The 144179-nt window shown below is 41.8% G+C and overlaps 1 long non-coding RNA gene across 1 annotated transcript; it reads left to right on the forward strand.

Moving 5' to 3' along the window:
• Positions 1–5928: 5928 nt before the first annotated feature.
• On the forward strand, positions 5929–88171 carry LOC309436123. Its single transcript, XR_014183280.1, has 2 exons — positions 5929–6076; positions 87682–88171. It is a non-coding gene; the product is annotated as an uncharacterized lncRNA (long non-coding RNA).
• Positions 88172–144179: the final 56008 nt, after the last annotated feature.

Genomic DNA, 144179 nt, shown 5'->3' on the forward strand with positions numbered 1-144179 from the left:
TCGTTGTGTTCCCCCATCACTAGCCAGCAGTGGGGAGGGAAGTGGGTGAACAACCACAGCACCACACTTCTCCAGTGCCCTTGGCATGTTGCACTCATGGTTACTGCATCTAGGAAAATGTGTTTCGGTTTGGTTTTGTGTGTGTGTGTTTTTCTGTTGGTGGTGGGTTTTGGTTTTGTTTTGTTTTTCCTAGTGCCAAGTATTTGTGGAAAGTGCTGAGGATCATCATCCTGTTTTTCTGGACTCTGGGCTAAAGACACTCTGTGGCCTTTTGCCTGCTCATTCGATGGCACTGGCCATGCATTATCCCCAGCTGCTTTTCCTCCAGAGGTGAGGGCTTCTGTCGTGTGTTGTATTTTCTCCCCTGTGCAGCTGTGATTTATCTGGATTCAAGCTAGCTGATGATCCTTTGCCATGTGTGGATGAACAGACACTACTCTTACCATGATCACTTGGTTCTTGCTCCCAAGGTGTCCAGAGTAGTGTCCTGCTGTGGCAATGTATGTAGAACCCAAGCATTTGCTATTTTATGCTGGCAAATGAGTCCTGTTCAACCATTTTATCAATGACCTGGATAAAGAGACTGAGTGTACCCTCAGCAATTTTGCAAACAATACCAATCTCAGAGGAAGGGTTGATAAAGCAGAAGGCTGTGCTGCCATTCGAGGAGACCTGGACAGGCTGGAGGACTGGGCAGAGAAGAACCTAATGAAGTTCAACAAGGGCAAGTGTAGGGTCCTGCACCTGGGGAGGGATAACCCCAGGCATCAGTACAGGTTGGGGGCGAACATGCTGGAAAGCTGCACTGCAGAGAAGGACCTGGGAGTTCTGGCTGACAATAAGTTGAGCGTGAGTCAACAATGTGCCCGTGTGGCCAAGAGGCCAACAGTATCCTGGGATGCATTAGGAAGAGTGTGACCAGCAGGTCGAGGGAGGTTGTCCTCCCCCTCTACTCTTCCCTGGTGAGGCTGCATCTGGAGTACTGTGTCCAGTTCTGGGCTCCCCAGTTTAAGAAGGACAAGGAATTACTGGACAGAGTCTAGCAGTGGGCTACGAAGATGGTGAGGAGTCTGGAGCATCTTTCTTATGAGGGAAGACTGAGAGAGCTGCGTCTGTTCAGTCTGGAGAAGAGAAGACTAAGAGGGGATCTCATAAATGTTTATAAATATCTGAAGGGTGGGTGTCAAGAGGATGGGACCAGAACCTTTTCAGTGGTGCTCGGCGATAGGATGAGGGGCAACAGGAACAGACTGAAGCACAGAAGATTCCATCTAAGCATGAAGAGAAACTTCTTTACTTTGAGGGTGCCAGAGCACTGGAACAGGCTGCCCAGAGAGGTTGTGGAGTCTCCTTCTCTGGACACATTCAAAACCCGCCTGGACACGTTTCTGTGTGATCTGCTCTGGGTGAAGCTGCTTTAGCAGGTGGGTTGGACTAGATGATCTCCAGAGGTCCCTTCCAACCCCAACTGGTCTGAGATTCTGTAATGGATCATTTTGCTGCTTAAGACATCTGTACCCCAATGCCTCAAGCTGCTGCACTACTTCATCCAACATATACTAGCATAAACCACTGAGAGAGGCAGTTTTCATCTGGGTACAGTGGGCTGTGAACTTCAGTGGTAGAGGAACAGGCACACATTTTTTTATCAGCTGCTGCGGAGGCAGTGATCTCAGACAGAAAAGTAGAGCAGAGGGCTGTGGATGGGGAATATACTAAATTATCACAAACCCATGTAGCCGAGTCAGAATCCAGAGTTTTTAGTGATGCACTCCTCAGGTACATGTAGGCATGGGTGAGGTGGGCTGGCAGAGCAGGATACAGCACTGTTGTCCAGCTACTCATTTCTATACTAAAATTAGCGTCCTGAGAGGGAAAAGCTTGCAGTTTTAGTAAGTACTTGGCTTATTTATTAACCAGAGAAGGAAGTGTGACTAATGACTAGTAAAAATGTATCATTGAGGGTGGATCATCATAAATTTCCATTTTATCATGAAAAATAATGATAGTAATTCAGTACTCCCAAATGCCTTAGGTGATTTGAAAATGCAATGTCATGATTTGCGATATTCCCTACAATGTGGGCTCAGTGGAGTCTTATGGATAGTGTAATTACTGGGAAAGCACTCTCTCTTGTTTTCTGAATCTGTTGAAAAGTGTAATAGATACTGCACTGAACTGTTTGAAATGGAAAGTAAACAGAACATTTAAAGGAGTGCTGTGGTGACAAAGCTCTGATGGAACCAAAGAAGGGATGCAGAGTCATCATATGCATCAGCAGTGCTGTCCACCAGGCCTGGCCAGTGTCCCTCAGCAGCACTCTGCAGGTGGGCTCAGTTGTACCTTTTCCTAAAGATCTTTGCTATTCCTCAAAAACCTAAGGGTAGTGATCAGGCAGTGGAAGGAGAGATGGCTGGGCCTCCAGGCTTGGACAACGTGCTAGGAGTCGGCCAACACAGAGGCAGCAGAGCCAGGCAGTGTCCCGTTAGCTTCCCAGAGCATTGTGCTGGAGCGAAGTCATGAAGAGGATGTAGCTGGAAGTGGTGGCTGGAGGTAAGAGCAGAGCAGAAAATGTAGTGAGAAGAATACACTGACTTCAAGGGCAGCCTCTAAAATGTCTGTAAGTTCATAAGGAAACAGTCTTTGGGGCTGCTGTTTGCCTTAAACCTGGAAAGGGATCAAAGTCAATGGGTTTTAGACCACTCTTTTTAGAAAGGAGGACAATGAAGTGTCGAGGGTTAAGATTGCGGGGTGACAAAAAAACCCTGGCAGATGTATTGTTAGCCCCCTCTCCCCCACACTTCCCTCTTTTTGCCCCTCCCTCTCCCCCCTTCCACTCAGCACAGGCGATCGGGAGGGAAAGAAGGACAGAGAGAAGAGAGTTGGAAAAATTAACAATGTTTTACTAATGCTACTAATAAGAATAGAGAAAATAATACAAAATTTACAAAACCAATCTTGAAAGTCTCAGCAACTGCAGAGCTGGCAACCAAAGTCCTGGATTGGACTCTGCAGCCAACCAGAGCTGGATTCAGTCTGTCACTAGGCCTCAGTTCTCAGGGACGACTCGCAAGGTCCTCTCCTAATGTCGGCCATAAGCAGAAGGGAAAAAGCAAAGGCAAAAAAGGGAAAAGGGCCAAGATCCTCGTGATCTCCCACTTTTATATGAAGTATTCACGTGAATGGAATGTTATACACAGTTGGTCAGTTTCTTGGTCACTTGTTTCTCGTTGCCCCTCTCACAAAATGTCCATCCATGCTTATCAATAAGTTTGCATTCCATTGCTAGGTTTACCAAAACATGTGTCTGGTTCTCCAGGAAAATGCAGTTAATATGAAGGCTTTAGCTGACAGGCAAAATTCACTGAAAGAGAAACTTGTTTTTAACAAAACTGGGACATGAAGGCAACAGGACCTGTTGGACCACAGTATTTATTTTCTGGGATGCCCGAATACAGACTTAGTAACTTTTCACCTGCTGGCTGGAGACTCTTGTCCTATCCTCTTCACATTTTAGGTGCAGCCAATAAACAATTGTGTAGCTCATGTAGTTCTACAACAAACAGATCAATACATTTGAGAACTAGGAATTTTATCCTTATACTAACTTTATTGTTGATATAATACTTACTGCAATGATATTGACTGCAGCCAGGTGGTGAAAGGACAGGATTATTGCCTTGCCTTTTACTGTAAAAGATTTTTCTGCATTATAGGGCTCTGAGAAAAGGTTAATACCTAGTAATAAAAAGTTATGCTTACTGTTTTAAGCATTTGTCCTTCCAGTCTTTGTAACACACGCAAGCGTACACACATGCCTGCACATACAAAATTACGACAATTTTGTATCTCAGCTAGTAACACCATGGAGTCAAACAAGCGGTTTTCTTAGAGACTTGATAATCCAGGAGGGCTAAACCCTCCAGTTTATTACATCTTTGAGTAACTTCGTTCACATGGAATTTGGTGACACTGATAATGTAAGTCAGACTGTTCTAGGTACATATAGAAGATCCGACCACGTTGGGTCCTTGTGTACACCTCATTTTAAGTGGGAAAAAGAGTGCTGTTTTCATGTGCCTGACACAATCCTGCTTCTTTTGAAATTGATAGCAAATATTCACTCACTATGAATTGTTGATACTCTGCTCCTTTTGGGGTTTACGATATTACTGAGTTACTTGAAGATGTCATTATTTTTCTTCAGTGTCCTTGTACCTGTGGATATGAAAGCAGACACTTGCCCAAATGGAGTGGTCTTGCTTAGGCTCGTGAGCCACATCTTCTGGTTGAATAATTCAATATCCTGAAGCTGGGAGTTCAGTGAGTTTTGGATTAGTCCCTGCAAGCTTTTGTGTTAAGTAGGTTGCTAAAATATAGCAGTGGTAAATATAGAGGTAGACAGAGGTAAGATGAGAATAGAGAGGTCTGCTGCAGGATTATATCTTTATTTACACTAACACATATGAGGTTGTTGACTGAGGAGTATCTCCAGCATTTGCAGCTGTGACTTTTGTATAACAGAGGAGATGTTTACATTTAATTCATTAGTGTTTTATCAAAAGCTCTTCTGTGATGGATTTATTGTGCAAGTTTGATTTTTTATTTATTTTTTTATTTTTTATTTGATGTATGGGATATTAATTCATTTGTCAAGTTTATTCCTCTAACAAGTTGGATAATCATTTGTGAGTCACAGTTTTATTCACTGGGGGGTTATTAATTTAAAACTTAGGCTGTATTCCTTATCAGATATTTATTGACTGGTTTGTGCTATACAGAACAGGATTTGAGTAAATCAACATGCTGTAAATTTCCCTTTTTAACATGTTTATTGCTTTAGCAGGTATTCACTTAGGATTTCACTGCTCCATCATAAAACATTCCCAGGCATGGAATACATTTTTGAGTGAGATAATATACTGTAGAGACGAAGGTGTACACATCAGCTGTCATATACATATAAGCAAAATAAAAAAAGATGTTTTCTCCTGCAGACCCCCATAATCTTGTGCAAAAGTACTTATTTCAACTGCAATGCATTAATGGAAGGCAGAAGTAAGATATTGCGTGACCCAGAGGGCATGAAAGAAGGGCATTTTCTTTTCTTCAAAGGGGTAAACATCTCAGCAGAGGCAAGGTCTGACACCCAATGACTTCAGGGAAATTTCATCAAAACTGAAAAATTAATAATCTGCTTGTTTTCTTTTTCTTCATGTTTTTGCAAATAACAAGTAACACTTGTTCTGAACACAAGATGAGGTCTCTGTGTCTGCAGCACAGTTGCCCCTTTATGTTCAAGTTTATGTTTATGTTGTGGTACTTGTGAAATTAATAATTATGTAACAGCGATATTTTTTTTGTTTTAGATGTTTGGATATCTATAAAAACCACTGTTAAGCCAAAGTGTGTTTCTTCTTGTAACCTTTTAATAAGAATGTATCTATTAATAAGACCTTTTAATTGTGAAATTGGACAGTACAAATAATAAATATATCGTGTTATATAAGAATGATAGAAAATACATATAGGTTTTATACATGAATGTGATAAGAAGTTTTGAATCTGTAGAAAGTCTGAAAAATGCAATTCTGCCTAGTGAATAATAATGTTAAAATAATCTCTTCCTTTTAAAGAGCTCTGATCCAAAAGTGTATTCAGGCTCATAAATACTGATTTTAGCACACAAAATATGTTTTTTCTTCCGAACAAATGAGTCAAAGTGGTTATGAGGAGATCTTTAAAAGATATTTTCTAGCCTAAAATCTTGCATCTCAGTTGTTTACGAGGTCAGTTTGCAGTTCAAAAAGCATTTCAGAAAGCATCTAAGGTGTGTGCTGTGTGTGTTGCCCAAGTTCAAAACAGTTGTAGGCATATCTGCCAAGACCAGCCACTTACAAAGGTATGTTGTTTTTATTTTTTAGCCACTCAGCAGATATCCACCTTTGATCAACGACATCTCCTTTTGGCTGCCTTCTGAGACATACTCTAAGAATGATTTCTATGATTTGGCTCGAACTGTTGGTGGAGACCTGATAGAAAAGGTTGTCCTAGTGGATGAATTTACCCATCCGAAGTAAGTAAAACTTTTAGAAATTATTGATTCTTACAATGTTTGCACATTTCGTATTTTAGCTCCAAAACATTTTTGCAACACTTTCAAGAATAAATATTTTTACTTAAAACCATTCTCTTATATTTCAGTTTTGTACTAGTACTGAGCTTCTGGTATTCAGACTGCAACCCCAGTGGGTTGTGCTCAGTTAATCACAGCAGCAGTGAACAACTGCCTTCCGCAACACATCTGCCAGTGGGTGACATTCTATCCATAACATGTCTGATATTCTACCCCTGCTTTTCGCTGAGTGACTGGTGTTTGTCTCCTTGTTATCTTCCTTTCTTTTTCTAGTCCTGATTCACTAGCAGACCTTGACTATAAAATCAAGAATAATGATTTTTTGCAGAATACTATTGTTAATGTTCAACAGGCATGAAAAAGAAATAGACTTTGTTCCTTTCTTTCTAACATCTATTTACGCTGTTGAACAATCTCTCAGGCTTCTGAATACCTTCTTATGGATAAAACAGCACTGACACGACCACTGGGTGCACAGGTTACTTGTCCAGCTGATACTATCAGTTGTCTCAAAACCTGAGAAGTGTCAGCTGTTACATATGCTCTGTTTTTCCCTTTGCTGTTTCCAAATAAAAAAGTAAATATGCTGCTGGCTACCCAACTTTGTACAACTGGGTTTTAAAATAATTTCTCTTCTTTGAGACTTTTTTTGGTGCTATAGAAAGGCAGGTAATAAACATACCTGTACAATTTTTTAGAGACAATAGGAAGATGTTTCATGTTGTGCTCCAACACCTATGGAAGTTTTTTTTCTTTCTATATTCAGGTATTCAACCCTGTTGTTCTTTTGAATTTAATGTGTGTTGCAGACTGGATGGATATATTATTCTATGGCCTAGTTTTCATGGTGGTTCAGTGGATTAATATTTATCCATTTGTTTTGTTGTTTGTTTGTTTTTCTTTTTACTCTTTTTGTGTGGTGTTATGAGACTGTTTCTGCTGTGTGAAGAACCAGAAATGCTGATGGAATTTATGTGGGCATCTGAAAGCTTTGAGTCATTAATTGCTGAGTGGTCCTCACATGCAAGTAATGCAGAAGGATCTTAACCTTATACTCAAAATGGTGTGTTCAGGAGAGGAATATAGGCTAGGGTAAGATAATGAATACTATTCATTGTAAAGAACAAAAAGAGTGTATCGTATGGAGAAATTCAAAAGCAAGTTTGTTGCTTGTATGAATAACTTCTTATTCTTACTTGGACTGCACTGCAGTATCGGCACAACTGTATGAACATTGAAGGCTGCTCACACAGATCCTGCTGAAAACATATTTCATTTTCTCCTACCATGATGGTTCTGATACAATACAATCAACATTTTTTGTAAAAATGGGGACATTTGACCCATTTTTTGAACTGGTCCTTTCACTTCATTCGTGCTGAATGTTTATTGTATGTATAACACCTCTGTGTTCATTGCCACTTTCTGTCTACGTTCTTCCTGGTGATACCAAACATGATCATCTTTGTTTTCACATCTTCTCTTGGGAGAAAAACCTGTGTGTAGTGTAAGGAGCTCTGCCAAGGCTGCAGGTTTGGAGAATGCTGTTCCCTGCTCCCTCAAACAGAGGCAGTATTATTCTGTGACTACTCTTGAAGCTCAGCTGCACCAGTCGCAGCTCAACTCAAGAGTCGTGCTTCTCTTCTTTACTGAGAATGTTATCTTACATGTTAGTGAAGTGCTGAGGTAGGGACAGAATTCACTACTCTGGATTTCTGCTGTATGTGTTTTCTCCTTTGGTATTTTTTTACACATCCTGAATATACACCAGGGGTGACAGTTGTTTGGTACAAGATCTTTTCTCCCTCTGTAAGGAGTATGTCTCTGGTTCCCTGTGTGACTTCTGCAAATAGGTGGGATGACTGCTTGCTGAGAATTGCCACACAGATTTAGCACTTTCCTAGTATTGTCCTCTAAAGCCATTAAGCCCTCACTCAGCAGACATCCAAATATGTTTTGAGACTACAAAGAAGAAACATTTCCCACCTTCATGTCTGAAGGATTTGGGTGGTAACTCTAGTAGATTGTTGTAGTCCCCTTAGTTTGTTCAACTGCAGCAACAATAAAATAAATATTTTAAAATGCCCCATTAAAACCAGTAATTCCAAGGAGATTATCTATGTCATTAAAAAAATTATATATAAAGACTATAAAATACTAAGAATTGTTACTTTGCCCTTTCTTCTTAGAAAAGGGTAGGTGCAGAAATTAACGTTTGCAAACCAATGATGTAAGCCATAGAAGTAATTTTGTTTGTTCTCCAAAGCCTTTGGAAGACTATTTGAAAGGAGTGTTCTGCTTAGTCTTAATTCCAAGATAATTGTCTCGTTACAGGAATGATACAGTGGCTTCTTTAATTCAGTGTTGCAGAAAAGCCTCTGGGCACAGAAATTAACATAAGAGATCCTCAGTGTTGCTATGGATCTGTGTGTTACAGATCTAGATGCTTGTAATCATTATCTCGAATTGATAGTGATTCTGGTATGGAGGATGGGAGGAAAGTATATAGGATAGGGAAGCCTGCAGTGCTGCTGTCTTGAATGTTAGTTACTTAGAAGCAGCTTAATAAGTTCATGCTTGTAATTAATCACTTCTAGAATTTAAAATTCAGACTTTTTCGTCCTTTAAAGATACCATTTTCGTGAGGAATTAGGACATTTGGCAGTCTTGTTTTCCTTCTTAAACTACCTTTCTTAGTTATAGGACTATAAAGATTGCAAACAGAAATGCTATGCTGATAAACCTAATTTAGAACACAGAAAGAGGTCTTTTAATTAAGATCCTTTATAGAAGCTGTGTCATACTGTGTAGTTACCTTACAGACTTTTCCATGGTTCAGAAACCTTTCAAGGTTCCATTGGGCTTTGGACTGATAACCATGCTCCAGTACATTGCAATTACGGTGTGTATTAGCAGTGAAGATGTATTCCTGTGCAAGGAAAAGGGATGAAAAAAAAAAAGCATGAGACAAGCAATTGTTTAAACAGAGAAGAGATGTCTGGAAAAAATGGAAATCTTGATTATCTGCTTCGCAAGGTGATAATGTTGAGACATCTTCCAGGAAAGCTCAGGCAACTGCAAGATACAGCAGGAAGGAGTCTAATTGCTGAAAAGCACAAATTCAGGAGAATGCCAAGTTACTGTGCTCGGGTAATTAAGAACTGTACCAGACTAAATGCATCTTAAGTACACTTAACTAAACCAGATGCACCACTAAGGTAAACTGAGTAATGTGTGATGCGTGAAGAAGGCTTTCCAGAAAATAAACTTTTTGGTTCAGTTTAGTCTGCAAAAATTATATTTTATTTTCCTTACAGCTGAAACTAATTGTAATGGATGCCAGCCTAGTGGGGCTAGATCAATTGTAAAATGTTTCAAGCAGAAAGTTATTTCATGCTGCAGGTGCATGTTGCTTTGAGGTGGAAAAGTAAGCGTTCCTTACTAGAAAATAATGTATTATCAGTAGTTAGTTACCTCTCTTGAATTTTGTCGTTCCCCTAATTTCCTGTTCACAAGTGCAACATGTAGGCCTCACAAAGCAAAGAAATCCGTGTGCTCTGTTCCAAGTAGAGAACTGAGTCTTAGCAACTAAATTGAGGTAGGTGGCTTTTGTGTAAAGTGATTCTGGAAGCCAGGTTACCTGTAGGGATGCTCAGCAAGAGTCCTCTGATCCAGAAGACCTTCCTCACTTTGCTTTCATTCCAGCAATTTCAAAGAGGTCCACCTGCCCCAAATGCTCCTTTTGAGTCAAAAGTGTCAAACTAAAATGAGAACATGGATTTTTCAAGTGTCTGCAATCCCCACACACCCCTCCACATTACAAATGTGTGTCTGCACAAGGGATCACATGAGAGGAGACAGTCTGTGGATCACAGCTACCAAACAGCATGTGGGACCCCAGGCAGCTGCTCAGGGGCTTTAGATCCTCAGTTAGACTGGGAAATCTGGGAACAGGGCATCCTTGAACAAGAAAGAAGCGTTGGCCTTGTGAGAAATGGCTCTTGCATTCAGAACCTGCATCTCAGGGAGGGAGCAAATAGCACATGAGACTGAACAGGTCAGAGGATAATCCTCTCACCTGTTGATACCTTCCCATCACCCATAGCGTAAAAGGCTATCACAGACCTGTACAAACAAATGTGGGTGAGAAGGTAAGACCCAATGTCACCTGATTTTTAGGATGTTCTTGGAATCTAAATGTTCTATCAGGCTTGTCCTGTAACACAGTCAAGGTGTAACTTCATCCAAGACGAATAACACAAAATGTGGCTGTAACACACCAATTATTGGGCATATAAAGAATAAATCAGCAGATAGGAAGAAAAAGTTGTGGCTTTACTGAAATGCCAAGGAAACTGAGTGAAACTTTTGCAGTTATGGCAGGAACAGGAGCGGGGCATCTGTAAGGCAAGCAGAATAGAGAAGAAACATCCCTGTGCAGTGCGTGAAATGTTTTCCACAGTCCATCTTGTGGATTTAAGATCTCTTTGCTTGATGCATTAGCTGCAAATATATAGATTTTCGTACATTTGGTTTGTGGAACACATTTTTTCTGTCTGTAAAATTAGTTCACAATGACTTGACTTGAGCTGCCACATGCTGCGTGAGCCATGCAACCAGCCACCGGAAAGCAGTGACACTGTTTCTGCTACCTGACTGGATTATTTCTTTCAAATCCTTTGAGATCTTTAAGGACCTTTAAGAATTATTGTGCAAATACATGATGAGTGAGGATTTGTGGCTGACATTTTTCACTTTGGAACATTCTAGTGAACAAACATTTGCAAAAACAAGGAATAATTTGGACTATATTGATACTGAAAGTAGAAAAGAAAGTCAGGGTTTTTTTCCTTTTTGCAATGGACGTTGTAGCCTTCATATCTTTAAGTTCAGGCGTTCTACTACTCAACTTACCTAAGCTGTCCAATCAATATGAATGACTTTCAGGAGTTAAATCATAAAGTAATCTCCTCCTCAGTGGTGAAAACTACTCCAGTTTCAGAAAGGAAACAGTTTTCATAGGGAAAAAGAAAGGCTGGTTGAATGGCAGTCAAAAGGTAGAAAGGTCTCTGCCCACTACAAATAAGCAAATCAAAACCCAGTAAGACCAGTGCTTTGCATTTCTGAGGTATTCAGGTAAGTATTGCAACTGCACATACATGGAATTCCAGGAATGGTAATGAAAGCATTCCTTTCCAAAGCAATAGAGGAAATACTGACTAATCACAAATGGTAGAACATATGCTGGAAGTGGCAGAATACCTTTTTGACCCGAGTTGTCCCCAGTGAAGAGGAAGGCCAGAGAGAACAGTCTGGACGTGACTACCTGTCCCCTACAATGCAGCACCATAAAGAGAATCCAGAAGTCCTGAGGCTGCTTGTCTTTGCTTTGGGTGAGCCCAGCAAATGTTTCTTTTTAAGCTTAGCATGCTGTGTCTCTTCTCCTAGGTACCTTGCATAATCCTGTCAGGTGTGATGGCTTCACATCCTCGCTCTGAAAAAGTTATTTTCTGTGTTTTGCAGATAAGTTGTTTTCCTACTAGTCTGGAACCTGAAGTTTGATACTAAAATTCTGTTAGAGAAGGGAAAGAAGGATGTGCCTCCACACATAGGTAGGCTGCAAAAAGTATACAAAACTGTAGGAAGATACATAGGTAGGCTGCAAAAAGTATACAAAACTGTAATCAAGAAATGCACTATGTCCTCAGTGGTACTTAAGAGGTAAATTTTTAATCAGAACAACCAAAAATACCCTGAAAAGGCAGTGTGGAGACAGTAAGGGGGCAGGGGGGAATTGATTTGCTGCATTTTGACAGCTATGCTGTTAAAAATAAAAGTGGGGAATATGTAAGAAAGGATTTATTCTTGCCTTTGAGTGAATTACTTGCATGCACCTCAAGTGATAGCTGCCTGTTAAATGAAGTGAGAGGAAATGTATTGGCTGCTGTGAAGGAGGAAAGTAGGTGCACTGTGGCACCATCTTTAGAGGCTCTGGGAGTACTCAGATGACCCATGTCTCTTATTTTCAAACAGTAAAAGGAACAGATCTGACAGCAAAGAGTCAGATCCTATTGATTGCAGTGTTGTGTCAATGCACACCCTCAGCTTCTTGTTAGTATCTAGAGAAAGCAATGTAGTAACATAATTTTCCTTTTTGTTGCCAGATTTGTTGCACTTTTTCTTATTGAGATGGAGATCAAATAAAATACTTTTAGGTCTGGTTATTTACTGAAACTGGCTTGGTTTTATCTTACTTCTGGAACAGGTGAATTAAGCAGAATAATTCTGAAAGGCTTCTTGCTGCTAGCATTATGCAAATTAAAACAATCAGTTCAGTCCCTGAACACCTTGTTGTTCTCCAGCCTGAGCACTTTACAATTTGCTGAGGGATTCTTTGAGATTACCTTTAACTGTGAACTGGCAAAGTCCCAGCAACAGCTTCTCTGCAGATAAAACAACCCAGAAGCTGCTTTTGACAGTAGCTGGCAGAGGATCAGTTTCCTATGAATGAACTGTGTTTTCCAGCTCTGTATTTTTTTTTCCCTCTCATTTGGTCAAATAAGTGTAAGACTAATATTTTTGCAATAGGTTACCTGTTTGTGGGAGGCTCTGTCAGTGGGTACTGGTTGACTTCTGAGCCGTTCTTCAGCTGCCGCAGTAGAGCATGGTGTATGGTGGCTGGTTAAAACATAGCAGTAGTACCCCCATCCCTCTTCCCTTTATCCTCTCTCGTCTCACCAAAGAGCGGTGCCACCTGTTTTCTCTTATGAATGAGAACCTCTTCTGTTGTTTCTTTTGCCTTTTGGGCTTCAGCTTAGAAAACATACCTGTAATGGAGGTTGTGTGCTTTTGAGTGCATTTCATTCCTGGGGGGTGTTTGTGTGTGTCAGGCATTCTCTCGTGCCCCAGACAACCCGATGGTGTTTGCCTGATTCACAGTCCAAGTGGCCTCAACTACTCTTCAGCTTCTTCCTCTTCCCTGCATTTTCTCCTTTGAACAGCGGGTGTGTTAGAAATAGAAGCTCTGTTCTCACAGCAGCCGCTGCTTACAGGCAGTCAGGGACTTTCTGACTAAATTCATTCGGAGTGTAGACTGGGCTGCCCAGAGGGAGATGCTTTATGAAGACATGTGGGTTGTGGTCGTGTGCTGCCAGACCCTGGACAGTCTGCCACCTGAGGACTGAGACAGTGAGGTTTTCATCTCAGCTGCCTAGAGGTTTAAAAGGGCCTGAACTTGGGCTCCATGCCTGTAACTACAAGGTAACACTGCCATGCAGATTGCTGCATGGCTCCAGGGTGTCTTGCACTTCTCACTTTCTAGCAATCTTGGTGCCCTGCTCTCTCCCACCAGGACTGAGACTGTCAGAGTTTAGCTTTCCCAGATACCCTGTGTAGTAGCAGGGGCTTGCACAGAGCACAGGGCAGCTGTCTGCCAGCTTTTTTTTTTTGAGGAAATTGAACTGAAAAGCTTTTAATTCCTCCCTTTCCTCCTCAGCAAAAACATTCCAGATTGAAATGAGTGTAGACAATTAATTGAGTAAGCATGCACATATTTTTGTTTAAGAAAGACTTTTTCAGTTATTTTAGAAACTCTGCATTTCAAGCAGCTCTATTCCTACTTCTTTATAGTACCTACTGGGTGAAGTCAGAAATAGCAAAAATGGGCATGCACTTTTATAGCACAAGTGAGAAAGTATTGTTTGATGTGGAAGTAGACCTTTTCAGTACTATATTATGCATACATGTGTAGACTGGGAATCTGTCTGCATATTTGTGTTAAGCATCCTCTTCAAAAGTTTTTAAATGCTTGGTCTAGAGTTTCTGAAGTCCAGTGTGGATTCAGATACCTAATTCCCTTGGGTCCCCAAATCTAAGAATGTCACAAAGAACTATGAGAGGGCCGGAGAAGTGTATCCTATAGAAGAAGTATGCGCTTGAACTGTTTGATGTCTGCTTACGCTGGGCACTTCTTGCTTCATCTGCCAGAAAGATTAACTTGAAAAATAGTAGTAAATGCCTTGACTCTGTTTAAAAAAAATAAATAATAAAATTCCTTGCTTTATACAATAAAGTGAGAGTTTGGTGACTTAGCTTTTTCTGTGGCTTGTGACTGCCAGTTCAGACCTGTGATGCCAGTGTTTACTTGAAAACCATCTGGTGGGGGGAGAAAAAAATTAAAAAACAATCAACTGATCAGGAAAGACAGACTCTACCTTGCCACCTCTCCTCCGTGTTCAGACAGGCACCATACAAATAGCTGTTCTTAATAGCTCACTATTGAAGTCTGAGGTTTCGTTCAAACCACTGTATTCAAATCAATTGTGGGGCAGACAGTGTTCTGCTGTACCATCCCTGGCTCTTCAGAGACTTCACCAAGAAAATCGTCTTCACTAACTGAAAATAATTTACTATTAATGAGCTTCAGTGGGAGTCCCATTATTCTTCTTTGGTGGGAGGCTGGTGGCTAACACAGAGGCTTGTGGGAGGATTGGTATTAAAGAAAGGAAGAAGATGAAGTAACCACAGGTTCCCATTAGAGGAGGAGGGGGAACACAGCTCTGAAACGTGATGTATCACCAGTGATATTCTGTAGGAAATGTAATCACCCTTCACGGGTAATGAGAAGAGGGGAAAACTTAAGTACATGAGCCACACAGAAGACAAATTTCAACTCTCTTATGTATTTAGGCAGACGTAGGGGATAGCCTTGCTGTACAGAGAAGGGATAGCTAGAGTCACAATGAATCTTTCTAAGAGGCTTCTCGGCTGAAGAGCTTAACCTTTCTTCATCATGTCAACCTGGAGTCAGCCGTTCACCACCAGTTCTCAGACGCAGCCCAGAAATCTTCGCCACAATTCCCAGAGCACTTCACAGGAGGCATCACAGGAATTAGCACAGTGATTTATTGACAAGCAGTGGGCCGGTGAAAAATGGCTAAAGGAGTCAGCTGCCACAGGAGGCACAGGGGATAGCAATGGGCTTGTGACTGCATCTGAGTTCAGAGAAATCCTAGTGAATTGCTGTCTCAACCAGAGGTTGAGACTGCTTCTGTGCAAAACTGTTTTTTTGTAGATATGTGATTGTTAAGCATATTAGAGTTTGAAAAGCATTGCAATGGCTCTGAGTATGTCAGAGATAGAGTGAAAACTTTTGTAATCGCATTTGTTAGATATTAAGTACTGAGTTCTCTGAAGAGCTTGAAATCAGTGCAATCTTGCAGTACCTCTTGAAAGTGCTCTACTCAGCAGCTAGGATGGGGGAAGAATTCACTACATGTAAGATGCAAAGAGTCCTGCTTTTGCCTGGTACCTTGTACATCTCATTCCACTTCACATGGAAATGGTTTTCTCTGTCTTTGCCATTTCCCTGTCTCTGCCTGGGACACTCATCACTCTGCTCTCTGTATGAAGGTGGGATTCAATACCCCTCCCCTCTTTTCCTGGTCTCTACCCTTGCCCCATCCATTCTACTGCAGTAACACCGTAGCTGGCCATCCTGCCCCCAGCAGGCTAGGGAGTCAAGGTGAACCAGTCCTGTCAAAGCCACCAGTGATGGACACCCATGCTGCAGGCTGGGAATCCCTGCAAGAGAATATGGGTGAGGGAGGGAAATGTGTTTTGGCTGGGTCAAAACAGTAGACACATCTTTTGCATAATTTGTCCCACTCCTCGTTAATCAGCTTTTAAATGAACTGTAGTGTGAAAGTATGGTATGTTTGTTTTCCGTAGTGTCCTAGAAAGTGTTAAGAAGCACCATATCTGTAGCTGATCCTGAGTTTCTCTCAAATTCTCTTGTGTTCTTGAATGGATGTCTGCATGGGACAGTAGAGATGGTATCATTTGCTTACCTCTTACAAGAATCTTTTGAGCCACAGAAAGTGGCCACACAACTGACAGAGCCATAACAAGCATTTCTTAGGATGATGAAGGACATTGCTGTCCTCTTGTGTGTAGACAATTGCACATCTTTGCACTCATCTCTTGGCAAGACCTTCACAGAAATGTGTTGAGGCTGGTGATAACAGTGAATAGGCTCCTAATTCTTAGGCTAGATTGAACCAAACCTACATCCTGTAAAGCTGCCAAGATGGGAGAGGAAAAAGTCTTTATATGCCCCTTTTCACCTCCTAGTGTTACTGCACGGAACAGAGATGGATTTAGCACTAAATAATTAATCCCGCTCTTTATATTTTATGGTTCCAGAACACATTTTTGTAGGGGAAAAACCCTATAGCTTGGAAGGATTTCTTCAAGCTGAGACTAAGCATTAAGCAACTCAAAAGTTATTTATCTCCGTGCTGGAAAATGTCAACATTTAGGCTGCAGAAACAAGATTTTCTTTAATTTCAGAACAAACATATGTCAGCATTCCCGAAACACACCACAGTATCTTTCATTGTTTGTTTTGTGCTTGATGGATATTTTATTTTAACCTGCCAGTTAACTTTAAATGATTCACAGGATCATAGAATGTCCTGAGTTGGAAGGGACCCACAAGGATCATAGAGTCCAACTCCTGTCCCTGCACAGGACAGCCCCACAGTTCACACCATGTGTCTGAGGGAGTTGTCCAGTCTCTTCTTGAACACTGTCAGGCTTGGGGCCGTGACACCTCCCTGGGGAGCCTGTTCCAGTGCTCCACCACCCTCTGGGGGAAGAACCTTTTCCTCATGTCCAACCTAAACCTCCCCTGGCACATCTTCCTGCCATTCCCTCGGGTTCTGTTGTTGGTCACCAGAGAGAAGAGTTCAGCACCTGCATCTCCTCCTCCCCTTGTGAGGAAGCTGTAGCCCCATGAGGTCTCCCCTCAGTCTCCTCTTCTCCAGGCTGAACAAACCAAGTGACTGTAGCCGCTCCTCATATGGCTTCCCCTCCAAACCGTTCACCAACTTTGTAGCCTCTTCTGGACACTGTCCAGTAGCTTTATATCTCTTTTATCCTGTGGCACCCAGACCTGCACCCAGTGCTCCAGGTGAGGCCGCACCAGTGCAGAGCAGAGGGGGACAATCACCTCCCTTGCCTGGCTGGCAATGCTGTGCTTGATGTACCCAGGACACGGGTGGCCTCTTGGCTGCCAGGGACACTGTTGGCTCACGTTCAACTTGTTGTTGACCAGAACCCCCAGATCCCTCTCTGCAGAGCTGCTCTCCAGCATCTCGTCCCCTAGTCTGTATGTACAGACAGGGTTGTGTCTCTGGGTAGACTGAACAGAAATTCATGGGACTGTGCACCCCATAAAATCTGTATACTCTAGAGATGAACCTGAGCTTCAAAACATACATCTGGGTGGTGAATGCTGCAGTTCCAAATTCCTCTGGAATTTAGGTTTCTGTCCTGCTTCTATCAAACACTGTCTGGTAACATTAACACTAACACCATGCAACTGATCTATAATTTATCAGGCATCACACTAGACATGCAAGGGAAAGGTGCCTTTTAAAAATTATTCTGAGGATGAAGAAAATATTTAGGTTTAGTATCTTCATGCCTATTAGTACACATGTGGGCCAGATGTATAGTAAGGAAATGAATGACTGTTCGTATTTGTAATATTTAAATAGTTTGTGTTCATACTTTGTGAATGAACGTCAGAAAGGAGGCAGATGAAGACTGATTTAATGTAGTTATTGTGGGAGTTCTTATTACCTTTATATATGAAGGCCTCTTGGTTCTCAGCTGCGATATTGCCACCCACATTCTGTGGACCAGTGAAAGAGAAGAGGCTGAAATATTAAGTGACATGTCTGACAAGCTACAATGGAAATTTAACAGTTTAGGTCAGAACATTACCTTCAGTTGTGTTGGGTAGTTGTGATGTGTAATGAGCAAGTGAAAATCAACTAGGATGGTGCAGCGGATTCAGGTTTTTCTTAAAGTAAGTAGCTAGGCTCAATTACGCATAGTCAAGTGTTGAACTGTGGGTTGTGTCACTTGGGCAGACATTTTTGTTAGTGTGTGCTAATGCAGATATTCCTGGGTTTGGCTTTGTAAAGCAGCTTTTGGGTGGTAGCAACTGCCACTGAAATCACTGGGTACTGTGGGAACGCTCAGCCTATCAAAACCACACCCTTGCTGTCATTCACAGAGTATCCAAAAAAACCCCAAAATGCCCACAATTTAGTGGGGCACTAGAAAATCAACCTTCACGTCCTTTGTGCTTTCTTAGATATTTTTGATCATAATGTTAGTTCTTCTGTTCAAAGTGTTTTAAGAGTGAAGATATGTGAGTATTTTAATACGCAGCTTTTGGAGGAAGATGTGAGAAGAAAGGTCATTGAACATAATGTCATTTGAAAAAAGGGAAGAGAATATAGAAGTGTTTAAAAAAAAATGAAGATGATGAAAGAAACCAGTAGGACCATCTTTCTCCATTGTATTAGCACAAGTGGAAACATTCAAAAAGCCCAAATCTGCAGCATGGTGCGTAATAAGTCTGCAGCACTGGTTACCTTTCAAGCAGATAAACCTTGATGCTTACATAAAAATCGCAAAGGTTGTCATTTCTTGTGCCTCAGAACATGAGTGACATCTGCCTGGGGTCATGTTGAAATCCCAGTATGAATTATGGCCCTGCAGTATTTATAAAATCACTATTGTATTTTATACAACTCTGAAACCTCAGTTATTAGATAATTCTATCAGCAGGATATTAGATTAAATGGTATCTTCTTAGACCTTAGTATGGCAATATCTATTTCCTATATGTTTAAATACATAGAATGTCTATAGGGTCTCAAACTTCCCTTTTTATACAGTAGTTTCCTCAGTAAACTTCAGTGGGTCCTTTTGGGCTTTTATAGTCCATTTTCTAAATAGGAATTACAGTTATATACCACTTGTGAAACTGAATATTAACCTAGTAGATCATCATAATAGCCATTGTGGGCCACCAAGCTGAATGTGTGTTTTTGCAATTCTAAAGTGGTAGATGTTTAACATTACAAATTCAAGATCTACTGTCCTGGTTACTAACCCAGTTCCTTGTGTTGACTTTGAAGTAAATCCGCTTTCAGCTCAGAGGAGAATATTTTAGGGATAAGTTTCTAAGCTGCTTTGGTACAAGTAAATTGACATGCTTCACTAGTCCATAATTGTGCCAGCTGGATTTGAAATCTGCTTGGAACCCAGGCTTATTGTCTCTGTAGTCTTCCCTCTATCACATGAGGTCAATTCCTTCATATACAGTATATTGTCTCTCTGGAGAAAAGAACATTTCTAGGTACTAGAGGGCGAGACCTGTCAACTTGGGCAAATACAGAATGGAAAATCTATGTATAACATGGATTCAGTACCTGCTTGAAAGTTATTTTTAATTAATAGAATTATTAATAGAATTGGTAATTAATTATTCAGTTAATAGCATTATCTAATAATTAATATAAATTAATATTTCTTCCCCCCCTTTTCTTTTCTTTTTACATCCAGTTTCAATATCTATTTTCTTTCTGTTGCTTTTCTCATTTGCAATCCTTGTAGCAGCACAGGGAGTAAGATGGTTGATTGCAACAATGTTAAAATAAAGTGGTTCTCCTGTTTCTAATGGTGTTTATTTTTTTAAAGTAAAAAAACCCAAATGATCCCATCCACTCACACAAGCTAGCTGAAGCCTCAGGATGATTCAGGGATTCAGAGTGGTTCTTCACTGCCTTTCAACTTGCAATTTTGTTTTTGAGTATGGCAGTGTGTTCACAGGGTGAAATTTCTTGCCTTAGAAGCAGTATTTCTGCCACTATTCTGCTTGAACCATTGGACAAGACAAAAATGAAAGCTGAAGGAAAACAGAAGTGGAAAAGAACAAAAAAAAAAGAAAGTGGGAGAAAGTACTGTAACTAAAAAAGACCAATATCTTCAAACATGACTGATGGCTTTTCTGGATAACTTAATTAAGCAGCTTTAAAGGTCTGTGATTCTCAGAAGTGGAGGTTTAGCACCTCTGAAAAAGAAACCAAAGAAGAATTCACCAGACACCCATGTGTTTTTGAAATCTTGGCTGAGAGTTTTAAAAAAACATGCATATGACAAATAACTGCAACCACAATTCATGCACATTGTTTTTGCTAGATAACTAAACTTCAGAACACGTTCAGGTGCCACCTCCGACCCCGCAGAGCTGCTGCCCATCTGGGTGTTCCCTGTTCTGTACTTCATTCCTCTCTCCAGTGGAGCAACTTGCCATGGGTGAGCAGTGTTGTCAGCTGGCGCGCTACACACCAGGAATGTGATCTAGCTCAGAGGAGATTAATCTTGGTCCTTAAATCAGGAATTCTGCTATGGATTGCAGTCTGACAATACTCCAGAAACCTGGAAATTGCTGGGGCTGGAGACTATAGCAGTTTGAAGTTAACGTGTGCTAGTCTCTGACTCTCTTATTCTTTTATGTAATGTATTCATTATTTTTGCCAGGAATTGTATTTATAAAATAGATCTGCTCTGACTTGTAAATTCAAACTAATTGGACTTATTCTTTAATCCCATTATGGAGAATATCTACTGTTTGCTTGTCATTTTCATTGGAATTAAGAATAAAAAGAATCATCCACAGGAAAATAATATATATGCACATATTCTGTGATAACCAAATAGCCAAAGCTGTTGCAAGTTTGATGGGCAACAGCTAAATCTGACGCTGGTCAGACTATCAAATGGAGGAAATGCTGTGACACAGTTTTGAAGAACACTTGTTTGTTGGCCCCAGCTGTGTTTGCATAGTGTACTGCTAACAGAGTGCAGCAGCACCATAGAGAGATGCTGCAGTCATGACTATTGGTTTTAATTGAAGAATGGTGTCCTTAACTCAAAGCTTACATGTAATTTATTAAGGTCATTAGAGAAATTAGTTGATGAGTAGGTCAGGCGTACACTGAAGTAATGGCTTGCACAGCACAACAGGAGAAAGAAAAATACCATAGAGTCAAGGAAAAGCTGTGTCTTTTAAAGTGCATATTATAAATTGTAAATTTAAAAGTCCCATGTAATGTGTCATCTATGGTTACTGTCCCAGTGTATTAGTTTGTTCCAACACATTCCACCAGGTCCATATGAACTGGTCATTCTGGTGCTGGAAAACATGGTTACTAAAATAAGTAGACTTGAAAATAATGTATGCTATCGGGAGGGCACCTGTGAGAGTGGAAAAGATTATAATACATTTGGAATACTTAAATGCACTGTATTCACAATCAGGGCTGGCACAAGATGAGCCCACTGAGTGTCATCCCAATGGGTTATTTTTTTAAAAAATGCAATCTGAAATCCTCAGCAATCAATTTTATTTTTTCCTACTTATAACGGGGCATTTTCTGTGTTGGAGAAAATGGTAGTATTAGTTGTTGAAGAACCGTTCTTCTTTGAAAGACAAACTCCCTGCTGTTTTCAGTGAAGCTGGGAGTGTGGAAATACACAATCAGGATCTCAGAGCTCCATCCAAAGCCCACTGAAGTCAGTAGAAACCATCCCACTGAGTAAAGGGCGGTTAGGATCAGGCCCTTTATGTTTCTCTTGCTCATTAAAACCCAATCTGTCTACAGAGAGCACAGAGTCATTTCTCTTCTGGGAACCTGGAGTTTATTGCCAGTGAATTCAGTTCTCCATTAAGAAATACGATGACTGCTCTTAGAAATATTCATGTTATTCAGGAGGGACATGCTGATATTTGCTCAGTAGTGTAAAGTGGTAGTTAATGAGATTTGCATTACAGTTGCATTCAGAAGTCCTTCCAGTTTTCTGGTATTTTGGAACTACAGATGGCAGCTAGATGTTGTAGCAGTACACTTGCACTCTGCTTAACCATGTTTTTATGTGTTGTGAAAACTGCTTGCCTCTGAAAAATTAATCATCCCCAACTTTATCAAGGGCAAAGAAAAATACAGGTTCATTATCAAATTTTCTCGTATTGTAGCACCAGACCAACCACATATAGAACGTGAAAGAGCAACTAACGCTGTAACTAAGTTGTTTTTTTCTTTTTCCTAGATATGACAGTGTCCACTCTCACAAGCATGCAGCTAGGAAGGAAGGGGGGAGGTAACTACCTGTTGCTGACTTGGACTTTGCCAAGCTGAACTTTCACTTTGTATTGCAATCATGCCTGTTTTTTCTGGCTAGGAAAAAGGTTCCTTCATCATGCTGTTTAGTTTATTGTTTGCCATTGACAGGCATTTAGAGGTGCTGACAGTGCTATCGGCATTTCCATTACAAAAGGATACCCTTTTTATAAAGAATCTTACTTACCTTTAGGAGAGCCTGTCTTAAAAAGGAATATATTTGCTTTGGAATAGACTCCATGAGTTTGCCTATGTGGTGTCACAAAGGTGCGATCAAGATGTACTCTTTGTTATTTTGTTCTTATTATAGTCTGTTCCCAGCCCTCAAAAAATAACAAGATTGGTAACTTTTACATGAAATTAAAAGATGTGATGACAGAATGGAAAACAAACTTTTAAAAGTCTAAAGAGTGAGGACTAGGTTGCTTAAGCATTAGGAAGGGACCGTGAGATTGCAAAAAGTTTATCTTAACTGCAGAAGTTTGACTTTTCTAGTCAAGGCTGCTTGAATACAGCCCAAACGTGCCTCAAATGATATGCACATCCTTTCAGATGTAAAATCTAGTACCTATTGCCCTGGAACAGTTCTGGAAGCAAAACGGCTCTGGAAACACAGGGAGTGCTGGAGCAGTCTCAGGAGTGTCCCTCTAGCTGGGTGTCTTGTAGCCAGCAGTAGCAGGTCTAGGATACTACAGAAGGCAAGGTACGAAATCCTTCCCCAAGCTATTAGGAAATGGTATCTCCATTACAGAGTGTCTCCCCAGTCTCTGTCTGTTCACAACTGCATATAGTGGAACTGTAGGGATGACTTCTATGTGTATCCAATTGCGGTTTAATACTCTTGATTCTTGGCATTGCTAGCATTTTGCAGCAATGAGTTCCACAGGTTATCCATCTGTTGCTTTTAAAACAAAGTATCAATTCTGTTTGCCTTCGTATTAGGAAGGCAATTAAAAATTGCCTTTCACTATAGTGTGTATATTTATCCAGTCCTGATGTTATCTTTCACATAAGCAGGCCCAATCTTGTCACTCATTCCTAATTCAGTTGTCTTTCTTTGACTAATAACTTTCACTGCCTGACTCCAGGACCCTTTATTACCTCCATATATTTTTTAGATGTGGAGATCAGAGTGAGCTTGTATCCAAGGTGAGCACATGACATTGACTTTTATGCTGACATGATAATATTTTAAGTGTTTTGTTTTTCTTGGTCCTTTGGGAAGATTCTAGCTTTTGTTTACCATGTTTATGCTGTGCAAATTTCTTGATCTTTTGGAGGATGATGTGATGGGGTTTCCTACAATAAACTATTATGTTGATAGAATTTATTTCTACCTATTTTCTCAGCAGTGAATTTTGTAATCTGGTTGTTTACCCTATCTTTCTTACTGTGTACACTTCTTGCGTACACTTAGTCAAAGGCTAGACTAGATATTAGGATTAAGAGATGGGAAGATAAAGCCACCATTCGTCTTGGGTAGTGTTGCCTCAAGTGTTTTTTGTTTTGTTTTGTTTTTTTCTTATTTGTTGTCAGCAAAAAGTTTGGACTATACTTTGAGTACTCAGTTGTGGGTATTTTTTTTTCTTTCATGCTTTGTTTCTGTTTACAAAGAAGCGAGCACGTTTTTGTCCTCTGGTCATTTCACTGGTCTGTGGGCAACAGGCTGAGAAGCACTGTCTAAATCATATATGTAACTAGTAGCAAAGCCATAATAAAATATATTTACCTGACACTTTTAAAGAGAAATTCCTACCACCTCCTTAAGGCAACCTAAAACCTTTCATTCCAGTGCTCCCTGAGCTCAACCTGGCTCTTCAGTTGCAGTGTTGCCTTTTCAGGTGCCCATTCCCTGAAATTCTATTGAATCTCTGCTGAGGCACAATGTTTTAACACCACAAAAGAGTAACTAATGGTAACAGCTCAGTATAAAAATGCCCTTAAGTTACCAAAGCAGTTATTCTACTGGTCTGGGAATACTGAAGAGAGCTTGATTCATTGTGACCAGCTCAGACCAGCCCTTGGCCCCAGTGTTAGCCTGAGGAGTCTGTCTGTCCGTCTTTTCCAGCAGTGGGTGCTCCACTGCTGCTCAGGCTGCGCTGCTGTGGCTACAGAACCCATCAAGGACCAGTCTCCAGCAAACGTTCGTTTTGTTAGCTTTGACTGCAGTATCCACAGAGCAGCTGTTTTCAAAGTAAATAAACACAGTAAATTGTCTGCAAAGCCTGACCTGATCCAGTTTCGTTCGCTGCTTTATGGGTATGGATCACATGTGTCCGAAGTCTCTCTGAAATTATAGCTCTGTGGCCTTTCCCAACGAGTGGCAGAGACACCTGAGAGGCCAAAGTTGCAAAGGTGACTAAATAGATCCAATTTTTAAGCAATTAGCTCTGTCAGCTAAAAGCTGTTATTTTAATAAGAATCAGACAATATGCTATTAATTCAGCTCCTGTTTTCTAGAGGGCCTCCGTTTCAGCCACACTGATGGTTGAGCTCCTACCTTCTGAAAATGTGTGGCCACTTTCTAATCCTGTGAAGTAGCTCATGTGAGCTGCAGCTGAATCTAGAATCTTCTGCTGGCTCTCACAGTTCCTAGCAGTGCTGCAACAAGCCCATTTTGGGATGCTTCTTTGTGCTGTGTTTTCAACAGGGGTTATACTCCCTCCTTGCTGAGAATATTTTTGTGGTTTTTAGGGTTTTGTTCCTCAATGTTGGCATTCTCCTCTTTGTCTGTCTAGACCCTTTCCCTCCTTCTGCCCCCCAGTTTTCGTTTTCAGTCATTTTTGTTTATGTTGAACTTCTGCCTGCTCAGCTGCAGCAGAGCTCGGCGTTGGCAGCCCGCCTTGTGTTGTGCCAGTCTACAACTTCTGCCGCTTAGCAGCATGTTGGAAATTGCTTTGAAATAAATCCACATTGGACCGAAAGCAGCATCTTTGTTGTTACCCCCTCAGAATAATTTGGTGCTATAATTGGATTCTCATTTGAAATAAATAAACTTGATTTCTGATCTATAGACAGATCTGGATGCATAGTCAGTGAGAGAGTGAAGCGTACCTGGAACAGATCCCTGCTGGGCCATCTTGACACCTGCCAAATGAATTGTTTACTCTGTGCTGCTCTTGACATGAATGTGCCATAAGCCGTGTGTTATTTCCACTCTCATCTTTGGAAAGCTTATACTCAGTGGCAAGATTGGGAGTCTGGGGCTCCACCATGCTACTGCCACCTCAGCAGTCCTTGAGATGAGCCTGTGGGCTTTCGGACTCCTTTTCATGTGGAGGCTGAATGCTGTGCACAGTCTAGGAGTTCCATTTCAACAAGGATATGCAGGATGTTCAGAGAAAATTGGCAGAGGTAATTGGAGCACGGGAATGATTGAGAAAACCATTTCTGGTAGAGATTGTTTGGTGGATTAATATGATCAAGATCTAGAAAATCGTGGGTGGATTGGGGAGGATGGGTAGATAAGGATGGCTTCATGCCATCTTCTAGTACAGGGGGCAGCATGTCTCAAATGAAACTACAAGGAACCAGCTTTGCAGCAAGCAGGATGAGATCCAAGCCCTGCTGGAACTCGTTGCAGGAGGGTGACATAGATGCCAAAAGTTCATGTGGGGAGATCGGATGAGTAAGTGCAAAGGAATATACTGAGACACAATATGTAGAAGTGACATGCATCTCAGGAATGCTTTGTGTTGAAAACAGGTTGGAGCCCAGGAGAGTATTAGAGGCTTCTGCTAATACATGTGCACATTGGCTTGGTTTTTAACTTAAGATATTCACTTACCAAGACTGTCTGAGTTTGTGTTGAGATGGAAGGGGGATATTTTTTGTTGCAGACAGGACAGGGCTGTATAGACCTTTGGTCTGGCCCAGAACAGTTGTTCATGTATTCTTGTATTGTGTCATTCAGTAACTTGAGATATTTTTTTCCAGCCTTTGAAATCTGGGCATTTTTGCTGCAGGCTATTGCCCTTTTTCCCCTGAATCCCCATATTTGCAATCAGTTGCTTTATTTTTTAAAATGACAAACAGATCTCCTGAAACCTGATAGCATTAAAATCTGATGCTCTAAAGGGAGTGTTTCAATCTACTTTTTTCTCCTTTAATTCAGAAACGCCTAGGACACAGAGACTTGAAATTGCTTTTTCAAGCCAAGAACATGGTTGCTGTGTGTCTGTCACACCAGTAATGATTCCAAGCATTTTTGTGAATTCAGTCAAGACACAGACTAGTGCAGCCAGAAAAGCGAGGGGCGAGAAGGTACTGATAAAAGTGAGGTAGGGAAGACATGCAGCACAGCTAATTTGCAATTAACATCCTTCCCACTACCCTGTTGTCTGCCTGTCTCTAATTCCAAAGGAGATAGAAAGAATTTGGTTTGAAAGGATGCTAAGGATGGCTGTAGAAAGATGTCAGGGCTGCAAAGAGACAGAGGCTGCCAGTCTGCAGTGCTGGCAGAGGAGGAGCAGGTCATGCCCTGCAAGCTTCTGCGGAAAGAGTCATTTAGCACAGCTTGATGGGAATTGGGTAATTGCAGTATGTTTGGAGATTAGATTGAGGAGTAAATGATGGATGAACTGCATAGCCCAAAAAATACTGTACACAGCTGTCATGCCTGTGTTCTCAAGATCAATAGCTGTCATAACAGTAAGAAGTTGTCCCTACGCTGTCCCCTTTTCCTCCTTGCCACTTAACTCCCTGTTGCACTTCTGTTGCTCAGTGATGCAGTAGCACCTATGAAAAAAAGATGAAATGGCATAGATTGTATTTTAAACATGACTGGAAATCCATATTTGGGTTTTTTTAAAGGCTCAATTTCCATTGCAGTTTCTTCTAAACATCCAAATGGGCATGTGCTTTTCTTGAATATAATATAATGAGTGAACCAGTGGGTTTTTTTTGTTCTGATTTATCTAACAAAATTCCTTTTTCTCAATTAAATTATTAATTATTCATATCCTATTATTCTGAGGAACTGGGGGTATTGGTACTGGCACTGGAGAAAAGTGAGTTCCAGGAAGACCTTACAGGCTTCTTCAAGCCCTGAGTTAACCTACAGCTATTAGAATTTATAAGATAAACTTTTTAGAATTGTGTCATTTTTTTGTATTGCCTCTTTTTGGACTAGAAGAGGAGTACTTTGGGGACCTTGCTGAGTCACTTCTCCTAGAAAGATGCTCCAGGATCTGTGCCAGACCTTTCTTCCTGCGGCAGTCTGTTTCTGCGAAAGCAGTAGGGAGGGACAAAGAGAAGCAGTTTCTTTGCTTTTCTTTCTGGACCTGTCTTCCCAGTGGGAACCCTGTTCCCCTGACTGGAGTCCATGTGGTCTGTCAACTCCATGTTCACTATGGTTCCTCAGAAGCTACTGTTTTTCTGATTTGTTTTTTTCCTTATGCAGGATTCAAAGAGCTGCAACCACTTCGTCTCACTAGAATCAACCCAAACTAAGGAAGCCCCTTAGTCTATGGCTTGACTTCTCTTTGTGCCTCACTTTGGACAGTATCCTCTTACTCTTTTAACCACCACTTCACAGATAAGAGTTCTACTGCTTGATGCTTTTTATCTGAAAGAAATCTGTTTATGATGCCATCACCTTAACTGCAGTCTGTGTATGATGATGCTTATTAATAACTTCCAGTGTAGCACTGTTGCACAGAAAACCCAAAAGCCACCTCTGTGCCTGGAAAATTTGGTGGGTATGTTTTTGAAATGGACACTGTTGTTTGAGTACAAATTAGCCAGTCATGGACTTCAGAGAAAACATGGCTGAAGGAGATTTTTTTGGTACAATTCTTATAAAATTATGCAGAGAAAATAGCCTTTCCAGGTAGAACTTACACAGCAAAAAAACAGGCTTAAATATGATAACTTTAAATTGTATAGTAAACTTTTGTACTACATTTTTATATTAAATCGTGGGCTCTTTAAAGTGATTATCTTTGAACACTGATACATTTCTGTAACTTCATTATTTTTGTACCTAATAACATTCTAAAGAAATTTAGATTGTTTCTTAGTGCTTAGAATTTCATTGCTTAGTATTGCCTTTAAAATAAATTGTTTAAACTATTCAAACTGTTTATGCAGGGTGCCTCTCTTTGTACTCCTTCAAACCTAGATAAAATCCGTGTTTCCACAAGGTATGTTACTACAAGAGGCATGTGCTCGTGCTCCTGCCTAGCTCATTTTCCAGCCTTTCCCATGCCCTGAAGCTACAAATCTATACCTGATTTTGGTTCTGTCATCCAACCTTCTGCTAAAAGCACAGTCAACATTGACTGCAGACTGGGTTACTCAGGGTTTTATCCAGTCTGCTCATGGAAACCTCCAAGGATGGAGACCACACAGCTTCTGTGGGCAGTCTGCTCCACTGCTTGGCTGTCCTCATGGTGAAAAAGTCTTTCCAAATATCTGATCTGAACCTCACTTAATCTTGATTTACTGTTGTCACTCATCCTCCTGCTGTCCACTGCTATAAAGAGGCTGACTCTGTCTTTTCCATAACCTCCTTATAGGTACTGGAAGGTAGCTATTGGGTGTCCCAAGCTGTGTCCCCCTCCAGCAAGGCTCCACAGCTCATGCTCCGCCCTCCATCTTCCTCCTGTTCTCCATCACTACCCAGTTTATCTTCAATTCTATATAGTTTTTGCATTTGGTGTGTCCAGCTATCTGAGGATTTTTCTCTACAGTCAATGTTTTTGATCAGTTATTTCCATCCATTATGACAGAGAGCATGATCTGAAACTTTTATGGCTAAACACAACATTTCTGTGGTGTTTCAAACCTGTGGCACCAGGTGTGGGACAGCCTTGACACTGCTGGCTAAATCAATAAGCTGAACTGGGCCATTAGCATTACAAGCACAGTACAGCACCTTAAAAACTGTGGAGAACTTAATGGGAACCAAAATACCTATTAGTTTAATGAGATGCAAATAACATACTTGACCAGAAGACAGTCCTGATTTCAGAAGAGTTTGTTTCGTTTGGGAACGGGGTCATCTGTGTCCTGGTTTGATCATAGGCAGAGGAAGGGATCATGATTAAAATGGAACAGGAGCCCAACTGGCTTAAAACTGAGGGACTGAAACGTTGTATAAGAGCTAAAGGCATTCATGAAGTGCCTTCACATACATGAAGGCATGTGTATAATTGCTTCTCTGTAAGGCTGCAGTTTTATTCCAGGGCTAGAAGGATGCAGATGGATCGGGAAATCCATTGCACAAATTGTCTACCAGACTGAACAGGGTGACAACATCAGTTTAGCCCTGTGGAGAAAATGGCTTAGCATTTCAAATAATTTAGTTTTCTTTAATTGTGAAATCAAAGTACATCAATCAAGTGTGAAAAAGGGCTGAATAAATTTAATCATGAAACACTAAATTATGGCTAGATGGTAGGTTTAATTTTGTCTTCTATTTCTTTCGATGACACAGAAGAGTCTATTGGTTATGATACTCAGGTAATTACCTATCACAGTGACAGTTTTAATGGCACGTAGTTTCTTGTGTTTTCTACTTCAAAAATGTTATGTGTAAGGAAAAAAAATAACTTTTGCAATTTTGTACATTTTCATTAGCAGGCAGATGTGTTTTTGAATTCAGTTGGGAGACAGTCTTGTAAAAATGGCTTCTTTTTATTATATAGGGTTACATTTCTTGGTCATTTTAAGCATAGCTGAGAGCGTATCAGAAACACCATTGTCTCTACTGTCATTTTGTTTTAGCTTTTCTAAGTATCTCTGAATAGAAGTGTTTTAATGGGAGAACTTGCTTGTGATGTTTTGTTGTCAAATTTTTCTTCCTCTAGGGAAGCCTGTTAGTCTTTTAAAATGACATTACAACTTGCTCAATAACTAGCTTGGGAGTTGGAAGAAATCTTAGAGGAACATTCGAAGGAAAGAGACCTTTTGAGTATCAATTTACTAGCTGTATGTGGAATGCTGAGTTAATGTAAAACTGTATTACTATTCTACCAGCGCTAATACTGCATAACATTATTCTTCTGTCTTGCATTTTTGAAATAATATATGTGTAAAAATCAGTCTTAACAACATCCTGTGAGAGATAACTATCAACATTATTCTAATCCTCTCAGTGTATTAAATTAGAATAATGACTGTTTCAAATTGAGAGCTCAACAAGAGATAGAAATAGCATGTTTCTAACTCAAAGTCCCGTAGTAAGTTGCATTGACCATCCCATACATCTTTCTCAGACCAATTATTACACTTTACCTTTGCAAAAACATCTCTTGCCATTCTAATTTTTCAAATTTTCTATTTTGCTGAAAAACATAGAGCAGCCCAGATTGGAAAGTACCTTGAAAGATCGTCTTATCCTACTTTCTGTGGGAAAGGAAGCCTAGGTGAGGCTATCTAGCACCCCGTCTGATTACATCTTGAAAACCTACAGTGATGGGGACTCCACAACATCCCTGGGAAAGTCATTCCAGTAAATGGTTGTTCTCAATGTAAAAAAAAAAAATCTTCCTTATATCAAGATGAATAATCTTGATGTAAGATCAAAGTGTACTTCAGAATAACCCTTAAATGGTTATAGAGTAGATTGCTACTTAAAAGGAACATGTGTGTGTTTGAATCCATCTGTCTTCCCATGTGAGGAAGGGAGGAAGAAACCATTGTGCTCTCTAGACCAGAAGTCTCCAAACTTCCTGGGTTGCAGTTTGAATTTTGGTTGAGTTCTCTCCTTTCAGGCTCCTGACCGTACCCACCCCTTGTACTCACCCCAGTCTCAAACCTAGGAGAAACTGTTGTATTTTTGTCAAGTTCTCAACTCTATTTAGCACCCAGCCACATGATTGAATGGAGGTTTGGTTATGTAGGCAGTGTAGGTAGCGGAAAATGAAAATATACGTACTGTTCTATGAAGAAGAATGATTATTAACTTCATACTGATATAGATACACTTTGTTGGCAAAGGCCTTGATCTTGCAAGAAATTCAGCTGAACTACTGCAGGAGTACTGTGCAAAATCTTTTAGTGGCATGTGGAAGGAGGAGGCTTTAAGCACCTTAAAAGTGACAGCATGTTAATTGGTGGCTCATTCACAATACTGAGGTTTCTCTGGTGCGTTTGCCTAGTTATATGTTCCTTTCTGTGAACCATGTAAAATCCAGTATTTCATGCGTAAAATCTTTGAAAGTACTCAAATAATTGATGTATTGTCCATGCAACAAACTGTTGGACTATTGAAATACAATATTTTCCTTTGTATATTGTCCTATTTTAATTAGTTTCTAACAAATACACGTAACTTGGAAAGGTTGAATAAAATCCTCTTCAATACTCCTTATACATTTTTCTCACTGTCTTGCTGACCCAGTGTGCTCCTACTCAACTACCAGTTCACACTTTTCTTTCTCCTATTGGCTTCCCCTTCCTCGCTCCTACAGTGGGTTTGTTGACTCAGGCTCTTCAGCTATCAAAAATCCTGACTTACAGGTTTTTGTCCACTCACAGCCTTTGAATAACACTTTATCTCCAGATCTTACTTTAAAGCTCTTTTTCTCTTCAGTTGCAATGGTGCTTTTAATTGTAAATGGTGGTATTTTATAAAGATTACTGCTAAATTAAAAAAATAACAGTTTTATTTATGAATTTGGGGCAAATTATACTCCCAGGTGTGATTCTGTGATTACTGTTATTACTTTTAGTGGCACTTTGGTTCTGCCTTTAATTTTTTTAAGAAACCTTCTCCTCACTTAGATACCTTTAATAGTTGAACAGGACCACAATGAGTGATTTTAATTTTAATCCATTACAGCTCTGTCCAAATCAGATTACAAATTTGGAAGCCAGGCAGGACATGCACTACTGGTGACAATCTGTAGTGCAGACTTCCAGGATGGGGCTGCTACTTCTGTGTTTTACCTGCAAAACCTCCCTTTTTCGGGGAGATGCCCAACGTGGCAGTAGCTTTATTGCCCATGTTTCCTGTGAAGTTAATCTCGTTACAAGGAAAAACAAAAAAGGTCTGTACACCTCATGGTCTTCTGCATTGGTTATTGCCCCTAGGACTTCTTTTGATAGTGTGGCTGGTGTCAGTGTCTGTTTCTCGTGTTTTTTTGGACAGCTATTTCCCAGATCTTGGCCTAAGAGAGACTGTAGTTACTCAGACAGAAAGACTCAGTCCTGACAACCCGTTTGAAAATCATACAGTACTATGGTTTTAAAACTGTCTTGCTTTGCCTCAGTTGCAGATTTCATGTACAGTTAACTAAAAAATAGGAAGAAGAGCAGAAGTCAGAAGGCTTGGTGCCCCTTGCTGTTCTTTCCACTTGTACGACTATGTGCTAAAACAAGCTTTTGCTCCCAGCTGTGCATCCGCGAGGCACTGGAGAGATTTTGACCTCACCATTTTGCTTTCCTTTGTTCTGTAGACAATGGTAGGTCTTAGACTAAAACAAGTTGTCTTCAGAGAAGGTTGTTTCTTTATTCTGAAGGTTTAATTTCCATTTTTATAGTAGATTTCCTACATGGTATAATTTGCCAGCCAGTTTTATCAGCAGATTCTTTTTTTCCCCAGAGCTCTTTTACTATGGCCATTCAAACTTAGCATGTGTTTTTTTGAGAGTCTTGCCAACTTTAGAATTCCAAGTGTGAAAATACAGAATCAATTTTCTAGAATCTTGGCTCACTGTTTGTCCGACTTGTGTTCCATAAAAATAACTGAATATGAAGTTTCTAAGCTCAGATTATTTTTTTCCCTTGAGGTGTTAGACTGCAAACATTTTCATCAGGATTTAGGGAGAATCTTTGTTGAGAAAGATATAATCAAAATTTGACGCATCCTGTCACACTCTCACCAATTCTGTAAAAGCAAAGATCATTATTCTGCAGCTGCTTAACTTCCTTCAGCGTGTGTTAAATGTACTCCTTTCTTTGTTATCTTAAACCTCGCAACTCTTTCATTATGGCAAATTTAAACTTCCATTTAGAAATTATCCCAATTGTTTTCAGGAGTTTCTTAATAAAAATTGCAGTAGACGATCTAGTAAGAATTATGTGCGCCTTCATTTGACAAACAGTATACAATATACTTTTCAGTTTCTGTCTGCTTCTGATTTGGAAATGTCTTCTCAGATAATTATAGTCTGTTTTCTTTACCGAATCACCTATTAAAAATTTGCAATAACTGTTATGTTTCAGTCTTGCCTAGGCTGACTTTCCTACTCCTGAGCTAGCTGAGATTTATACATGCAGCACTGACGTGGCAGGTGGTGTCTGAAGGACTCTGAAGGGAGCTGCAGTGATGCCTTTGCCTGGGGCTGCTGAGCCTCCTTCTCAGCTGCCAAGTCTGGGTCCCAGGAGAGTGAGGAGCGATGTCCGAGTGAAGTGGAGCTCTGCTAGTATAAAACTTGATATATGCAGAAAGCGTTAGGCTCACCCAGTACAAATACACACTGTGGCTCCGACCTCCAGATTTCTGCACATGGTGCCTTTAGTGGTCCTTGGGGGTACTCACAGGCTTTCTGTGTCTATGCACAGTTGTCACTTTTGTGTCCACTTATAATACAAAAATCATGTATATGAGGTGGCATTTCATGTGTAGTTTCACAGAGTCCAACATTCTTAAGTTTGACTGATTTCAGAAATCGATAAATTAAGCAGCTCAAAGGGATGTAGCTAGTGAATATTGGGATGCCTGCATAGGCCTGTGTGGCAGAATGACCTGTATGTTATAAACCTTATTACCATGCATGAGGTGATTTATTGCATAGTTTTACAGGAGACATTTTAGGACATACAGAAATATTCTGGCTGAAACTTCACTTCTGAATATAAAAATCTGAATTTGCTAAATTGTCTGTTGAATTCTTTAGAAGCACTTTATCTGATTTAGTCTGTACATTTAGTCTCCAGTAACAAGGGACGCTCTTATTAACCCAAAGATCCCATTAAAATTCCATACTCCAGCTGACCTGGGTGATTGAGTCTTCGGATACTGACATTGGTATATCCTGTATTCTGGTTTGCAGGTATCCGAATACAGTCTAAATGTTAATGCTGATCATTCACCTTAGGTAGACATTTGCTTGTCTGGAATCCCAAATCATATTACTTGTTCATGTGAAACCCAAGTGGTCTGTACTAAAGAGCTAAATTTTCTGTCTTGAACATGCGTTACAGGCTTCTGATGTTAAATTCTGTAACATGAAAAATAAACAGAGGATACATGTAGATGCATGTGGACTTGTATTCAGAAGAATACCAAACTAAATTGTATCCGTCTGCTGTATAATGGGCATTGCCTGCAACTATATCACATCATACGTCTAAGGTGACCTTTCCTGTCTCTAGAGAGAATAGAAGGAAGGGAGTGGTTCCTTTGAGGCATGGAGATCAGGTCCGCTCTTCAATTTTATGCCAGCTGCTAGAGTTGCGTAGTGTGCTCCTGGTTGCTGGTCCCTTGAGATCCAATCTGTGGCCAACCTATTTTGGGTGTTGGATCGATGTTGCTTCTAAAGTAGAGCAAGGACTAAAGTGACAATGTGTATAATGGAGCTTGTGTGGTGATACGAGGCCAGGTGCCTGACTAGGATGAATCAAGGTAATGTGCACTAGAAGGTCCACTGAGGGTAATGAAGAAGGGAGATGATGTTGTTTTCTAACTGCCTGTGTTACAGCAGCCCTCAGAAGAATTTAAATAATCCATTGGTGGCACATGAAGTCACCACACTGAGCTAATGGCCAGGCATCTTTGCTAGAGCAGATCTGGGAAAAATCATCTTCTTTCCCACTATCCTCATCCTTTTCAAGAGAACCAGCAGGATTCTGTAGAAGACAAGCCACTCCAACTGTAATTTCATGGACATGTCATTGTGAATGGCAGATTTGCCAACCAGGCTGCAGAAGTCTGGTAGCTTGAGGAGGCACGTTAGAAGGAAAGAGTCTCCCAGAAATTAAGCAGGGTAGTTTGCACCCTGTCGTCGTGCTGTATACAGTGCACAGAGTATTGCAAAATGGTTGACCTGCTGTGCAGCTGGGTACATCTTTAACTGATAAAGCCTTAGTTATCTATTGTCTAAGAGAAAAATCCCTTGTTTCTTCTAGAAGAGAAACTAGGGTACTTAGTGTGATACTAAAATATGGAAAGGGTTGTGTCTTAGCATTAGAACTGAAGATTCAGGGAGGGCACTGAGATATGTTTAAGCAGGGGTAGACTGTGCATGGTTGTGTAATTATAGGTCTGTCCTAGTCTCAAGAGAGATTATACATTGATACATTTCAGATTAGCACTTCTGTGTCCATGCCTCTCTTTCCAGACAGGATCAGACTAGATTACATTCCTTCTTATCAGCCTACTACCCTTGTATAACACCAGTTTTCTAAACATCAAGTGAGCCTGTCTTTATACCGCTCAGACTCTTTTGAGGTGTTTGAATAGCAATTCTCTTAAAATTTTGGGAGTCTCTCTATACCTGGTATTTTTCAAAGTTTGTCATTAAGTGGGAGTGAGGGGAGCAGCTGATCAGTGCTGCAGGGAATGACACCAATCAGATAGTGAACTGGCACAAAAGTGTTCATTTTGAGATTACCAGTCCAGCTCCAGTGATGGCTGAGAGTGCCATGGGGTGAGAAGGTGTAATTTTCTTTATCAGTAAGGAAGCAGTCAAATTTTTAAAGTATTTGCCTGTTTTGAACCTGCACCATTAAAAAGTCAGTGCTCAAAATGGAAATTTGTGTTGCTTCATCACATGGACCTTGGAATGCAACGATGTGATCATCAGTTGAAGTATTAGGGGCAACTGAAGGTCAGACACTGATGCCTTAACTTTCCCCACTGAATGAGTACACTAGGTCACTGATGGCTAAAGAGGGGGCATCAGAACACATCTCTAGAATGGCCTGGTTTTGAGAATAGGTTCAGATAGTCCAGAAATATTAATAAAATGGGTAATCTAGAAAAAGTTTGCAGTGCTTCAAGGAAATGATACATAAGTTTCCAAGGAGAAGAGAACTCCAAATACACACACTTGATCTGAAAGATCCTACAGTATAAAGAGAATTGCGGTTGTTGTCCAATGAAAGTGAGTCAGGAAATAGTGGCTGTAAAAATGACATTGTAAGGTTCTCCCTTAATGACTTGCATATCAAATTTGCACAGCTTATACTTTAAAGGGAGAGACAATTTTAACTCCCTATGCTGCACAGTCAACCTGTGATCTAAAATCAACCTGTGTGCTTTCTTCTTCTTTTTAAGCATCACTGTCAGCAAATTTTTTTACTCAGAACTTTGCAAACAGTTTTTTGACTGATGCATAAAAGCAGATGAAAATACAACTGTAATGCTATATGGCTGATTTAGTGCTGCATTTGTAGCAGAAGTAACTTAGCTTTCTTGACCTAGTAAATAGATATTGTCAGCAGTTTTATATTACATGGCAAGATACTGCTTCGTATTGGGCAAGGCCATACTTCTCTGACAGTAAAGAAATTATAAACAAGAGAGATTGGAAGCTTAAACTGTTTAGTATTTTAAGTGTGCCACTAGGGATCTACAAGAATCAAATAACAAATATGTTATGGCATTGTCAGCTCCTAGGAGGTTGCTCCATTACATTACCCATAGCAACTTCCCTGATTGTGCAGAGCCTTTGTCATCGTGTCTAGGACACTTTTCTCTTTGCGTGGCCTGTGTTAATAGGATGAATAAGAGGAATCATAGAATGATTTTGGTTGGAAGAGACCCTCAAGGTCATCGAGTCCAACTGTTAGATACATCAGACACAAGGTTTTTTTTTAAAGAGCAAAGCTTAGGTTTCCCCAGTTCTGGTGATTCCTGCCGGCTGGCGCAAGTCAGAGCAGTATCCGTGGCACTCTGACATATGTTGGGAGACTGGATCCAGGCACGGTTAGGCCATGACTGGATGGGTGCTCAGGTGGCCGAGAGCCAGCATTGGTCCCTCATCCCTCAACAGAGTGACTCTGAGCCACTTGGCAGTAATTACAGCAGAGGACCTATAGCTGTGGTACTGAAGTCCAGGTGGTCGTCTTGATACTTCTGTAAAACTGAGTGTGCACAGACCTCAGCTGGATGCTGATGTGATTAATAAGCGTTATGGCTTCTCTCCAAGTAGTTAGGTCCTGAAAAACTTTACCTCTTTTAATTGCTGTATGGGAAGGTAGACCTGAGGATTGTGAAAATCTAGAAAAGTGAAGAAAGGCAACAGTTCCCAGTAGTGGCAGAGGTTTTTGCACACTTATATCCGTGTGTATTAATTGTCTGCTTGTACATACACAAACGTGAGTGAAGTGATGCGTGCTAAAACATCCTCTTGTCAGCCACAATTTGATGGTAAGTAATGCCTTTGTTATGAGTGAGGTGAATTTTGAGCCTAGCAGTACAAGATGGATATGAAGGCCAATGCATTACCCCAGAATAAAGGGAAAAGAGGACACAGTATATACAAATCAGATGGTTAACACAATTCAAAGTAAACACAAAATTTGTTTCTTCATTTTGGGCATGAAAAAATACTACTGAAGTGGAAAGTGCGTAATCAGAAATTAAATGGCTGAATTATATAGGAAGAAAGAGATTGCCTGTTTCATTTCACTGGAGGGGGAATAACATTGGAGGGGTGTATAGTTTGGTCTAGTGCTAGAAATTAACATCTGCCTGCCCACTGTGAGGTTTTTGTGTTAAAGGAAACAACTCTTGTTTTTTGCTGGAACTGATGCTTCTGTAAAGAAACTTGTCTTGGTGCTGGCCTGAGTCACAAATATGTTTTAAAACATCGTTATTCTTAATTCTCTCTTTACTGGCCTTGAAGCTTGGTTGGAACTCTTGCAGGAGGCCCAACACCTCCATAAAAATGTGCTACAGGACAGCTGTAATAATAAAATACTAACAGTAATTTTGTATTTTCAATCACTGTTATATGAAAATCAAGTAGACGCAAGCTGGTAGTAGCACTTAAAATCTAGTGCAGAAATCTGCTCTGCTCTAAAACAGTCGTATGAACAAATGTTGGGCATTACTTCCAACATAGAAGAGATGAAAACACCAGGGTAACATTTATAAACCTGCTTGCAAGATGATCTAAAGACTTTATTGGTCTTAGACCCAACCCCTTTTTACACTAATCTTGTTATAGCCGGATGATTTATGGAGAAAATATCATTTGGCTTTTATGTTGTGAGCAACAGAAAAATGATTGCTTCTAAAGTGTTGCTGTTCTCACGACAGTGGGATATTAATGGAGAGATAATCCATTTACATTTTTACAGCGGAAGTTTTGTAATGCTTTTGGGATTCATTTATTCTTTGCATTTGCAAAATAGCCTCTACTGAAATAACACTGAAGTAATTTGCTGTGGAGGAATACAGTAGTTTGTCAAGAAAAAAATTTTTTGAGGCTCCATACTGATTACTTCTGTTGAAATAATAATTTGATTTTAAAATCAATTTTAATTTTTTTTTTCACAGGCATCTTACAAAATGGGCCAGAGTCCTAAATGCCATATGCTATATATTCAGTAAGCACTGTGTATGCATTTTAACTGTGGGTTTTGTTGATCTGCAGTAGATAGTGAGACGCATAAATACAGGTGACGTCTCAATTTGTACTGATCTTTTCAATAGCAGTTGTTTGCTGGTTCTGCCCTATTCCATCTAAATTCTCTTCTAGGCAATCAGTGCTTTGGTCTGCTCCTGCCTCTGCTTCTGTCATACAGTCTTGATGGTAAAAGCATCAAGATTGCCATTATTCTGTACTAAGAGGGCAGTATAGAGTGCAATTTTCATTTACAAATGAATATTATGTTACTCTACTGTCTCGGTATTGCAGGAACTAGACAGTGATTATTTTCAACTGCAGACAGTGTCCTGCTTATATGTTTTCTGCTGCTGAGGTAACCTTTGCAGAAGAATTGGGGCAGGGAACGAGGGAATAAAGATGGACTGACAGTGCACCTCTGGTCAGGCAGCTTATTGGTAGTTGGAGGTGAAGTACGTTGGAAAAAAACACACACAGTCAAAAATGTGGTACAGCTGACCACGTGTTTGGATGCTTCAGCACTAATAAAGAAAGAAGCCGGGGCAGAAGAAAGCCTTCTGTATTGAGGGAACTTATCCCATTAGTAAAATCTTACTGTATTCTATTTCTGTCAGATCCGTTTGAAGATGGAAACATTTTAAATAATAATAATTTGACTCATGTGGCCGGGTCTGCACTTTTTCATTGCTATATGATGTATTTATGTTATTGACTGTTGGTCTGTATGCTTTCTCTGTGTCTACACGTGTTTGTGTAAATTACAAACAAAAGCAGGTGATTTCTTCACTCCCTTTTTAGTATTCAGCTGCAGTTATCTGTAAAACTGGACAAATGACATGATGTTTGCTGGTGTCATGTATGGTGTAGCTGCGTGTGAACACTCAGCCCTGCAGCTCAGGGAGCTCTCGTGGCCTCTCTGAAACATGCCACTTGTTATGTGATCAGTCAGTAAATAGAAGACATATGCTAAAATTACCCTTTGCACTCTTAGCTGTACAACACGGGACTCTGGATGGCACCTGCAGCAGCACAGGCTTCTGAAGATGTAGCAGAGGAGGAAAAAACCTCTACTCAAGTTCGGTGCATTTTGTTGTAGAGAGTTCATGAAGTACTGGGTAGCACACCCACACCTCCCTCTAAGAAAAGAGAATCCAAAGCCAACGCAAGGCTACAGGTTTTTTTCCTTTGTTAATTAGATCAGAAAAACAGGTCTGGAGTGGCCAGTTTTTCTTAAAAGCTGTTAAAAAGCAGTGGCAAATGGGTAAAGTTCCTGCGTCAGGAAACTGGACAAGAATAAAGGAAAAGGGTAACCATGTATTTAAAAATACACTTAGTGGAGAAAGAAAAATCTGTCACCCAAATTTGGATGTTACCTGAAAGGTAATGTTTTGGTATCATTAAGTCAGTGCTTTCAATGCAATTTACAGTGAGTGAAATTCTGTTGCCTGTGCTGCGGACAGAAATCAGACAAGGATGGTGGTTTTGGACTTAAGGCTTATGAAATACACCCTTATGAACCACTGTGTGTAAAATGGATAGTGCTCTGAAGCCTTCTGACCTAATCAGAAGAGCTTTCCTAATGAGGAAGCATAGCTGACGATGTAGGCAATGTGCAGGATGGGGCTGTATTGTATTGAACTTGTCTCTCAAATGGCTGGAGCATGCATATGGCTCCAACAGGTGATAGTCGGTGAGAGTGCTGCAGAAATGGGTTCAGAAGAGGATATTGCTGGTAAGTCTGTCTTAAAATGCACTGGTTGTGAACTGCAAGTATATCTGGAGTAGAAAACTTAGAGCAGCCTATGCTGCTTCATACTATTTGTGTAATTATGTTCTTTTTAACTGCAAAATTTAGCTAAGAGAAATATCTTCTTGAAAAACACTTATGTAGCAGCAACTACAGGAAGCTGTGATGGTTTTCAGCACACAAAGGAAAAAGACTTGAAACAAAAGTTAGATTAATCAGCTTTCAAGTATCCTTTGAAGTGTCTTTAAATCATCGTTTTAATATCATACTCACACTGAACCTGATTTACATTCACTTGCAAACTTCAAATATAAAGTCCCCGGCTAATTTCAGGGTGAGTTCTAGATGGGAAATGGTATGTCCCTGAAATGTATCATTCATTTTCACATTTAATACTTGTTCAGTAATGGAGCCAAAACATTATCCTGAATGCTCAAACAAATTTTGTGCATTACAAAAAGAGTCTTAACCCAATGGATTGTAGAAAAACTATACTGAGTTAGAGATTATTCTTTGGAAGTTACCTAGTTTTCTGTGAGGAGACTTACTGTCCATTTCCACTGTTGTGTGTGAGTTTTGTAAATAAAAGTTTTCTTAATTTGAAGATCAGATTTAAAGTCAAGGTCATTTTTCTGAAAAGTGACCTTTGGATGGGAAAATAGCATATTTTAGAAAAAAAATTAGAGAGTGATGCATAAAACAGGTGAGGCTTAGCTAAAGTTGCTTTTGCAATTAACTGTAGATTCCACAATACAAGTTTGTCATTTTCAGCAAAAACAATTACCCTGTTGCTAAGACAACCTACCCTTAATCCAAAACTTTCTGAAGTTTTGCTCTTTTCATCCTGAATTTCTCTGTCCAGCCAATGTTCAAAGAAGACCTTAAAATGTGAGCCGTACTTAAGTAAGCGTATCCAGTAAAGTGAGTTAACCTTAAATGACTCCAGGAGGAATGATAAAAGCAATTGTAGCAATCTCTATATAAAATAAACCAGAAAGAAGAAAAAGAAATCACTTTCTACAGGGAGATCAATAATGAGTAGGACTCATGTTTTCTGAAGACCTCAGGAACCAGCTCATAACTTCACTTGTTAAATACTGCTGACACTAGGAAGACTGATTTCTTTTTTCCCCAGAAGGCTGAAGAGCAGCAGACCTCTGACAATTAAGACCTTTAAAAAAAATGTCAGTTTTGACATCCAAAGCAAAGATGTGCAGGGAATCTGTTATTTGTTCTTGACAGTCTTGCCTATGCCTTCAGTCAACTGAAGAGGATAGATTTCTCCTTCTCTGGGTCTAGTATTTCAGACTTGCAGTGAGTACATACGATTTATTCTTCTGTGCTCTGCTGGTGCCCTGCACAATATTGTTCCTTGGAAACCTGTCAGGAAGAAAAGATATCTGTGAAGATGTGGTGTCCTGAAAATAGGAATTGTGGTCAATTCCTCTTCTTCAGCAGACATTTGCTGTATAGCAACAAAAATGAAATGTTTGGCAGTGTGTTTTCATTGTAGACAAAGCTTTCAGTCTGCTAACCTGAAAGAAACTAACAGCATCTACCTGGGTCTTCTTGATCCATCGTAGACTTAGTACAGGTGAGAATTTTTGTCATCTCATTGGTGCTGCACATCAGATTTGGAGATACGCAAGCAGAGAAAAAAGTATATCCTTTTTAGTGTATTTGGTATTTAGTGTATTTTCCTCAAAAAATTCACCAGTAGCTGAAGCACATTATCTAAAATTGAGATGCTTGTTTCATCTTTTAAACTGTGCATTTCTCCCATTCTGCCATGTGCTTGATGGAACTCTTCTGCCGGTGGCTCCCAGGCTGGCGTAGCAGAAGCTGCTGTCAATGAGAGGAGGAAAGCCGTGGTGTTACAGCTGGGATTTTCTTGCATCTTCGCCCTATAAACCCCTGGAAGGTTATGAAACAATTTGGCCATATTTGAAGTTCTCTCTTTTGCTTTTTCTTGCTTAACAGTGACGTCAAGACCTTTATCGAGAGAAGTGATATAACAAACCATTGAAGAAAATTCGGATTTGTTGATGATCATTAAAAATGTTTACTAGCCTTAAAAACTACATAAGCTTATAGGGAACTGTGTTACGTTCTGATGAGTGTATTTATTAACAAGATGCTTCATGTTTTAATGGGCTGTTTCAGGCATTTGAGGTGCTGTTATGCTAGTTACTCAATTTTATGAAGTTAAACAATAAACATTAAGAGTAAAACCTCAGGAAAATTGCCAGAGTGCAAAATAGATCTGTCCCTTGGCAGATTTTATTTACTTTCATTTTCAAAATGTTTTTCTGTTAGTTTAGTACCATGTAGTTTAATATTTTGAGCAAGGAAAGACAGACTTTAATCTAAGCCTCTAGGTCTGAAGGCACAAAAGGGAGTGGTCTGTTTTCTCCAGAGAACAGTAAGTTTTGTTTTAAGTTAACCCAAGCATTTGCAATATGGGGCCTGTTGATGCTTCTGCACTTGAAATCTTTGTGGCTGAATCATAGTGAAGTTGAACTTGGAAGTCAACCAGTAAGAAACCTGTAATTGTCAAATTAGAGCAAATAAGCATTTGGTGTATGTTATATATTTATCTTTTACATTTTCTGCATTTACCTGCCTTTATAGACAGTACTGGCACCTTTTTGTGATTATGAAAAACTAATTTATTTAGCTGTAGTCTCACTCTTCCACGTACATGATTCTGAGCAATTCAGTGTTTTGTTTAGGCAGAGCAAGGAAAGTAAATATACAGCCCAGGGGGCAGATAATACCCATTAATTCCCTTTATTTTCACCTGGCCTGTGGGCAGGTAATTATTTTTCACCTGTTACCATCAGAAAACCCTAAGCTGTGTGATTAATGTGAGTCCATCAGAGGTGTAGAAAGGCATAGTTATTTCTCAGGTAGGAACAAGACCTCCCTTCTCCAAGGTGTCACATAAATAATGTGGGCAAGGAGGGGAGGCAGGCTCCACATCATGATAAACCCAAAATTTCTAGGCAGGAAACTCTCCTCCTCTGCACAACCACTACTTACTACTCAAGCTATCAGCCCCAGGCACGAGAGGCTTCGTTTCATGGCACAGATGGCATTTCATCTGCCCAGACAGGTGGGTTAATTTCACCCTTGGACCTGTCCTACAGGAGTCCTTCTAAAAGGGTTAAGAGCAGTAGAGTTTGGGCTCTGCTGTTTCATATGTGAACTCCTCCCAGTTGAAGTTTGCTGAAGAGACCGTACAAGTGTGTTTAGCTCTCTGGTGCTTTCACAGCACAGAGCAGGGTAGGAGTGCGTGTAGTCACGTTTTGACCATTTTTCAAAGCTATATTGTTGTATATACATTTTATTTTTAAATGGCATTTTGAAAAATATTTAAAGAACCTTGAAGAAAGGGTTATAAGAGGGAATAGTTACCTCCCCTGTTCCCTGCTTGAGCTGTTTAGGGGCAGGAGCAATGCAATGAACTAAATATGTAACTAAGTATGTAACCTGCTCTTTGTTATTTGTGGCTCTGGAGATAGAAGCAGCTCCAACAGCAGACAATTCCTGATCACCCTGCAGGTGGTGGGGGCTGATGCCAGGACTTTCCAGGGACTGCTGAGCAGGTCTGCAAGGGCATGTTAGTACCCAGCACTGCCTGAGATGACCGAGCTGGCCCTGGAACCAGTGAAATTGCTTTCAGCAACCTTGTTTCTGAATGAGTAAATCCATCTAGGCCTGAGCTGCTGATGGGGGCCCACCTCTGATGTCTCTCCATCTGTGGCACTGTTAACTTGCAGCCCCACTTCTTCTTGGGATCCCCCGACTTCAGCCTTACCATCTGCCTCCTCAGCTCTTGGACTGTGCAGGTTGTTAATTACTGTGTGTGCTTGTATGGTCCAGTTTAGGCATTTCTGCAGCCCAGATTAATTGGCCTCATGGCTATAGAATCATAGAATCATAGAATCATTTCAGTTGGAAGAGACCCTCAGGATCATCGAGTCCAACCATAACCTAACTCTAGCACTAAACCATGTCCTTAAGAACCTTGTCTAAAAACCTTTTGAACACCTCCAGGGATAGTCACTCCACCACTTCCCTGGGCAGCTTGTTCCAGTGCCTGACAACCTTTTCCATCAATAATTTTTTCCTAATATCCAATCTTAACCTCCTCTGCCATGTTCCCAGGTGTTACAAGAAATTTAAGCATACAGCTTGGTTTACTTAGGTGTTTTGGCTAACAAAGGTCAAGAGGATTGGGTTAAAAAATATGTAAATCATGAATTCAGGCATTGGAATGGCCTGCCCAGGGAGGTGGTGGACTCGCCATCCCTGGAGGTTTTTAAACTGAGATTGGACATGGCACTTAGTGCCACGATCTAGTAAACGGACTAGAGTTGGACCAAGGGTTGGACTCGATGATCTCTGAGGTCTTTTCCAACCCAGTCGATTCTGTGTGATTCTGTAATTGTAGCATATATTTCTTTTTTTGCATTGCTGAGAACTGAACAGGAGAACAGAGATTAAATACTTCTCTATAGGTTGCTGTTTAATCTTGTTTGATGCAGAGAAGGCCTATCCTTGTCTGTGCCTTTTGGTTCTGATGTATTGTGCATATTTAGTGGAGCTGGTTTTGATTCCTTGTGGGAAAGGACCATCCCTCCAGCTCTGGGACCTCAGGCTGCAATTTGTTAAGTAGGGTAAGGCTGAGGAGGAGCATCCTGACTGAGTGGAAGGGTGAACCCCAGTATCAGAAACTGGAAAGTGGTAGGGACAATTGCCCTGCTTTATGGTTGTGAGGACCATCAGGAAAACCTACAAGCCGCATTTCAGCAGAGTTTGAAGCAGTAATGGGAGAAGCTGCATTAGAGTTAAATCCTTCAGTGCATTTGCTGCAGAATTTTTCATCTTCCAGATGAAAGAAGATGAAATATAATGAGTGCTGAGTAAAGCAATCTTAGCTGTAACCAAAGCCTTTTGAGGAATAAAAACAATTTTTTTTTTTTTAAGCTTAAAATAGAAAAGCTAGTGAAGCCTGTGAAAACTTCCCAATTCTTTGGACTTGTTCTTGGCTTGTTTGTTGTTTGTGTTTGGTTTGGTTTTGTTTGTTTTTTCTTTGCCTCCTTTTCCTTACTCCCCTGTATCAGACTGTGCTTGATATCATCACCTTGTTGTCATATTTGCTTGGGGAAACAAATCTGTCACAGCAGTTTCCTATCAATACCCTGTCTTGAGTTAACAGCATGTGCCTTGCTCCAGCACTGTAGCATGATGTTGCTTTTGCTGATAAAAACCCACTCTTTTCATTATCTATTGAAGAATGAACTGCATGCTGGCATTACCCAGATTTGGAAACCAAGTGTGCTGTCAGACACAGAATTTGTACCAATTCTTTGAAGTCACAGTTTCAGCCAATGTATAGAGATTCAGATTTCTATGGAGCATAAAATTATTCTCACTCGGAATGAATTCTCTGATGTTTTGTGGTTTTTCAACCCCGTTTTTTATCTTTTAGCGTTTATATATAAAAACACATATATGGCATTAATATTCCCAGTGTAATGTTGTACCAATATGTAGGAGGGTCCCCACAGAGAGCTGTCAGTATCTTTACTTTCCTCTCACCTGTTGCTTCATTCTCATCAGGATTTTACATTGCTTGATGCACTGTATGGTGTCAGAGAGGCAGGTGGTACGAAGAGACTGGTTATATCAGAGTTATTTAGTAGTTACCGATAACAGACAGTTTGCAAAAAGGTATTCTCATAACAGGAATTTAAAATAGAACTGAATCAATCTACTAGGTCAGGTGGTAGCACTGTTTATAAGGTGATATATCCATAGAAGAACAGATACTTAAATGGATGGAAATGACAAGGACTAAGCAAATGACCATGTTTGTCTATCAGTTAATGAAAATAACTGCATGGGCATAGTGTGAAAGTGGTGAATGTAACGTTGGAAATAGCTTCACTAAGTGTTGTGTCAGGGGTTAAAAATGATAGCTCTGCTTTCACTAAGATATGGAAGATAGATTCAGTAAATCCCAGAGCAAATAGTGCATGTGAGACGATGGAGGCCAAAGAGGATAATGTGCATTAGTCTACATATGTGGATCCACATTAATCTTTCTGGTTGTTCTATGTTTGCCAAGTCTAAATTAGAATTAATGTGGTTGCTTTTTGCCTTTTTTTTTTCTTTTTTTCTTTAATGATCACTGTCTTTGTTGAACCATTCAGCTCAGGTTTGTACCAAGTGGAAAATTCCACCAGAAATAGAATGACCACCTGCAATTTAGCTGGAAATTTAGGCTTTGTAATGCAAAAGATCAATAATAATGTTTGCATTTGTATTTTTTTTAAAGATATGTCCTTTCAGGCCAACAAATGGACTGAACAGAGAATAAGTAGACTGTGCTCATCAGTAGGTCTGAATCAACAGACCCAAAGATTTGATCAACCACATCAAAACATGGGTAGTAATAGCTCTGAAGGAGGCTGCGTGACACACTGGAGATCAGCAGTGGGCCAGTAAAGTGGGAATGTGAAGGATTTTCTGCCTCTGTCAGGCAAGACAATTCAGGAGGCACTCAAAAGGCTGTATTCTGCACAGCCAACACCACTTTCCTCTTCTTCAGAAGCTGCCTCCAGGACTCAGTTTTGAATCAGTTCTGCTGGGCTGAAGGACCTCTACTCTGCCCTGGTGAGGCTGCACATGGAGTACTGCGTCCAGTTCTGTGCTCCCCAGTTTAAGAAGGACAAGGAATTACTGGAGGTAGTTCAGCAGCTGCTACAAAGATGGTGAGGGGTCTGAAGCATCCTTCTTATGAGGAAAGACTGAGAGAGCTGGTTCTGTTCAGCCTGGAAAAGACTGAGAGGGGATCTCATCAATGTTCATAAATATCTCAAGGGTGGATGTCAAGAGGATGGGACCAGACTCCTTTCAGTGGTGCTCAACAATAGGATGAGGGGCAACAAACACTGACTGAAGCATAAAAGGTTCTGCCTAAATATGAGGAAGAACTTCTTTACTTTGAGGGTGCCAGAGAGGTTGTGGAGTCTCCTTCTCTGGACACATTCAAAACCCGCCTGGACACTTTCCTGTGTGATCTGCTCTGGGTGAAGCTGCTTTAGCAGGTGGGTTGGACTAGATGATCTCCAGAGGTCCCTTCCAACCCCAACCATTCTGTGAATCTGTGATCATGAGTAACCAAGCTGGTTTGGCATCTTGCTGAGGGTACACTATGTCAGTAAGTAAATGAACCAAGAAAATCATAGTCCCGCTGTCAGTGTCCTGACCAAGCCATCTTTTCCGGTTTCTAGAGTATGGTCAATGCTTGAAAAAGTGAATTTATGGTATTTGACATGACCCTTTCCCTCACTCTGCAGTAGGCTGAGGGAATCTGGGCGGGTATCTGGTACACCAGCTAACAGTCTTTAACCTAAAACAAGAAACAGGAGGAACAAAAAGGTCTCTTTTGAATGATGCTGTCCCCCATACTGAACAGGCCTACCAACTGGATGTGCAGTTCTCCCCAGCAGACAGACAGATGGTGACCACACTACTGCCTTTCCAAGGAGTCTCATTCCAGGACGCTCCCTTTTGTTGCAGCATATGCATGGTTGTGCAAGCAATACCCAAGGAGGTACAGTCCAGGAACATCTTAGCCAACACCCTGACTGACATGAGACCATCATAGCATTTGGCACTATCTTTTAATGTATGCTGTTCTTTATATTTTTAACACTTTAACACTTACAAATCCATTTGTAAAAATTATGTTATCAGTATCTGTGTTGATGAGTGACTACACATAACACAAAAATGCCTGAGGAGAAGCCAAGAGCAGGGACCCATTATGATAATATTTGTTGCCAAAAGAAAGTATGCTTAGAAAAGCTTTCTAAAAACTAAGCACATGAGAAGAAGACAAACACTAAAATGACTTAAAGCACTCTGAGGCAGAGTGAAGCTGAGGTGCAGAGAGCACAGAGTGAAGAGCCAGGAGCCAACAAGTTCAGGGAAAGATGGTGCAGGCAGAACTGGAGGAAATTTTCTGATTTCCCCAAAGGCCCTGTTTTAGCAGCTTCTACAGAAGTTTCTCTTGGATCAAGTCCTTGACTTCGTTGTCCCTTCCCTGCAGTCAGTCTAGAGGTACCATGTCAGTCTTAGTTTTCTGCAGAATTTAGTGCTTTAGAATTCTATGCTTTCTCTTCCAGTGCAGTATGCACTCAGCCACTTCTGCAGCTCTTTCCCCTGGCCTGGCTTGTTATTGAGCTGTCTGAAAACAGCACTTTCCTCCCCAGTGAATTACCCCAGGCTTGATGTTGCAGTGAATTTAGTTTGACTGTGGCAAGTGCTGCAGATGTGGCACAGCTGTGGGAAGATGAGCTGGAGCCTGTTTGTTGTGCACTGTCAGCAGTACCATACTCTAGTGGCAGGATTGTTGGTAAAGATATGTAAAACGATAACACAAATGTTGAAGAGGCTCCAGGAAGAGCCTGACATTTAGCGAAATGTCTTTCTTTGCAAAATGACAAATTAATAAGTGATGGAATCAAAACTGGAATCCTGCAGTGACTCTTCAGAGTTGGTGGTAGGAGCAGAGCAGCACTTTAACACTTTGCCTGAAGGGAGCGAGAAAAAAAAAAACTGTCATGAGTTAAAAGGAGAAATATTCATCCCATAATTACCTGGTGCAAATTTCTTGTTTACAATAGTTTGTCAGTTGCAATTTTCAGCCTTCAGAAATAAATGGCCTGGTGTTCACGTCTGCTAAGTACCAAAAGCTATGTTGAGAGCATAATCTGAAAATAAAGTAGCAATACAAATGTTATGACTTCCATACCTTTGATTAGCATTTTTAGAGATGCTTTTAAAACACAAAATCAAATTATTTTATTACATGCAAAACAAAACTATTTGATTTTGAAACCTTTAAGACGTGGACAGAAATGCCCAGGATGCCATTTGAAGCACTGAAGTAATTCCAAGTTTTAATGTTAACCTCTCTATCTCAGTATGATACTACTGACCTGTCCCACGTTGTGAGGATTAATTACTTAGTTTGCACTGCCACTTTGAAGATATAAAGCACATCTCATGTCAGGTAAGGTCTGCATCAAAAGATTCAAGATAGCACTAAGCACTCGGGTTTGTTTTCTTTTTAAGTCATCTGGCAGCACCTTTCCAATCTACCAATATGCTACAAGATAAGTTTATTTTAGGCTGAAGGGAAGAGCAGGCTGTTCTGAGATGTTTTCAGTTCACTCAAGCCATTTTTTCTTGCTATAGTTTTAAGTAATAATTTGATTTAGAATATGTTAACAATTGCTGCAGGTTGTGAATAGACACTTGAAATGCTGTTTGAGTGTGTCCTTAATAAGCTCCTCAAAAAAGATTATCCTAACAGGCAAGCTTCAAACCTTTGTGTGTGTGTGTGTGTGTTTCATCATGTAGAAAAAAACAAAACAGTCCTTCTCCCAGCGTTCTGAGGGGCAGTCATGTCTCTCAGCCAATCAACTGGGAACTGCTGTTGGTTTCCAGGGACAGAGAAAAATCGAAGTAAATAAATAAACATGCCCCCTGAATGTTACAGAGGACTATAGAGGAGCAAAAGGGATATTCTAAAGATTAGCTTGAATCAAACTCTGCCATGCTCTGGAAAAAAAAAAAAAAAAAAAAAAAAAAAAAAAAAAAAAAAGAGTGCAGATTCCAAAGTTTGCAGAAAGATAAAATAATACCTAGACTGACCTGACAGCTAATGAGCAGTTCCTGGTCCTCTGAATTGGACCAATCTCTTTGTGAAATTAAAAATAAACGTAGTGGACAAGCAAAGTGTCTCCCTAAAACTCTTTGACGGTAACTCTTGTAGCTGAATACCAGCTCTAGACTCAGAGACTGCCTTTGCTTCTTTATTGAGATGATTGACCTAAGGTCAATGGATAAGTTCTTTTCAGCAGTCTGTCATGTGAGCAGTAGTCTGGTCTCCTAGGTCTGAGTGGAGCAGTTTCTTTCCCGATCAGAGTGCTTCCAGCAAATGAGATATTTAGAGGTAAACTCTTTCCCATGGGGGCAGTTGATCCAATCTGTTCTTTTTTCCATCACTTTGCTAGCCCCAGACGTTTATACTTGTTCACTTTGGGGTATGATGAAGTAAATTCTCTTTTGTAATGACCTTTGCTTCAAGTGTGCAGTAAATGGTCCAGTCTGTCTGTATTCCATTCTACCTGTGAGACAGCTTTTCAGTTCTGACTTTTTTTTCCGTTGAAGATACTAGAAGTGAATTTCATACTACATATTGTATACCATGATTTCAGACTACCTCTAAGCTCCTACTTTAACTTTAACATGTTCAAAAAGCTACAGTGGTGATTGTCTGCTCTAACCTAACCTATATTTGTCCGAGTGTAGGTATGACGTGTTATCAGCAATTGTAACATTCCACTGGCATTTCTCCAGTAACATTTTTCTCCGTTTAGGATCATTCCAGTGAGACTTCATGATCAAATACATGGTCTTTGTCAAAGAGCTACTGTTTTGTAGCAATGTCAGCAGTCAAATCTGAGAAGAGAGGAGATCAGGTGGAAGTAAGCTTAGGTTTTATGGTGGTATTTTATCGCTGTTGCATGTGCAATTATTCCATTCCTCTGTTCACAAGTTCTATCAGCTCCCCAGTAAATCACCTGCTCTACATAAAGCAGGAGCCTTACAAATGAAGGAAGATTTTTGATCTATATCTTTCCATTTTCTCATAGGTAAAGCCCCAGTCTTATGTGACTACTGTTAAAACGTCACAAAACCAGATGACTTCCTACATGAGTAGAGGAACATCCAGGAGAAAACAAGTGTTTTAGTGTTCTTGTGCTCTAACGAGTCACCTTTACTGCACTAGTGTGCAACACCATTTTCCCTGCCTCCAATGCAGCAGTTGAAAGAGGTGTTTCTATAACAGAATGCAGTAAATTTTAGGAGGGGGGAAGGGGCAGAAAAACAAAATTCAGGACTATGTTATTATTTCTTGTTTGCTTTTCCAAATGATGATACTGCACATAGTTATGTACTTGCTTGACTACCCACCTGCTATGGTTTCTGTTGTACAGCCAGCAGACAAGCCGGTTTTGCGAGGTGCGCTCAGATTTTATTTGTCTGTGCTGTGCTTTTTCACAAACCCTGCTCTTTACAGATTTCTTGCTTCTACTTCCTGAGTGACACTTCTGTCACATTTTTGGACTAATGTAATAGTGGTTGACATTTTTGTATCCTCAAGGCTTGTAGAGATTTTTAGTACCTGTAGAAAAAGGTGCAACTCTGAAAATGTATATTTGGAGGAGGGTAAGTCATTCTACATCACTACTGATTTAGGTGTTTTGATTGCCTGTTAGAAAGACCCCTTTTTTCCCTTTGGATGTAGCTTCCCCTCAAGAGCTGTTCTAGCATAATAGAAAATGCCATTGCTAAGAGGAATCCTCTCCTCTCCTTTCCGCTGAACTGATGTGACATGATATTCAGTCAAAATAAATGCCAATGGCAAGATAAATCTTTCAGGGAAAACTGAGACACCTTCATGAATCCAGAAAGCGGTGGCTCCACATGGAAGATTGGCAAAGCAGCTGTCATTGTTTCAAACATGCTCTTCAGTGGGAGAGTCAGGCAGTGAGAGGGGAAGACGTGTCAGTGCCTCCACTGAAGGAGGGCATGGCCCACCGTGATGTCTGATGAGAGGAAGACCTGCAGGAGATGGTTTTCTGCCAGTACCATTTGACTTCTCCTCTGGGGTTTATTCCTTTTTATGTGTCTTTGGGACTGCCTAGGTTTCTAGTGGCTGGAACAGGTCAGGAGACCTCTTCCTCTGTCCAGGTTAATTTGGCAGACTAAGCCAGAGAGTTGCAGGGTCTGGTGTGGGTTTGCGCAGCAGAAACCAGGTCCCTCAGTCAGATTGTGTGTGTGTGGTTTTTTATTAATAATGCTTTCAGGGAACATGGAAATGCTAACAGACAGATGAGCAGATCTCTACATTTTACACTGTGATAGGAATGAGGGAGCCCTGCACAATAATTGACCAAAAGGAATGGGGAGGTCTCTGTAGCCTGAAACTGCTCTACTAATTGCAACTCTTTCTCCTCAACTCTCTGTGCTACTTTGGGTGACGTCACTTCTGTCAAGCCTCAGTTAACTCATCTGTAAAATAACGCTAATCAGATTTGTCTACTTTATGGAGATTAATTTATTAAGTTTATATTGCAAAGCGGTGTGAAGGCATAAAACGTTATGGAAATGTTGAGTGGTAGCCATGTTAAATTAATTTTGTTTATTGAGTCCCGTCACGCATAATGTCAATGCGCTTCTGCAAATTATGGCAGCACAAGCTAATCAAAATGTAGGCTTTTCTAATGCTGTTCTTATTTTGCAATACTCTTGCTAGTTTTCCAAATGAATATGAGTTGGATAAATAAATAAATGACCTATCTTTTGTTTAGCAGCACAGACCATTTTAAAGTCTGCTCTAGAATCTGACTGGAATCTTCACTTTTTTCTGCTTCCTATATACTGCTCATCTCATAATTTTAACCCCTCTGTCTGTTGTTCCATCTGTGTTCTTCCTGTGTTTTTTAAGTGATTCTGCAGCACTGAAATCTCTTTGGCCCTTCATTTTAACTTGCTGCATCTAGTGCTATAACTTTCAATGATTTTGATTTGCATTTCACTGTATGTTACCATCCTGACTGCAAGGTATAAGCTCTGTCCTAAATGTTTACATGTGTAGAACCTGTGAGGAAAAAAGGCCTTCTAGTTCATTTATCAGGGGATACAACGATCAAGTGCACAGAACTGAAAGTTCTGCCCTGCTGTTCCCTGTTGCAAACAAATGTGCTTTCTCAAAACCACAGCTGGGGAACGAGGCGATACTTGGCAAAGAATCTTCCATTAAGATCACTTGCTGGAAATGTCTGCACATTGTTCCTGAAAAATGCACTACGGGACGCTGCACTTGTCAATTTGCATTCTTTAAAATTGACAAAGAACTTTGTCAGGGGATGTAGGTGTCTTGTTCGGGAAGCTATTGTAAGATACAATGTCCATCACAGCCTGAGCCACGCCAAAAGCAAAGCAAACCCCTAGATGATGCTTGAATCCCAGGAATGGGTTGTTCAAGAGAGAAAGGCATTAACAATGACAAAGAGGGCATGAAGTCCACTACACAGAGAGTGCTTGTCTTGGTCTTCAGCGGAGTGGCAGAATGTAATTAGGCGTTCCTGTAATCAGACCATTTTCAAGCAGAACTGTTTTGAGGTGAAAGAAAAAGTAGAGGTTGGGAGAGTAAGTACAGTACCTGCATGTGAATGATGCATTCTCACAGAAAACGCTAGCTGAAGAGAAGCACCGTGTATCGTGTAGGTGTTTCATTCTATTTCTACAGAAAAGCTGTCTTTGAAGGTATGGGCTAGGTTTTTGTGTACTTCTGAAGATGCCTACATACCCAGCAGTGTGCCAGGCACCAGACAGGACACCATGCACTTAGCATCACCGACTTTTCAGCCCCGAAATGTCTGGCATCTCCCAAGGCTGACACTCAGCAGTAACCCCAAGTAGATTGACCTGGCCAGCAAGCATTACCACTGCAATGAGAGAAGTTGATCTGATTCCTGAGCTACTTAAACTGTGGCTTATTATGGACCAGATCTTGATGTTAGATCAGTTTAAACCGAAAAGAGCTTGGCAGATATTAGTGATATGGCTGAAATTACTTCACAGGGTGTTGCTCTGAGTCTGGCACTTTCCCCTGAAGGCAGAGTGGATTCTTCTTTCAGTAGTGCTGTCTCACGCTTCCTGGAATAGAAGCTTCCCAGTGGCCCATAAACATGTTCTTCTAATCCAGGGAAGTCCCACAGCACTGGCACTTAGTATCTTTTCCATGTAAAGGAGCAATTTCAAATTTATTTTTAATAGGCTTCAATCGTTTTCTCTTGGGACTTGCGTAGTTAAATTCCTAATAACTCATCTGTTGAGCTATTCATTCTCAGGGAGTTGAATGTTCTCCCTGTGTTCCTATGGGAACACACCAGGCTCAGGCTCTGTGTACCAGCCCCACATGGACAAAGACTTGATATCATGCCATCCGCCATCACATAATAGTTCTGCACAGCTTTCACTGAACATCTACTTGCATGTGGGGAAGTCTTTGATGGGTCTTAGGATGGCAGTTCAGTTGAATGGGGATTCTTTCCTCCACCAAGAACTCCACAGAGGCAGAGTTTGGTTCTCTTGTCTAGGCTGTGGGGATAAACAGATTTGTGATAACATCCAAAAATAGTGTTCAAGAGCAAGTCTTCATTGTGCTATAAATGGCAAAAATGTCAAAATGGACAGAGGGCACATGGGCACAAAGGGGTGTTAGAGGGGAGGAAAGATGGGGAGACTCTAGCTTTAAATAATAAAAAGACAAGGGAAACAGACTGGACTTTATACAGTCCTATTGGTGATGGAAAAATATGAAACTGGAACACTGCAGACCCATGGAATATTAAGAGCCTGGGTACCGGGGCTCAGCATAATTGATGATCTTTGTTTCTTTAGTATTTACAACATACGGTATCAGGAGCCTTGGAACTGCCAGATTTCCCAGCCTGGAAACTGCAGTTAATGTTTTCAATGCACACAGCTTTGGCCTTGCTCTTTTTTTATCACTTCTTAATTAAAATGCTCATGTCAGTGAGCAAATGAGCAAAAAGTTGAGCCGAAGAGGTGCACTTGAAGCATCTTAGGGTGATATTTTATTTGGCAAGCCAGAGTATTACCACCTGTACAAGTGTCGGCCGTGGCAGCCTCCTGATGTAGACATCACATGTGCAGCTGTAAGCAGCCAGTCCAGATAGAAACTGAGGTATAAAGAGATCTACAGTATGAGAGTCAAGAACCTAATTAAGAGGAGGTCGTGATTTGGGCTTCACGAAAACCAAGCAAGACAAGGATGATGTATCCCTGAGAAAAGGGAGAACGGATGGGCAGCAGATGTTAAAATTAATAAACAAAATGAACCACGTACAAGGCAAGAGTGATTTAGTTTTCTACAACATACACAGGTGCTTCTTTATCTTACCATGGGAGGTGCTGTGTCAGAACGTCAGTGTGTCAATCTTTCAGAATGTCCTTCTAGTATATGCTGGTCGAATTGTGATCCCTTGGCTCATACAGAGGAAAAACCACTGTATCTGGCTGTGTTTCTCTCCTGAATGCCTCTGTCATTTCCCTGAATGCTTTCATATGCTTGTACAACAGACTTCTCCAACCAATAACTCTTTACAGGTGCCTGTAAAATTAAAATTAAGTGTGTCAGTATAGTAGCTAGTACAAATTAAATTCACAGATTGAACTGGCAACAGTGAAGAGGAAAAATTATTGGTTATGAGGGAAACTCAAGGAATATAAAGTAATGCATTTTTGAGACAGAATGTTAAGCATCATCAGTTAGACAAAAGTGAGATGATTTCATTAAATCCTTGTAGTATTGTAAATGTGTCTACCAGGCAAAACATTAATATTGCCAGTATTTATTACACTGAATAAAACATGGTGGTTTTGGATCATGGGGAGTCATGTAAAGCTTGTTCCCATTCACATGGGTCCACATCTCCTGGGTCTTGTACAAAGAAGGAAACCCAAAACAGCTTAGAACAAATTTCAACTGAAACCTAAGCATTGGTGTTTTATTTATTTATTGATGATCCCTAAATATCATTTGTTGTTGTAAAATTAAGTTATTTATAAGCCAAAGCTTTATTTATTTATTTACTTTTATGTGATTCCGATGTGATCAGAAACACCACACTTTCTCCAAAAGTTATTTAAACTTATGAAAACATCGCCAAAACTTTTTTTTTTTCACTGCAGAATTTGTCAAACTTGCAATAGTAATAGCATCTAAACTGAGTGATTTTTCTATTTGATGTACTGGTTTTAAACAACTTCAATGTAGGTAACTGAATTGTGTACTTTACTGGCTTGGAAGCAAATGGTATCGTGAAGGAATAATTAAATTTGAGATATTGAGTAAAATTTTTTGAAGTGACTTTGCCATCAGCTTAAGTCAGCAATCGTATTTGTGCTTCTGAATTCAGCTGGATTTGCACGTTCCTGTGTATCTGGTCTCAGGCTCCCTGAAAGCAGACCTGGTGTTCCTAAGCTCTCAAATGGCCTTCTGAAAACTGCACCCATTTTCATGCCTCATTATATATATATATTTCACAGCAAAACTGTCATGTTCTGTATTGTACGTAATGAAACTTGGATACCTTGCAGAACAGGTAATGCTAGAAGGATCAGAGAGGTTCTTGAGCTTTGCAGCTGCTTGTGTCCCTTGTGATGTCCGCTGCATGGTAGAAGTTTTGAAGCGTGGGTCCGTCCTTAAAACTAAAGTGCCCGACTGTGCTAGAGAGAATTACTAGTTCAAAATGATTGTTGCTGTTGGCAAACGAACTTGAAGATGTTTGATAAAGCAAATACAGGGTGTGAATGAACCTTTCATTCTGGTAGATGGCATGAAGTAAGTCAGTGTGTGTGTACAAGGCTGTAACAGCTGCTAACTTTTGCTTGAATTATGAAGAAAGCTGCAGCACAGATGTAGTGTATTTTTATAGAAGACACATCTCCTAAAAGAAGCCAAAGTTTAGTACTTAGACAAGGAAAAATCTACTCCTGTGCTGTGAAAGTAGCTTTGACTGATGACTAAGTGCCAGCCTGGGGTATTATAGTGGCTGTGTGTGTGGCATACTTTGGTTTTCCTGGATTTCAAAGGAACTGCAGAGTTTGACCTGCAGGTGCCAGCTTGGTCCATTTTTAAAATATGCCTGAAAAGGGCACTTAAGAAGAGGCAGCATGTGCTGTCTTCGAAAGCACCGTCTGTCTTGCTCTTATAGAAGAAGCTGAGATATGTTGGCTACTACAAATAGTAATCAAAATTTCCTAGGTAAAATTTCCATGGGATCAATGCAAACCATAGCCTCTGCATTAATGAATGTCAGCCCTCCCCGTGACTCTGTCTTGCTGGTTACAGGTTCTGAGGATGCTGGGCGAGAGTCTGCAGAGCTGGTTTGTTCCTCCAAGGCACCCCAACTGCAGGTATCCCTGCTGCTGAGGGCACTGGGCTGCAGGAGCATCACTGCTTGTTGCCAATTTCACCTCTGGTATCAGGCAGTCGCAAGGGTTTGGAGGCGTCTTGGATGCTTGATCTTCAAACCTGCTTCGTACATGTGTCTTCATATTATCCCCCATTAGTCTCTGGGGGGAGCGCTCTGACATTATGGGATGAAATGTGGGCCCCAGAAAAGTCATCAGCAGTTTGCTATTGACTTCAACAAGATTGATGTTTCACCTGTGATGTCTGCTGACAGCAGGGAGAGCATGGCAGGGGCTTTGAAGAATGAGTGTCTGAATACGTGCATGCAGTAAGGGATGAAAATGCAAAAAGCCACTGAAATTTTTTAAGCCATCAAAGTAGGGAGACAATAAGGATGCCTTGGATATTTCTGAATAGCTAACCGATTTTCTCATGGGAGATCCAATTCAATCATTTTCTGAGTCCCTTGGGCACCTCAGCCAGGTTTAAATGAGTCGCCTTGTTCTGCAAATAGCCTAGCCACCAAAGAGTATGTGATTCTGTGATACAGAGGTTGATCTACCTGTGAAGAAGTAGGGTACATTGTCCTGTGCCAGGCAGCGTGCTGTTGCAGCTGGATTGCTTCTGCTTCATCCAATAACACCAGCTCAGACACCTCTGCACTGCTCTGCTGTCTGTTGTGTGGATGTGTCATCTATCAGAAAGACACCTGCAAACAGTAGCTCTGGGAGGGGTAATAAAGCTTAAACATGTTTGAGAAGGAAGGAAGGAAGTTGGAGCAACATGAGCCTGTAAACTGCAGCAAGTTGCCAGGGTTTTTGAAGGAATCTCAGACTGAATAAAGTGACTGTGCTGATAACGAAAACATATAATCCCTTGTGAAATTCAGCTCCTGTGCAACCTACAAGCCCTTAAGCTTTAGTTTAGAATGAGCTAAACTCATTGCAGGGCAAAAGAGCAATGACAATAATAAAATCTATTGGGGAACATGGCTAAAGGGGGATAAGTGCCTATCAGAAAGGAATATGTTGTAGTTCTTGCAGATGTTGACGATTTTAAAATATACAGAGTAACTTTTAGAATGAGTTGTTGTTGATGGTCTAGGAATTAGGATTGCTGTCATTTATGACTTTAACATAAAGAAGTGTGCTACATAACACTGTGAGTACTTGTATGTGTAGGTAGTTCTGCTGATGCAGGAGGGAGTAGTCTTTTCTACTTACTGACAGTCCTTAAGGAGAACTATTTCTCAGCTAAAGAGGAAGTCATATATCCTGCATCTTGAATAATTTCCTATCCATTTGATTGTTCCTTCTTCCCATTCAAGGAAATGAAGTAAAGTATGTTTGCATGCGGCTGTAAATATTACAATGCTATTATATAAATTGTGGGACTATCCCCCTTATGAGAAGGTCCTTGCGTCTTGACAGACATCAGGAAAAAAAAGTATCCAGGTGGCAAAAGTTGTCTGAGATGTGAAAATGTACAAGATGTGAGGATGAATTAAATGTATTAGAACTGCTTAGGTTGGTGAGGAAATGGATGACAGATGACATGATAGAGGAATGTAAAAATATTGAATAGTGCAGAGAAGGCTGGCTGCCATGCTCATACTTGCTGATTTGCAGATGTAACTAAAATATCCAAAGCAATTAGAAGGCACCACATTCAAAACAGTTAAAGGGAAATCTTTTAAGACAAAAGTGCATAAATAATCACTGACACAAGAATCTCTTCAGCAAAAGAGCTCCAGTGGGTTTGTAAGATTAGAATCACTTATGAATGAAATCTTTCTGCTTTGGTACATAAGCCCAGTCATTAATGGATGAGAAAGAACTTCCTCCATTGGCTTGTTATAAAAGAACTGGTCTTTATTAGGCATGGTACTGTTTTCTCCATCAACTGGTACTGGATGCTTGAAAGGATCAGAGGACTCTTGATCCAGCATTAATCCCTCTGTTACTGCAAATTATTTAAGGCTCAGTCCCCATATTTCATCTCTGGCTGTTTGGGGTTTTTTTTCTGTGGTATAGTGAAACACCAATTTTTAACTCACTTGCAGATGACTACCTCCAGATCAAAGAAGCACACAATTATTGTTCAAAATTTAACTCAGAGAAATGGATTTATCTTTGGGTAACTTTGCAGTAGTCAGTAAAATTACCAGAAACACTAGTTAGATTGAGGTTGTTCAGGAAGAAGCTTTTTTTTATACTGAATTAAAAGCTGTTTGGATGAATAGCAGTTGCAGATGTAGCAAATTACAGTGCTGGCATTCTGTTGCATAGTTAAGGTGACATGGAACCAAACATTAACGTGATGTTGAAATAGTGGACAATGCGAGGATTCAAATTGAAGGAAACAGCCACAGCTCCTATACTATTCTCAGTTTAGAGTCAGAGCCTAAAGGCACCCCACTGCAGCAGAAAAGAATGGAATCCCTCATAAAGGCCAAATAAGGTTTTCAAATACAGAAGCATCTGCTGTATGGAAATGAAAAGCAGAACTTGTTTGTTGGTTTTTGTTTGTTTGTTTTTTCCAAACTTAAATACTTCTTCACAGGTAGGCAGGCTAAATCGAATACTTCGTTTTTTGACAGTACAAGAAAGACATTGACAAACCGAGTCCCAAAAAGGGCCACCAAGATGATCAGGGGTCTTGAACATGTGAGCAGCAGGGGTTGTTCAGGCTGAGGAAAGGAGATAGCGTAAACTAGAGCGACCTCAAGGGTGTTTTAAGTCGGGAGTTCCCTGCCTCACTGCTGCAGCTGTCTCCTCTTCAGCGTTACCTTCTCTCCTCTGACGTTGCCGTGGGGTTAGTGAGGCCGATAGGGATGGCTGCCCTAAGTGATGCTGTCACTCATTCCATCACTGGCCTCTGTCAAGGCCGTTAATACGGCAGAGATTACGTGTGCCTTTTAACTCCATCATGTTCTGTCTCAGAGTCGTAAAAAGTATCTTCACTACCGGGGGCTTCCCAGTGAAAGGATTCTCCCACAATTAAGTCCATTTTTGAAAACGTGTGGCCTGGTGTTATCTGGAAAGGAGAAAATCTGGGTCTGTATTTTTAGACTGGAATCGTGTGCTGTCCCTTGCTTTTGATAACAGCACGCCATCAAGGACATGATAAGATGAGCTTTCCTTTTTTCCCTGAAGGGAGTCCCAGTGAAGTTGGAGCACATGATACCTAGTACAACAGTGAAAGAGAAGTTTTGAAACATCTTCAATAACTCTTTTATCCTCTCTCCAGGAGGACAGAGGTATTAATAGATCAGAAAATAGTTTTCCTCATTTGATTACAAAGATAAAGTTTCTAGGTGCCTTTTTCCCATTTTACTTTATTATTTTTTCTTTTTTTTAATTTGGAGATGAAAATTGAGTCTCCTGTTGCGGTGTTCCCCTTGGTCCAGCAGAAACAGGGATTGTCCACTGTTTCTGTGTTAGATGACAAAAAGATTTATGGAAGAAAGTTCTGGCATTTTGAAGGGGTTTCTTTTCTCTCTTTCTTTCTTCCTTTCTTCCTTTCCTTCTTTCTCTCCCTTTCTCCCTTTCTCTCCCTTTCTCCCTTTCTCTCCCTTTCTCCCTTTCTCTCCCTTTCTCTCTTCCTGCCTTCTTTCCTTCTCTACATCTTTTCCTCCTTTTCCTACTTTTTCTTCTCTTCATTCTTTTCTTTCTTTTCTTTCTTTTCTTTCTTTCTTGTGTATTAACGTGGTGTTTTTTCAGTATCATAAAAGTGTTCAGGACAAAAGACTTTTCCCCCAGAGATTAAATGGTACCAATGCAGTTCCGCTTTGGCTAGCATATAAATGTGACTACAGAGTTTTCATAATTGCTGACCTCATCAACAGGGCATTCTTAATACCAATAGCTATAACAGCCAGGCACTTAAAATGCAACCTGCAGCTTTATCTATTTTCCTTTCTTATCCCTTTGTTCCTTGTTGGGTTCATAGAATGGTGAACTGACTAATAGGAAATATCATCTGTAATTGAATTCAATAAATCCACCTGAATTGGCACAACTGCATCTTTGCAAAGAAATTTTTCCCCTAGGTGACTGGTATTTTGCTTTACAGATGAAAATATTGAAGGGTTACTGCATTAAATCATAAAGAAATGAAAATTTGTAACAATTTTGCAAATCAAGCTCTGGACCTGATCCTGTGAGCTGATACATGCGTTCAGCTCTTGGTGAACCTAGAGGGAGATAAAGATGATTGGAAGCTGTAGATCAGATTCTTATGCAGAGTGTCCACAATGAAAGTAAATAGTACATTCACACAAAATAAGTTCTTCCTGAATACAAACACAATTCTATTTCTTCAGCTAAGAGTTTAGCAAAGACATTGCAGCGTGGAAAATGTTAGATAAGCTTGATCCAAGTGCTAATAAATGAATGCTTCCATTGTGCAGAAGGTAAGTCCAACATAGGGCATAGTAAATGTCCTGAAAAATATATATTACTTCGTTGGATAGAGTTTTTGGTTTATTAGTTACTCAACAAAAAGCATTTCAAAAACAGTGCGTAATGAATGATTTAACAGCTTCATTTGTAACATACTTAATGTACTATTTTTTCTGCTTTTCCATCGAATTAGTACATTGGGTGATTTAGTGATTTCTGTTTAGACCTAGCCAATGTCTGATAGGCTTTAGATCGAGATAGTCATAAAATTAAAACAATAAATAAGTAGTCTGACAGATTCTTTCAATATTAGCTTAATTCTTGCTCCAACCTATCAAGGGTGATATTTATTATAGACCTTAAGGGCATGGAATTAAAAACCATATGAATTAGCAGAAGAACCCTAACCAGCAATGAAAGTCAGTTTCATAGCCTGTGTGCTTTCTTGCATGGCTAAGTAGGAAGGCTATGTCATTAGAGCCAATAAAACAGCTTTGAGCTGGATGGCAGGCAGAGACAAAAGTGTACAAGTGTTGTGCATCCATGCAAATACGTTCTTGTGTGGATGAGCTGAAGTGCGGGAACCAACCACCACAAGTTTGTGCCCAAACTTTATATCCTGATGTACACCAAGCCCATCCAAACAGCATGAACTGTCCATTTTCCCACTGTCCTTGTGTCTACAACAAACTGTGGAAAAGTCTTCCTTGTGATCTTCTAAAAGAAAAAGATATGGTCTTCATGAAGCGATCACTGTAAACCAGCAGCCTGTTAGAGAGCTATAGTGGCATGGAGGGAAGCAGAAAAATGTGAAATGGCACCACCATTGTAACCCGCTGCCTGTGATAGATGGGAGGCTGGTGACTATTTGCCTGATGGAATTTCATGTGAATGGGGCATAACTGGAAGTTGCTCTTACATCTTGAGACCAGGCTCTTCTAGATATCCCCACAGCACCATGTGGGTACCAGGCTCTGGGCTTCACATTCCCCAAGGGTCAGAGCTTAAACCCTGGATTGAGATTCGACAGTTTCATGAGTGCAAGGAAGACAGATTAAGTCTCTGTTTGAAAGTGAAGAGCTGACCAAGTCACCAGGCAAGCACTTTTCTCAGCAGGTCTATTTGCTTTGATTTTATCGTGGAATCATAGAATAGTTTGGGTTGAAAGGGACTTTCAAAGGTCATCTAGTCCAACCCCCCTGCAGTGAGCAGGGACATCTTCAACTAGATCAGGTTGCTCAGAGCCCCGTCCAGCCTGGCCTGGAATGTCTCCAGGGTTGGGGCATCTACCACCTCTCTGGGCAACCTGGGCCAGTGTTTCACCACCCTCATTGTAAAAAATTTCTTCCTCATGTCTATCCTGAATCTCCTCTCCTTCAGTTTAAAACCATTACCCCTTCTCCTATCACAACAGGCCCTGTCAAAGTGTCCCCATCTTTCTTATAGGCTATTTTTGAGTACTGAAAGGCTGCAATAAGGTCTCCCTGGAGCCTTCTCTTCTGCAGGCTGAACAACCCCAACTCTCTCAGCCTGTCCTCACAGGAGAGGTGTTCCAGCCCTCTAATCATTTTTGTGGCCTCCTCTAGACCCTTTCCAACAGGTCCACGTCTTGTATGTTTTCATGCCTTGTCCTTTTAAGCACCATCAGGAGAACTCAGCAGGGGTGGCTCTTCATTTTTGTTTGGGTTTTGTTTGTTTGTTCGGGGTTTTTTTGGCCTTTGTAAAGGAGAGTATGGGCTCTGCAATGTTTGTCTCTCTGCTTTCCTTGCTGCCGTAATCTAAACTGTGTCTTGTGTAATGATAAAATGTGCATTCAGTGCTAGTCTTTTTCCAGTAGAGGTAGCAGCCTTTGCAGAAAGGCAAGCTTTGCAGTGCTTTGTATAACTGCCTCTTCTGGAAAACAAATACAGAAAATCTCCAGGGCAGTTCATCAAAACAGATGTATGAAACCTTCAGGGGACACCCCTTTGCCAAAAATAGGCTCTTCCTCTATATGCACAATGACATGTTCCTGTAAGCAAATTTTCCAGAGACGTATCTGACAAGCAGTTCCTTTTTCTGTGCTCCATGTAACGAAAATCTGCTGCTTCATTGAACTGGGATCAACAATTTCTGCTTTAAACATGAGCTTGGACTTGTATTGCACTAAAAAGAACATTTTCCTTCTGGGTTTCAGGAAACACCTTACGCAGGCAGGAATTCTTAAGCCCTGTCACACCCACATTTGGTGTGCGTATAAGAGGTATACCTGGAGTCATTCAGGTGTTCAGAAGTGCAGTTTGCATCTGGATATAGTCTGACAGCTTCTGAAGTCACCTGTTTAAAAAAAAAAATTATTTATGATGATGGAAAGGAGATTTATTAGTTGTCTTTAAGCTATTCATCCTATAGCAGTTTTTACCTTTTGAAGGAGTACATGTTTAATTCCTCATCACGAAGGATACTGCCTGCAGCACTGTCCCACTGTAAAGGAGCAGGAAGAAAACTGTAAATCTGCCCACTCTCTCAGTACACCAAAAACGAAGATAGATTCACGGAAGGAGCGAAGCCTGGTGGGGTTGCAGCTTTTGAAATCTGTCAGTCATTCCTCCACGGATAGCAAGGGAAGGCTTGCAGTGTCACCTCTTGCTGCGCTGTTGGATACAGGAGGGACCCACCCCAGGACTCTGAGCGTTTCCCTCTTGGATTTGCTTCCAAATTCAGACTTACGCCCATATTGGTTACCAGCTTCAGGGAGTGCTTCAAGCTATCCCTTTCATGCCAGCCCACATCTCCCTGATCAGTTTACCTACCTCCACCTTCAAATTTTGTGGGGTTACTCCTTTTTCTTTCAAGTGGGGTCAGTGAACAAGCCCTTCTACTTGCACCTTGTCTGATTTTCCTCTGTGATCTTACAGTGATTTATGTCATGGGATAGATGAATGTGACACTTTGCTAGGTCTGCTGCTCCCTCCATATTCTCAATGTTCAGCATTAGATTTTGGTACTGCTTGTCACGGTAGTACTAGGCATCTCATTGACTTCAACAGAACCATGTTAATAGTAAGGGGATATTTGTGTCAGGTGTCAGAATTTGTCACCTAGTAACTTTCCCTCTAGGGAAAAAAATAATAATTTAAATATATATATATATCTATATATGTATATGTATATAGGGCTTTTTTTGCCTCCCACCTACCTTTCCTTTCCAAATTCCTTTGCTTGGGGAATTTCACAAATAAATTACTGATGATATAGGCATAGATGAGCAGACTGAAGAGTGGGTTTTAAAAATAGTTTGACGCCTGTAAAATGGATCATTTTCACAGCTAAAGTATTTTTGCTCTTGTCTCAGAGGAATGTTGAAAGTGCAAGGAAAATGTTTTTGCAACAAAAATTATTGGCAAATTTCAGCTAACACAAAAGTATTGGAAGTACTCATTTTTTTTTTCTTTCTGAACTCTGCTTGAGCACTGTTCTGTTACATATAATGATACGTAGTTGTATTATAGAATATATGTACCAAAAAGCACATGTCAGGACCATATTTCCATCTTCCCAATTACACTTACTTTGCTTTACAGTATGAAGATCTGCCAGTATGAAATTTAATGAAAGATGCATCGTTGTTTCCCCCAAATTCAGTTCCAATGTTGACATGCGTTCTTTGTGGTCTTTTAATTAGTTATTTGGAAAATCACAGTTATTTCTTTAAAAATGCAAATGGAAGATATAACTAAAAGGCTTGCCTTGCTTTTAGAAAGCCTGTGCAGGAGCGAGTGTGAGGACAGGGAGCAGCCTAACACAGCAGCACGGGCAGGTTCAGTGTGTGGGGCCATCCCCGTGCTTGCCTGCCATCAGTTGTTTAATCATGGCTCAATTTTGTGATTGTTTGATGGCTGTCACATTTCTGAAAAGAAACATGAATGAATCAGATTTCTCTTATGCCTCCAGCCAGACAAACATCCCAAATCCTACAAACCTGTACTCACTCTCCTATGTATCTCTGCAATTATGAGGAGCAGAAAAGAATTTGCTTGTAAAATGAATGTATTGCAAGGTGAACTCACTTCAGTGTTCTCTTGATTCTGATACGGGTTACACAAGCAGTAACATTTACATTGCAATAAGTCATGCTGAAGTTACTCAGAGAGATATGAAGGATGTTTTCAGTCAAACTTAAGAAAGGCCAGGTTGAGACTTTCAAGCGTTGGTCCTAGGCAGTACTCAGTGAAGATACCACATCTTGCACTAGCAATTACGTATGAGAGACTGAAGCAGGTAGGAGCTGAGCTGACAGGTTCTCTGGGTTTGGTCCTGGAACCGAGGATCCTGGAACGTGGATCTTAGGCTGTGGCAAAACGTTTTGTTTTGATTAACCATTCCCAGTTTTCACTCCTGCCCTCGTGCCATCCTCTGTGTTACAGCATCCAAATCAGTGAGCTAAATCAGGGGACTGATCTAGCTGAATAGCTATCCTCCAAAATTAAAGCAGGGAGGGTGTTGTGCTTCAGCCTTGTAGGTATCATTTGTCTGCACAAACGGCTGTGTGGCCACAGAGCAGGGCTGGTGCTGCCACAGGAGTGAGCAGGGCAAGGGCAGTGTCAGCTGCTGTTGCTGTTGAAGACCTGGCTGCCTGCTCTTTCCAGAGGAAGAGGCTGTGGTATTTGCTGTGGGAGCAGAATAATCCATGGCTTTGGAGGGTGTCTAGCAGAGAAGTCACGCGGATGCCCTTTACCTTTTCTTGGAGACTGTCCTTTTCATGCAAATATAGTTGGCTGCTGCCTTTCAATTCTGCAGGTAACCTTTGCAGCCATTGCCACGTCGAAGATTACAGTTTAGACTAATCCTGTTTGTATTTGGACCTACTGCTCTCCTCACTATGATGGATGAGGGGAAACAGACTTTATTTACCTTTTAAGCTTGAGGGTGATAGATGAACTGCTCGTCATTGCTCTCAAGTCTAATAAACTGCCCATTTAGTCTGCTCAGATATTTCATAATAGACTGGTTTATTCCGTATTGAAATATCTGATGAAGAGGAGATTTAAACGAATAAGATACTACTTCAATAAATATATCATAAAGCATTTATGCACAAAGTTTTAGCCTTCTTATTTTCCAAGGTTCATAATAGGAGTTTTGCCTTAGCATGTGTTACCACTTATGCTGGTTTGACCGAAAATGGGTTAATTTTCTTCATGCAGTTAGAAACATTTCTTTTTCATATCTAACTCGCTCATTATTTGGATAAGTTTGGATAGTTTGAGAACAAGCAGAAAACACCTCAGCACAGAGTTGAAGTTTTTATTTGCTCTGGTCTGAACGCCAAGGACACTCTGAGCGCTCTGCCCACAGGTGTGAGGTAGTGAGGAAGGGGGGCATGGATGGGGCAGAGCTTGACTGACATCCAGACAGATCAATGAGAGTATTCCATGCCATAGCGTCATGCTCCAGATTTAAGAGTGGGGCCTTCTGGTTTCTCACTCTCCTCTTCTGTTCTTTCTTCTCTTCTGCTCTTTCTCTTGGGCACATTCGGGGGAATTTTTGGTACAGGATGTTTAGTCCAGCTTTTGTCATTTTGCAGAGGCCTCTGAGCCTTTCTGTTTGTTTGTTTGTTTGTTTTTTCCCTCTCTTTTGTCTCTCTGGGGTTGGCTTTATGACCAGATGTGGCTTGCTGGGACTGGCTGCTCAGTTGTGGACACAGTTCCTGAGGAATTACCTTGAGTATCTTTTATTTCTATTTTACACATATATATATATTTACTAGTAGTGTATTAGTATTTTGTTATTTTATTAAACTGTGTTAATCTCAATCCAAGTTTCTCCCTTCCCTTTTGACTCTTTCCCCTGTTGAGGGGGTGAGCAAGCAACTATCATGGTTGTATTGCTAGCTCAGGTTAAACCACGACACCACTCCGCACTGCCAGATTACCTCTAAGAAGCCATGTTGTCTCATGTAAGCATTGAGCGGTCCTGCTGCAGGTATTCACAGAGATGGTCCCACATATGAAATTCAAGTATATGAAATGCATATATTGCATTCTCAAAGGATTTCAGGGCCCTTTGTTTGGACAGGAGCTTCTACTGCATTGAGCTACCTATGAAGGCTGTGTGAGGTGCCTGCATTTCCCTTCACACGCAAAGAAGTTAAATGATTCGTGGAATGACATTCAGTAAGTCCTTGTCACTCACTGTCCTTCTCAACCCTGCTTCCGCTTCTGAAATCCTGCCGTGGTCAGAGATGTCTGATGTTTGTCAGAGATGAACATGTTTAGGCAGGCCAGGCTGCTATAAATAAGGCATGAACTTGTAATTGGAATTGATCCTATTTTTGTAGCTGGAAGAATTGCCACCTCTCTGCTCATCTGCATAAGCTCAAAGTTTCACATACTTAAATATTTTTTACTGGAGCAATTTAGGCTAATGTATTTTATTGTATTGCTGGTATGGATAGAAACATAGACATGGCTGCCTTCAGCAGTTTAGCTGATGAATGGTAGCTCAGTAATTCTCTGTAGCTCAAGCATCGTGGTAGGTGAGTACACTTAAATTTCATTTTGGCATTGGCTGTAATTCTTGACACACTCTTCTTGCTTTCTAGCAAAAGGCCAACTAGTTCTTTCTGTTGGTGCTTTGCTTCTTTGAGTCTGTTTTCAGTGCTGCTCTACTTGGGAACTGGCTGGATATCAGTCAGTGGGTGGTGAGCAATTGGATTATGCATCACTTGTTTATATTATACTACTACTACTAACAATAATAATTATTTTCCATTTCTGTCCTGTTAAACTATTTTTCTCTTAACCCACAAGGTTTACCTTTTTTTTTCCTATTCTCTGCCCCATCCAGCTGTCTGGGGAGAGTGAGCAAATGGCCGTGTGGTGTTTAGCTGCCTGCCAGGTGAAACCACAACAGGTTCATTTCTCGATTAAAACAAATCTCTATGATTTCAGCCTGGTCCACTCATTCTTTCATTGATAATCTTTGCAAGCCACACAACACTTCACCTGGGATGTCTGTAACCCAGTGATGCAGTTTATGCCATAAACCAAATTTAGCTGTTGTTTAGCTGATCATTTCCCATCAAAATTTCAGTATAGATGGATCAAGTTCATCTTTTGTTGATCATCAAGTTGATCTTTTGTGGTATTCTGTTTGAGGTATATAATGAAGCATGTGCCCTTTATCAAGGGTCCTTAAAAGGGTTAGAAAAAAAAAGCATTAGAAATCTGCATCAAAGGTGCTATTGATATGAAACTGAAAGAGAAGTGCCAAGTGCAAACACAGCAGAGAGATGGAACCACAAATCCTGACCAAGTCTGTCCTATGCTTCTGTGGTTTTCATGGTGTTTCCAGGGGGTTACAAGGGAGGATGCCTCTGTGCTCAAAAGTAGTTTTTGAACAGTTTATGCAGATTTTTCCTTTTATTTTCCCAAGTAAATTCAGTTGGTTCCATGCACAGGATTCACAGCTCAATGCCAGCAAATGCCAAGCCAAAAAGAAAGTAGAAGGAACAAAAAGAATGAAAGGCCAGAAAAAGAAGACTGAAAATTAGAGTAGTTGCCATTAAAAACAAATGAACAAACAAAACCCAACTCTACCACAAAACCGGTAAGGGCAGTAGAGTAAGTGGAGTGAGAGAGGCACTGGAACAGGTTGTCCAGAGAAGCTGTGGATGCCCCACCCCTGGAAGTGTTCAAGGCCACATTGGATGGGACTCTGAGCAATCTGGTCTAGTGGAAGGTGTCCCTGCCCATAATGGGGGTTGAACTAGATGATCTTTAAGGTCCCTTCCAACCCAAACCATTTTATGTTTCTATGTGTGATGGTCATGACTGCTGCACTGCTCAAGACAGCAGTATGCTCTGATTCTTCTTGTGGTGAGTGTGCAAGGACATGGGACTTCTTCAGAAGAGGCACTCATTTTACATGCAATGCTGTCAATGAGGAAAATCACTAGAGAAGCTAGTTTGTTCAGTAAATGTTCCTCCCCCATCCAGCTTGACTGCCTTTGTCCCCTTCTCACATGCTGTCGAGTAGCTGCAGAGACCACCTCTCCCCCTTCACAGCAGAGGGGGTGAAGAAGGTGGGGTTCCCCCTTGCTCCCCATCCAGCTGCTCCATGCTGCACAGCTGCAGGCTCAGGCTGCATGGGCTGGTAGGAGTTGTGTGGGAGCCTTTGTCTGCAAGAGCTCCAACCCTGCATCCCTGAGCATCAGTGGAGAGCAATTCAGCGCTGCTGCCTGGGAAGTGCCAACTGCTAAGATGCTGAATATTCAAGCTAGGCACAGCAGCTTAATACAAGGGTGAGAAATCATAAAAAGGAGTGCTCTTTGCTGTATCTGCATCTCTCTCTTACAATATTTTTTAAATGGCTGAGTTGTGCTAAAGATACAAGTTGTCTTTTAAACAGTTTTAAAGTGTAAATGTGACATTTCCTCCACTAATGACACTTTCTTCAGGTGAAAGATGCACAGTTGTCTGACTAGCTCAGCCCTGGGTCTTTGCCTGAGTAGTTACTCCAGAATGAATTATATCCATAGTGGTCGTTTCATAAGTTCTTTTCTTTTTTTGTGTTAAGCACTCAGCTTGCATTTAGTGTCTCAGTTTGAATGTGAAAATATTCTGAAAGGTGAAAGATCAGTGATTTATATGTAGTACCCAGCATCCTTCTGCCCAGTGCTCATTTTACTTGGAGTTTGTGTCATAACAGATATATCAGTGCAGAGAACGTACTGTATTTTTTTCCCAAAACATTAAAAATCCATGCTTATTTCATGCCTGCTAATTCTCAGTCACAGAGCGTCTTTAATTAAAAGATGAATGACAAAATAGTGTTAGTGTGGATGGTATGTAATTGCAGCCAATTATTTTTTATTATTAATTTTTTATTCTTGAAAATCCATGTATGTGTATACTCATTTCCATGTTCTTCTCTCACCAAAAGCAAACCACTCAATGTCTCTAGCCATATGGATTTCATATGCCATTCAGAGCAACCCAATCTTATATGGTAATGACTCAACAACTCACTGAATCCAGTTAGCAGCTTTATAGGTCGTTACTCAAAGTATCTCATAGTTAAGTTTCATAACAGTCCCGCTTAGATTATCTCACATCCTCCATGTAACTATTCATTAAAGCAGCCATGCCTTCTATCAGCAAAGGAGTGATTCATCGTTAGTATTTCTCTCTCTTGATCCCCACACCCTACTTCTGGCCAACCTTGCTTCTTAATATCCGAAAGCCAAACAGTCACCTTGGGCTGATGTCCCACAATAGAAGGGAGTAGTTAAAGGCAATGTTATTGAACAGATTAATCTTTAATGGTAGTAACCTCTTAAGCCTTGCTGCTATGTTTGATTAAATACTCGAAGAGTGAGCTTACAAGCTCAGGTCTCTCTTTCCAGGATCTGTATTACATTTACCAGAAGGGGGAACTTCGCTTGCATAGAATGAAATCTATCCTAGACCAGAGGACCTATGAAGGACCCTACACACATAAGGTCTGCTCAGACCACTGACCTCAGGCTTAACTGGTGGCAAAAGTTTGCAGTGTTGCAAAGTTCGGCTGTAATAGCCATTTGTTGCTTACCCCCTCTCATGCTGTCCTGAGCACATTCATTCATTTTCTAACTAACCTGGTGTATCATTGTTTTTAAGAAGAGGATCTGACTGGCTGCTTCTGCTGATCAGTTTTAAAAACATTGCTGCCCAGGGACCTGTCCCTCTTGTTTGGTAAAATGTCAGCTGAATCCTCATTTGGCAGAAGGAGATGTCATCCCATTATCTTCAGTGTGAATAGGTCAGGAGATTGGACTCAGCAGCATTTGGGGACAGCCAGACAGGTTTTTTTTTTCCTTTCCCTTATATCTGAGTCTCATTTTGAACATAATACATAACATGTTTTTACATGAACTTAGGGGGAAAAAAAGGAGCATGTGCTTTAGTGCTTACATGGATTCAGTGAAATATCAGCTTGTGATTTTAGCCCCTGTTTTCACGTGCATTTCTCCTGGCAGTGTCAAGTCTTGGTTTGTGCTTTTCTCGTCCCCATACTGTGCTGGCACAGCGACTGGTGTGGCCATTCAGTGAATCAGATTGGGACTTTTAGGTTCTTTTTCTACCTGGTCATTTTTCAACCACATCAGCTCGATAGTATTGTTCATCACACATGAAGCCACTCAGGCAGTTTCTCTGGTTTAGTACAGTAGAATAAATCTGAGAAGCAGGGAGAAGCACCTGGAGACAGGATTGGAGAAGGATTTGTGCATGCAGCATGGCTGCTCAGTTTTATTGACTCACCCATGTGCACCTGAAATGCTCACACAGTTATTTGAGGAAAAGAAAGTAGATAGAGGCTCAAACTTAAAAAAAAAAAAAAAAAATAGACTCAAAGATTGATCCAGCATGGTATGGATTTAAGCATGAGCTTTGCAGGTGAATGCTGAGCCTGATCCAGATTCTTTCATTGCTTTCCTGTGGAGTTTCTGTGATGTTTTTTGTGGGATATAGAGAATCAGTACTGTGATTTGTTGGGACACAAGACACTAAGCTTGCCCTTGCCAGTTAAGATGTGCTAGAAATATAAGAAAGTTCTCATCCAGCTTGGAAGTGCTTATTAATGTTTTGACTTTCCTATAACTGTCCAAGTCCCATGCAACCTATGCTTCAGTCTGATGCTTCAGGTTCAGTGGTAGGTTAATCCTAGTGAAGGATCAGATTGTTTTAACCTTTCCTCATATGGAAGCTAAAGTAAAATCACAATGGCATCAGGTATGATACTGATTGAATCCTGTGGATGAAAAGCATATGGGTTTCAGAAGTGAGATCTGCAAGTGTCTGTCACCCTTTGTCTATTTCATGCTGCTCAGCAACCCAGTCTTACTGGGTTGTCCAAACTGTGTCTCTGTGTCTTCACATTTTAGTAGAGACTACAGTGCAAAATGTCACAGGGATATTGCAGTCTTCCTCTTCTTCTTTAAGGGCTTTTCCTCTGACATCTCTTTCATTTTAAGGAGTTACATTTCCTCACTGAATCCACACACCCAGCATCGGTGTCTGCTCTACAAAGAGATGGTGTCACTGTCTGAGGAGAAGAATTTGTGCATGTGAGTGAAGTGGGGAGACACTGTGGGTGCAGATGATTCAGAAGGGAGGATGAGTAGCATTGCAACCCTCTCAGCAGTGGTGCCTAATAATTTTTCATGTTCTTTGGTACTGTGTCTGTTTCAAAACACCAATGTTAGAACACCAGCCATCCTGGCTAGGTGTGACAAGAATTAGGCAAAGTAGAGAACAAACTCTGCTGATCGTAATGGTGAGACCTCCAGGTGATACCTGGTGAGGTGACTATTCTGCCATAGCCACCTGTAGTCTCAGAAGAAACATCTCCTGCCTTGTTTGCTACTGTAGTCCAGATGGAGAAGATCTGCTAGCAGAGATGGTAGTGTTTAAGGTCATGCCACCAAATTGCTGCATCTTATGTATAATAAATATCAGTCTCCTCTTCTAAAGTCAGTAATGTAAGAATAACTTGAGTTCATTTCAGTCAGCTATCTGGATTTATAGTTGCTGTCTGGGTGCAGCTGCGTGCAACCTATGCCAATTTACCTACAAGTAAGGCAGATAATGTGGGACTGTGGTGCAGGAGCCTGCCTTATGTGAGTCTTTCTTCTATGACTTGGACAATCATATCAAGAATTTGATCTTTTTTTTGAGGAGAAAGGAGAGTATATGTCTTAAACCTGTTTAAGGGAGTCTTCAGTTCAGAGAAAAACAGACTGCAGTACTTTCAAAGTAGTACATGCCCCCATTAAGCCATTTTTCGTTACTGTACAGGCATAAGTCATAAATAGTTTATTTGTTCCTTGGCAAGTTCATATTTCATGTAAGAATGAAAGAACACATATGCAATGGAACTTTTATGAGATCAACATTTAATCCCTGAAAAAGATTTAATAAACATCAAGATTTTCCCAAACTGGTGATCTTATCCGTCCAAGCAAACTTGCAAACGTTAATAAAAACGTAGCCTTTGCAGCAATAGCTGTGAGTGTATATATACACTTACACACACTTATTCTTATAGAGGTTATTTTTCCTTGTAGCAAAGTTGTGGCCTCTCATTCTCTGCTGCAAAATACAGTGTACGTAGATGATAAAATGAAAGGCAGCTCCTTCCTCGCAGCTATTCTATACATAAGGAAGAGGTACAATAAGTGAATACAGAACAGCAAGTGAGATTGAGGAGGCCAGGATAACATGTACAAATACAGGGGAAATGTGGCTGGTTATTCAGACCATTATATTGGAGCCCCATAAGATGAGATTTCTATTATGTTTCTGTGTATTTCTATTGTTAGGAGATCAGCTGATCTGCAGAATGTCCTTTGACACGTCATTTCCTCTCCGTTTTTCACTGTCTCTACCTGCAATGGGGCATAAAGTTAGTAAACTTTTGTCAAAAGGCCACAGTCTCCAGAGCTATTGTCCTTCTCAGACCCAACCAGCCTTCATTCAAGGACTGGTGTCTCAGGTGTCTCCTTGTTGCTGGACTTCCCCAAATTGCCTTGGGGTGCAGATTTCCAACAGGCTTGTTTGCAACATTGTTAGGGTAGAAGAAAGACTTAATCCATTTTTTTAAAGATTGCCTGGGGTTGAACGTGAACTTGGAAAGCTGAAAGCAAAGGGTTAATCTCTTGATATAAACTCAGAGAGGCCTAAAAGAGAAAGATGCAGTTCGGCCTGTCAAGGATTTGCAGCATCTTCTGTGGCTGTTCCTTAGAGCTTTCCTAAGGCATCTCTCAGCACTGAAGCAAAGGGGACAAGCAGCTGAGTGACATTCTCCCTGTGGGCTGCTGTCTTACAGAGTAAACTTTTTCTGGAGTTTTTGGTTGGTTTTTTTTTTTTTGGCTTTAGGCAGTGAAAGGTATTGCAGCAGCGTTTTGCTTTCCTGTCTGCTGTATTTCAACATCAGTCTATAATGCAGAGTTGATAGTCTAAAGAGATGATGTCATTTTCAGAGGATTCCTTTCCCCTCTCAATCTGTTGGTCTCTGCTGTTACCTTTCAAAAGTTTTTCCCTGTTTGCTTTATCTCCTGGGAATCTAGTGTTGGTAACACAGAGCTCTTTTGCCAGGTGTAGCAGCAATTATTCCTATTTCCTACCTCCTTGGCATCCTGAACTGGACTTTTTTCCCCATCTTCTTTTAGTGCAATGAGATAAACAAATACACGTGTATTCAGGTGGAGCTACAATGAGCTGTCTTTGCTACTTAAGTAACTTTCTGCATTTTAGAGACCATTACATTATTTTATGCTAAAGAGTTGAAGAGTACTGCCACCTAGTTCATCCTCCTACTCCAAAACAGCTCTACTTATAGCATTCCTGACAGACACTTGTATAACCAGTCCTTAAAGATTTCCAGCATTGGGGACCTCACCACTTTTCCAAGTGAATTTTCAAGCTGAACATTTCTGCAATATGAGCTCATTACTTTCGTCTCCTGCCGCTTGTGAATGTTGATGAACAGATTATTACCTAACTCTGTGCTGCAGCATTTCATGTGTTCGAAGGATGTTTTCCTGCTCTCTCTTCTTTAGGCTGAGCAACCTGCATTCTCTCAGTCGCTCCTTATAATTTGTGTTACCCAGACATCTGCATGTTGTCATTGCTCCCTTAGTCATCTGCCTCCCGTTGCCTCACGTCTTTATCAAGGTGTGGAAAGGGTATTTCAGCTGAACCGGTAGCAGTGTTGAGCGGGGCAGGGGTATGTCACTCCAGCTGCATCCCAGCTGTTTGTCCCAGGCTGGGGCTTGCTAAGCTTAAAGCAGCACAGCAACATCATGAATTCACCTTTGGCTCATGAATCTGTGCAGTTGTCTGATGCTTTGTGCAGCACTGCTTTATGCCCAGTTGTTCTTCATCCTCTCTGCATGCAGCTAGTTGGTTTTGGCAAAATACAGAAGCTTACACTTGTCCTGGCTGAAATGTATCGTTCAGATTTTTCAGTCAAGATTATCTTAGTCTTGTCCTCAGTTATATTTACTATTTTACCTAGCCTAATGTAATTTCCCGGCTAACAAACCTTTCTGCTGCATCATCTAACCCATTATTAGATGGAAATATTCCATCACATGGGAACCAGGATGAAGAACCCTGCAAGAAAGATCCTTCGGATTTGGCTACGAGCTGTGGATAACTGCTTCCAAAAACTATGAATTATTAGCAAACATTTGGAGTATCACTTTCTAGTAATAATGATATTGATCACCAGTTTTCTCGTCTATCTTCATGCAACTGCCTCAAAGGTAAAACGTTTAGGGATGCAGATTCTTTACTACCTAATTTTACAAACTGCATTACTTTTTTTCTTCTTTTTTTCACATTTTGTTCTAACTTTAAAGTTTTTTTCCTAAGATTTTTCAACTTTGCCTGAAACTGCTTGCAACTCCCAATGGATCCAGGTTTTGTGTCATATTGATGTTAGCCCATTTTTTCTTCTCTGGTTTAGCTGGCTATGAATATATGTGTCATATGCACATACACACCCCTGCACAGGCACCTGCCCCCTATAGTATTTGCTACTTCCTGCAATTTATTCTTTCGTTTATTGATTATTGATTTACCAGCCTGTTACCCCTTTATAGTGGGAAATTAGATTGTTTTGACTAGATTTGCTCCATGTTCTCTATTTTTTGTCTTTTTTAATTTCCATTGTGTGCTTAAAAGTGGTTTGGTTGTCTGCACCTGAATCTTTATTGGAATCTAAAGTAAAAGCAAATGGTATATAGCTTCTATGGCTTCCTAGTTGCGGGGGGGAGGGGACACACTTGTTGTTGTTGGGGTGTTTTTCTGGGGAGTGGTGGTTATTTTTAGTTTTATTTTTTAGTTGGTTGGTTGTTGGGGATGTGTGTTCATTTGTGGGTTTTGTTTTGTTATTTTTGTTTGTTCATTTGTTTTCAAAATTAGGCACTCTGTTTAACCCTTTCCAAACATTTGGTACCTTATTTGTCTTCCATGAACTCTCAAAGACAGCTCTGAGATTTCTTCTGGTCATTCCTAAAGTGTTTTAGGACAAAGTTCATCTCTCAGACAATTTGAGAACATTTGATTTACTCTAGTGTTCCCTGGTATTCCCAGTTCTGGGCTGAAATCTTACCCTTCTTTGCTGGTATTAATTCCTGCTAGTGAGAGGATCATTTGGCCTTTTTTAGTAAAGTCTTAGCAAAAACGGTATTTTTATCTTCCTACTATAATATCTCAATGTCTTTCTTTCCTTTCTGGAGCAGCAGACCAATAATTTCATGGTACTTACAGAATAATGCATCTCATTTTGTGCCCTGACCTTTTAGTCTTCATGCCTAAATGTTGTTTTATTGTGTGATGCTCATATACTCTTACCGTAGGAGACATTCACTATGCATACATCCTATCACATTCACATTTGTCTTTTAATTTGTTTTTTTTTTTTTTTTTTGTGAGTGTCTGTAATATTAATGGGGCAAGATGCCAAATGTGGCAGTTAGAGTTTTCCAAATTAATGCTCATTTTGACAGCTGTAAAAGTTCTGGCCAGTGCACCTGATCGGTATATGTTGTCATCATCTGGCTAGTTTCAATGGTGCTGGGACATTTCCCCCATCATTATGTTCCAAATAACCAGGCAAATCTCACCTACAAGACATGGGTTGTTTGTCTGTCATTGTGGTCTAAACGCATTACCTGCACAAATGGGAACCAACAAGAGAAACATTTAACAGGCAGACAGTTTTCCTGAGCGTTAATAGTAGTTAAATCTGCTGGCCAGTAGTTATCCTTACTTTGAGGACTTATTTCTGAGTTGTCTTACCAAGGCAGCAACTGTCAGAGGAGTGATGAGAACAGGTTTCTTGTGACTGTCTGTGTGGAACCACACTACCCTTAGGGAGGGAAAGTGGGGAATTTCTGCATCTCCAAAACAAATCCAGTTAGCCAGATTAACACTTACAAAACCTGACAATTCTGAGAGGAAAAGTAAGGTATGGACTGGAAGGAGACAGTAAACACCACTTAATTGTGCAAGCAGCTGCAGAATTTCCACAAGGTTTAACAGATACTGGAAGCAGTCCCATTGAGAACCCCCCTATATTTGCACACACAGAGGAACAAACGTTTTCAAGTTGCATTCTAGTGCTGCAGGCTGCTCAGGGGGGCAGGTGCTTTTCATTTGTTGCTTTTACACAAAAAAGGCAAGTGATTTGTTTAACCTCTGCTTTCAGTTTTTAGGTCCCTCCTGTCAGCTGGTCTCTGGTTAACTCATCTCTTCTTGCTCCCTTCTTCTTCCCCGCCTCCTGTTTTTTCCTGATTTGGGATTAGTTTGTCATTTAACAAACAGCGCATTTGCTTATCCTGATGTTGGCTCTGCACTTTTCCCCATGCTGTCCATTGTATATGGGATGAGTTGCTTTTTCGTGCTGCAGCCTGTTTTGTTTTCAGGGCTGCTTTACAATTTGAAGAAAAGAAGGGTGGCTGGAAGTGTGTGTCAGGGGAGAAGAGTAACTCAAAAGAAGAGTAACTCAAAGGGTCTACACTTAGCTAAGTCCCCCGTCTGTCATCATTCACCATGTGACCTTGGAATAATCACTTAGGTTCTTGTTCTGGGTCTGGAGCCACGTCCCCCTTTACCTCAACTCTCAGCAAACGTAAAGGGAACTTAAACACCTATCTCCTGGACAAAACCATGAATCTCAGGGATGAAATCTATGCAAGTACCTGAAACAGCATGCAGTCCTTCCCATGCACTTGTCTGCCACCTGACTTTGTAGACCCTGATTTCTGCCAGTGCTCAATGGAGGTACTTTTGAACTGGCTGTCACTCCCATCTATCTTCATTTCTTAGAACGAATTGTTTTAAATTCTCATATAAATTCTCTTTTTACTCAATTATGAAATATGTTTTAATTTGACAGTGATGTTATTTTTAGTAATACTTTTTGTAGCCTTTAGTATTAACATCTAGTTGGGGGAAAAAACTGCTAAATATTTATGCTGCTTTTCTTTGATCTTTCACTCGGAGGAACTGAAAAGGTATCACACTTAACATTTTTACTATAAATATTTTAGATAGCATTTGAAAGAGTCCAAATTCACCTCTCTTGTTGGATTTGTTCATAGTATTGAGATATGTTGTTGCTCTTAAGTGCTTCAAGATGGCATTTCAGTTGCCAATGATTGGAAACTTGTAAGTGATACTATTCTGGCTAATGACCCGTGATGAAATCATCAGTAGTGCTGTTTGACAGAAAAAGGACCAAAGCCTCTGCCATCCTCTTCCTCGTAGGCTGCTGCTCAGAGGGAGGCAAATATAATGTCTTCAAACAAGAAGCAAAACAACTTAGCAAACACAGTGTGTCTTCCAGAGTTACTCTCTGCAAGCAGGTTGTGTCCCTGACCTGCTCCAGTACCAGCCAGTTGCCCTGGAAGAGCACAGGGCATTGTGAATGACATATCTAAGTCATGAAGTTCTACCAGACCCCCAGAGCCTGTTGCTGCTGGAGGTACTTCTTTCAACCATTAAATTCCTAGGGATTTAGGAGATCAAGAGAAATGTGGAAGAAGTGGGAGAGACAGCAATGATAGAAAATACGTGGATTTGTCGTTGTTTTAGTTGCTGAAAATGTACATTTTTCTGTCAGAATTTCTGGCTAGCAGCCAAAATGCTTCAGCTGCCAGGACTTCCAGGTATCACACGCTTCTGTTCTTCTCAATATGCTCTGATTCCTCATCAGCTATGTCACCCAAGTTTCTTGTCCAGAGAGGGGAGGTGATCCAGCATAGGAGTTTCTGGCCTTGGCCTCTCATGGGAAATGTAGTCCTGCCTTGGGGTCTGAACTACACAGGGAAGGAGAAAGTCAAGGATCTTATATGACAGTCCCCATGAGACACAATATCCAAATCGAGTTATTTTGTTCTTTTGTTTGCTGGGCTGACAAATGTTTAAGTCTCTAGTGGTTAATTTTTAAACAACAAGTAACAAAAAGTATTAGCCCTTGCATTTTGTTTTGGTGAAAACATGATTAAACTTTGAAAAGCATTTGACACAAAACCTTTTGAGTCAAACCTAGGGAAAGTGAAGCAAAATAAAACCCTGTGCTGTACACAGAACAGCTATTCTGTCCTGTCTGATGCTGAGACTGTCACTTTTTCCCACTTACTTTCAGCATCCAATTATTTTTCTATCGTAAAATCAGGTGTCTCAAGTATTTTACCAAACAACCATTTCTTGTTTGCTGCTGGAATCAGTAGAAGTTATTTCACTAGATTTTGTATTTCTGTGTTTGTATTGGAAAGTTTACTTTTTCCTATCTTTATTCCACCTGTGCAGTCCTTGTATCTGTCATAGTGATAACCCTGAAGAAAAAATGTGGTATGTACCCTATTCTGAGCCTCACAGGCTTGCACACCTTCTGATCTTTGTGTGCGTGGCCGCTGCACGGCTTTCTTTTATTCCTGAAAGCCGTAGCCTCCATAAGTTGAGAGACTCATTCCATTAAAAGTGCATAACGTTGCATCTATCTGGCATATGATGAATGCTCCGGGGTTACTATGCTGACAGCAAGCAAAGTCTTGAAGATATTCAGCCTCTAGCTTACTCTTGAATCTTCCTGGATTTAGAGCAGGATTTTGAACTGGCTCACTAGATGGAGTGGTGAGCCCCTAAAAATTGAGAAGGCCCCGTGTGAACTGAGAACACAAAGTTCATCTTACAAGAGGGACAACTCCCAGTCACATCCAAGTTTAAATCCACATGGAATGGATTCCTCAGTACTGGTGTAGGTCAGATATGATGGGAATTCTGTTGCCTGTGCTTGATAGATGATTTTCCCAAAGAGAGGGAGACTGGAGAACAAGCAGTCATCACTGATGCTTGAATCCATCCCCCTGAGAATGGGGTTTATACCTGCTTTATGACCATTGATCGTTGCTTTCTTCAAGGAATCAATGAGTCATTGTATTAAAACCAAAAACACCAAAAGACACAATCCCAAACCCCAAGGCTTTGCAGTTTTTTTCTGGCTTTCTGTGGCAGCAAAAGTCTGTGTCACAGTTAGCTTATGATCCTGTGGGGACTTTGGATTTTCTTTGGGTATAACAGAGAATGATATTTTTCTCCTTATTCTTCACCCTAGTGATATTTCATCGTTGTCTGCCTGTAATGGATTCCATTACTTTTGATGCTGTGAGGCTTAAGAGCTTTTTAATAGGAAGTGCTTGGATCTGAGATGGGTTGACTGAGCCGTTGGCTGGTTACTGAGACAACTGTAACTGTGCACAAGGGAAATACTCTCTCCGTTTCTTGTGTAACTCAGTTGGTTTACAGGAATTTCCCCTGCTTGGGATTGGGAGCTGGTGGAAGAAGGCCCTGCACCACTCACATTAGTTCTTCTTTTGCTGGCATAGATCAACAAACTAAGGTGGTCTGGTGACATGAGAAAAGGTCATTTAGGACCACAGTGCTGGGCCAAAGCACAAGTAATTGCTTGAATTGTTTCACTAAACATTTAGTGGGTACATCTAACAGCCAGGAGACTTTCTCTTTCAGGTGATGCTTACGGTTATTTTTTTTTTCAGTGTATATCTGTTTTTGTCTCTTCCTGCATTTAAGAAATGAGGTGATAGATTCAGGTAGAAAAGGAAAATCATGATCAAAACTTTCTAACCAGTCCAATGTTTTCAGATACTTGACAATGGCTTAGATCCTATTTATGGCTGTTCAACAGTGTTTCAGTGACTGAGAAGCTGAAAAGTTTCCGAGTGCTTTCATTTTTCATCTACCTTTCATTATCTTAACTTGCAAGTGTTATTTATGTCCTTTGCTACTGCATCCCATACCATGTTCTTTATCTGTCTCAATAAGCTGGCTATTAACAGAATTTTCACTTTTTTTCCTACACTAAGACAAAAGCTTAAAATGGAATTAATATTAAGGAAAGAAAGAATGAAAAGGCCAAGCAGGTTCAGGGTTTGGTATTCAGATAAAGATTTCTACGAGTCCAATTAGAAAAGAGCAAAAAGTCCATTACTGTCTCAGTTTTGTGAAACAGAAAAACAATATTTCAGTCCTATTGTCTGTCAGTAAACTGCATCTCTTTTAAAGTGACCACCAGAAAAATCCACAGTGGTCAGATAAAGCTGACCATCTCAGCATGGTCGTGTTGACCAGAACTGTCTTTGAAGCTGAACCATCCTTCTGCCAGGTGTCAGCTGGAAAAGGTGTTAAACAGAAATGACCATTCCCTGCTTTCTGCGGGTTTAAAACAATTCTTTTTTCTGGAGGTGAGCTGGTGCCTTTCACTAATATCAGAATCACCTTAAACAAAAACGTGTCCATTTTTTAAAAATATGCTATTGTATACAACACGCTCTTCCAGAGAAATTGAGTATTAGCATTTGAAAGGACTGAGGAGAATGCATCTTTGGGAAAGGCCTTTGTTCAGAGAATTACTGCTATATTCTATGAGCATATCACCATGGTAATTGAATTATTTGCCATTGACAGTAAGGTATATAGCACAAGCCTTTTGCCATTTTCCATGATGTGGTTCCTAGCAAAGAGTGCTATTTGTCAATTTAGAATTTATAGTATGACATTTAGCAGTTGTGCCTGCTATCACAGTGGTGGATGTGATTTGAAAGCATGAAACAAAAGGAAAAGGTATTTATATCTTCTTCTTCATGCAGTTTAATATTCCTCCCCATTTCCACTTAGAACATGAACCATTCTGGAACTGCTGGAGCCACAAAGCAGAATCAAAGCTGTGCTCTCTGCATGGCTTTGGCAACTATGATGTTAGTGACATCAGACAGTATTTTCCTTTCTTCCCATCATTGTCCCTTTTAGGACATCATTGCAAACAAAACAGGCGTTTCTCTTCCCCGAGGTCATTCCGTGCATACTCAGAGCATGACATGATCTCTGTGAAGCATGTGGTGGTCATTGAGTACTCTGTGAAGGTTTATGTAAGGCAATTACATGATGAATCTTTTGGGGGGATATAGCATACAAACTGCTATGGCAGGAATTGGGAGACCCTTAAAGAACCTCATTAACACGACTCACTTAACAGAGAGAAAATAATCTCATAATTACTGTATGTGTAGATCTTTCATTTTAAATAATATTCTGTAGGAAAAGGTGCGATATAGATATGGTGGTGAGCAGTGCTGCTTAGTGCACTGCTCAGAGTACAAAAGAGATAGTTCTCTTATCCGCTCCTTGATGCTGCAGGAGATTGTGATCTCTACTTTTCTGTTCCTCAAAGTAAATCCAGCTTAGTAGAAAAATGTCTGGTTCTGTGTTGCCCTCACCACATAAGAGTAAGGGTAACCTCCCTTTAGAATCTTCCGTGCTTTATTTAAGACAGATGGAAAGCAGAAGGTGGGGGTTTCCCCACTCACTGCTGTCCCTTTTGTCTCGTTCTTCAAGTGCAGGATGGAGAAATTTTCATTCTTATTAAGGTATTGCATGTGGTTGAGACAAATGCCAGTACCAGGCCTTTATACTTTAGGCAACCTCTTGATTACCAAATGACCCTGTGTCCTTAGTCTGATCTAACCACTGACACAGGTTCCCCAGTATGTTTAGGTGGTTTGCTATTGGGAAAGCTTCTGGGATCAGCTTTCTAGCCAAGTTGTGTTTAAAACGTCCTTCAGTGGACTTCTAAGCAGGGAAAGCTATTAACACACAGGTATTAGTTTTTATTGTGTAACATACCCTTTCATTCTAGCCCCGGTCCCAGTGTCAGGTTGCTTTCGTGTTTGTTTTATTCAACTAGTGGCAGATTAGGGCCCCTTAATTTCTTGATGTGCTCAGATATCAGGATGAAATATCAAAATGTATACACTGACCTTCAGGTTGGCCCCGTCCAGCAAATCTGACCTGGCGGTGAGCAGCTCCCATGCACGTGGAGCCGGCTGCATGCCAATTCCTGAAAATCACGAGGCAAAGCTCTTTCCTCCAAAAAAACATGGAAGAGCATTAAGCATTGTTTCACTCCAGTGTTTGCTCACAGTGTTCTTGTTTCCTCCTGCAGCATCAGAATAAATCCCTGTCTTCCTTTTCTCTTTGAGCAGTGCTTCACTCTATTCACTGCGTTTCATTACCTGAAAGCCGCAGGCTGGTGCAGAGGAGGCTTGTGACACTAAGATCAGCTGAAGCCTAATGGGAGAGGAGTCTGTGTGACTGGTGGTGCAGCTTAGGTAAATAAAGCCCAAAGTGCTCACTGTTAAGGTTCTTTTTTATTATTATTCTTTTTTTTTTTTTTTTTTTAACCCAGAGAAGCTGTTGTTCTAGGTTTTGGCCTCAAATTTTCTGTTGCTCAGGATAAAGAGCTACTGCTTCTATATCATCAGGCTGCAGCATGACATGCAGGAGAGAGTTCATTATGCATTAGCAGAGCCATCTTTAAGGTAGGCAAATACTCTGTGACTCTGCAGAACAAAAGGAAAGCAAGAGAGGCAATCAGCAAACATGTATTATTTGCTGACAATAATTGTTTCCAGTTGCAGCTGACAGCAGTGATTGGATCACATTGTTTTAGTATTTTGTTTGAGGGAGGGGGTAGGTGTTGGGGGCAGGAAGAGCCAGGAAGTACTCTTCCCTGTCTCCCTTGAAAAGTTAGCTAATACTACTTTGAAAACAGTGCTTAAGGTTTTGAAACTTGCAGTGTGTCTTTTCTTGAAATAGCACTGAACCATTATACTCTGTCTTTCTAATTAGTAACCAAGATGCAAATAAACCTAGCTGAAAGGTGGGAGAAAAATGTCACATACCAACCACATGAGTGATTTGTAGCCAACCATGTGTATTAGTAGTTACATAATTTTTTTTTTGCTATAATTAAAGTTAGCGGAATTACCATTTAATGCAACCCCCGTTTTACTTCTCATGCACCAATGCTTAACTTCAGCTGCAGTTTAGAGAGCTCTATTGCGGTGTTGCTCTGTAAGACCTCTACTCTTTCCTAGTTCAAATGCCTCCTAAAGATGCTGGTTTTCCACAAGACCCACAAGAAGCTATTGCATCCTATTCTGACCTATTTAATTTGCCTCATGAATGAGCTGCTCACTAGGATGGAGGGAGATAACCAAACATGTTGGTCAAGAGGAAACGTTAACTTCAGTTAACCACAACCAGTGAAGAAACAGTGCTGTAGCTATCCCTACCACAGCTTAAACACATTAAACAAACTTGTGTTTACGTCACATTGAATGGTGTCAATAAGTTTTCCATCATGTGATATATTCCCAGTATGTACAAGACTTCAGGATCGGGGCTACGATTGTACATCTTCTAAATAGATTTTCAGCCAAAGCGATTTGCAAATGTTTTTTGTTCAGGTGGGTTGTTTCGGCACCATTAAAAGCATTTCAGGTATTTGCCAGCCTGGTTTCTGTTGAGCCCAAATTCATTATCCCTCTCTCTTATTCAAATTTCTCTCTTACAATGCAGCATGTAGCCAAACCCTTCTTATTCTATTTTCTTGCTTCTCCCAGGCCTGTCCTCTCTCCTGCCTTGCAGAGGTGGAAGCAGAGCAGAGCAACACCTTCTCCACAGTTACACCTCCCCCTCTTTTCTGGAAGATCACTTTTCTACAGCGTTTAACCTGCACCCAGGGAAAGCTCTTGACTGCTTTTTAGCAGTTAACTGCAGTCAGCTTAACACTTTATGAAATGCAGTTTGCCCTTGCCTATGCTAGGCAGATTTAACTTGCTTTATCTTCAGAGCACACAAAAAAGGCTGAATGCTTTAATTTAAAATAACCTTTTTGTTGTAAACTGCCAGTGGGAGCAGGGCAAGCTTCCCACCCACATATGATGGGTCAAAGTCGGTATCAGATAGCTATTCTGAGATAAAAACTACCTGTGCCAGTTTCTAATAAGATTTAAGGTTGAAATTAGTATCTTGAGAGAGTGGTCTTTGTGTATGAGCACATACAACCTTAGTTTTAATCAAATAGTCATAATAAACATGGTTTCTAACATGAAACAATTTTCAGGAGAAAGATGACCCGAAGCTTTCTGAATGCCTTTGTGTGCGGTTAAGTGCTGGCTTGGGAGATCCTTCTGTCTAGTACTTGATCTCTAGTTTCCCATTATTTTTCCCTTCAGATTTTCTTTCTTTCACTGAAGTGTGTGCTTGCCTTTGAAAGAAGATGTTGTATGGGCTCCATTTGAAACTAAAAATAAAAAGAATGCCACAACTGCCATTTAAATTCAGTAATTCAAGCTCTGCAACTGTAGAGGTACCCCTCGCAAGAGCTATGTACTCCAGCCTGTTTTTAATGGAGAGCGAGAAGATTTTTTTTGCTCTCTTATTCAACTTACTGTTTTGCTCCTGGTTTTACATTAGCTTGTCTTTGCCAAACTCAGCGGCTCTTAAATACATTATTTTTTGCCCATCGTTCCTCCTTCCATGTTCTCTTTTGCCTTTTCCTTTCCAGAGTAGCAGGGAGTCAGGAGTTTTACTCTGTGTGTCTGCTGGTGGCCTAATGGATAAGGCCTCCTAAACCAGGGTTTGGGTCCCAGCTGTGGTGACTCACCACCGTCCCACCAGGTGCCTCTGTTCAACAGGCACAAGGCCCTGGATGGGGAATGCAGTGACTTGAGGAACAGGGGCTGCCAAGGGCAGCACGTTGCTGCCCAGCCTAGAAGGAAGAGAGTCCATTCCAGCCACCCAGAACCTACTGAATAGGTAGAAAGTCTTGCAAGCAGAACCAAACTACAACGTTGAGGCAGGTGGTAAGTAGTGACAGGGTCACCCTGCATCCTCCATCAAAAACAGCTCCTGCAAAAAAGGGGGGTTGTGATCACAAGAGACCCCTTTCTAAAGGGAACATAAGGCTTGATATGCCGGTGTGACTCACCCTGAGGGAAGTGCTGCCTCACTGGGGCCAAGGTTAAAGGTGTAAAAAACTTAATGCCCTGGTTAAAGCCTCCAACCATTTAGAGGCATGGTTTAGTGCTAGAGTTAGGTTGTGGTTGGACTTGATCGATGATCCTGAGCGTCTCTTCCAACTAAAATGATTCTATGATTTCTTCCCTGTGCCAGACAGGAGTGATGGCCACCCTCATTGCATGTCCTTCTCCCACAAACGGAGGCTTCAGATGTGTTTTGTCCTTGTTTCTCACTTCCAGCAAAGGCAAAATAGTTACCCGGATTGGGAAATAAATGTTTTACTCTGTGTTTGCAGCTGTGTGTTTGGTCTCCTCACCCAGGCTGGAGCCTGTGTGGTGAGGTTTGTGAGATGCCCTATATTAGCAAGCAGCATTGCTCTCCAGAGTTTGTACGGTGTTTTCCTTGTGCCTGTCAGCACCAGCCCTGCTGGTCTCAGGGGGTTATGTGTATGCAGTGCTCCCTCAAGGCAGCCCCATTAACACCAAAATGAGAGAGAGAGCTGTGGTGTCAGCAGCTCAGTGGTGTTAGCATCATCCTTCTCCTTGGCTTGTTTGCTCTGGTGAGAAGATACCACACTGCAATACAAGCTGAGGTCTTCGGTGGACTTCAGCAAAGTCCTCTGCCAGAATTAAAATTCTACTCAGTCCCACCTCTCCAGACTGTGTATTTTAGCATTAAGGTGATTTTCAAGCAACAGGAACAAAATTAGACTGCAAATAAAAAATGGTCCAGAGGGTAAGTGTTTGGCCTCATGTATTTGCATATGTAGGCACGTGTATTTATGAGTCCTCTTTTGGTTTATATTTTGTAGGACAAAGAAGGTCAGCCATTGCTACCGTATCATTTACCGCCACCCGGAGAGGACTTTAACACAGGACGAGGTGCATCGCATCCATCAAGCTATTGAAGAATCAGCAGTTCGAGAACTTGGGGTTGAGGGCAGATTCTAATAGTGCTGGTCCAAAGCTCTAATGACAGTTGCTTTTTCTTTTTTTTTTCTTTTTTCTCTTGTTTTTTTCTTTTTGCCTTTTTGAGATGGGAGGCACAAGTAAAGAGAGGGGTTTGTTACTGAACCTAGCACGTAGAAAACAATTGATAAATATGCAATGGTAAAACTACCAGATAATAAACATTACTACTGAGAAATCATTGACAAAGCGCTGGCGCTTTATTTTAAGAAATGGGGGAACAGCAGTAATGTAAGATTTCCCTCTTGTTACAATAAGAAATACAATGCCTGGTGGTTTTCTGTGTTGTTAATTGGTCCCTAGGTTCCATTAAACTGTAAATACTTGGCAATATTTCTGTGTTGACAGGATCTTCTGTCCATGTAACGAATGAAGCAAATCGGAGACACAGATTAACTTAGGGAAGAAAAACTATTTAATCCTTCCATCCCCCCCCCGCTTTTTAAAATAAGAAATGGCATGTTTTGCCGCAAGAAACCTTCCAAGAGGTACATCTTACGAAGTCTGGCTGTTTTACCTTTAGAGCCCTTGGGTATTGCTTTCGTCTGCTACAGAGAAGTAACCTGCGTGGTTCTGGGGCCAGGCTTGGCTGTCTTCAAATGCTGGGTGGTAGGTGAGTCTTTCCTGTTGGATCCCCCTGCTCACACAGAGCTGAGCAGAGCTGCTTAGCAAGGTGCCCTGAGCTGTGCCACCTTCCCCAGATGAGGAGCTCCCTTGTCTCAGTTCTCCTCACACAGGCACTAGTGCAAGATAAGTCTGTTCCCCGGTCGCCACCAAAAGATTGATATCACATGAGGCAGGCTGGCAGAAGAGAAAAACTTCCCTACCATGCCCTGAAAGGCAGCTGCCTTGATCTCTCACAGTATCTTTCCAGCAGCAGTGTCTGCTCAGGGATTTGACCTTTAAGGCAGGAAACCAAACTAAAATGGGATCTCCTACTATTTCAGGCATCTGTCACTTAACAGGATGCCTGGCTTTTTCATTGCAGGTTATAATAAGTAAATTCTGGAAGTGGTATGATGCTAGGACCTATGGAAGTGTTCAAAGGGTCTGATAAATACTTGATGAGCCATTGCAGATGCTGATATGGAATATGGGACCTGTTTTTGCTTGTAATGGTGTTTCATAGCCTTGCAGGTCGCATCTGGTTGCTGTGCAGGCAACATTCCCTCCTTCGGGGAAGAAGGCAGTAAAAGCACTGCAATAAACAGGATCTAACACTGATTTATACCTTATCAAGAAACATCTGTACAGCAGGCTTGCGCTCAACCATAAGAAGCCAGTTACTGTTGCAGATGTGACAGAAGCAGAGAGCTCATTTTAATTTCATTACTCAACATATTTAGCTGTGTAAACAAATCCTAATCTAAATCACTGTTGTGTTATCTAAATAACTTGATTATGAAAACAATATGCTAGGCTTTCTACAAGGCAAAAAGGATGGGTGCCATTTAGGCACCAGAAGAACCTACTTGGTTATTTTTAAACCATGATCTACTAAGATCCATAAATACAGCCCAGCCCATTTGATGTTTCTCCGTCTCCTTCATCCTTTGCCTTTTCAGGACTCTCAGTGAGGACCACTGAAGAGGAGGAGCACTCACCTGAAATGCACTGACCAGTAATTGTTCCAAGACAGGGCCTGATCGATGCCTCCACATGGAGCAGCAAATTATGTGGATGTTAATGGATGGGATTGCCTATGGAGAGGCTACTAAAACCTACCTGCTGTATGAAAGAACTAATTCTCTTGGTAAAACAAGAGACTATCCCCTTTTAAACTACTGATTATCGAAGTTTCCCTTTTCTGCTTCTTCAGTTCTTCTCTCATTCTGAGAAGCCAATTTGGAGTGCTTAGAAATCTGGGGAAAACAAGGAGGAGAAAATTGCACAATGAGTCTTTGCCAGTGCAGCCACAGACTGTTATGTCTGGCTTTGCAAGGGAACTTGGGCGTTCTTTAACCAGACAGTCTCCAGCCACTAACATCAGTTGTGTTTGATGCGTCTGGCTGTGAACTGCACTCTGGTGAGGAGGGGCTCCCTGCAACCACGGGGTCTTGAGGGAGCAACATTATTCTTTGAAACCCAAAAGATTAACCTCATGGGCTAGTAGGATAGGGAGGCAATGCAAAGCTGTCCCTGAAGTTGACCCATTGACACCATGGGATCATCTTCTGGAGCAGGTGTTCATGGCAGCAACTTTCAGACAAAAATGTGAACTATTAAGATTAAAAAGCCAAACAGCTTATTCAGGAGCAAGCGTGATTTAATTAAATGAAGGATTTTAAGGCCCGTAAAATCTGATGGGCTGGCTGTGAGCATAATATGAATACTTTGGCATGTTTACATTAGGTGAGCCTTTGTCATATAAATTCTAGGATTAATGTACTCTAAAGACCCAGCAAAGTTCTGACAAAAATTCGCCACTACTAGCAAAGCTGGTCAAAAGACATCAGAGTTGCATTTTTATGCTGCTATCCTTTGGAAAATATGCCTTTCCCTTCAAAGTCTGACCTTAATTTTCCTGGGGAAATTTGCTATGAGCACTGGTAGACTCTCAAACTGTATGGTCTCTTGTGGATACCAACAGAGAGCCCATGAAAATCTAAGGGTGTAATAGCCATGATTCATTTTTCCACTGATCAGAGACACGTGATGCCGAAAGTATCCTAGGGGCAGGGCTGATCCTTGGTGGGAGCATAGAAAACTTGGCTGAGGAAGATCCTTGATCCAGCCACTGACCAGCTGTCAAAGAAAGGCTACCCTCAGCTGTCATTTGGCTTTTCTTCAGGCATATTTAGCACAAAGGTAGGTGAACTAGTTTGAAGACCAAGAGCAATGTAGCTGCCAAGGCTGGTTCACTTGCTTGTCTCTGCTACCCTACAGTCTGTTTCATAAATATTCCTCAATCTTGGATGGGCTACAAATCTAGTAAAGGTGGATGAGTTCCTAATATCGAAGTGATACCATGCCATGTGGAAATATTAAGGAGAACAGCATTTGAGTAATTAATGTGCATGCTGACTGACTAGCATAGTGACAGGCACAAGGCCTTGCTTTTTGTTTTTATCAACTGCCTGTGCTTATTTGTTTGCTGCTGGACTTTATATCAGCATCTTTGAATAAAAGAGAAAAAAATCAATTGTAGCAAAAGAAGCTACACATCCCCAGGAGAACTGGCTGGAGATTTCTATGACTGAACAGTATGTTGTGTTTTAATGTTCTGGGTGCTGGTTTTGTTCGTAGTTGCCATTGGTTTTCAAGCTAGCTGTGATTCCTGGAAGACTAAAGATTTAGCTGTAACACACAGTTTGGGATCTTCCCAGTAAACTGGCAGCAAATTTACAGTGCACTAAGACTTACCTGGTTTTGATGTTCTCGTTAAAGGTGCTGCAATGGAAAAGAGTTGTGAGCTAGAGAAGCAGTAAATTGCTCTGTGTTTTTACCCTTGAGACTTCAGTGAGCTCTGCCATATTATTGCCAGGTATGATCAAACAGTGGCACAAATCTGAAAGCAGTTTTTGCACTGAGAATCCAAAACAGGTTAGTAAACCACTGGTGGTGGTCGTTTGCCTTCCATTGAGATTGTAACTCCTGTCCCTTCTGCAGGTTGGTGGCCATACTTCAGCACTGAGTTTACTGCCTTCTTAGTCTGTGGAGCTGTATTGTGTTTCTCAAGTGTTGATAGATTAGTCTCAGCCCTTGAATAATTTCATGTAAGGGTTAGGTTTGGTTGGGTTTTTTTTATGGAAAAAGGGAAGTTGTGGCTTTCTGTTTCTTTGGTAGTTTTTATTTGGAGTGACTAATGCATTTCAGTGTCCCAGGTAAAACTCGTGGCCAAGAGAGGATCATCGGTGTTCTGTTGAAGTAAACACAGGGAGTCTTGCCCCAAAAAGCAGAACTATGTCCATCTCATTGAGTTTGTATTTGAGTAAAACTAAAGAACCTTGTCTTCACTGTGGGTTGACTGAAGGTTGGCTGGTGCACTTCAGTTAAGCCAAGGTCAGGAAGCTCTCTGTGTCTTGCCACCACCACCACCCCAAACACACGCAGTAGTTTTATGCAGAAAGAAGTTCTTTCAAATTCAGTGTGAGCATATAAAATGGTTGTGCTGGGTATTTGAGGCCCGCTAGTTGATATTGCTGAACTATCTCCATCAGAATTGTTACCATCTGGGAGAGAAAATGGGTTTCTACTTCAGCTCTAAAATAAGTAGCCATATTTTTCAAGCTCAGAGTTATCTTCAGATATTGTCCGCTGTGTGTCTTTGCTAAGAGAAGACTGTTTCTGTAAAATAGGTTTGCTTTCTGTGTAGAACAGGCCATATTGACAAATTACACACATCCTGATCAAATTTTAAGATACGTGAAAGTTGTCTCTGAAGGGCCACCAGAACTGAAGCAATCCTGTGAAGACCTTGAACTAATTTGTAGGGGACACAGGCGACCAGCCATTGGCATTTACTGCTTGCTTTTAAATGCTATTGCAACTCCATCTGAATTTTAAGCTGAGTATCTCACAGGAGATGATTGCAGAGATTGCACAGAGCACAGGCATATGCTGGGTGAAGGCACTGACTTCTCCAGAATCTGTTGTATAAGGTTTGATCATCATTAACATCTGATGCACTCGCATGTTTGGCAGTTTTCATGCTTTTGTCAGATGGTCTCTGTTATTCTATTTATGCCCACCGTTAACTAAGTAGAATCTGTTTCAGTCTGCCTTTTATAATTGGAAAACCGCGCCTAAAATCACTTCTGCCATGACCTAGCTTTCTCATTTCAGTTTTACTTACCTCCTCTTACAGTTCTTGCTATTCAAGTTGAGTATAACTTAGGTGAAGAAATGGTGTCAGACTGTAGGCAGGGAGATTTATTATACCACAGCCTAAAGCCTCTGCTCCCACACCGCATTACTGCAGGGTCTCTCTGTGCTCACCCTCTGCATGCAGGTGATTAACACGCAGTCCAGGGAATTGTGTCTCTGCCTGCTCGGTAATTTGCTGGGCAGCACTGCAGTCATGCAGAGCAGCTGCCACTTAAATGGGCAGTAGATTGTTCTCTTTTTATTTTAGTGTCTGCAGCTTCACTTCCATCACACTATGATACAGCCAGAAGCCCTGTGTTGGTATTTGCTGCAGCTAAGCATCAATTAGATGCATCTCGTGATGTGGTGCCTGTGCAGCCATTTTTCAGTGGAATCGCTGTGTCCTCGTGAGTGGCTGTAACCATCTCAGTCCACAGATGTGAGGCACATTGAGACTAAGGGTCAGGATTAAAAAATTATTAGACCCTGACAAATACAGATAACTGCTTGTGGGATTTTGTCAATGTCTGTGCAGGTTCGAAAATCCCACTGGGCATCTGTCCAAATGTTTAGTCACTGAGACATTTTGAAACCTGGCATTTGGCAGCTGTGGTGACACTGGTGTCATTTTGGGAGAGGGGAGCAGGTTTAGCGAGAGATCACAGGGTAACTGAGCAGCGAGGCAGGAGTAGTTGTCTTCTGATGTCCTGGGCTCAAAATGCTGAATTACCCTCCCTCCCACATCGCGACTGGGAAGCACGGATGTGCGTTTGGCTGCCTGCCTTCGCATGGGCCCATAGTAAATAATTAGCATGCACAGCCTGGCTTTTTGGTCATCAGTTATTGTTGTAACTGATTATTAGTTTAAGGGGTTATTGATTCCCATGCCAAATCTTTACTCACTGGTGACAGAGAAACTAATAGTCATTCACGGGGTCTTTATTGACAGATCTCAGTATAGGAACTGAATCAATCGGTGTGGGAATGGAAATGTAGGTCTGCACGTTGGTTTGTGTCTTCCCAGTCATGAGGGGGTTGACAGAGGTTTAGCTCAGCCAAAGGTCTAACCTCATGTACCACTCCAAGGCCACTTTTGTTGGGTGTTCAGCAGCTTGGTGGGTGCTTTTGGGAGGAATGGAGTCACATGAGAGCACCAAACATCTCTCCAGATGTCTGCCTGATGTCCATCAGGAAGCTCTTGCCTGGGCACTGGGGGCTCTGAGCACACACTGTGCCTCGCACAACAACACCAGTGGAGCTTGATTGCCTTCATATTTCTGTCCTATGCCCACCGTACATGGCAGTCTACCTCCTTGGGCCCCCTGAAACACTTCTTTGCTTCTACAGCCTCTTAAATGTTATTTATGCTCCTGCCCATGACCCCAAACCTCAGCTCTTCACCCCTTTCTACCACAATGCCCCGCTCAGTGCCTGGTGCCTTGCCAGAAGCTGCCTTGGATGGCTTCCAGGCTGGCTGGCCAAGGGGCTAAGGAAGCCAAATTGATGACCCCTGTGCACATGCATTAATGTTGGTGTCTCTCCTCTAAATGCAGCTGCTGTTTCTCACAAATTTTGCCGGAACATGATGCCTCAGAGACCCTCACCTTTGAGTCCAACGTGGATGGGTTTATTCCAGGGGGTTCAGAAGTCAGTGAAGGTTGCTAACAGTGGAAGGATGGATACTCATTGCTATTGCACACACTCTTGCTTCTTTAGGAAGATGAGGCAGAGAAATAGCAGAATTGTAATGAAGGTTGTCAGCAAAAATAAATGTATCCTGACTGAAAGTTCAGACAGGGGAGACAGCGTATTACTAAGAACCTGATGCCCAGCATGGTCCCTTGTACATACTCCCAGAAAATGATTACAAATGTATTTTTGGTAAATAATAACAGCAGCCTTCTGTGTGTGTTTACAAGCTGCTGTGTTATTGTGCTATATAGTCTGAATCACTTTTCTTTCCTTTCCACTTGCTAGAAACTGAGAAATTTGAATTTGGTTAAGAATGAAATGATTTCCTGTTGTTCCTGGTATTGCAGCATTACCTCTTGTTTTTGAACAAGGAGGGTAGCCCAGGAGATCTTCAGCACCTTTCCAAATTGTGTTATTCATGTGCTGCACACACACATACATGCAAAAACAGTCAGAGTGGGTGATGCGAGCCTTATTTCTGTGCTCCGGATACAAAAGCAGAGTTGTTGTTCCCCATACCCTGTGTGATTAGAGACTTTTCTCTCCTGCTGTTTTGCTCTGATACACAGAAAATCACCTTTTTCCAAGAAAAATTCAATACTTTCTGATGCCTCCTGCTGTCAGAGAGCCAACAGTCTTCTAAGCACTCTCCCTTCAAAGAGCAATCGAATTTTGGGCAGAGAACTCCCTTTCCCACTTGAGACATTTTCCTTTCAGCCTGCAAGACTTTCTAGCATCTGTTTTAGGCTCCTGTGTAACACCTGCTGCTGGTGACAATGCAGGCCTTTTTCCACCTTGTGGGAAGAAAGGTGACTTAATAGAAAGGCCAGCTTTATAAAAGAAATTTGAACTACTTAAATGTCCTGCCCTAATTAAAAAAAAAATCCTACCCTCTTAAAAGGTATTAATAGAGGTCCATTTTGATCTTTACTAGAGGGCAGGCTTGTGCAGTGGTAACATCAGTGCAGCCCATGGGGCTCCAACAGAGGACAGCTTTGCCACTGAAGGCTCTTTCATTCATGTTTGGAATATCGCTTGGTAATTTTCTGGCTTCCTTTCTATTTGGTCACACATCTGGAGTTGCTGGCTGCACATTCTCTGCCTATTCCCTAGTACCTTCTGTGGTGCTTCAAAGATTGAATTCCTCGAGTGTGCACAATGTTGGATTTGTTAAGCATCGCTAGGGATACTGTGAAATATATCACCAGGGGGGTCAGGACTTCGAAGGCACCCAGATCCTGGGGTGCCCTTCACATCACTTGCTTGCTCCTGTGCAGCTGGGACAGCTGCCAGCACAGCCACGTTGCCCAGACAGCCCAGCCTGCAGCTCAGAGCTTTTGCAGGAGCAACACAGACTTCTGGAGGGCTCTTGTGCATGGTCATGGGTTTGCCAAGGTAAGCAGGAACCAATGCATCTGTGAGCACATTTCTGCCCAGACAGTTGGGTAGGCTGCCAGTGACACCTGGAAGGAGATCTGTGGTTGGGACACGGAGGAGAAACTCAGTGTGTTTCAGGAGAGCTACTGTAAGATGTATCAGTTACATCCTTGAAAGGAACCTTGTTACCTGCCAAGAGGAAAAGGTTCTGCAGAAGACAGGGCAACAGATGGGAAAGTGTCTCTTAACTCATAGGGCCTGTTGATTGCTACCATTTTCGTAGAATCATTTTGGTTGGAAAAGACCTTGAGATCACTGGGTCCAACCTTTAACCTAACACTACTAAGTCCACCTCTAAACCATGTCCCTAAGGACCTCACCTACACATCTTCTAAACACCTCCAGGGATTATGTCTCTAGGGCTATATTCTCCAGGCTATGAAGGAGATCAGCGGGAGGAGAGGTTGTCCAGGCACAGTGGTGCCTCTCCTAGCATTGGTGTTTCAATGGAGACTTGATGAAAAGAAAGAAAAATACTGGAATTTCCCAGTGATGAGTAAATATGAGATGATCCACATGAGACAGTTGGCCCTGCATTCAAATAGCAACTATTACATACCACTAGGGAAGGGACGATATGTCTAATGTAGATGCAGATGGCATCATACATGGCCTTCTCCACCTGGAAACCACCTGTACAGTCCAGGCTGATGTTGAGCCAAACCACAAGCCTCCTTGTAGTCTTCTCATTTGGAAAACCTCGTGTTAAAGGGCTCTGTGCAATCCTCATGGATCATGAGGTCCACAGAAGGCCATGGTGATCCCAGTGGCCTTTCCTACATGGCCATCGAATTATTTTGTAAGGAATGCCAGGGCACTGTGTATGGGGCACCATCAAGAAAGGCCTCTGGAAAAGCACACCTTGTGAATTGGGTAGGGTAGGCTTATTGTGAAACTGCTTCACTTAGTGAGAGACCTAAAAAGGAGGGGCAAATGTGACCATGAATGTGAGAATTTTTTCTTAATCATGACAATAACCATAAGCTTTCCCACAAGATCTTAAGGATCTTGAAACATTTTTCAAATGAAGATTAAATGATACACATTTATCAGACACACAAACTGAAGGCTGGAGAGGCTAAGGGTTTTGTCTGATGCCACAGATTAGGTCCTGAATCCAGGTGTCCCGGTGTCCCCTCTGATCCAGTACCAGAGTCCCATTCTGTAGGTGGTGTGTGCCTTCAGCCATGAAGGAAGAGACCTTAGTGCTTTACCTGATCCTTGCAGCACTGGGAAGGATCAGATCCCACTTCACTACTCTGCTTCTCTGCATTGCAGCGCCATTTAATAAATTACACTGGATGCTTTCTCCACCTGAATCTGCAAAATCAAACCAGAACTGTAACAGTGACTGAGAGGCAAAGAGTGAAGAAAGGGAGCTGGGAGGGCCACTGGGTATTTAATTTTCCCCACTCCCCCCTACCCCTCTCTCTTTTCAAAGTGCATGTTGGGTGAGGATAAGGGGGCAACTGATGGCACATTCACAGGACCTTGGTCCATTGTGGATGTGTCTTCTGCAAGGACCTCTGGTGTGTGTACTGAAACTATGTCAGGAGCTACACAGTTGCTGCCTGGGGCTTTAGTGTACCTGGTCTGCCAGAAGACTTTACACTCCCAGTCAGGAGGAGTTCTTGGGTACCTTGGATCTGCTGTAAGGAGGGAGATAAAATTCTTAGTGGTAAGACTTAGCCCTGCAGGGCCATCACTCTAGACATGACGGTGCAGAGAACCACAGGGCTTCTCCGCCCTTCTGTCCTTCCCTGCACCGAGGCCAGCGCGCACCACCAATGCTTGCATCAGGGCAACTTAATTCAGATGTATCTTTATGGGGTGCCATGAGAGCTAAGACTCACATGGTGGTGACCGAAACACGTCTCCTCTTGTGAAAGACCAGTAAGCAAACCTGAAAACATTTCATCAAGTTATCGAATAGCATTTTGTTCTACTTGTCTCAATATGATGACCATAGCCTGGCAGTCCAGGCACTTAAATACAAGATCATGTACGAAGGAGCTCTCAATGCATTTCTTTTCTTCCATTAACTTATTCTATTTTCCTTTGTACCCATGCAAACTTCTGTCATACATGCCCTGTGGCAAGTAGCTCAGTTTAACTATGTTAAAAAGAAAGCGTGCTTTGGGTTGGTTTGGACCTGTCATCCAGCTTTGCCTGGTGTCCCAAATCCCAAAATAACTGATACAGTCAACACCAGGCCCTCGATAACCAGAGAGGTACTGACAAATCTGGGAAGTTTTTTGGAGGAGAGTGACAAAACTGATCAAGAGATGTAGAAGTGCAGGTAGATGAGTTCAAATTAAAAACGATGCAGAGCTTAGCTCAGGAATGACTAACAAATGTGTGGTTTGTGAGACATGTAGCGCTCTGATGAGTATGAACACCCTCCCACTCTCCTGAGCGCAAGAGAGGAATTTTTAGCATGACACACAGGGATATAACAAGGGCTAATAGTGTGACAGTCAGGCTGAATGTACGGTAAAATTTCCTGACAGTGAGATATATTTTGCTGTGGAACAGACTCCCAAGGGAAAGGGCAGGAGCCCAGCTGCTTGGTCCTTTCTAAAGCCAGGTTGAACAAAGCATTAGGAATGGTACTCCAGAGAGCAAGCATTAATTGGCAGAAGGACGAACTGGTGATCTAATAAGTCATTTCCATTTCTAGATCCTATGATGTGATATTCGCTGTAATGAGTTTTGACTGGTTTTAAGCACAGAGGGTAGCAGGAAGATAATGCTGAACAAAAAGATTAACAATAAGAACTAAGAGAAAACTGTAGGTTTATTTAATAGTCAGAGAAAGTGCCAGATTGAGAGTTCGTTAGGCCAATGGTGCTATTTGAAAACAGCATCACGAATGGGAAAGTGAAAATTGTTACATTGGTAATAATTATGGTAATGACTTATTTTCATAGAGCCCAGTAGTCCAGAAGGATCCAAGAGCACGTTTCAGATTGGGGGTGTGCACATGTGCATCCATGTAATGGGAAAATTGCTGCAGCTGACACTGAAATGTAGCAACCAGTGGACTGAAACAACCTGTTTGAATGGCAAACAGCAACTCAGGGAAGCAGTTTGAGATGGGATATAAAGGATAACTTCTGTAATTGAAACTATAAAATAATTGTTTTGGTTTGGCAGAATTTCATTAGTTGATGAATTCTCTAGGCATGAGTTTCCTTTGCAACTGCTTTTCCCCATGTCTTTGCTTTTAAGGTAGCAGGGTCTGACAATATTGACCTGGCTTCCCTGGTGGCTTTTGGGTGGGCAGGGAGAAAACTAATGAACTAGCATGACCCTGAGCCGAGCCACATTGGACTGGCATCAAGGGTGGACATGAGGTCACCACTGCTGGTCATGACATCACTGGTTCTTTTGCCTCTTGTCTCCCTCACAGTCTTACCTCTTGGAGGCTTTTCAAGAAGGGTTTCTGGCAGAGGCTGTATTTTCCAGGCTGTTGGCCCTAGATGTTTGGTTCCTGTCATAATATCATGCTCTGTGCTTGATGCTTGAACGTGGCTGCTGCAGGCAAAGGCTGCCTCTTTGTGTAGTTTTTATCTCCTTCTTGTGAGTCCTGACATCCAGGCTCTGAATGCCTGGAGGACAAGGGGCGTCTCTCATATAGTTTAGCAAAGACAAGAGGCAAACCCTATTGGAAGAGAAAAGTCTGAAAATCTGAAATAGTAAGGTCTTTGTATGGAACAAGAAAAGGCAATTTGGAAAAGCTGAAATATATTATTAACTGGTTTTAATACTGTCGTTTTAAAGTGAGCTGTGTTGGTTTTCATTCATGTGGAGAACAACTCTTCTTTTTTTTTTTCCTTTTTTTTTTTAAAAAAAAAAACAAGTAGTCACAAATCAAAGGAAAATAGTTGGATAGTGGCTAGAATACAGATGTTCTGCATTGTTTATCCCACATAAAATTAGACTTTCTTAGATGACAGCCATGAGGAGTCATTTCAATTGAAAGAGGAAGGAAGTGATCTAGGTGAGAACTTGCGTGTTGAACATGTCATCCTGGAGCCACATGCTTGCCACGGAACTGACTCACATGACATTAAAAATTATTTGTTCTCATTTACGCTATCTGCAATGCTGTGTTTAATGGAATACTTATTAGCCTCACAATAAATGAAACACTCTCCTTTTGTTAATGAAGGTGGTAAACATTTGTGTTTAAAGTGCCATTGACTGCTAAATAGCTGAGGTACTGTATAGTTTGACTACCTTTATTTTACACATCACTAGATGAATTTATGCAATATTCAAGTTTTTGTTCAATAGTCACTACAGATTTAGTTATTTTGGCTGTTATCTAGCCATGCATAAATCAAACAGATTTTTCCTTTGATTTTTTTAATTATTCATAGGGGTTTGTTGGAGTTAGAGTTCTCATTCTACCCACCAGAAATTTTAGCATTCCAACAAAACAAAATAACTATTCAAGCCTGAAACAAATTCCTACCACTTTCATGCTTCCAAAATATTAGAGTCCAAAAAATATTTATTTAAAAACAACTGATGTGATAGTCCTGCTTGGTTTGGTTTGATTTCTTTTTCTCCCAGATTGATGAGGCTTTCCAAGATATTAGAGGAATCACTGCTTTCTTATGTACTGATGAAAAGTCAGCCTGAAAGCCACTGTAAACCTTCATGATCTGGGATTCCCAAGGCTTGCAGGGTCTTAGTGTTATGTCAGCTGTCAAAATGGTTGCACCAACAACTTCCACCATGTGCACTGCCAAAATGACAAGATTCCTCTAAAATGGTTCAATTTTTTTTTCTAGACCATCTTATAGAAAATTTTTCTGTCTAAAAGCTTTCAAATAGGCCCAGGGCTTAGATTGCAGATTAGTATTTGACTTTCAGTAGAACACATGTTTCTGGACTTCTTTTTTTTGTGAATGGGACTTATATTTCTTTTTCATTTAGGCATCTTGGCAATCCTACCTTTCTTAATAGCACGATAGAAAATCTTTCAAACTGTGAGATGTTCATCAGATGCTGTTACCTGATATGATATCCAGTCTGGGTATCCTGCCTTGTTTTGGGAGAAGGATGGCCTCTGCAAGAGGCTGTAGATCCTTTCCATCTGTTTGCTGGGTGGCTGCTGTTGTGAGGAAGTTGGAAAAGGATGGGAAGGGACCTCATCGGGGATCTAAAAGCAAAACCATGGCACAAGTGAGCCACAGATCGTTGTGATTCTGTGTGTTTCCTACTTAAGTGCTAGATTCATATTAGGCAAAAGGAGGAATATGATTCCAGAATCCAGGAACAGGGCAGGTCCTGAGTGGCCAAGGAGGTCTAAGTACCATAATAAATGATGCAATTGACTGAAAAGGGAGTGGAGGGGGATCTGCTTTACATTTCCTGCGGTGGCACTGACCAGTCAGACCATGAAGAAGTGCCTTCCCCTCAGTTTGCCAGTCTGTAAAATGGGAATGATGATGCCAGTTTTCCTTTGCCACATGTTTCGAGACCTCCAGAGGTAACACACGGCATAAGCCTGCTTTATTAGCATATGTATTTAACAAGATGATGTTTGCATTTACATCTTGGCACATCCCAGTCGCACAGGGACCATCTACAGTATCTGGTGCAGTACAGTGAGAAGGGCTACTTGGGAACAGTCCCTGAACTTCAGCTGGTTGCCATGGCGACAAAACAGCTTAGCACAGCGAGGAAAGAGGAAAGCGATATATTCTGTTAAGGATAATTTACAGCATCAAGGCTGCACTTCGAAGTATCTCTGGTTTTCTGGATCTGGGCTTGCAGGACACATTGCTAAGCTCTGGGATTTCCTATCCCTGAATCCACTTCTCCAACTCACCTACAGTGAACAAATATGGCCCCAAAAACTGGAAAAATTGTGATGGTGAGAGAACTGCAGGGTAGCTTTCACTTGGCTTTTTTGTTGATGGGGTGCATGGGATGGGAATCTGCATCTCTGAAGCCCTTCTGCAAGGTCTTGGTGTCAAGAGCTGATGAATACCATCTGATGGCCTACCCATAATTTCATGCATGCAGCTGCCAGGTGCTCCTTTAACCCCTGGGTCAGCTACATTTCTGGTGCAAGGACTTTTCCTCCAGACAGCCCCATGCACACTGGTCACCCTAAGAGCCCTGAGCAGAGAGCAGGGAGAGATGCCTTCAATGCTGAAGCTCCTCGTATGGAGAAAGTCTTTTGCTCTCCATGCTTCAGTGGGAACTGGCATTGCCATGCCCTGTGGGGACCTGTTCCCAAACCCCCATGGTAAGTTTTGCAGGAAGCACCTGGTGCAATGGGAGGAATTCCTTTGGAAGAGGACTAGCAAGAACTGATACCACCCCAGAGGGGCCCATTCACATTGTCCGTGTTTCTCTGAGTGAGCTTGGCAAGGGAAGTGGGGCAGAACCCTGATGTCTGTAGCGTGGTATACATTAAAGATTTCATCATCTTTAGCCAGGGCCTTAGAAACAGGCAGGGATGGAGGCAACCTGGCTCCTCAGAGCAGAAATCCGGTGCCTCTGCACCAAGGAAGGGCTGGGAGCAGCGGTGCCTTGGCTGCCAAAGGCCCATTGAAACATGAGCAGTAACCAAGGAAACTTCATGCTAGAACCAGCTCAACATGATGAATTGCTGCCTAATAACTGGCTGCTAAATGGTCCAGATAATTCAGCTGCTCCTCTTGGGGCGGGTGCTGCATGGTTAACTTTAAGTTGCTGCCTTTTTGTGCTAATCATTCCTAACAGGAACGTTACCATCGTGGTGAAGTGGGAAACCCATCGCCTGAAGGCCATGTGCCCAGCACAACACACACTCACCTTTTCGGGGGCTCTGAAAGGCCTCCACATCCCAGCAGCTCACCACGCTGTGCGTCTCTGCTGTGCCCTCAGATGTGACTTCCCTGGCCCACAATGCTGTGTTAACACCTAACATATGGGCCCCATTCTTGGGTGACTTCTGCAATCGGTCGCTGGGAGTGGGTTTTCCAAGCAGCAGCAGTGCTTGGGGGGATGCAGCGGTCATTCAGTGCCACATCCTGATAGGCACATGAGGCCTTTTCCTTGGTGGCCGCAGGTTGTGCGATTGGGATTTTGCTTGAAGAATGCACTGAATGGTCTGCTGGCAGTGACAGAGCTGGTGAGAGGCAGATGCTAAAAATTGCTTCAAGGGAAGCTGGAAGGTGCAAGAAAGGTCAATTTGGAGATGGTGAGAGGGCCAACTGGTTGATGGGTTGGAGGGTGCCATGTTAAGAGATAGAAACTTCCTTGATCTTCACTGATTTTATTTTATAGTTTGGAGGAAAAACTGGCGAGAACTTTCCTGCTGATGAAGCATCATACAAATGGACATAGTTGCAGAGTTGAGGACATAGATTTTATAAAGGAAATGATGAAAAATGCCTGGTGGGCCACACTTGCTGGTGAAATATGACTGTGCTTCTGAAGATAGGAGGAAGAAGACTAGTCTAGGAAATCTCCTTAAAAACTACAGAAAGGATAGGGAAACTTAAAAGAAAAACAAGATAAAATGGCAATTGCAAATAAGCCCACACATGCGCTCACTCTCTTGCTTTCTCTCTTACACCCACGCACTCATGCACATCTTTCTATCTGAAATAGCAGGGAAAAGACATCATAGTCTTTATTGTCGAGAGTAATTTCTCTTCACGTGTCACTACCAACCAATTATCAAAGCAGGTGGATATATTGCACCAAACTTATCCGCTTGCTTTTTCCCTTTTGCAAACCTGAACGAAACAAAGAAAAAGCCCCTAGTGAACGGTGGAGTTGAAGAGCTACATGCTGACAGCTCTTGGGTGGATGAAGGCTGAACACAACTATTTGTATGCCAGTAGTGCAATGGGAGGCAGCAGGGTGATTGTATGGGGAACCAGGGCTCACTTTTCTTCACGGGACTGGCTTTTAGTCTGTCCCCCTCTGCATTTGGGGATGTCAGGGAACCTGGCTGCAGCTCTGCTGTGTGTTTCATTCCCAAAATGCTTTGCAACCTAGGGTGTTTCCCACCCGCCATGTTAGGCCTGCAAGGAGCATTGCTGAAAATAACCTGCTGGCTGCTCTTTTTTGGGGGTAGGACACCCCACAAGACGGATGCCTTTTGGTTGTACGGGCTGCACAGCGGTTTTACGCAGCTGCCAGCTGGGTTTAAACTTGTGCTGTCCATCCATGCTGTTGACAATAGCACTGATACTCTGCTCAGAGGGAGCAGACTTTGGGTGTCTGGGGAGACAGGGCCATTGGATGCTCAGGTAAGGTCGATGTAGTCTGTCCGGACATGAGCAAAGGCTTGGGCCTATGCTAAGCGTGCTTGGACTCTGCCTTTCCAGGGGTGATCTCTTAACATATGCTTGAAGATTCACACAGTGAACTACAGGCAATTTGGGTCTTTGTCCTGTATTTAACTGATACTGTAAAGTTCCCTGTTGGATATTGGCATGGGCCCTCTTGGCTTTGGCTGATGTTTGTTTGGCTCCATGAGACTCTCCATCCCAATACAATTGGGTGGGACACTCCACCAGCTCATTTAAGAATGAAGTTTGTTCATCAGATTCGTGTCCCATTCAGAGAGGAAAAAAAAAACAACAAACCCCTGGACTGTTGTGGATGCCTCTATTCTGTATACTCTTTCCTGGCTGATGGTCAGGAACTTACAGTATGCAAGATAAGATCATTATAGTTCCTGGCAAGGAGTGTAATTTATATTAGCAGATTAATTTTATTTTATTTTAATTTTATTTTATTTTATTTTATCTTATTTTATCTTATTTTATTTTATTTTATTTTATTTTACAAAAGGCTAAATAACACCCAAGAGTCCCTCAGTCCACTTCGAGTGTTCCCTTCTTGCAAAATAGAACTACTGAGTCTGAATTGAAAATCTGTGAAAAAAATATGAAGGATTTTTTTTTTTTATGACGCTTGGAAGAAAATGGATTTGCAGAGCTTATCCCTTTAAATGTGTCAACATAAATGACACCCTAGCAGGTCTTGCAGATTACATGGCATAGGCAAATAACTGCTATTTATCACATGGGCTCTGCAGTATTTTTTACCTAGCTATTTCTGCTACATGCAGAATAGATGAAACAAATTTTCCTTGTACATGTATATAGTGCCTGTCAAGCAATGCATGCAGTGGTCTCCACTGATGCTCATGTGTACCATGATTCCTTATCCAGGATTTAACCCCTCACAGAGTAAAACTACATCACATCTGTGATACCTACTGCAAAACAGGCCAGAGTCTGTGCAACGTTCTGTCTAACAGGTTACACATGGCATTTTCCTTCCCTTTGGCCTCCCTGGTCTCTCCCTCTGTGAAGGCAGACTAAGGCAAGTCTGTCGGAGTTACAGGAGAAAGACCTTGCAGCTGGCATTAGACCTCTTTAAGGTCTCGCAGTCTTTAGCTATCTGCTTGTTTCAAAGGGATAGCAGCATAAAAGATACAAGTATTTTTTTTAAAAAAAAAAGAAGAAAAACAAGTCAAGTGAGGCTCAGCAAGGAAACTAGTGCTCTGTGCATGGGTATCAGTAGAAACTATGTATTGTAAGTGTGTCGGAGTTAATTTCATTGAGAGTTTTGATACCGAGGACAAATATTAAACTATTTCTCTATTTCTTCTCTCCTTGCCATCTGTATTACCACAGATGTTTGTCCCACTGGCTTTGGGTATTCTCTGCTAATATTTATAAAACATATTATGTTCCAGTCAGTTCTCTGGATGAGAGTACCGCTTCTGTTGCTTACAGCTGTCATCAAGGGGACAATGCATGTGTCTAAAGGTACCTCTACATTTTGCTGAGTCACATTCTGAGTTTCCTTCTACAGGAACATGTTGCAATTCTCCTCTCCATCACTGATCTAAATATCTCCATTTAGTGATACATACAAATTATATTTGTGCTACAAACATTTCGCATGCATGTGTCTGTATACTATTTACTTGGGCAGAGCTTTCACCACTCATGTTTATTTTTCAGAGTAACAAAAATTAAGGTCTCTGTACTTAGCCCACGATGAGAGTTTTGCATCAGGAGAACAATGAACAAGAAAAATGAAGACTGCAGAAGTGGAAGGAGGAAACGAAAGTTGCTTTCAACCGACAGGGCTACATGAATTCAGCAGTGGGTGAATTAGGCTGAGTGTTATCAGTGATGACGAAACACAGCAGACTGTGGTAATGAAATATTTATGAATGGGGAAATGATACTGCATTCTGCAGTGCAGCACAGGGGAAAGTGAAATTTCAAGAATACTGTAATAGCAAAGCCCTCCATTAATTATCGAAAGCAAGCTGTAATGCCAGTTCCTATGACAACAGGGTCCCCTATGTATTTTGCACCATTTAAGGGGGTGGAGAGGGCTGCTTTTATTTACTGGAGAGCATTGTATTTTTTTTTCCTGTTGTTATTGTTTATTATGATTGTCCCAGCCTGTGACTATGTGGTTAGTTTCAGTGACAAAATTATAAGTGACTGTTGGCTAAAATATAGGGAAAGCCTTTAGTAAGTAGTACTGGTGTTATTCTGGAAAGAGCTAAAGATGCCTTTTCCTATATTAAGGGGCAGACTATTGTCATAATTAATAATCTTATATAATATTAATGCATGATAATGTAATAATAAAAGTGAAATACTACTAGATGTATTATTATTAATAATAATTATGACTGTGTTAGGCTTTCACTCACAAAGCATTTCAGAATCAGTGATTAATTAAAATGTCAATATTGGTATACTAAATCCACCACTACATTTCCAGATGGGGCAAGGGAGTGTACAACCCCTGCCCACTTATTTTTAATTACTACTTATTTGGTTTTTTAAACCCATGACCCTCTTTGAGATTTCCATTTATCCTCAGTACAGCCAAGGGGTTTTCCTGCCCACAACTCTACCTGGCGCAGTGCATGTGAAGAAAGCAAGGTATAGGCCACGGTGAAGAAGGAGGACGTCAGCTGAAACACGTGTCAGGTCTGTGGCACTTGTTCCATTAAAGCAGCTCTGCCAGCTCTCTGCATGACACACATTTGTGGACAATATATCTATAAATAGTTACTAAATTAAATAGGCAGAGATGGGCCCTTCAACCCACTGGTCCAATGACTGTAGATGCTGGAGATGGATGGGGATAATGGACCACAGATGGTGACTAGGCTGGCCAGGTAGCATTTTCTATTGCTACTGTAGGAGGCAGAGCACTCCTCTGCATTCTCCTTGCCAGTGAGACATTTCCTATCTTTTTTATCTTCTTATTTTTAGGCTTAGTAGTATATTTCATCAATCTTTATGAAAGGGCTGTACAGATGTTCTTACTGTAGCTCCTTTCCAGGTGGACCAAGTGTGCTACAGGTCCATTAAATGGCTCACCTGAGGTGATACAGGAAATCAGTAATAGAGGGAAAAACACAAACCATATCTCCCATTTCCAGATTCAGGACCTTCTTCCATGACATGCAACTCCTGGTACTCAGGTCCTCTAGGAGTAAAGGCCTCGCAAAGGTAAGAAGGGAAAATGTTTGGGAACTTGCAATATGAGTGCTCTTTTCCAAGTGGCTAGGTGCAATAATTTGTCCTAAATGTTTCCTAATCTTACATGATGAAACAAGACACAAGTAGGTGTCTTAGCCCTGTGCATCTGACAGGGTGCAAACCTGACCGGATGAAAAGCAAGTCAAACATGGTGATAGCAATAAGTTTTCTGTATCGCCACTTAATAGGAGATGCCATGAAGGACATAATTTCTTATGCATGGGTGAATGAACATGCATATACATGCACATATGCATATATAAATATGTTTTATATGCATAGCATACCATGGACTGCACACCATGATGGATATTTGCTTAGAGAAGAAAGATTTTGCCTAATTTTGTTCATCGTGAGATTACTGAATGGATATGGAGGATAATTTTTTTTTTTTTTTTTTATTACTGTAACCTTCCTCATCTCCCCCTCCTTGCAGTTCAAAGCCTTCAGCTCCTCTAGTCAGATGCTTTATTGCCATTATGAAGAAATCACCTGCCTTGACATGGGTCAAGACCAGAGCTAGGAACCTTCCACGCCCTTTAGTAGTCTGTACTTCTTTTTTTTTTTTTTTTTTTTTTTAAAAAAAAAGGCTACAAACCAAAACAGAGAACTGTGAGAATGATGTGAACCCCGTGAGCAATAAACAACTGAGTAACGCAATCCAGCCTCCCCTCACCTGATGAATGGCTGGCTACAGGAAGCCAGTGGGGAAAGCAAGGGCTCAGTTTTCACTGTGATGAGAGCTGCCTCAAAGGACCAATATGGATGTGAGCTTTCCTCTCCTTGGCTCCAAGGCTCAAGGCATACAATAAATAGCTCACAATTCACTTACTTACAAACAACGGGGGGAAGAACAAGCCTGGTAGGTATGGGAGAGAAGAGCAGGTTATATTGGTTTAACAGTTTCAGAAACTTGACAGAGAAGAAAATTTTCTGGCAACGGTTTGTTTAGTGTGGAAAAGGCAAGAAGTCACTGTGGGCGGGATAAATGTAATAATATTCCTCAAAAACAGTGTATGAAGGTCTGCCAGAGACAGGTCAGATATATTAATTCTGCCCTGGCATGCAGGGACAACAGGACGTTCCTTGCAGCTCTCCCTGTGTCAGGAGAGTGTTCTGCATCTCGTTGCAGGAGGATCTGTCAGTAAGGAGCATGGCTGGGCTTCAGAGAAACCCAGCTCCAGCATTCAGAGCCATGTCATCTGGGACAGAGGATGGAGAGAGCCTTGTGTGCTGCAGAAAAGTCATCAATCCCAGAGCTAATTTTAGGGTAAAAGAAATCATACCACAAATAGTTCCCTTTGCTACCTAGAGGGCACTGCATACACCTCTGTGTATTTGACGGTCTGCAGGCCCCTACCGGAAAGTGGCTGAGCTGGGGATGTCCCCTTTTCCTCTTCTAAATGCTTTCTGGTTGGCAGTGGCCTCAGGATAAATCTTGGGAGGGTGCACATGCATGTCTGTGCCTGTGCACGTGTGTAAACTTTAGTTCATTAATTGTCATATACTGAGGGTCATCAGGGTGATTGCAGGAGTAATCTGGCAGCCGCGTAAATGTTGTCTTCTATGGAGTGGAAGGAGTTGTTAGCAGATTTGTACATCTTTGTGTGGAAAAGAAAAAACTTGTCCCTAAGGTGCATCAGCCAGTTGAGGTAAGCCTTATCTGACCCTCTGGGTTTGCTTTATCCAGCTGCTGCCAGCTACAGTATAAATTACCCCATCTACACAAGGATTAACCCATGAGTCAACCCATGTCAAAAGTCACCCTTGTTGTCTCAATGAGGACAGAGCTGAAAGCTACCACGCTACAAGGATTTGCGCCAAACCTTGGGGTCAGTCTAAAATAAATGTCAAGTGCCTATAACACAAACATTTAGAAAGAGCCCAGACCGGTATTTACGGACATTTTAACCTGTTGAAGTGAGACCCCCATCACTAAGCTCTAGAAGGCAAGCTCTGAATGGCACTAGGAAAAGCAGTATGTGAGCTTTGGTCAGTGAAGGGCTGCGTCTGCGCCTGCCCAGCGCGCAGGAGGAGGGAGGGAAATCAGAAGGGGTGTTAGTTTCTGATTGCTTATGCTTCTGACAGCCCTTAAGGTGCTAGGGAAAAAAAAAAAAATCCTTGCATTAGGCATGTTTGCATCACTCCATAAATAATGAATAACAACAGTCAGACTGAGCAGGGGCTTCCCTTAGAGGCATGAAAGTCATAAGGGAGGAAATCTGGAGTGGGATGCCATACATTGCATTAGCAGCATTTCTCCCCCAAGCTCCCTATCCTTTTTGCAATTCAGCACATGCAGGCGGCCAGCCCTGCCTGAACGGACCGCAGGAGCCCTGTTTGTACTAAATCAGGGAGCAGAGAAGTCCCCTTCATTAATTGAGGGATTTTATGTTCATGCTCTGCCTGTTCATTCTTTCTGGTGCTATTCTGTTCGGCCACTGCAGGGGAGTGATGCAGGGGAATGGGGAGCACTTAGTCAAGGGCAGAAATATTTGGATGCAGTCAACAATAAAAGGAATCCCTGAAAATTACAGCCATTTTCCAGAGTAGCTATTTTCTCTGCCTGCAATGTTTCATAAGCTCCATGTTGAATTACCCTGAAGTGCAATTAAAATATTTTAATGTTTGAAATTTGGAAATCCTTGGTCCCACAGTCTTAATATCATTCCTGGCTGTGAAAGTGGAAGGGCGGAGGGAGGGATTTATTCTCACCAGGCTATAGGGAGATTTACACCAGCAGGTTTCATCCACTTCACTGCAAATCCTTTCTGATCAATATGCAGGGGAGGAAGGCAGAGGTGCTGGTGATGCCAGTGTCTCCCCTGCTTCCAAACAAGCAGTGCAGCTGTGACACCTTCCCTCCACGGCCCCAACTCAACCAGCCACTCTGTGCCCTGCTTTCGGCAAACCTGGAATAATTTTATATCAGCTCCTGTGGGAGGAGATATAAAGCTAAGACTGCAGTTCTGCCTCTGAAACCTCACTTTTTTCCTTCTTCCAGAAGCAGGTAAGCCCTGACCTTTGAATGCAGAGTGAGGATGGAGCCAGGGCACAGGGTTTAGTTTGGCTCTGCAAGTGACAACCAGAGATGAGATATCAGAGCATGCTATACCCCTCTGCTGAAAAATACTGGAAAGCTGCTACCTGTGAGGTCACTGTGACCATCAGGGAAGGAAAGCCAGTTTGTTCTTTCCTCAGCTCATCCTTGGCCCTCTTGCACTTCTGCTGCTCCCCACAGCTGCCAGGCGGAGTGTGTGCAAGTGTGTTTGAAAGTGTGTTATAGAGAGTACTCAGTAAGCCAGGAGGACTCTTCATTGCTAAGCAAACATTTAGATGAGGAATATCAGACTTTTCTTAAAGAGTATGAGCTTAATTTAAGACTCAGCAGCCAGGCTGAGGCAATTTGTGTGTGCTGGCAGAAGGCTGCCTGGGTGAGTGATGGGAGCCCCCGATACCTGGAGTGTAGCCTGCTAAGTGAGAGAGGCTACAAGTCATCATCTGGGTACTTAGGAGCAATGTCCTTTATGATCCTCTGATTCATGGGCAAGGAGCATCACATAACTCAGGGACACTTACAAAGCCCTGTGGTGCCATCCTTCAAAATTTCGCTACAGCAACTTCAGGATTGACTCCAGGCAACTCTATAAGTCTGTGCCCAGCTGAACAGGAGCTCGGCTCAGTTCTTCATGCTTATAATTAGTTAACGCACTTACTGCTACAAGACAGAAGCCACAGAGGAGTTTTCCTGGGAAAATTCATGGTGACAGAGTGTAATCAAAGCTGAACAGCAGAGAGAGAGAAGAAAAAGCAGATCACTGTGGTTGATGGCATTGCCCCTAAAGCTGCTTATAGCTTCCTACTGCTGCAGCTGGTTTTTCCTCTGCCTAGGGGTCTGCAAAGAGAGCAAAACTCTTACCTGCCTGGCGCTCTTGACACTCAGATGCAAAAGGGAAAATCAGTGAGGCTGGCCTATTCAGTGTCCTGTGGCTAGAGGAGTATCAGATGAGACACCTGTAATTACTGGCAAATCAACTGGAAAAGCCCAGACCTTCTGGCTGTTGTGTTGCAGACATGGGTGTACCAGCGATGGTGACTGGGGGCTGTAGCCCCCATACCAGCAGCTGCTTGCAGCCAGCTAGACCATACCGCTCCCAGCAGCCACAGTCCATTAGCAGACTGTGTGAGCACTCTTAAAACACCATCACAAAGACAGGTAAGACATGTCTGGTGGTGACTTAAATAACTGAAAAGACTTGGCATTAAATTGGGCAAGAAATGATCTGGTGATTCACCGACAGCTGGGCTGCAGGTACAGTGAGCTGCACCACAAGGAAGATTCAAAAATGGTAGGGACTTCAGTGGGTTTAGATACATTTATCTCTGCACACCTTGATTTGTGGGCATGTTATCAGATGAGAAAGTTTTGGAATTTCAATCTTTTCTCCATTTTCTATGCCTTAGTAAAAGTCCCTCCTGCTTAATGGCATGTCTATTAGGGAAAGATTAGCCAGACGAACAGTATTTGGGGGGCAGCAGATTTTGGTGCTTCTAGAACATTATCACCTCATTCCACTGCTAAAACAGTCTTTACCCAGAGTATGTGCTGAGATGTTAAGCATTTTCTGTAAAGAGCTATTTATTAAGCAGAGAGTGCCTCAAGATACAAGTGTCTAGGTTTTCTGGGAGGAAAAATAAAAGTCTTTGTAGGTTAAAATTAGCTTTCAGATTGCAGGGGTGAAACCACCTGAGGTTAGAGCCTTTCTGCTTTTTAATAGGCAAATGAGATATTTCATGAGGAATTACCTTTACGTGACAACTGCATGAGTGTCATCTTCCAGCAGCACCTTTTGTGGCACGAGGTGTCTCTCCATGAGCAGAACAAAGCGGGGAGCCAGGTGAGATTGCTGGGGAGACAATGGATTCCCTCTGTGCCACAGGATGCTTTGCAGTGAAGTGGGTATTGCCATTTTTTCTAAGTGTCTTGTCATTAACTATTCATTGTAATGTATTAAAGGGAAGGATCTCACAGGGCTCTCATGCACTTCCTCAGAAGTGTGCCCTGGCTTCCCTGAAGCATTGTTTGAGCTGAGCATGACAGCACTTCTCAATGGAGCACTTGTGGTGACATGTTTGAGAGTCCTAATGCACTTTTTAATTCTTCTCCATCAGTCTCCTGCACTTTCTTTCAAATTCAGATGCAGATTTTTCCACCATGTCCATCCCAGAGGATGAAAGCTGCGTTTGTTACAGTCTTTGTTCTGCTCTTTGCCTTTGACATGAGCTGATCCTTGACTGTCTGTGCACCAGCCCTTTGCCAGAATGTGTTCTAGCTCATTTCCCTCTCCATTTTCCGTCCAAGAGGATGTGTCCTGACTCCAGACACAGAGGACTGGCCACCACAGCACGGACAAGGATGATCAGAGATATGGACCAGCTTCCTCAACAGGAGCAAATAAATAGATCGGGGGTCTTCAGCCTCCGAGACTCAAAGGAGGTAGGGTGGAGTCTTGCTGGAGCCTGAATGGTGTGAAGGAAAGAGTTGCAACTGTTTCAGACAGTTCCTTGCTCTTTCACTTCATCCTACAGGCCATACACATAAGCTAGCATGTGCCAGGCTCAAAGCCCATGAAAGGAGGTAGTTCTTCACAACACAGAGTTAGGCTGTGGGTACCCCTTTCCATAGGAGGGTGCAGGTGCTAGAAGTTTACGTGTGCTCAGGGGATCATGAAAGATGGTCACAGAAGAGAAATCCATTGAGAGTCATTACATACCAAGGCTGTACTGCAGATGATTGAAGGCTTCAAAAATATTTGAGGTAGTATCACCCTATGCTTGACTCATTTTTGTGCTCCTTCCCAGACATTTGGTTTCAGTCACTGGGGGAGACTTGGGTAGATGGATGTCTGACCTAACAAGGTGGCTCCTCTTGTGTTCACCCTGTCATTACCACAGTGTAGTCCCCTTTAGTGTGAAAAGACTGAGGCCAGGCTATCTAATGACCTTCATCAGGAACTATGCTAGTGAATATATCATCACAGCAAGAGTAAAGCTGCTGTTGCTAGCTACAAATCTGCTCCTCTTCCAAGGTCTGTCCCTTTCCATTTGGAGGTATGGTCTGCATTTTACTGACAGAAGTTATTTGCAGCATCTACTAAATATTGGATGCTTTATGTGCCCAAAGTATTATTAGTCCTGGAGTACAAGAGGCCTTCCCTTTTCACGGGCTGTTGTACTCAGCAGGCACTGCTCACTGCAGACAGAGGACCACTGAGCAGCCTCTATTATACTATTGTCATTGTTTGTTATATGTATTTAGCGTGATTACTAGATTATTATTATATAATTGCTACTAAGCTTTAGTTATAATAATGTTTATATTTCACATATAAGTTCTTATTTAACCCTTCATTTTCTGTGAAGCTTGGTGACTTCCCTGTGCTTAGGCTGACTTTCATCCATTGGCAAATAGTCTCTTAAGTCCAGTTCAACACTTCAAAACCTTATGGGAAATAGTACCTTCCTGGACTGAAAGAGAAGCAACTAATATCAGGGTGTCTTTGATATCGGGGTGTGTTACCAGGGCCTGCCCAGCCTCCCAGAATGCCTTGGTCCTTCTGGCACCATCAACATCCCTGAAGGCCTTGAAATGCAGTTGATGAAAGAGAGACAGCTAATGAGGGAACCTGTCTGTGGCATCAGCTTCATAGTCATGAACACTCTCTCCAAAAGGGCTGATTTATTTTCTGTGCTGCATATGATGCATGAAGCAGGGGGCTGAAAATCTATTTTAATGCCAGTGAGTGGTGTCAGGTGAATATGAGCTGACATAGGAAGCCAGACAATTAGAGCAGCTTCCCTTGACCTGATATTAGCAGAGGGTTTTCTGCAAGTTGTGATAGATGTAGATACTCAACCATTGATTTTTTTGGTACCTGTCCACGAATATTATGATAGAGTGTTGTTTTTGTGAGGGTATTTTTTTTTTTAATAGAGTTGAGTTGCTGCAGCTTTGTGAAATATAGGTGATGTAGTTATCTATGAGCTAGCTAAGCACCATGACATGCAGAGCATTAGAATTCATCATGCTTGTTATTGTCCTTTTACAAATGACTTTATGCCAACCAGTCAAAGCTTGGGACTGAAAATACAGCTACACAGAGGTAGCTGCACACCATCTTCTGTGCAAAGAGTCTGTTTTCATCATAAGTGAGGTGCTTCCAGGGACCATGGAAATGAAGTTTTTCATGAAGCAAATAGGGGATATGGACTCAACACTGATGTTGGGAGAGGACTGCAATACATATGTGACAGGAGGTTAGGAGAAAATATTTGTCAGTGAGAGGTAATAAATGTGTGTCTAGAAACACAGAAACTGGGGAAAGCAGAGAGATGCATTTTGGTTTGAGAAGACTCCCTGATGGCTTCATGACACTCCTTCTAAGCTTGACTGAGCTTTAGGACTCATGTATTCTTTGCAAATACGTTCACCTGCACCTGAAGTCTTCTATTTTCTTCTGACAGCACCACCTTTTTGAAAGACCCACTGTCTGGCTTACAAAATATTTTTTTCCATTATTTCAGCACTGATTCTCATTTCCGTTCCCTGGGGTAAATGGCCCTGGTTGTACCCTTTTCTGTTGTATCTGTCCAGGAATTCTTTCAAGTTTCAGCTTCATTTTCCTCTCTCACACCTGGATGACTTAGTCACTGAAACATCCAGCCATAAATACATGGCATCACTAGAATTGCCATGGACCCCTTGCACAGCTAACAAAACCCCTTTGAGACAGCAGCGTGAGCGGAAAAGCCCCTTAAGCGACCTCAGGAACTTAAAATGGTGTGCTTGTGGCAATCAAGACTGAACTAGCTCATCTGAGAGACAAATCTTCTGCATCAAGGCTTGGGGCTGTGGCTGATTCCAAAGGACACTGGTGGAGAAGTCTCTGGACTGTACCATACTGTATCAGTGAGGAGGTAAAGGTGCTCAAATTTGCTGCATTGAAGTATACAGAGTAAAAGACTTGGGTTCAGGTCTTCCATCAGTGTAATCAGAATTCTATCATCCCTGTTCAAGAGGTTAATCCGGTGTAAAACTAGCCACAGTGCAGCCAACATTTGTCTACCTTCATTGTGGGGAAGTTTATCTTTTACATCCATGGGGGAGTTAAAACAAGGGGAAGACTGTTCCCTTTAAGTGGAGAGGATGTTACATTCAGTGGGTGGTCACTAGTCAGGTTTGTTGAGTCCTTATCCCAGCACTACTGGCCTGCAGAAGAAGAAATCTGAGTCTCACAGGAGGGAAGTTGAATAACATCTAAACCCATTGGTTGAATTACCGTTTTTTTGAAAAGTGCAGGTAAGACAGAGCACATTTTAAGGCACACGCTTTGGAAAATCTGAAAAATTAACACCAAAGCCACAGAAGTGAGGGATAAAGACCTTACCATCATACTTGTACCAGGCATGTGGTAGGAACAGAAGAGAGAGACCTCTTGTCTGCAGCTGGGAGAGGACAGTGTTGCTGGGGCAATGTGTGCTACCAGAGAGAAGTCCTACCCAAGCCTGTTCTTGCCCCAGCAGTGTGCTTTCAGTGAGTCCTCCTGCCTAAGAAGGTGCAACACCAGGAGCAAAATGTCAGCATTTTCAAGCCATTTTCTTTTGACAAGCTTTGCATGACTGATGGCCACTGTTTTCATCATAAATGAGATGCTTCCGGGGACCATGGAAATGAAGTTTTTCACAAAGTAAATAGGGGATTCATGATGAAAGCCCCATTTCTTCTGTCATCCGCCAGTGGCCAAGCACCTACATGTGCCAGCTTGCAGCTGAACAGGGTTGAAGAGGCAAATGTGCAGGACTTGCAGAGGTAAGTGGTGATGGAGAGCTAGGGAGGAGGTCTTATGTCATGATCCATATCAGAGCCAAAGCATCAGAGTCTCTGGCACATGTTGTGCCCCAGATAAACTGTCAAAAAGCAGACCGGGTCATATACAACATGTACGTGTCTCAGCAACACTCTGTTTAGCACAGGTTACTCTAGGCTTTCAATTCAACTGGTAGAGTTATCATTAATTATCTTACCCAAACAATTCTACTGTGCCCTGATTAAATTAACTTTTCCAATCACTCCTACTCTGTCAGATTTCTCCCTTATTAGGTGTTCTCCTGTGTTTTGCTTCAGACATTATTATGCTTTTCATGGAAAAATAATTTTCTACCTTCTGTACAGCAGTGAGAACCCCTCTCCCTGCATATTCCTATATTCCTATATTCCCGTATTCTAGCCTTGCTTATACTTTCTCATTTCATCATACAGTGAGTGGGGAATATTAATCAGGGCCTGGTGGCATCTTTTTCATTTGGATTGCAGCAGTGAAATGCATTATTTTTAAGTCATAAGAAGTATGTCCATAAGCAGCAGAAACAGTGAGATGTAGTTTCCCGAGGACCTGACTAGAGACTGAACTCTGCTATCTAATAAGGGATGTATTGACACTGCTGTTTTCCCATCAGTGAGATGCTTAATAATGTTTGTTTCACTACTCAGTGACTTTTATTTGTCTACTATATAGGAAACTCATCTTTTTGAAATCTTCTACACGTTGTCAACTGGACAAGAGCTTCAAAAGTGTTTGTGGAATGGACTGTCTGTTATAGAAACACAGGTGTGATCAGTGAGCTTAGTAGGAGACCTCGTTTCGTTAGGAAATAAGTCTAAAAATTTGCAGTAAGAGCATGCCCGTTGGCTTGCTCAAACAGGGTAGGTGGTAGGATACACAGTGTCTTAATTATTAGTGCACTGGAAAACAGTACATACTCTTGTTTCTATCCTGGCTAGAGAAAGAAGCCTTCAGCTTTCAGGGATGGTAAAGCTACTGACGAAAAGTGAAGTGGAACAGATATTGGTTTCCTCCATCCCAGCTTGCCCTGCCAACAAAAATTGTGCAGCAACACATTTTGCAGAATCCTTGTGAACTATATAAAACATCACTATCAAAGTATCTTAGCTGGCTGAAATCACTGTGCCCAAGCAGCTCTCTGCCATGTTGCTAGGGAGTGTTTCAATGCCAGGGGGATTTCTGGGAAAGGTTCAGGCCAGTTGCATTGTAGATGATTCTGGGAGAGTTCCTGTATTTCCACAGGTATTGCTTTCACAGAGCAGAATTGCAAAGCAATCTCTTCTTGGAGCTGAGGAAATCAGTCCCTGGTCATGCACATATCACATTGCTGCCAGTGTGATCTACCAGGATTTCAGCAAATGGCATCAGAACCAGCCACAGCAACTGTGCTTTTTTTCTTGGTGGTCATACATTGTAAGAAGAAATGCACATTGCCTTCTATCACCATAGATTTAGCTAAGAGTTACACTGATTTTACTTTTCTTTCTTTCTTTCTTTCTTTCTTTCTTTCTTTCTTTCTTTCTTTCTTTCTTTCTTTCTTTCTTTCTTTCTTTCTTTCTTTCTTTCTTTCTTTCTTTCTTTCTTTCTTTCTTTCTTTCTTTCTTTCTTTCTTTCTTTCTTTCTTTCTTTCTTTCTTTCTTTCTTTCTTTCTTTCTTTCTTTCTTTCTTTCTTTCTTTCTTTCTTTCTTTCTTTCTTTCTTTCTTTTTTTTTTTTTTTTTTTTAATGTTCCCAGCTTTTATCCACATTAAGAACAAAAACTATTGCCATGCAAGGCTAAAAGGAAGGTGCATCTATTCTGGTGTCCCATTCCTGACAGTGGTCAACAGAGGATAATGTGGAAATAGTGGACAAAGAAAACATACAGGGATGCAACCCCAGGATCCAACAAATTGCAGGTCAGATGTTTCCTAAGTCAGATGTGTGGTCTTTATATTTAACAGTCCTTACTAGATTTTTCTTCCAAGTAGCCACCCAGTCCTTTTTGAACCATGTAAAAATTAGCATCCACAGCATCCTATGTCAAGGAATTCTGCAGTTTCCTTAGGTACTGGATGAAAACTATTTGCTCATGTTTGTTTTGAACCTGTCAGCTTTGTTTAATGTCTCCTGCTTCTTATCCTGGGAGGGACAATGACTAACCAATCCCTACCCCTTACAAAGGTATTGCTGTTTTTCTGGGTTCTGTTGTGTTCCCACCAATCATCAGAAATTAACTTCCCTTTTGCTATGGATTCACAACCAAGAGAGCAGGATCCTCCAGATCCAAAAGTGTGCGCAGAAATGATGTGTCGATAGCATTTCTCATGTATCTTCTCAGTAAAATGAGCTCTGGCAAATTCAGAGGAAGACAACCCTTGTTAAAACATCGCTCTGGCACTTTGCAGAGGTGGTTCTAAATGCATCACACTCTGCCTTATGCAATGTTTGTGTGTTTTCCAGGGATAGGAGGGAAAGCAATTTGTATCGAGACCCTTCAATCAACAATAAAAAAGCTATTATACAGCTGGAGTACTTGGCCAGTGTTCTTGATGCAGATGACAAGTTATGAACAGCTGTGTTGCAATATCAGAAATATAATCAGACTGTCTGGTGAAGATGGTTGAGGGGCAGTCGTTTGCAGAAAGTAGGGCAGCCTCGCGTTTGCACAGGAGACTGCTCGCTGCTTTGCGTACGTCGTGATGCCAAGGAAAATCTCCACTTCACAGGGACGCTGAACCTGGGAGTAGCATCGCTAGACCCTCTAAAAGGACACCAGACTTATGAGGCTGTGACTTTGATTTAGTGAATTCCTAATTGTGCAGAAGAGCAGATTTGTTTTTACACAGAAGCTTTTAAGCTGTGATGCTGTTTTCAATTGCTTGTCTGCTGCACAGAAAAAAAAACAGGGAAGACCAGCAAGTGGGTGTAACAGCTGGGTACCTGGACTTCGGAAGTATTGGAAAAAAGCTGCCTGCTGCTTCATTTTCATCCTATTGCTGCACAGATTGAATCTGAAGTTAGGGTTTAAACAGTGAAATCCCTAGCTTGTGTCAAGTCTGACAGTCTGCTGCATGCTGTCTTGCTCTGATACATCTGAGCTCCCCTCTCCTCACTACCAGTTTCAGAGGCAGAAGAACAGTCCTTGGGATGCCGCTTCTTTTAATTTAGGGTGCAGCCTGGTAGTAGGAACACTACTTGCCCTCTGTGTTTGTCAGGGTGCAAAGTTAGTATGTGGTGGAGTTGAGCCCCCCTGCTCAGAAGCTCCACCTGTGACTGCAGCACAGACTGGCAGGAGCTGAAGAATAGTTGGAAGCTATTTCTGTTATATCTCCTCAGAATGAGATATATTTTTAACAGCCTTTCAGCAGTCAGAGCTCACATCCAGCTCTGTAGCAGGGATGTAGGATGGACAGCAATTTTCCCTGCTAGCATCTTTCAGTCTCATTCTGGAGAAGTCTTGTTTTTGGTCCCCATGTTCAATTCCAGTTGTGCCTGTTGGGTGTTCACTTTAGGGCAGCCACCTGGGGAGATAGATTTTGTGAACAAATGCTAGGTGTGTATTTCTCAGAGAAGAGTCATCTGGGGTTGAGCATTTGTGGTTGCTCCCCTGATCTGGGATGCAGACATGTCACCTAGATGTAAAAAGCTCATACGTTACCCATCCTGTAAACTTCTGGTCCTTAAGTCTTAGACAAATTTCTATTTTTTCCATTTATTTTGGTCAAGATACTGTGTAAATGAAGCTACACGTTGTTGGTCATACAAATAAAAAGAAAGAATTGGAAATTCCTTGAGGCAGAGGCTGTCTTTATTGATGCAAATTATAGCTCACACACATCCCTGAGAGGCAATGCCTCATAATTAATTGCTAAATAATTAATAATAATTTGAAGCAGATACTACTCAGGAAGTAATTAAACTCCTTATGCTTACAGGGAAGTCCTATGGAATGGAAGAGTAATTAAAGGCTCCTGAAATGATACAGAAAAACTCCCACAGACTTCAGTCAGGGCAGGTTTCGAAATTGGGAGCAGTAGGATTTCCTCAGACATAAAATAAAAATAACTTTGTTCATGTAGGTAAAATTTCCAAATCTGGTATTTCTGGTTATTCCTTACAAGTGTGCAACCTGGAAGAATGATTTTCATTTAATTCAGGATAGTATGAATCAGTTAGTAATAAGGTATGCTGTAATTTTCCTTGGAAAGCAAGCAGGTGGCTAATTCATGTTGGAACATGGGATTCTCAGTTTCATTCAGGCATTATCATACAATGGACAAAAGTGGGTCCTGGATGGCTAGATTAGTTTGCAAGAAGTATCTTTAGGTAATGCGATCCACATTCAATACACAAAGGCACAGAGAGTTCAGCATCTTTTTTTATTCACGCCTGAATGGGACTTTGGCAGTCATTTCAATGTTCCTTCAGATGAATTCACACAGTCAAGCAGAGGAGATGTGAATTTTCTGGAACTTTGGAGCTGTCATTGCTGAGACAACTGAAAACATCCGCTAAGAATATCAGGTCATACAACAACTCAGTATTATTTGATCAAGGTAAGCCCTACAACTCTTGACTCATAACTTCATCAGTCTCTTCCTGCAAATCAAAACAAAAAGAAACTTCTGCTTAGCGAGGGTGACAGAGCACTGGCACAGGCTTCCCAGGGAGGTTGTGGAGTCTCCTTCTCTGGAGACATTCAAAACCCGCCTGGACGCCTTCCTGTGTAACCTCATCTAGGTGTTCCTGCTCTGGCAGGGGGATTGGACTAGATGATCTTTCAAGGTCCCTACCAATCTCTAACATCCTGTGATTCTGTGATACAACCTCTCCAAACTCTTGCAAGGTATTTTTAAATTAGAGTGAGTTAGGGCTCTGAATTTTGTCATTCCCAACAGTGTTCTTAATGTGCCCCCTTCGAGGAGGTGTGTTTCAAGAGCATCTTCATGCACTGATAATGAACACTGTCTAGGTTTCAGGATTCACCAATGTCCTTTGTAAATCCTTCAATTTTTCTTATTATCTTCTTATTATACAGGCTATTCGTTGTCTCCTGATAGCAGGTAAAGGTGATTGCATTATGCTGCTTTTGTCAAATGCACGAGAAAGACTATGAGAAAGTGTCAGTCATTTTGGTTCAGTCTTTGGGGCTCTGAGGAACTTCTGTCTCTCAAGAAACTTCCTATTTTGTCACCTCAGATGTACATGGCAAACTTAGATGTTAATACTCGCTAGTAGTGCAATGGAAAATGAAATTGCCTTATATTCTCCTGAAGCCACTTTTGACAGGATCTTCTGCGTGGCATGACTTTACCATTTCAGATGATCCAACTTACCTGTATTCTCATCCTGGTGCTTGGTCCCAGCTAAATCCTACCAGGCACCCTCAAGAAGAGGGGTGGCCCAGGGCTATGCCGTATCCCTAGTGCAAGTCTGGAGAAGCCCACTGTGTCCCTGCACTTCCTATCACCCTTCACCAGTGCAGCTCAACCAGCAGCTCCAGGCCACTGGAGCACCTGGTCCCAGCCCAGCACATTCAACCTGCAACCCACTGGAGGAAATCTCAGCCATGTCCTTCCTTAACATCTGAGTGCCCAAGAGGTCTTCACAGCCCACCTGCTGCCCCAGGCCAGCTGTCCTTTCTCCTTTGAAGACCAGGTGCATGAAATTTCAGTAGCTGTGGAGGAATCTCAGAGAGCAATTAGTAGTGGATGGCACTAGCAGGCATGCTGCATGTTGAAATCTTACCCAAGTGCCCAGATCACCCTGCAGTGAGCTTTGGGGAGAAGTTCCATGAACATCCTTTTGCCTGATGCTCATGCCCAGTCTGTTTTCTGTGACCTCTGCAGCAAAAAGTGCCCACCACTTCTCTGAAATTTAGGAGATGGATGATTTTAAATGCCTGTGAGGACACAGCTTGCTGACCTGGGGCTGGTATGTTCATGGGCAACTTCCCCATCTTTATGTCACCTCCCAAACTGAATCTTACTTTGACCTCTCTGAGGCTTCTCAGTGAGAGGCTGCATTGTCATGGTCCACTGTCACACAGGTCATGGAGAGGGCTGGAAGACACAAGCCCAGGGAGATGCTGCACTGAAATCTGCTTCTTCCCACCAGTCTGGCCCTCCCACCCTGTTCAGTGACAGCTCAATGTGGTAAGAGACCAAGTAAGTTCATACTATTTGTTTTAACACTTGGTGCTGTTCTAATAACAAAGCTTAATTTTAAATCACATTCTGCCTAGTGCAGTATGAACACACTGTTAAAAAAACAAAACAAAACAACAAAAACAAAAAACAAAACAACCTTTTTTTTAAAAAAAAAAAAAGTTCTCCTTCTCTGCAGGTTTTATAACTCCAGTTGAGAAACATTTCTCCTTGGAGATGCATTCTTGTGCCATCAGCCTGGGCAAAGGTTTGGAGAGGTCAGGTAGGCACCGAGCTGCCAGCAGAGCTTCCTCTGACAGCCCCACGCAGAGCTCAGGCTCAGGGTCCTCCCTGTTTAACAGCCCTCAGGGACAGTGTAGCAGAGGTATTTAATAAGTGCCCTAAGGAGCATGTTTCCGTTTGGCAGATGAACATCAGCACTCCCTGGAAGTTATTTAAAGTGATGTAAAATGTGACCTTGAAAAGATTAAATTATGTTAGTGACTGCTGGGCTTTCCCTCACATTTCTCGAAACACAACCTTCTAGTTCAGATCCATAAAAACCTGCTGTGCATTTTTAAGGAACCTTTTTACTTACCCTTCTCTGAGTCAGCATTTAACTGTTGTGAATAGGAGTTTGACCTAAAAAAATGAGTGATCAGTCAAAACAAATTTTAAAAATAGTGGTTAGGATTCTCAGAAACTTTTAAGTTAATTAGGATCTCCTGTTTGCTGGCATACTAAATCTGACCAAGTTGCTAACTGCTGGGAAAATGACAACCATGTTGTTCTCCTTCCCGCTTGGTCCACTGCTGCTTTTCTGCCAGCTCCCTTGCATTAATCAAACCATGATGCAACTGCTAACAAGATGAAGTGATTGAAAACACACACCCACACCCCTGCCAAGATTAATTTTCCAGTCGTGTCATCCCTGTGCAATTGCAGAGCCTCTGGATCCAATACAAAAGATCTGGAAGAAACGTGGGGGAAGAGGGTGGGACTCTGAAACAGACCATAAAATCCTGTCAGTCCTATTGAACACCAGTTGGACATTCGTTCTCCTGAGATTTACGCACTTACAAAAATCCTGATCCAGAGACATTTTTCCCCAAAACCTTCTCAGATAGGAAGGAGCTTCCTGGCTGAGTTTTGTTAGCTGAGCTAGGAGATGCATGCCACTGTGGTGGCTGGGAGAAGGGACAGTGAAATGCAGCCTCTCTGCAGTACAGAAGGAGCACTGAAATCTATAGAATGTCACATAGAAATGTAGTTCTCTGCTTAGTCATCACTCCTGTTTCCTTCCCGAGGGCAACAGGCTAGTTAGTGAGGTACATCTACCTGAAAATATGTTATAGCTCACAGTCAGTGTGACAGCTATTGAGCTAACCTATACTGATTATTAATATTACATGTGGATTTGCCCCATCCTGGTGCCTTAGGAGTCGTTAGGATTAAATGCCAGAGTAAGTCACCATAGTGTTCCTGGTCACTGGATGGCATCCAAACAGCTTGAAAAGGAGGCAGAAGAGGGTGAGGTAAGGAAAAAAAGCCCCCACAAGAAGGGATGGGGTCCCAAGTTGTGGTTGCATGATAGTTTTCCCTTGGAGGAGGAGATTTCCTGCCTGCTGGTGCCTGTGCTGCAGTTGCCAGTGCCCCGGCACTTCTCTCTGGCCAGGCTTGAAACCTGGTCACTGAAATGACCCAGTTTACATGAACACACCCAAACCTCCAGCCTCCCACACCACAGCCACTGCTGTGCAGTGACAGAGAGCCCTTGGAGTGCTAACAAACAGCTGAGGGCCACTAACATCTGGTGTCACTGCAACCCTGCTGCACCAGTCATCTGGTCCCAGGCCCCCTGAGGGCATTCCTGCTGTTTGGTGAGCCTTCTCATCTGCACAAAACTACTCTTGTGTGCAAGTGCTTGCAGGATCCAGCACCCCATTTGAATTCAGGTGCTCAGTAGAGGTTTTCACACTGTAAAATGATGACCTATACGTTTATAAAACCTCTTAAAATTATCTTTCACCTCCAGGGCACTGATGCTTCGGTCCGTTGTTGCTGAAGCCTCTCTGTTTCAGCATGTCCAGGACCTCTGTTCCCGCAGGCACACGGCTGGTGACAGCAGCAGCTACTGTACATACCAGGAGAAAAATATTATTTGAGCCTCCAGTTCCCACCCCTAATATTTACTTTAATGTTTTGTTCTGACTTGAGACATTATTGCATAAATGCTCTACTGCTACCCTAAGGGGATATTTTAAAGTGTTTTGATTCCGTTATGTTTTCTTTTTATTCTGTATGTCAAACAGCACAGCTGGGAGCCTAATGTAGAGACTAGGAAGAGGGGAAGGTCCCAGCATCACCAGGACTCAACTCTCTCTGCAGCAGCGGGTGGCTGAGAAGGTACATTTTGCCCAGAGAGTAGAAGCTGGAGTTTTCTAGATTTTCAGCCAGAAATCTCAAGCAAGATTGCATTGACTAGGGCCTCGTGCATACAGCAAAAACATCAGTGGTGTATCACAAAGCAAATTAAATGAGAATAGGCATCTAACATCAGCTACCTGTGTCATCTGGGGCATAATTTTCCAGCCCCATGCAAAGTAAATCTTTCTCTTCTCTCAACCTTAACACTAATGCTAACCTTATTCTGGACCTCCAAATAGGCACCCCATCCTCTTAATAAACAAAATCTCCTCAGGGGTGATTGTTTTTGCTACCCCCATGTTCCTGTGGCAGCCTCTGCCCAGCCCCACACCAAATGTATCTCTGAGCTTTCTCTTCTCTCTCAACCCTAACCACTGGGTTACCCATAAAACAGGGCCCCCACTGGTATCAGCCCTCAATTTCCTTTGACAGCTTCTTTCAGCCCCACTGACACATGTCCAGTATGGGCTGGAGGCTACCACTTTTCTTTTTTGTTGACCCTCACCATAGTTTGAACCCTAAAAACATCCCAGTCCTCCCATAGACTAAGCATTCCTCTGCGTAGTGTACTTTGTATGGCTTTCACTCTCCTCTTATAACCTCCTGCCAGCCCCCATGTAACCACAGCTCTAGGCTTTCACTTCTTCTGTCCTTTAGGGAGCAGCCCTGCTCTTGCTGCTCCCTGACATGGGCTGCAAACTCTGCTCCACCAAGAGTCTCGGTTTACCTCAGAGGAGAATTCGTAAAATCACAAGATTGTTGAGGTGGGAATGGGTGCCTGCAGGCCATCTGGTGCAACTTCCTGCTCATGCAGGACCAACTAGAGCAGGTTGCCTAGGAACATGTCCAGACAGCTTTTTAGTATCTTCAAGGAGGGAGACTCCATCAGCCCCTCCAGGCAAACTGTGCCAGTGCTTGGTCACCCTCACAGTGAAGAAGTGCCAATGGCATCCTGGGGTGTATTAGAAGCGGGGTGGTTAGTAGGTCAAGAGAGGTTCTCCTTCCCCTCTACTCTGCACTGGTGAGACCACACCTGGAATATTGTGTCCAGTTCTGGGCCCCTCAGTTCAAGAAGGACAGGGAACTGCTGGAGAGAGTCCAGCGCAGGGCAACAAAGATGATTAAGGGAGTGGAGCATCTCCCTTATGAAGAAAGGCTGAGGGAGCTGAGTCTCTTAACCTTGGAGAAGAGGAGACTGAGGGGTGACCTCATTAATGTTTACAGATATATAAAGGGTGAGTGTCAGGAGGATGGAGCCAGGCTCTTCTCGGTGACAACTGATGATAGGACAAGGGGTAATGGGTACAAACTGGAACACAAAAGGTTCCACTTAAATTTGAGAAGAAACTTCTCAGTGAGGGTGACAGAGCACTGGAACCGGCTGCCCAGGGAGGTTGTGGAGTCTCCTACTCTGCAGGCATTCAAGACCTGCCTGGACGCCTTCCTGTGTAACCTCATCTAGGTGTTCCTGCTCCAGCAGGGGGATTGGACTAGATGATCTTCCGAGGTCCCTTCCAAGCCCTGACATTCTGTGATTCGGTGATTCTGTGTGATGCTCAGAGGGAACCTCTTGTGTTTCAGTTTGTGCCCATTGCCTCTGGGCCTGTCACTGGGCGCCACTGGGAAGAGCCAGTAGTGCCGAGTGACCTTTGTTCAGGTATTGGTACACACCAGTGAGACTCTCCTAAGCCTTCTCCAGGCTAGAGTCCCACCTCTCCCAGCCTTTCCTCATATAAGAGATGTTTCAGTCCTCTTTGTGGCCTTTTGATGGATTCTCTCCAGTAGCTCCATGTCTCTCCTGTACTGGGCAGTACAGGATTGGACACAGCACTCCAGGTGTGGCCTCACCAGTGCTGAGCGGAGGGGAAGGATCAACTCCCTCAATGTGCTGGCAACACTCCTCCTGATGCAGCCCAGGATACTGTTAGCTGAAGATCCTGCCTTTCCTTTGACAGAACCTTCCCAGCCCTGTTCCAGCTGTACCTCAGGGGGGATGGGATTTTTTCAGCCTTAAGAATAAAAGGCAGAAAAGGAACTTTATTGTTTGCAGTTACTTGGTGGGAAGGTGTAGAGAAGATGGAGCCAGCCTCTTCCCAGAGGTACACAGTGACAGGAAAAGAGGCCACAAGACACAAGCTAGGACTTGAGAAATTCCAGATAGAGCTTAAAGGAAAAAAACTTCACAACAAGGTGGTCAAACACTGGAACAAGTACCCACAGACACTACAGGATTTTCACCCTCAGAGATATTCAGATCTCAGCTTTCTGAACCCTGGGTAGCCTGACCTGACTTTAAAGCTGGCTGTGGTGTGAGCAGGGACATATGGTTGGATGACAACTGGAGATCCCTTTCTGCCTCAGTTACTGTATGAATATGCTATTATGTACTTCAGCCTTTGTAAATTTGGAGCCTAATCATATTACCTAGTTGAGAACAAGTTGTTGTGTCTTTAGCAACAGATGTAGCCTTTGCAAAACCTGCTCCATTTTGAGCAACAGTATCAGAGGTACAATACCTAAACAAATGCTGGCCCACTAATACACAGCTTTCCACCACCTCTTGACAATAGGAAATTATTGTAGCTGACCCAAAATCTAACCCTTCAAATTTTTCCTCATACAGTTTTTCAAATTTAGTACGGGTATCCAACTTCATACCTTGTCTATCTTGTGCAGTTTTAAGGAAATGGGGAAGATGACTCAAACCCTTCAGAAAATCACTGGCATGGTAATGGCAAGGGGAAGGAATACCTGGAGGTGGAAGCTGGCAAAGTCTCAAATAACTCAGTTGCTGCTGCCACTTTCCTTGAGTGATGCAAGATCCCTTCTTGTCTTCATCTCCTCCTCTCTCACCCGTAAAAAACCTGAAACCTCCTCAACATTGCCTGTTTTAACTAGAGGCATGGGATAGATGCTTCCTCGCACTGTTCTGCTGCCTGCCAGTGACCTGACATCCCAACATTTTTCCGTTTCACACAAGTGACTCCAGAGGGTCCCAGCATTGAGTTGGGCTTTTTCCTCTCCTTTTCTGGGCTTCCTTCCTCCTCTTCTTCTCTGCCTAAACACCTGTTGAAAAGAAAAGGAGGCATTAAAAATATATGTACCTGCTGTGGGAAAAGGTGGAGCAGCTGCCCCTGACTCAATGCAGCATGAGGATAGGGCAGACTGATCCTAGGTTCAGTATATCATGGCATGATCCATGATATACTTAGCTCACTTGAATATTTCCCCAGAGGGGAAAGCCTTTGCTTTCCCTCTGAAGTCATCCATCACCTGGCAGAGCACACTCATCAAAAATGCGGAATCTGGCTTCACTGAAGCATCATTATGGGGATTTAAAAGAGAACATTTCACCACCTTATATATCTTGTCAGCCAATACCTGGCAGGTCAGCCAGGGAAATTAATACCCTTCCCAGCTGAAGCATTGGCTTGAGGAGCATCTTCTACAGGCACAGGGCAGCTCAAACTAGTTGCCCTCAAGCTGGGAAACCCAGAAACTCAGAGCCAATGTAATTTTTGCAGCATCTACCTGACTTTCTCCATTCTGTGTATGTGTCTCTCTCATGACAGAAAGGTGAGCAATTGCAGTCATGAAACACTGCATATGCAATGCTTCATCCGGGAATGCCCAAGGCTGACTCCATTGACTAGCAGACGATGGTCTTCTGCCCTGCTTCTTGTGCCTGGAGCCACTTTCAGACCCATTTTCATGTGAGTATACCTAGTCCCTGTCTGAACCCCACTTACCCTGATGACGTCTGTGGCAATGGGATACATAGATGAGTCTTAGCCCATGTGAAAGATTATTTTCTTATCTTAGTTTTCTAAAACACACAGTCTGGCCTTGTCACTGACTGTGCCTAAATTCCCTGGTGGTGAGAAATACCATTTCTCCCACTTTGGGTCATGACATAGTCATGTCAAATTATTGTTTGCTCCAGCATCCCTCAGCTAGCTGGTAGGGAAACTGCAGGCTTTTAAAAGGCAACCCTTTGCTGGGTATTAGATGTGCCATCGTTTTTATTTTCTTCCCCGTCAGAGCACAAAGCGTGTGTGGCAGCACTCACAGACCACCTCAAAAAAGCAGTAGGCAAGCTACCAATACAGTCTGTCCTGAAGTTTTACTTTGCCCATTGTGTACTAGTGAGGGGAGTCCCAGGTAAGGAGAGAGGCAGATACTCCAGGAAGCCAGTTTACTTATTTATTTTCCTGCTTAAGGGATGCAGGCAAATACAATTAGCATGGATTTCATATGCTCGCTATAGGAGACTGTGATAAATGTAACTTCTCCTTTATGATTAATAAACATAAACAAATGTGTCTAGAACTGATCAAGATACAGAAATTGAGATGTTTAGTTAAGGCAAGGAAAATTCTTGAGTAGTCCCATTTTTAGTTTGCAAAATCAAAACCCAATGTGCTGAAATACAAATGATACAAAATCAGGAATATCTCCTTTTCAGCAATAAAACCTAGAGAGAGTTAACTCCATCAAAGAAACCAAGTAAAAGGAAACCAATCAAAGTAAAACCAAACCCCGGATTACTTACGATGTGTTGTTTCTATCAATAAGCAGCTGAGCGTAATTCAGCAGTGTCCATTTTCAGTATAGCCTGTACTTTGTTCTGCTGTTCATGCTTAGTTAAGGTACCAGGCAGAAGCTACAAAATCAAATTGCAGGCTGTTTCAGTCAAGTGCCTGTTGAGGCTAATTTATCAAAGTAAAAAAATGGTTACAAGGCATTAGCAGGTACTGAGGCTTCACTCAACTTTCCCTTTTCTCTTTTTATCGCCTTCAAAATGAAGTCCAATTGCTATTTGTTATTAGGCCAAAAAAAACCAATCCTTCTTTTCTATGACATTAAGTAAACACTGTCACTAACCCAGCAAATAAATGCCTTGAAGGTGAGAGTGGGTGGAAAAGAAAAAGAAAAGCAACCAATGGGAAAAGTTTTACAAGGTAAGTGAAACCACTCAGACAAATCTGTGGTGTGAAGAATGCTGAGAAAGGCTGCCCCCAAGGCAGTGTCCCAGCCCCAGGTTTAACACCAGTGCTGCTGCTATGGCTTGCATGGGCCTGAACACCTGCCCACACCATTTGCACCATGGCTACCTTCACCTGTGTGTGCTTTCACTCTTCTTTGCCTGGAGAACAATAGAGGGTCACAGTACCATGCTATTTATCATGAGTTTCATTTCCAGCAGCACCAAAACAGTTCATACACAAGAGTGTGGAGACAAACCAGTCACCCAAACTGATTGGTTTTAAGCTTTCAGAGTGGACGTGGAAGCAGATGACAGAGAAACACCCTTTTTTCCCCCATGTTTCTAAATGTAAGAAGGAATGGTCTTGTCAAGGTTTTTATTATAGGGTACATGATAGAGAAGGGAAGGGAGGAAGAGACAAATTTTGGAGGAGGCAAGGGATGAATATGCAAAGATTTTAGGAACTCTCTGTTCAAAACAGGTTTAGAGCTGCTATTCCATCTCTTTGTAAATTATCAATATAAGGCATGATGCCTTTTCTGGAAGCAATTATCACTGGGGTACCCCAGAGTGCAGATAACAAGCGTGTTAGGACTGCAGCACTCTACTCATATATCTACAAGTGCCTAGCATTGCATGATGCCACAGAAACAAATTATAGAATCACAGAATCTTAGAATCATAGAATCATTTAGGTTGGAAAAGACCTTTAATATCGAGTCCATTATGCCTGGTACTTCTAAAATGCTGAGGACTGGTAGGAGTATAATTACCAATTTTCCAGCACAAGTACTGTACTGAAGTTAAGTATGGCAAAGTTGACATCTTAGTGGAGGAAAATGAGTAATTTTTTTTTAATTATTATTTTGCCACTACACTCTCCTAACTCCTACTAGTGTCTGAAATTCTGATGCTCCCAGCAGAAGTGATGGCCTGGAAACTTTTTCTTCTGCCTCATTTTTCCCTTAATCATCTGCAGACAATGAATTGCCACCTATTAGCATCCCAGCCCTTGTTAAAGTAGACCTTTTTATTTTTATTCTACCTGAGTTATAAAAAAAATTGTTCCAGCCTAGTACAGTGGACTTGTCATAAACAGTTAAGATGTACCATAGTGTCATATTTTCTAGGCAGCATAACAGCATTCCATTTATTGTTTCCCAAGGACTAAACTTGGAAATGAATGGCTTTATGAAGAGGCTAGTCTTATATTAAAGTTGATTGAGTCCATTCATTCTCCAACAAGCTCCTCAGCAAAACAATTTCCCCTTAATTAAGCAGTATAATATAAATTACATAATAATTGATTTAATAAAAATATATGATGCAAACTAACATGGAGAAAAACATCTTAAGAAACAGCAGAATGATTCTCTGAACAGAGCAGGTAGTAGAAACACTACTGGAGATGAGGTTAGAAAACAATAAAAACAGAGCTATTATAGATTTTTTTTTTCATCATTTCTGTTTCCCTAGCAGTTAGATGGATTAATTCCTTGCTATCTCCCTCATTTTCTAGCATTAAAGATGTTTGAAAAGCTGTCCCCTTTTTCTTTCTTCTGCCCAATTATTAGTCTACTCTTAAAAATAATAATAAAATCAGTTCTGATGTTAATGCTTACCAGGGCAAATAAATATACTTTTCTGACTTCCTTTTCTGATCTGCCTACTCTTTTGATTTTGAACTGAGACAGACATTTTGAGTTCCAAGTGAGAGACATTTTCCATTTCTTGTCCAAAACCTTGTGCTAATACTCCTGTGCAATGTTGTGCAAGTGTTATTGCTTATATGTATTTTGTCGAAAACCTATGGGACAATGTTAAGGCAAAATATCCTCTGCCTGCACTGCGCATTTCAAGCACTGTTTAATCTGTGGAAATGGTAGGGATTACCTGCTTGTGAAGATTCATAACACAAAGCATGGTAATTTTGGGGGCCTCCTTATGAAAATCTAGCCCTTTGTAGCGCATCTTTTCTCTGTGGCACAGTTTTATCTGTAGCCACAAGAAGGTAGCTTCCAATCTGCCCCTTGCCATCATCCATCCCTTTATGGTATGGATGAACCCTAGAAGGTGATGTTGCAGAAAGCAGAATTTTTCCATGTTGATCTCTCACCAGGGATATTTGTAGGAGGAAAAGCTGTCTGGTGGTGCACATGAGCAAGCTGGGAAGAGGGAAGAAAGCAAACTGATGAACTCCTGGAAAGGGCTAGAGATTTACCAAAGGGTTGCAAGAACATAGACTTTGGCCCAGAAAGATGTGTGATTTTAACATAGATGCCTGACAATTCTTGAAAACATTGCTGAGTGGATAAGTGCCTGCCCTTGTGGTTTCAAGGCCTCAACATGTGTCTGATGTAGCAATGGATTCACATCAGGTAGTCTGATTTTACTGTGATTAGTTGCAGCTCTTACGCCTGTGAAATTAGCCCAACAGCCACATAAGAACAATTGTTTTGGAGAGAGCTAGTATTTTTTCCAACTTTCCTTTGAGGCAAAAATCTCCCACTGTCATTTTGTGAATGTCACTTTTTCTGATCTCAGTCAGAATCAGAAAAAAATAAGCACAAATACAAAATGTTTTCTTTTGGGTTTAGGATTAAATTAAGTTTCTTTAGGAGTCCTTTAGAAACACAAACACATCTCAACTCAAACTGTGGCCAGAGCTTCAGATTCAGATCTTATTTTAGTTTAATTTCCTTCACTGAAGCAAACCATCAGTCTTTCCTGGCAGGCAGTCCACCCCAACTAGAATATTTTCGATAGTGAGCTCCAGATAGGCAACATCCTGATGTATACCTTTAAAGAGAGAAGAAATATCCATAGTCCTGATGCCTTCAATCAAAATAGTAAACAGTGATTTCCAAACAGCCTTTTCCTCAACAGAGGAATCCAAGGGAGAAGCAATCAATGCTTTCTGAAATCAGCAATGTCAATCCTTGATACAGAGGAGGTTAGTGAAGAAAGGTTAGCTTTGGTGTCATTGTGCCATTAGGTCTGAACGACTCAGAGAGATCACCAGTACAACCTGCCATTCATGGACCCCCAAGGGTTTCTTTTATAAATGAAAGGTTGCAAAAATCTCATTCTCTATTCCAGCGTTGCACACAAAATATGTTCCCCTGCCCCCCATCAATCAGAAGAAGCTAATGGGAATCAGGTCCTTAATGGAGGGCAATGACGATTCTGTGCAGGTGGGAAGGCATAAAACATTCGCCAGCCAAATTAATACATGACCTTCAACATTTTCACTTTCCATTAAAAACCTCAGGACACTGGAACCAAGGTATTTAGAAACACTTCCACTTCCTGGTAATTAGTGTTTAAAAGATAAATAAAAAAATATCTATGCTCTTTGCATTTGTGACTAGAAAGCTTCCTCCAGACTGGCTCTGGTTGTAGATGCCAATGTCCTTTTTAAAGGATTTTGAATGCAACTGACTGTGTGAGGCATGTAACTTCTCTGCACAGCAAGCAACATTTGCCTATGGAGATGACAAAAGATTTTTGCTTTGACTGCACCAGTTGCTGGATTGATGCAATGACCTCTCCTGCCCAGCAGCATCCAAAAAAGCTGTGTGAGGTCTGAAGGACTGGAGCTACCTATTACATGAAGGTTGGTTGGATGTAAAGCTTAGTAAATGTTGTGTCTTTTGCTCATCATGTTGATTTATGTTGTAGTGTGGCAAGATAGCTGTTTTAAATAGGAATGAACTGGTAAGGTTTTAATCTTGCCCCCGCTTCCATCCCTGATGCTCACAATCAAGAATATTTGCATGCACAAAGCTACCTTAGTGTTCAAAGACAGCTTCTCTTCACCAGTGTCACCAACACCACAGAAGACTGAACTGGTTTATAACCAGAATAAACTTAACTCTTCCATTCTTTGCCACGTGGATGAAGACAGCTGTCAAAGAGCAATTAGAAGGATGCCATGGGAGCATGAAGCACCAAATGTAAATTCCAGAGATATATCACCAGTGTTCAGGTTGTGCCAGAAGCTTCCTTCATGAACTTTGGTAAGTAACCTCATATCTTGGTCTTACCAGATCTTAAACTCTTTTGTGTCTGTTGGACTCAGGGTTCTTTATTGCTTCTTGGTTTTTTGTCTGTGGTATGAGGTGAAATTCTGAAGCCACTACAGTTAGTAGGAGATTCTGACCCACAGCTGGAATTTCACCCCAAGTCATCTTTGTCATCTTGTTCATGAGTGTATGTTCCTAATGAGTTAAAAGGTACTGCTCATCTGAGGAAAATGATACAAATGCTTAATATTGGTAGTTCTGGGTCCTGCAGTGTTACAAAAGAGGTGATGTGAAAGGCTGAGATTAGTTTCATGTGCAATAAGTATGCAGAAGACTTGAGGTAGAAATTACTGTAAAAAATGAAGATTTTTTTTTCAGTGCACAGGAATGTTTTGAGTTGTTTTAACTTGAAAATTATTGTAAATATAAGGCCACAAATTTAATCACTTTATTTTTCTTCTTTTTTTGGGGGAGGTAGTAATACTGTTTCCCTCTTTTCTGTTGGGTCAAGTTAAACTGCCATTACATGGAGTGTCCTGTGGCTTTGTGTCATCCTGCAGCAAAACTAACTGGACCAAAAAAATAAAATTGGGAACTGTGTGAAGGAATGAAATGTTGTGGGAAGACAGACATCTATAACACCTAACTGGGCATCTAATGTGGAGAGGCCAGGATGCTCCTTGAACAAAGTCTTCTCTGATCCACTGTGCAACCCTTGTGACTCTGAGACATGGAGATCACTATTACATATGCATGTGGTATTTTAATCTGAAGTGCTTTAAGTGCCAGGGATGGCTGTGCCACAGATTCCTCAGCTGGTGCCTGAGTGACGGGCACGTGATCTGTCCACTGGGACAAGGACAAAGGCTGCAAGGCTTACTAGGACACTGCTGGGGCTTGTCCTGAGAGGCAAGAGCTGAGCATAATGGCATGTGTGGCCACGTCTGTCTGCTCTTCCTCCATCACTTGTGCTCAGATTTCCTCTGGGACAGAGATGATTGATTTACTCCAGAAGGAATGAACTGCCACACAGGCACTGCAGAAGGCAGCGGAAATGAGCTGGGGAGGGAGAAAAGATAGTCGCAGCTCAAATCTTTACCTTAATTGTACCCTGGGCAGCAATTCCAACCATAAAAGGGCATTGGTCTCTACTCTTACTGTGACTGTGGGCCACACAACACAAAAAGGGCTCTTAAAAATATAAATTGTCTCACATGATTGCTACCTTAAGTGACCGATCCCTGCAGAAGAGAGCGAAGCCTGATGGTCCCTACCATTGCCCAGTCATGACAATGCCAAAGTGTACCTTTTCCTCAGCTCATCTTGCCGCAAGTAGAAACAGACTTGTTCATTGATGCTTTGGGCTTTACACTTTTTCCTACGCAGAAAGGGATCATTGCTGAAACCAGCTGCTTTCTGCCTCTGGGCAATGGAGAGTGTGATAATATGGTGCAGTTGTGGCTGACACTTGCAGACCCTATCCCCACCCCTAACTCTGATGTCAAGAGACTGATCCCTGCTGTAAAAGAGCATGTACAACAGAAAGAAGCTTTACCAACCTTTATCTTCTTTGTAGCTGTATAAATGCTGTAGCATTCAGCAATATGCTGTGCTCATGCAGGTTCCCAACTCTTCAAACCCTAGACACAGTTATAAGTCAGGGAACCAATCTGTGTTGTAAAAGGGCTTGAAGAGAATTTCTCCTTCTCAACACAAATCCTCTCACTACGTCTGCAGGCCTTGCATATTGCAAGAAGTAGTTCTGCTTCTGACATTTTATATTCTGCAAGCTATAACTATAATCCCAGCACAAACCCTAATGTTATTCACAGACAGGAGTTGACCCTCCTCCCTAAAGAAGCATGTAATTTTACCTATGCTAACACCATCTGTCTTCACATCGTTGAAGACCCTGCAGCAGGGGTGTCAACTCATTTTCACCAGAAGCCACATCAGCCTCGTTGTTGCCTTCAAAGGGCCAAATGTAATTTTAGGGCTGTATAAATGTAGGAGTAGTTACATTTATATAGTCCTAAAATTACATTCGGCCCTTTAAAGGCAACCGTGAGGCTGATGTGCTCCTGGTGAAAATGAGTTTGACACATCCACCCTACAGTGATATATGTCTCATTAAAGTGAACTACAAAAGCCAAGTACACCCTGATAGTCAAGGGTTCACTCCCTGTTGGAAAAGAGAACCTGTGGCCTTGGTCACAGCATCATCAGTCCTTTTCCTAGTGTTTTACACCCTCCAGAATAGACTGCCCTCTAGAAAGTGTTGCTGCCCTTACTCCAAGTCCAATTGCAACTGTATCCCTAACTGCATCTAAAGGACCACAATAAAAAAAAAAAAATAAAAGAAGGAATTTGTCCCTGATACCGACTTTCTGGCTAATTCTGGGGGCTCTGTAGAATCCAGAAGGAAACTGAGCATTAGGACATATCTGTACAATAAACCCAAATCCTCCCACCAGCCCTTCTTAGACCCTAGGAGCTAATAACCACAGTAAAGAGAATGTGACACCTACAACCATCATCCTTGCTACAGTTGTGGGTCCTGATACATGCTGCAGTGAACTTGACCTCTTAAAGCTGCTGCTAGATAGATTGTCTTTGTGGATGGCATCAGGCAGAGAACCTGAGGCAAAGAGGTTTGGAGTGGCTAATTCCTGACAACTCAAGCCTAGTGAGCTGTGGACTGACCACAACCTCCCTGCATAGCAGATGAAACACTAAAAACACACCTGCTCACACATGTTTACATTCACATGCATACACATGGCATTTTCTCTGTTCAAAATACATTCACCATTGACATTGCTTTTCTTCCAGCCTTCAGAGAAGGGCTTTTTGTAACAGGAAGGGTATGTCGCTCCCTGTTCTTAAGAAGAAATGTTTAGAGAGCAAGGTCTTCTGAGATGGAGTTGGAGCTGTGTCTCCTTTGGAGGCAGCCAGGTTTCTTGCCTTCCAAGTGCCCTCTCTTTGCACACTCTGGAAGACACTGTTCTCTCATGGTGTCTGAGTTTCCTCTTGGATGCTCACTCCCAAAGGAAACCAACGTGCATACAGGATGTGTAATCAGTGGAGCCAGGCAAAACGAGGAGTGACCGGATTTGCCAAAGTTGACACATTAGGCGGCCACTGCCCTAATTACCTACTGGGTTGCTCAGCTTAGGCGATGTGACAGTTTCCCAGTGACAGCAATTATCTTTCAGGCTTGCAATTCACTTTTAGTGGGTTTGTCAAGGCGTCCTAGATAAAATATGCACCGGCACATCTTGTCCATCTTCCATAACCAAGCTTCTCCTATCAACAGGTCAGTAGGCATCCTGGTGTAATTGGCAGCATTGGAAATGTTTTTCATCCTTGCTGCAGCAATGCGATGGTGGAGAACTCACTTGCAAGAGTCCTTTAGTCTTGTTCTTGGTACTGAACAACAGAGGACTAAGGCATAGCCTTTGGAAAAACAAAACAAAACACCAGAAAAACCCAAAACCAACAGAGATGCATACAGACAAGATTACGAATGCTGTATGGTTTTTTTTTCTGTGTCTTATTCTTAAAGCTGTCTTCAGCATTTTCTGTAAGAAAATACTGTTATTTATTTTAGTAGTATTACAGTAGCATTCAGCTAATGATTTTTAGGAAATGGCTACAGAGATATCTATTTGTCTGTGTATGTGAAAAAGAAACATGCCATTTATATAAAACATCCTGTCCATGGCTGTATCCAGTTAGTATTGGAAGACTGTTTATAGACTCAGTTGTACTTTGTTGGTGCTAAAATTGATTTCTTGGCTGAGTTATTTTGCAAAAGGATAAACCCACTAATTGTGCACCTAGATAAAATTGAATTTTAACAAATTGAATGACTTTTATTTTACCTCGGATGATAATTTATTGACACAAATAGAACTTCTTAATTAAATTTGGCATAGCCGGGTCTGGTGAGGACACATTAAACCCCTTTGCCATGTGATTTTAATGCTTTTTTAAAATTTTAAACTGTCCTGATATTCCTGGATTAAATTGTGTTTATTACAGTTGTACAGCCAGTCAATTATTTTCACTATGCAGTTCTTAAGGATCCCACATGGATTTAGCATAGATCTTCTGTGAAGGACTATTAATTTATAATTTCTCATTAAATACATCAGAGATTGAAGTCCATTGTTCCTATTCTGGAAATAGCCATCCTAATTCAGGAGTACCCAGCCTGCAATCTGTAAAAATGGAAGAAAAGTGAGGAAGACAGAATTGCATTTATCACTGTCTCTGAGTTCAGATCTCAATAGAGCTGGGAAAGTTTAGTAGAAAGAAAAATAGCTGTAGAATCACCAGTGCTCTTAGGAAAGCTGAAGACTCGGGGCTTCACCTATACCTCTACAGAGATCACCTCACCTAGAGAAGAAGCCAAGGAGGTGGTCCTGTTCTCTGCTGCAGGCAGAGCAGAGTGATAATCCTTGTAAAATGGGGCCCTGGATCCATCCAGGACACCAGAGTTGGTCCTTGTGATCTTTTGCTTTTTGGAGTATGAGGGAAACTTGAACCAGAAAGTAAATGCCCATAAATTTCCACTAAAGCTTGAACCAGAAGTAAACATCCATCGTCCTGTTACCATATCAAAGAACATAGTTGATATGACTGATGGTCTGCTCTGCAGGACAAACCTCGAGGTCTCTACCAGTACCTCAGATCCGCAGCAGTGAGTGCTGCCAACCTTGTGCCCCCTTGAAGTGCTGTCAGTGCCACCAGCCAAGGAGGTAAAGAGCTAAAAGCTCTTCTAATGAAAGATCAGCACATGTCTTCTTGATAACTAACAGGCCTGCCAAAACAAGGGGGGGGAAAAGAGCTTTAAAATTGAATCCTTCATTTCATACTTGAGACAAGAAGACAGGCTTTAAATTCCAATTTTGTTATTGTGCTTCACTCAAAAAGATGACAGGTTTTTCTTGATTCCGATATCCACATTGTGTTTAGATCTTATGTTTTCATATTATACAAGTACACATTGGTACTACACCCAGATCTTTACATTTAGAATAGTTCAGAATAAATACACAGAGAAAGACTGCAGCCATGAAGCAAAGATACATGCAATATCAGAGTATGCATATCAGACTTCACTTAAGGTTTCCCCTCTTCCTAATTTAGCTAACATATTGCTAAGTGTTTCCAAGCAATGAAATACCTGGTTTTGCTTCTGCTCTGGGAATGGCCTCTTTGGTTTGAAGGGAATATTGTCCATGCAGGCTAGAAGGTTTGAAAACCTTCTCTGAGTTAAATAAAATGGCAGCACTTTGGACTATATCAAAACAGCACAGGTTTATTCACAGGTAGATACCTCAGGGTGCTTGGGAGTCACTGGTTACTGCCATCTTCCACTGGTAGCACCCTCTCTTACTTTCTCCCAGTTTATGACTCCATTTTGAGGTCTGATACTTTTTGTGCTGTTCACCACTTTTCCTTTAGTACTATAGCAGGCAGAAACCATCAAGCAGCTCAAAACAACTTCCTCAGATTTTCAGAATAAAGCTATTAACCAAGGAAAACCACAACTTCTTCCCTCTCTTACCCATCTGGTGCCTGCTCTGCAGGGGTGAAAACTGTCAGTGCATAATAGGTTGACAAGGTACTGAGAGGGTGGCCTTCATTATGAGGGGGGAATTCACATTTTTATGACTTTAATAATTTTTTCTTCCTTTAGTTTCTACTGTATTCTGAAATTGGCTACGTATCTGCATTTGACAAGAGAGATGATGAAGGAGGAGACAGGGGTGAGGAATGAAACCATAAACAAGCCAGTCCAAGATAGCCCCTTGTTGTGAGCTTTCCTACTTTGACACACACTCATATTTTTTAGAGTACAACACATTGAAGTTGATTGTTTTGGCTGTTCCTGCTCCTGGTTCTTGGCTCCTGTCCTGGCTTCTGGAGTGCAGGGAAGAGTCCACCCCCTGCCAGTCTCACAGGCACAGTGCAGGGAAGCTCACCAGCATCATCTGCCCTCCAAAGAGCTAGTCCTCTGCCAGGAGGGAATCGGGTCTCAGGTGAGGTGGCAGGGCTGCCAGCTCCTGCTGGGGGTTTCAAGGGAGTGGATGGCACAAAAATGGATGTGGAAAGACAAAGCTGATGCTTAATCTCTTGTTTGAACAAAACAAAACAAACAAACCAACCAAAACAACAAACAAATGAACAAACAAAAAAACAAAAAACAAACAAAAAAAGCCCCAAACCACAATTAAAGAACTTTAATATAAAAGGGAGAGGAGAGAATCCAAATGAAACACATTATTTCCCAAACAGGTATAATACAAAGTTCTGGACATTTTCTGAAGATATCTCAGCTATAATACCTAGAAATTTTTTAACTGTCTGCTGGAACTCAGCATGTAAATAGCAGCTGCTTTCAGCTTGTTGGCCTTTTCTTCTCTCTCTTTCAGATCTGTCTGCTCACCTGATTCTCTCTGTGGCCTGTTAACTCTGAAACTTACTGTTGTCATTTCAGATCCAGCTAGATGCTGTGTCCTGTGTGGGACACTGCACTTTGAGAAGAGCAAAGACTGACTGAAGAAGGCCCAGAAGCCTGCAATGAGATATGTCTTCTGAAAAAAGGTTGAACTAACTGCAGTGGAGGGGACATATGATAATTACCATCAGGAATGTAAAAGGGTGCTATGAGGGGGAGGAAATACAATCACAGAACCACAGAATTGTTGAGATGATTGGGGAACTATGGAGATCACCTGATCCAAGCCCTTGTAATGAGTACAATCAGCTAAAGCAGGTTGCTCAGGGCCATGTCCTGTTGGATTTTGAATATCTCAAAGGATGGAGACACCACAACCTCTCTGGGAAACCTATGCCAGTGTAATCTCCCTTAGAAAGTTTTTGTTCTTATGTTTAAATGGAATTGTCTGTATTTCAGTTTGTTCTCATTTTTTTTTGTCCTGTCACTGGGTATGACTGAGAAGAGTCTGGTTCTGTCTTCTTCACACCTTCCCATCAGGTATTTATACACATGGAGAAGATTCCTCTGAGCTTTCCCTTCTCCAGGTTGAATGGACCCATCTCTTTCAGCCTGTGCTCATTTGTCAGATGCTCCCATTCCTTAATCATCTCTGTGGCCCATCACTGGACTTGCTCCAGGATGTTCACATTTCTCTTTTACCAAGAAGCCCAGCCCTGGATGGAGGACTGCAAATATATCTCACCAGGGCTGAGGAGAGGAAAAGAATTGCCTCCCGGGACCTACTGGCAATGCTTTTCCTAATGCAGAACACAAAGCGTTTGACTTTCTTTGCTGTCACATTTCTGGCTGAAGGTCAACTTGATGTCCACCAGGACCCCTGTGTCTTTTTCTACAGAGTTGTTTTCTATTCAGTTGGCCCCCAGCCTCAACTGGGGCCCGGGGTTATTACTTCCCAGGGGCAGGATTTTACTCCTGCTTTTGTTGAACTTCATGTGATTCCTGTCAGCCAATTTCTCCAGCCTGTTGAAGTCACTCTGGATGACAGCAAGACTTTCTGGTGTATCAGCCACTTCTTGGAGTTTTGTGTCATCTGCAGGCTTGCGGAGGGCACACTATATCCCAGTACTGAGGTGATTAATGAAGATGCTAAGCAGTCCAGGCCCTTGCATTGGCCACTGGGGCTCACCACTGGTGACTGGCCTCCAGTTGTACTTCATGCTGCTTCTTGCAATTCTTTGAGCCTTGCAGTTCAGCCAGTTTTCTGTTCACTGTCCACTTCTCTAGCCTGTACTTTATCACTTCTTCATCATGTAATCTATTCGTCAGCTCTGTAGTGTATAGGATGAAAAGTCATAGCCATAAATTGCAACAGGGGAGATTAATATCAGACAAAAGAAAAAAACTTTCCAATGTCGGTGATGGTGAAGCACTGGGACATGTTCTGTGATAAGGAATGGAATAGATGATCCATTAAGGTAATCTCCAGACTTTGTTCCTTAATGATATTTTCAGAAACATCAGCTTTGTGTGTTTATCCTTCAGAATGAGCTGAAATGGGACTTGATTAAGTGAATGTTCCCAGTGACTGCTCAGGAAAGGGGCGAGGAGTAAAAGTGGAAAGACTTTTCCTGTTTAGTGCAGATGCACACCCTGAGGTGGGAATTACCTCAGCCCACCCTGACATCACTCAAGTGTCTGGAGCTCAGTCTGAGACCACTTGCTCTACAGGAAATTTTTTTTTATGCAGACATGAAATATTCCCATATGCTTTAAGCATGTCGGTTAGCTATAAGTGCATTTCAGCATATCAACCATAATTGTTTATTTTGCTAGATTAAGTATAATCAACATGAATTTAAGAAAGACAAAGACAGAAATAGCCATTATGTCTTGTCCTCCTGCAGAGAGGGATAGAGGCTGGGTCTTGGGAGCAAAGCCCCTTTCTTTTTTCCTCATATGGAAGTGGAAGTGCTTGTGTTTCTCACCCAGATGGAGCTGTCAGCACCAGGAGAAGCTGGAGGGTGCAGATTGCCCTGCAGTCATGGAGGTGAGTGATGTACTGCTGGTGCCTATAAAAAGAAAATATCTCTCTAGGAGCACCACTGCAGTTGATAAGGTGGATATAAACAAACCCAGAGCACAGGGGTGCAGCTGAATGTGATGAAGACAAACATGTCTTTACTCAAGTGGAAGTCCAGCTGGCTTCAGTCTACACCTTTATGCCTGTTATGTACTTCCTTCGCACGCTTTCAAGACAGGGGTCCCTTCTTAATGCACTTCCCAGACTGTGAATATGGTGTGGTTTCTGCACCAGAAAGAAGATGGCTTCACACAGCTGCTTATTTTGCAATAGATTCCCTTGAGCTTGTAGGAGAAATGATGCATGTTTTGCACAACTCACCTGAGCTCACCCTCTTCTTCCTTTAAGCCTTTGTTCAGGTTCAGGAATGAGATAAGCAAAGAAAGTGTGGAACTGCCTTCTGTCTCTGATTCCTCTCTGAGGTAAATGGGTATCTAGGTAGTCTCTGATCAGGCAAATAGGTTGTGAAAAGGGGCAGGAAGAGACATTGACCAATTACAAAAAAACCCCAAACAACAGCATAGACAGAAACAGCATTCAGTTTGTCCTGCAATTTCTTCTTAGAAGTGAAAACACAGAGTTAGGTGTGCCGGTTTGGAGGCACAGTGGTAAGGTGGTGGTGCAAGAGCAAATGGCACAGGCTGAGATTTTCTCCTTAGCTGCAACTCAGAGTTTTGGTGCAAGCTGGGACTTGCATGTTCAGGGCTTTGGTTGTGCATGTGAGAGAAAAGGATGGCAGTCTCCATTAACGGAGTCTGAATCAGAAGTGATTCATAGCTTGTGAGGTACTCAGATACTTCATGAGTGCCATAAAGTGACTTGAAAAGAAATAAAAGTGAAATATGAGTCTGGATGAAAGGGAAAGGACAATGTAGTGATCCACCCATTTTTAAGGCCAAAAGAGACCATTATGGCAATTCAGTCACACTTCTCCCATAGCACAGACCTCAGGACTTCGCTAAACTAGTTCCTACTTCACAGCAAGAAATGTGATCGAACTAGAGCACATGTTTCAAGAGAAACTGCCCAACTTGATCTTGAAGAACGTAATGGGAGAAGCTGCCACTGCCCTCGGTAAGTTCTTCCTTCTCTATTAAATATACATTTCTTGTTCTTATTTCTTCTGGTTTGGCTTCTGACATCTGACTTATTTCATGCTAGTATGCTAGCTAGAGAGACACTCTGTTATCTTAACTCTATTCTGTGGGCATGGGACTTTGAGCATCACTAAAGGCACTGCATAGATTTTTCATTTATTAAGCTAACTAAAGCCCTAAAGCCATGGGTGAACCGGGAGACCCAGGAGCACTCTCTAACTCTTGATTCTGGGTGAGTGCCTGGGCTGTGACCTGATTTCACAGAGAGATGCACACATCTTTCCCCTGCCACCGTCCTCTGTGCTCTGCTTCTGCACCAGAAAATCCCAGGTGAATTGACTGGACAGAAAGCCCTTTCATCTGTCTCCCCAAGGGGGTGGGAAAGGGCTGAAGATCCTATGATATACAGCAGGGTGTATGCCCAAAGTGTGCTAGGAGGATGCACAGAATATTCCACCCTGACCTACACTCATCAACCTATGAATGTTTTTTTCAGGCTCATCACTGAGCCCTCTGTAGGATTTCAGCCTCCATCTCCAGATGCACAGTCCTAAGGCTGGTCCTGCTGGTGCTGAATAGTGGTAATGAAACTTCCTGAGGTAAAATGACAAGCAAATGTTCTACAGCTTTCTCTCCAGATTTGATTTTTATTTCATTTGAATGGTTCTGTGCCTAATTGCTTGCCTATAGTGAAAACTTAATGTGCTGATTTTCCAAGGACCACAGAGCAGCACTTGGAG

This window comes from Streptopelia decaocto (assembly GCF_964273445.1).
Source record: "Streptopelia decaocto genome assembly, chromosome: 2".
In the NCBI taxonomy this organism is placed as follows: domain Eukaryota; kingdom Metazoa; phylum Chordata; class Aves; order Columbiformes; family Columbidae; genus Streptopelia; species Streptopelia decaocto.